The sequence below is a fragment of the Xenopus laevis genome, chromosome 1L, assembly GCF_017654675.1.
Source record: "Xenopus laevis strain J_2021 chromosome 1L, Xenopus_laevis_v10.1, whole genome shotgun sequence".
NCBI lineage: Eukaryota > Metazoa > Chordata > Amphibia > Anura > Pipidae > Xenopus > Xenopus laevis.
The window spans coordinates 228942516-229060837 of record NC_054371.1 but is presented as its reverse complement, the minus strand read 5'-3'; the positions used below and the strand labels follow the sequence as shown (position 1 = coordinate 229060837).

General features: G+C 43.0%; 3 protein-coding genes across 9 annotated transcripts; 2 read left to right on the top strand and 1 right to left on the bottom strand.

Annotated features, from left to right (window-relative positions):
- Positions 1-39013: 39013 nt before the first annotated feature.
- On the top strand, positions 39014-58800 carry vwa5a.2.L (von Willebrand factor A domain containing 5A, gene 2 L homeolog). Of its 4 annotated transcripts, none has more exons than XM_018244940.2 (23): positions 39014-39180; positions 42807-42866; positions 44490-44692; positions 45028-45250; positions 46778-46947; positions 47159-47273; positions 47581-47750; positions 48517-48605; positions 49207-49351; positions 49609-49688; positions 49914-50028; positions 50356-50514; positions 50615-50718; positions 51798-52012; positions 52356-52418; positions 53467-53505; positions 54694-54747; positions 55949-56059; positions 56155-56205; positions 56320-56400; positions 56802-56947; positions 57142-57268; positions 58317-58800. In XM_018244940.2, the coding sequence occupies exons 2-23, from the start codon at positions 42821-42823 to the stop codon at positions 58394-58396; spliced, it is 2586 nt and encodes an 861-aa protein (XP_018100429.1). In that variant the 5' UTR covers positions 39014-39180; positions 42807-42820; the 3' UTR covers positions 58397-58800.
- A 2697-nt stretch (positions 58801-61497) lies between these two features.
- pigo.L (phosphatidylinositol glycan anchor biosynthesis class O L homeolog) lies at positions 61498-79949 on the bottom strand. 2 transcript variants are annotated; one of them, NM_001092329.1, is given in 11 exon segments: positions 61498-61952; positions 63891-63961; positions 65871-66052; positions 66440-66643; positions 67702-69280; positions 70747-70926; positions 72137-72296; positions 73555-73678; positions 74093-74236; positions 75551-76051; positions 79813-79875. In NM_001092329.1, coding segments are annotated over 10 exon segments (3267 nt in total). In that variant the 5' UTR covers positions 76044-76051; positions 79813-79875; the 3' UTR covers positions 61498-61822.
- LOC108718789 (kinesin-like protein KIF27) lies at positions 79910-109461 on the top strand. Of its 3 annotated transcripts, none has more exons than XM_018267278.2 (18): positions 79910-80042; positions 82949-83316; positions 84160-84360; positions 84553-85487; positions 87689-87832; positions 88070-88279; positions 89601-89782; positions 89964-90070; positions 90767-90916; positions 92804-93009; positions 93753-93950; positions 96002-96115; positions 96204-96380; positions 96467-96682; positions 103887-104093; positions 105426-105624; positions 105727-105882; positions 108438-109461. In XM_018267278.2, exons 2-18 carry the CDS (start codon positions 82983-82985, stop codon positions 108866-108868), a joined length of 4167 nt encoding a protein of 1388 aa, XP_018122767.1. In that variant the 5' UTR covers positions 79910-80042; positions 82949-82982; the 3' UTR covers positions 108869-109461. The 3 variants fall into 3 exon arrangements, with proteins under 3 accessions (XP_018122767.1, XP_018122741.1, XP_018122750.1); XM_018267252.2 differs by having other exon boundaries at positions 79948-80067; XM_018267261.2 differs by having other exon boundaries at positions 79956-80079.
- The last annotated feature ends 8861 nt before the right edge of the window (positions 109462-118322 follow it).

Genomic DNA, 118322 nt, shown 5'->3' with positions numbered 1-118322 from the left:
GATCACCTGACCAGAAATACTGCAGCTCTAACTGTAACAGGAAGAGATCACCTGACCAGAAATACTGCAGCTCTAACTGTAACAGGAAGAGATCACCTGACCAGAAATACTGCAGCTCTAACTGTAACAGGAAGAGATCAGCTGACCAGAAATACTGCAGCTCTAACTGTAATAGGAAGAGATCCCCTGACCAGAAATACTACAGCTCTAACTGTAACAGGAAGAGATCACCTGACCAGAAATACTGCAGCTCTAACTGTAACAGGAAGAGATCACCTGAGCAGAAATACTGCAGCTCTAACTGTAACAGGAAGAGATCACCTGACCAGAAATACTGCAGCTCTAACTGTAACAGGAAGAGATCACCTGACCAGAAATACTGCAGCTCTAACTGTAACAGGAAGAGATCACCTGACCAGAAATACTGCAGCTCTAACTGTAACAAGAAGAGATCACCTGACCAGAAATACTGCAGCTCTAACTGTAACAGGAAGAGATCACCTGAACAGAAATACTGCAGCTCTAACTGTAACAGGAAGAGATCACCTGACCAGAAATACTGCAGCTCTAACTGTAACAGGAAGAGATCCCCTGACCAGAAATACTGCAGCTCTAACTGTGACAGGAAGAGATCACCTGACCAGAAATACTACAACACTAACTGTAACAGGAAGAGATCACCTGACCAGAAATACTGCAGCTCTAACTGTAACAGGAAGAGATCCCCTGACCAGAAATACTGCAGCTCTAACTGTAACAGGAAGAGATCACCTGACCAGAAATACTGCAGCTCTAACTGTAACAGGAAGAGATCACCTGACCAGAAATACTGCAGCTCTAACTGTAACAGGAAGAGATCACCTGACCAGAAATACTGCAGCTCTAACTGTAACAGGAAGAGATCAGCTGACCAGAAATACTGCAGCTCTAACTGTAACAGGAAGAGATCACCTGACCAGAAATACTGCAGCTCTAACTCTGTGTGCACAGTGAATCTTACGATCTCAGGGAGTGGCCCTTATTTTTTAAAATGGCAATTTTCTATTTATGATTACCCAATGGCACATACTACTAAAAAAGTATATTATTATGATAATGGTTAATTTAGATGAAGCAGGGTTTTACACATGAGCTGTTTTAATAGAGACCCACATTGTTTGGGGGGTATAGTTTTCCTTTAACAGTTCCCAGTAACAGTAGCATTTTGCAGTTCTCAATACCGCAACCGTTTTTAAGTACCCTAGACAGATTTTTGGTAATTTTTAGTATCACAGACAGCTCTTTCACAGTCCTCTTAACCTTAACTTTTGAAGTTCTCTGTACAATAGACCAACAAAAGACTAATAGATAGACAATATATAATTTGCAGTCCTCAGTAATAAGGAAAGCTCCTTGACATTTCTCAGTACCACAGCCAAGTCCAAAGTACTACTGACAGTGGCAGTTTTTAGTACCACCGACAGTTGCTTGTCAGTTCAGCACCCCCAGATGATTGTAAAGACCACAAAGAGTTTTGACAAACCACCCCAGGTCCCCACCATTACAGTAATGTCCTGGATTGGGCTTAGCTCCCAAAAGATGAATTAACACTTCCCTGTGTTTCTCTCACGTATCTCCCTGTCACTAACATCATATACAGTAGCAGTGAGAAAATTGCAGATTAGTCATTTATTTTGGATCAAATTCAAGTGGCAGCCATTCGATGTCTGAGTGTATAAAGAGTATGAACGAGTTAGGTATGACGGTTATGGAAAATGAGGTTTTTATATGTATCTGTACACAATGAGAGTCCAGTAAGCCACTTTCAACAGGACTGGCCCCTGTACCGAAGGTGTGGTCTAAACAAGTTTAAACAAATATATACTATTATCCCACAATCCCTTTCTATCACTTAGATGTACGTAGGACAGGCCATTTTTATTTCCCCCCCATGCTCTCCTGTCTCAAAAGAAGATGTCAGCTAAGTAAGGTTGGCAGTTAGAGCTGATGGCAGTTGGATGCCCAATCAGAGGAGCTGTATGGATTCAACCCAACATGTTCATCATATTGCCCAACGTATCCAGGCAACAAGCCTTTCATGTCCAACTTATTGCATCAGCTTTGATTAATAAGTCTCATTTACGTCCTCAGGCTAAATTGTGTTACCTGTAAAAAAACCACTTAGCACTTGTTTCTATCTCAACGATTACTATGGTCTGTGAAATAGAGGCCAGTGACTAGCTTAGCACATGCAATACATTCCAGGCCATTAGCTTTGTTATCTGGAAGGAGAGATTTAGCAGCTCTGCTCCCCCGGGTGACACATTCACTTGTCGAAAATGACTTCAGAGACGCACGCGGTTTTATTTGGCTTTTACCTAAGGTTCAGTCTAATCAGCAGGGTTCATTTCAATACCCTGGTCTATAATACAGTCATATGGCCCACACACTGATGCCCACACAGCTAGCACTCCCTTGGTGCAATATCTATAGCAATATATATTGCATTTCTTCAACAGATGACTATTAAGTTGCATGAATTTTATAGAGCTCTTTTTAAAATGAGCCAGAACAAGACAGGGGTACAAAGAGAGAGGCGTTCTGCCCTGAGGCTCACGCTCTAATGTACACAGGGGGCATCGCTTACAGATGAATAGCAGAATTAAGACTCGACAGATCCTTCCGTTTTGTTCTCTGCCCACTGTGGATATAAAAGATTAATGCCTGGACCATTTATACATTTTTTTACTTGTAGTTCAGAGGCATTCTGGGATTAGATTCCTTGTTGACTGCATTGGCTTTACACAACTATTAAGACATATGTGGGGAGCCCACAGCTTTAACAAGAGGGATTAAATGGAGAAGAATTAATAAGAGCCTCAATCCAAGATCTATTCGAATGGGAAGCCATTGTTGTCTGTCAGTAATTGCAGTTAAAGGGAATATGAGTTAAAGGGACAGTGATGTTTCTTTATCAGATGGGCCCTAAGCATCTATAGCCAGAAGCCAGCCAATCACTGACTGTTCCTCTTACAGAGAGCTGAGATTGGCTCAGCACGGAACCAGGAAGTAGAGCAGGTAGGCAGGGATGGAAAGCAGGTAAGTACTGCAGGTCACTCTCTATAATTCACCTACTTGGGTTTATTGGGGCTCATTCAGATTATTCTGTTTATTTAAAGACCTGTACGATGCTTAACCCTTCCTATAGGATATTCTTCTTCATTGTCTATAAGCTGAAATGGTTAGTGACTCTCCAAGCTCCATGTGCTGAGTCTGTACTAACTGTCTGTACTAACTGCCTACTGCACAGGGCATTTCAGTTTCCATCCAGCCCATCTGGCAGAGAGGATATGGCATTTACGAGCAGCCGCATGAACAGAGTGTGCATTTCATACCGATGCTGTTACTATGGTTATGGGGATACATGAAACAGATCTCTCAGTGTAAGGAAGAGAATTCCCTTCCCTGGGCTTTATAGGGATAAATAAAGAAATGGAACCATCCTCCTGATCTGTGTGTTTTTTTTTCCCTGCCGCTAACAGCCAATGGGAGGCAGGGAGACTTGTCATACTGATAGAATTAGGGAAGAGGGGACCCCTAGAAATGCAGGAAACTGGGGGCCCATCTAATTTATCATTATTTAAGTCAAGGGTGTCTAACCTGCAAACATCCAGCTGTTGTTTAGTTGCAACTTCCAGCATCACAATACAGAATAATGTATCCTCTTAGTGTAACTAGATATTAATGGCCTCCACGGCTAATTACTTTTTAAGGCCCTCAAAATCTAGAGATTGACCTGTTTTACCAATATTTATTGAAATTATATGTCAACTAGGGCCTCCTGGTTCCCCCCAGCAGCCACAGGGTCTGCTCAGGGCCGGATTTACATAGCGGGCGCCCCTAGGCCCACTGCCATTCGTCCCCCTTGCCCCCTCCCCTTAATAGGGATTGGTGCACTGGAAATTTAAAAAAATGATTGTATCTCCAGCATATCCCCAGTGTTTTTGAATGCCGCCCCCTAAAATCTTGGTGGCCATTCCACAACTACAGGCCTGGGTCTGCTTCCTCTATAGTTACGCCCCTTCCGCTTTGCATTTAACATTAAGGACACATTATTCTGTATAAAGGGGCCTCTCTGATTCAACCACCCTTTCTGTCTCAACTCAAAACAAGTCAGTTTATACGGCTATATATATATTTATTGATTGCTTCTCCAACAAATCTGCCCAAAGCCCCACCCCCAATACCTACCTTAGTCCTTCTTGGTTCTGCCCTGCTTTGTGCATGGGCCCTGATGTGTCATAAAGGGGAAGACTGTCTCTAGAGTAGAAAGTTTGAATTCTGAAGACACTGGGGCTCAATTATAAGCACCGGGCAAATTTGTACCTGGGCAGAAACCCATAACAACCAATCAGTGGCATTAAACAGGCAGCTGCAGGTTGAACAATGAAAGCAAACATTTTGGTTGCCATGGGTTACTGCCCAGGGGCAGATTTGCCCAGTATTTATAAATGACCCCCATTGTCAAATTTCTCAACACCACTCTGTAAGCAAAACAGTCGGTGCATCCAAGCAAACATACAGGTTCCTCCGTTTAGGATCCTGCATGCATTCTGCAGTTAGTTCTACGTTGTTGACTTCATGTGTCCTTGATGTTCATCATCCATTAAAATGAGCACAATGTCAAACAATTGCCCTTCTTGCTTTGCATCAGATGCATCAGGCACTACTGGCTTTTAGGAGCTTCAAGTGTCTCTGTGTATTTGGAAACAGTGTCCTTATTGTTACTATACAGTGTATTCATCCATTGGATTTATACACATTCCATTCTTCTGCAACCAGATCCCGTATCTGCTACTGATACTGAATGTAGGAAAGGGAATCGGATATGTTTCCAGTAGAGAAATCTATAGTATGTGTATCTGGATACAGACATTATCTCAGTTTACTCTCAGAATATACTGGGCGCCCAGCCTGTGTCTGTAGTGGGGTTGGCACAAAGCAATGGATTAGGGGGGTCTTGTCTGAACAGCAGTCAGGGTAAAGAAATGTAGATAAGAGAGAAGAACATAAAGGATAAGTAAACCTTTAAAATAAGTGAATGTAAAATTGACAAGGGGGCTATTCTTAGCACTTTTGCAATGTACATTCATTATTTATTGATTTTTAATTCCAAGATGCATGTACTGTTATGAATGAATTGTGTTACAACAGCGCCACCTGCTGGTCATTTTCCCACCAGTCTGACCAGCAAGTAGTCAAGGAAGTTGTCAGGAGAAAGAAAGAGGCTGCTTTGATGTTCTTAGTAAAAAAATTAGAAACCTTTCTCATATCTTTCCTAAACAGAAGAACATCAGTCTCTTTCTTTCTTCTGACAACTTCCTTGAGGTGGCAACCAGTGTCAGACTGGCCCGACCCTCGTGGGCCCCCGCCGGGCCAGACCCCCTCTGCAGTTTTTAAAAAAAATGTTTTTGACTGTTTTCGGCAACGCGAAGCCCCGCTGCTTGCGCATGCGCACCGATCGGCGCATTCAAACAGTCACGCTTGGTGCGTTGCAGTAGGGGCCGGGGGCCATAGGCTGGCCCTGGATCAGCAGTCCTGGTGTGCCCCGGGCCCCCCAGTCTGACCCTGGTGGCAACCCCAGTGGGCCCCCCGAACCCCGGTCTGATGCCGAATATAAGTAAAGAGGAACGCAGGGTACAAAGTGTGAAGATATGGTGGTTTTCCCCTGTTTTTGCACTTTGCACCCTACCTTACCACATTGTAAATGGGTCCTAGAGGGAATAAGTGACTGGGGGGGAAGCTGTAGAAATAACTCTGTATATCACATGGAGGCCGGGGATTCCCTAGGGAACCATTCGCTTAGATAATAAAACTCTTTCTGCCATTAAACAATAAGTCAAGGATCAAAGAGCACTGGGCCATTCTGTTTAATGATAACAATGTCATTATTTGTGGCAAGTAGAGCTTTAAACCCACCAGCACAAGGTTGTCTTGTCAAATGAGTATTCCCAGTAATAAATGGGCCAAGACCAAGCACTGCTGATAGAGCGGATCTCTTGCTGTTGATTATTTCAGGGAGATGTCTCATTTAAATGTCATTCCATTTGCCAGTGTTATATCTGTTGGATTCTGGTGCTGTTCTATGGCAGACCTATGGGAAGACTAGGCCATTGGTTGGAAGTGGTAAGAACTGGTACTGCAAGGGGAAAGCAATCAAACCAACCTCATGCAGCATTAACCTTTCATTTTCAATTGGCTCATTCCATAAAGATGTAGAAACCAGTAGTGAGTGGAGCACAGGACAGACAGGGGGCTCCACTGAGCAGGAACATTAATAGACTGATCTCTTCAGGGGGGCCCAGATGGGCCGTATAAAACATGTTGCCCATATACACACAATTAATTCCTTAGCCTGGATTCCATTTAACACTGAAAGACTCAGCATTATCTTTATCTCCTGGAGGAGCAGAGAGAGCGGCTCAGTTGGTGGCTGATAACGACATCTAATTAGTGGCCGTGTCACGCTGCTTTACATTGGCCTCCAGAAAAAGATTTGAGGGGCACACACCTAGTTAATTACTTCGTTTGATTGGGTGCACCTCCCGTGGTGTCCTTCCACACCAGATTGCCAAAGCCAGAGAAGAGATGGGCAGCACTCCAGGATAGGATAAAAAAGCCTTTATTCACATACAGCAGGGCAGCATAGCAACGTTTCGAGCCTCGCACGGCTCTTTGTCAAGCTAGCATATCATTATACAAAGTCTCCTTTATATACACCAACATCATAGCACCCTCTAGGGGCTGCATCTAAGTATCAAAATTGTAGCACAATGTTTCACTTATCTGACAATACGTCAATTAGTAGTCCCATTTCAGTCAAAGACACACAATGTATCCTCAGATAAACTGTAGAAAAAGGAGAACATTAAAACCAGATTAAAAGAAATAATATAAATTATCTAAAAACAGGAGATAGATCATATTCCAGATTAAGTCCATTCGGTGCTAGGGTATCTAATTTCCTGATCCACCATGCCTCTTTATATAGCAATTTTTTGACCCTGTCACCTCCCCTTCTCAACTTCGGGACAGCATCCAAGATCTGAAATTTTAATTGTGATATCGTATGTCCCAATTCTATAAAGTATTTGGCGACCGGCTGATCCACTCTTTTACATTTTATAGTTGATTTGTGTTCTCTGATCCTATCTCTGGCCATGCGTGAGATGTACATGTCATTGATGAGGGATTGGCGGCATATTTGACACAGGGGAACCCCGTGACCCCTGTGTTCTATATGCTGCCGAAAATCCATAAAAATGTAAAAAAACCACCTGGAAGACCAATAGTGGCTGGGATCGACTCAGTTTTTACCCCTTTAGCAAGATTTGTGGACACCATTATCAGACCACATGTTATCTCCCAGTGTTCCTATATCCAGGATACAGGTGACTTTTTAAATAAAGTGGCATCTATTTCTTTACCTGAAAAGGAAGTGTGGCTAGCCACAATGGATGTGGAAAGCCTCTACACCTCCATCCCACATGATGGGGGTGTGGAGGCGGTTCACATCTGTTTGGAACAAGATGAGACCCTTGATGGAGCCCAAAAGAGATTCACCTTAAGTTGCCTGGAAATGGTATTAAGATGGAATTACTTTTTGTTCAGAGACGAATTCTTTTTGCAATTGAAAGGGACGGCCATGGGATCAAACGTGGCTCCTTCATATGCGAATATATTTATGGGTAAATTTGAAGAAAAATTCATCTACACGAATCAACTTTTCAAAAAACATTGTATAAAATGGCTACGCTATATAGATGATGTATTCATAATATGGGAGGGGCCACGTTTGTCCCTAGAACAATTTCATAGGGAAATTAACTCAGCATGCTCACATATCAAGTTTACTGTCCATGTAAATTCACAGGAGATTGCTTTCCTTGATACCAGAGTATACATGTGTGATAACATACTCCATACTGATTTATTCACCAAAGAAACAGATAAGAATACTCTGCTTCATTTCTCTTCTTTCCATCCACCACAGATCAAAAAATCTCTTCCTAAATCACAGTTCACACGAGTGAAACGGACGAGAAACTGTCAAAAGTAAGGATGGATGAAATGTCTGAGAAATTTCTTTCTAGACATTATCCTAGGATGGTGGTGGATGGACAAAGAGGGGAAGTCGAGAATGTGGATAGGGAACAGCTCTTAAGAAAAAGAGAGAGAGAAAATCATGCCAGAATACCATTTATTTCAACTTATAACACGTTGAGTGATAATATAGGGAAAATTATTAGAAAACATTGGGGTATTTTAAAAACTAATCTGGGGGGCGTCCCTGCTTTCCAGAATCCACCTGTTATGTCTTATAAAAGGGCCCGTACTATAGGCTCCATGTTGGTGAAGTCAGATTTGGGCTCAGGGAAAGAGAGTAGACAGACGGTACTACGTCCGGTTAAGAAGGGCACATTTGCCTGTTGCTCATGCAATTGCTGTAGCAATATACAAAAGGGAGAGGTGATTCACCACCCTAGAAGTGGTATCCCTATTCCTATCTCTGGCCATTATTCCTGCACTACCACATTTGTGGTTTATGCGATAAAGTGCCCTTGTGGCTTAGCCTATGTGGGTCAAACCTCACGCATGGCCAGAGATAGGATCAGAGAACACAAATCAACTATAAAATGTAAAAGAGTGGATCAGCCGGTCGCCAAACACTTTATAGAATTGGGACATACGATATCACAATTAAAATTTCAGATCTTGGATGCTGTCCCGAAGTTGAGAAGGGGAGGTGACAGGGTCAAAAAATTGCTATATAAAGAGGCATGGTGGATCAGGAAATTAGATACCCTAGCACCGAATGGACTTAATCTGGAATATGATCTATCTCCTGTTTTTAGATAATTTATATTATTTCTTTTAATCTGGTTTTAATGTTCTCCTTTTTCTACAGTTTATCTGAGGATACATTGTGTGTCTTTGACTGAAATGGGACTACTAATTGACGTATTGTCAGATAAGTGAAACATTGTGCTACAATTTTGATACTTAGATGCAGCCCCTAGAGGGTGCTATGATGTTGGTGTATATAAAGGAGACTTTGTATAATGATATGCTAGCTTGACAAAGAGCCGTGCGAGGCTCGAAACGTTGCTATGCTGCCCTGCTGTATGTGAATAAAGGCTTTTTTATCCTATCCTGGAGTGCTGCCCATCTCTTCTCTTACATTGGCCTCCCCCCATTGCTTCTCTGGTTGCCATTCAGTCCTTTGATCCTTTATCCCAAACTCTATGAATTTCAGCCTTGAATCAAGTTGCCCCATGCAATTTCCCATCAAAGCTCATATCCCTGCAATTCTGCACCCCCTTCCTACCATTCAAGGGGTCCAAATTCCCCTAGCAACCATGCACTGATTTGAATTAGAGACTGAAATATGAATAGGAGAGGCCTGAATAGAAAGATGAGTAACAGAACATTTGTTTTTTAGATGGGGTCAGTGACCCACATTTGAAAGCTGTTAAAGGACCAGTAACATCAAAAAAAATGTGTTTGTATACTACAAAAAAAACGCCAACACATATAAAACTTTAAAATCGCAAAGTCTTTATTTAGAAATAATTCACTGAATCTCCCCTTTCGCTCCTCTTCAGAAAAGGTGATCGGGTGATCCATCGTGCGACGCTCGATTTCTCCTCCCTGCCTTCCTTATTAGAGATAGCCAGGGAATTGTTGGCCTCATGATGGATCGTCGCCCTGTCGCCATATCTGAAGAGGAGCGCAAGCGGAGATTCTGTAAGTTATTTCTAAATAAAGACTTTGCCATTTTAAATATGTATTGATGTTTTGTTTTTTTTGTAGTATACAATCATTTTTTTTAAATGTTGATTTTACTGGTCCTTTAAGAGTCAGGAGAAGAAGGCAAATAATTTAAAACCTGTAAAAAATAAATAATGAAGACCAATCGAAAAGTTGCTTAGAATTGGCCATTGTATAACATACTAAATGTTAACTTAAAGATGAACCACCCCTTTAAACGGATGCTTATTTTTGGAAACCTTCTGGGACTTCTTTTATTTAACCTGGTTTTCTACTGCTCCTTTATGTTCCATATCTGTTTGTAGAGACCATATCATTTCCATGCAGCTCAATCCATCAGCCCCATTAAATAACGATTAAAAGGTTGTCATCTAAAAACAAATGCTCTGCAAGGCTACAAATGTATTGTTATTGCTACTGTTTATTCCTCATCTTTCTATTCAGGCCTCTCCTATTCATATTTCAGTCTCTTATTCAAATCAATGCATGGTTGCTAGGGGAATTTGGATCCTAGCAACCAGATTGCTGAAACTGCAAATGGGAATGCAACTGAATGAAAAGCTAAATAAATAAATGAAAACCAATTGCAAATGTTCTCAGAATATCACGCTCTACATCTTACTAAAAAGTTAATTTAAAGGAGAATAACCCCTTTAATGATGCCTGAGGACCCCCAGCTGTGCAGCAGACTTTAATTAATTAATGTAAAGCAGTAGTGGTTAATTAATTAATGTAAAGCAGTTAATGGTTCATCCAATATCAATTGCTTCCCGTCAATAACAAATCACATTCTTCTCTAAAATAAGAGAATTCTAGTAGAGCCGACATAGGAACAGGGAGAATTGTAATTATAGAGCAATATGTTGCCCTGGTTGTAGCTAAAAGCCTAGGGGTAAATACAGGCTTTTCTTTAGTTATACTTTACTCGTGCCTGGAACACAAAAATTGCTTTAAATCCCCTGTGTCTTGTATTTAAATTAAACTCTAATCCTTTGATTCCCAGAGAGCTCCAATAGTGTGACTGGTTGATGTGTTTCCCTAATATCCCTCGGCATGTTTGTGCATAATGTGTGGGATTTACTATACTAAATGATTCTGAAATGTAAGTTGTGGACAGTAAGGACAATAGCCTTTTTTTGCTGCTGTAGTTCTACCGTAGCCTGTATGTGTGGCATGCTGGGAGTTGTAGTTCATTTAGAGTTAAAACTACAAGCCTGGAGTTGTCTGTGGGTGGTAGGGCTGCAAGTTGGGCAACACTGGGTTAATCACATTCAGAATAATCTGCCAAATACAAATGCTAAAAGCTCAGTATTTTCTGGCTGATTCCCAAATCACATGTCTTTCTATAGAGGTGAGCGGCTTCTCTGGAAAGTCATAAGAATCCCTGAGCCATTGGAATCAATTTGTTCTTGAGTTTCTCGTGATTCTCATGCAACCCACGATCCAGTTTCATAGCACAGGAATTTGATACGTAAACTGGAAGGTACTTGAGTTGCTCAACTCTATTCCAGAGAAGAAATTCACTTATACCCCTGGGAAGAACTGATTTAATTGGGACTTACTGGCCACCATCAGTGGCATAACTAGGTGTTACTGGGCCCCACAGCAATTTAATTTTAGCGCCCCAACATATCCAGAGTTTGTCCTTTTTTTACCAATATATGTTGAAGTTGCTAATAAATTAGGGCCTCATCGGGCCCCCTATTCCTCCTGGGCCCCCCTGCAGCCGCAGGGTCTGCTTCCTCTGTAGTTATGCCCTTGGCCACCATTGTCCATATCAACATGTAGCTGGAAATGGGGTTAGAGAATAGAGAGACAAATGGAGGAGAGAAGAAATATAGAAGGGGAGAGAAGAGGGAGGATGGGGAAGAGTAAGGCCAAACAGTTGGGAGAGAAAAGGAAAGGAGAGGGGATGAGAGACAGAAGGAGAGAAGGGAAAGGGGGTTAGGGAGTAGAGAGACAAATGGGGGAGAGGAGAAATATAGAAGGAGAGAGAAGAGGGAGGATGGGGGAGAGTAAGGCCAAAGAGTTGGGGGAGAAAAGGAAAGGAGAGGGGATGAGAGACAAAAGGAGAGAAGGGAAAGGGGGTAAGGGAGTAGAGAGACAAATGGGGGAGAGGAAAAATAGAGGAAGGGGAGAGAAGAGGGAGGATGGGGGAGAGTAAGGCCAAACAGTTGGGGGAGAAGAAGAAAGGAGAGGGGATGAGAGACAGTAGAGGAGAGAGGAGAAGGGAAAGGGGGATATTGAGAAGCAAGTAAACTGGAGTGGGGATCAGATCTATTCTCCTAGTTCAGCACAAGTATCACTTGAGGTCCTTCTGCTCGTTGGCCCATATTGTACTCAGTTAATTAATGAAGTCAGTATCTAACGGCCGTAGCTTCTCCCTGTGTTACATGAGCGCCAGGTGCCCAGAAGATGCCAAAGACCAACATATGAAATAGAAACAGTGTCCTATTAAAATTCACTCTTCATTGTCCATATTAAATTCCTTATTGCACACAACTTATTATGCACAATGCACTTTACACATTTCATGGTTCCCATCTCTTCCTCCAAAGGGATTGAATGGCCCTTCCCCCTCCTAACGATACAGAAGTCCATTAATTGCTGCTGCACAAATAAAAACATTAACCCCTCGCCCTCCACAGGTGTCACTCAAGCACTGGCCCATCAGGTACAGGAATAGCAACAATAGACACACTGAAGAGATTGAGAACTCTGTACATTATATCATATAATAATCACATCAAAGAAAGCTAAAAAGAATAAAGGAACCTAAACAGAACTTTGTATCAACATCTCAGTAAAAAAACTCCAGATACACCACCCCTGGACAAGCAACTGAAATATTGTTTCATTTCATAGATTTCCCCTGTAGGTAAAAGCTTCAAAACCTTCAGCCCCTATTGCTGCCTCTTACTACCTGTAGTTTCCCTTGTGCTTTAGTCGTATCCCTCTAGTGATACAGAGGAGCCATGATGCCGTGTCCCTAATCTTTATCTACACAAATGACCAGGACATTAACTAAAATGGGATTGTGCAACAACCCCCCCAGTTTTTTCACGCACTACATTATATAGAATAGCCCCCCCTTATTATAGAATATATAATATATATATTATATAAAAACATAATTTTGACCACTTTTCTTACCTCACACATGAATTATTAATGCGCACTTGGGTTACACTCAGGTTACATTTGGAAAGCCTTCAGGAATGCACTCAGGTTGCACTTGGGGTACATGATTAATTAACCTCTTTATTATCCCTAGACAAAGGTTCTACCCAGTTTGCACTCATGTTGCACTTGGGTTGCAATCAAGTTGCACTTGTAATGCACTCAGGTTGCACTTGGGTTACACTCTGGTTGCATGTGGGATGCGCTAAGGATGCACTCAGGTTGCACTTGGGATGCATTCGGGTTGCACTCAGTTTGCACTTGGGTTACACTCCAGTTGCACTTGGGATGCATTCAGGATGCACTTGGGTTACACTGAGGTTGCATGTGGGATGCACTCAAGTTGTATTTGGGTTGCACTCAAGTTACACTCGGGATGCATTCAGTAAAGCACTCAGGTAGCACTTGGGATACATGATGTATTAACCTCCTAATTATTCCTAGACAAAGGTTGTACTCCATTTGCACTCATGTTGCACTTGGGTTGCAATCAAGTTGCACTTGGAATGCACTCAGGTTGCATGTGGGATGCACTCAGATTGCACTTGGGTTCCATTCGGATAGCACTCAGGTTGCACTTGGGTTACACTTGGGTTACACTCCGGTTGCACTTGGGATGCATTCAGGATTCACTTGGGTTACACTCAAGTTGCATTTGGGTTGCACTCGGGTTGCACTCAGGCTTAACTTGGGTTGAACTCAGGTTGCACTTGGGATGCACTCAAATTGCATATGGGTTGCACTCAGGCTGCAATCAGGTTGCACTCAGGTTGCACTCAGGCAGCACTCAAGTTGCATTGGGGTTGCACTAGTCATAGCTTGGCACGGGCTGCAGAGAGAGGCCAGTTTCCCCAATGTGGCCAGTAACCTGGGAACATATTGAGCCGCCCGCTGAATTGCAGAAAAAGCCCCAGTATGGAAATACAAGAATGAGAAATAGCAGCTGAGCTCCTGCATTTAGGAATTAGCTCATTAAAGGGAATTACTGATCCCAATTAGCAGAGACAAATTAACAGAGTCTTGTGAAAGTAAATGAAATCTCTAAATTGCAATTTAATCTCTGTTGTTTCTGAACAAGGGCGTGATTAATAACTATTAGGCACTTAACTGTTGGTAACCCCCCGAACCAGCCTAAGAATGCAGCCTTACAGAACTACAACTCCCACAATCCCTGGCAGAAGTGCAATGCCCAGAATTTTGAGAGTGGGAAATCTCGTTAATGCGGTGGTTCACCTTTAAATTAACTGTAAACATATTATAGAATGATCAGTTCTAAGCAACTTTTAAATTGGTCTTCATTAAATAATTTTTTTTATAGTTTAATTATTTGCCTTTATCTTCTGACTCTTTCCAGCTTTCAAATGGGGGTCATTGACCCCATCTAAAAAATAAATGCTCTGTAAATGTATTGCTACTTTTTATTACTCATCTTTCTATTCCGGCCTCTCCTATTCCAGTTTTTCATTCAAATCAGTGCATGGTTGCTAGGGTAATTTGGACCCTAGCAACCAGATGGCTGAATTTGCAAACTGAAGAGCTACTGAATAAAAAGTGAAATAACTCAAAAACCACAAATAATAAAAAATGAAAACCAATTGAAAATTGTCTCAGAATATCCCTCTCTACATCATACTAACAGTTAATTTAAAGAACAACCCCTTTCAAATAAAATTCCAAGAATAATTTAACAATCGCAGAAGAAAGTGAGACAGATTCTATGTGAGACTTTCTGTGTATGTCACATTGCCATTTAATGTCAAGGGGAACTTCCAGCTTTAGGCTCCACAAGGGCAGCGCTAATAACATTGTGGGAATGAGCAGAGAGCCCGAGCAGGTGCCGGAGAAGGGGTTAATGAAGGGTCAATGAGAAGAAGCTTTTCCTGTGGTTCTGGAGTGGCTCTTGTCCATAGTACAATCACTTTGCTCAGAGGATAATGAGATAAAGAGGTTAATGTGCCTTTTACTGGTTGTGGTTGTCACTCAGACATTAGACTTTATGGCAAACAAGCTGCACAGAGAGAACAATTCCTCATCCAGTTGGGTGACTGGCACATCTATTCTCTATTATATACAATATTCATCCCAAGAACAGCTCAGGGCCAAACATTGGCTGCATCCCCCACTCTCCAGTGAACTTAAAGCGCAAACAGCCAGTACAGGACACACACTGGGCACACACAGGACACACGCAGGACACACACACAGGACACACGCAGGGCACACGCAGGGCACACGCAGGACACACGCAGGGCACACGCAGGACACACGCAGGGCACACACAGGACACACGCAGGGCACACGCGGGACACACGCAGGGCACACAGGGAAGGAAAGTCTCAGTAGGAAATGAATTAGTGGAAAAAGCAAACTATTAACAAGATTAGTGTGATCCCCACAGATACACGGCCCAGTATAAGGATTAGGCCTTTGCTCTTCATTTTATTAGATACGAAAGGAGTTTGTAAATTCATTCCCAGTGGAGAAATCAGAAGCTGCTCTGGTAGTTTTTCCTGGTAGCAAAGCCTGGGGGAAAATGGCCTATGGTGGGAGCATCATTAATATAAAGTAGGATAGTCTAACCTAAGGCTACTCAGCTGTTGAGCTACAACTCTCTCTTTACTGACTATAACTTCTCCTACTGTTCATCTTAATCTGATGTATTCTTCTTGCCCCAATTTCTTTATTTTGCATTTCTGTCTCCTTCTTTCTCTTTTGTTTTAATCTTGCCTACCTGCCTCTATGTTGATCCAATGTCTCCATCTTGCCCTATTGTCTCTATTTTGATCTACATCTTGACCTACTTTCTCACCCTACTGTCTTCTTTCTCCCTTACTGTCTCCATCTTGCCCTACTGTCTCCATCTTGTCCTACTGTCTCCATCTTGTCCTACTGTCTCCATCTTGCCAAATATTTTCATCTTGTCCTTCTGTCTTTATTTTGCCTTACTGTCTCCATCTTGTCCTACTGTCTCCATCTTGCCCTATTGTCTCCATCTTGTTCTACTGTCTACATTTTGCCCAATATTTTCATCTTGCCCTTCTGTCTCCATCTTGCCTAATATTTTCATCTTGTCCTACTGTCTCCATCTTGCCCTACTGTCTCCATATTGTTCTACTGTCTACATTTTGCCCAATATTTTCATCTTGTCCTACTGTCTCCATCTTGCCCTACTGTCTCCATCAGTATAGGACAGGATGGTGACAGTAGGAAAAAATAGCGACAGTAGGACAAGATGAAGACAGTAGGACAAGATGGGGACAGTAGGGCAAGATGAAGACAGTAGGACAAGATGGAGACAGTTTAAGTCAATATAAAGACTTTAGTGCAAAAGTAGGACAAGTTGAACAATAGGACAAGATGGTGAGAGAGACTGTGAGACAAGCTTTATCATAAGGCAAAAGAGAGATAGAGAGCAGGACTGAGATAGGGACAGTTGGACAAGATAGGGTAAAACAGACAGCAGGGCAAGATGATGAGACAAGACATACTGTATATTAGTGTTGGCCCAACATGCCGCTATACAATATTCCTGGTATGCCTATAATGCCTATCAATGTCTCTTCTGGTGTAGGTGAGTAGGTTCTGTGCATGAGGCAAGATGAGATATATATATATATATATATATGTAATAAAGCGATGCCGGGGTATTTTAAATGCAGTGCATTACCTTTCTCAATGTGCCTTTTGGGCATGTAGAGAACCAGGCTATCTGGCAGCCCCCACCTCTAAAGATTTCATCATTGTAAGGATAAAACCTCAGGAATTTCTGCTTAATCTGTTGGGGCTACAGGATTAGTGGAAGTGTTACAATTACGGATCTCACATCAACAAAACAAATTAACGTGAAGAATCTGTCAATGGGGATTTGCATTAACATTAGAAATCTGAGTATGAAATTGGAGATGTCTCTGATGATTCCAGGACTTCCAGCTAAGCACAGACACTGGGGCCACATTATAATAAACAGGTATACTGTATATACACATGGTTTAGAATATGTTATGTCAAACAGCATCTTTTTCTTGGTCTTGCTGGTCAGTGAAGCTGCCATAATGCAGGCTATTGTTATCTGCAATGCCCTTTGGTAGCCAGCAGGGGGCAATCCATGCACCACCACTACTTGATTTACTGTCTAAAGCCAAAGGTTCTAGAACCAGACCTCAGCCAATCACTGAGCTGCGAGATTGACTCTTGTTGGACACATGAACCCTCTGATAACAGCTTACAGGGTGCTAAGGATATCTGTAAGCCAAAAAGGGAGCTGGATAAGAACACGCTGATGGAAGTTACAGGGGAAGTGGAGCAACAAGCCTGTGACTCAAGCAGTGGGTGGGATTAAAGCACTGTTATAGAACTTTGCAGGAGAAGACGCAGGAAGAGGCAGTGAGCCTGTGACTCAAGCAGTGGGCAGGACTATATATATTATGATGTTTGTTTGTGGCTTTATGTGTTGGGACACAGTATTACAAAATGAAATAAAACGTTTCAGCGACCCTCTTGCCACCCAGCAGGAGGGAAACACATCAGGCCAATGACACATCGTAGCATTCTATAGTACTGGGGAATTTCTCTGCAATGCAGGGGCAACACCAGGTCCCTCAGCCAATCAGATTATATGGATTCCTCTAAAAGTGGCCGTTCAGCGACAGGGGCACAGCTATTTCCTGGGGTTACTAATGCCTAGACATGCTTCTATTCTATTAATGACTGTTCTTGAGAGCAGAAAAAAAAGTTACTTCATTAAGCTAATTACAATTTACAGGACATTCACATCAAAGTCAACACAGAAACCTGGAGATTTGGTGCTCAGCCTCATCCATAAAAACAATATTTCCATCACTATAAAGGCTTTCAGCACAGGGAATCCCTAGAGGTACAACTGAAAGCAACATAGTTCCACGTTGTAGTTATTGAGGCTGATCAAAGACACATTCATCAAGTTCAAACCTTCCACTTCCACGGAGTCAATCAATGGCTGATTCTGATGGATTCACTTCTATGTCTGATTGATCTGCAGCAGGAATTTCCAGTGTAAGCGCTGCTCTGTACAGCAGTTGGGGCAAGTACAGTTGCTTCTCATTGGATTTGTGGGAAATCTAGGTTGCCATAGAGGTATGGTGGGATGCTGGATACAGAATAAGGGGGCCCTACAGCTGGGACCCACTGAGAGAAAGAGAAATGCAAAGAACTTGCGTCTTACATGGTGGAGACGTCCAACATTGACCTAACCCAAATATGCAGTCAAGGGGCTGATGGGTTCATCTGATTTTCTACTGTGACCTGGTCTTTTAGCTAATAGTACAACTGTGGCTGAGCTGAGATGGAAAATTGAGAGTCAAAATAGTGGTGGTCCACTTTTCCCAGCCATATCTGCCTTAATGGAACTCAATGGGCAGCCATACAAATGACCTGAAGGAATTGATCACCATTGTTTTTCCCAGGAGGTGCCATGGGCCTTACGCCTGATATTTATTTGCCCCAGGAGGGAGGATGAAAATTATGTTTTATTGAGATCAACCTCTACTTGCTGATCCATATTAAAATCCTCATGATTCACTCCACAGAGTGGTTCTTCTGTACACAATGAGATGCCTTGGGTGCTTGATCAGGTCTTTCCACTCCAACAAAATCTGACATGATCCTCTCACTTTATTGATGATCCTTGGCTTCCAGGTTCAAATAAATGGCAGGCACAGGGCTATCAGTGGCTCTCAAAGATTTGGTTCCTATGCCACGGCCCACCATCCTCCACTGGAAATCATTATAGTAAATTCCTGAGGGAAAGGGAAGATTGTGGTTTGGGAGATTATTAATTAATTGCATTACTCTACCCAATTTATTTCTCCTTGTCTCCTGCTGGCTGTGTTCCATGGAGAGATCAGTCTAGGCCCCAAGCCCTGCTGGTGTTTCTTCTGTTCTCCTTCATCCTCTGCCTTGAGCTGTTCTGACAGTTTCTGCAGCCACAACCATTTGCCCCTCTTTTCTGGATATCAGCAATATCTATTCTTTAGGTGGACCTCAACTTATACTGCAGTACTTACCTGCTTTCCATCCCAACGTACCTGCTCCACTTCCTGCTTCTGTGCTGAGCCAATCTCAGCTCTTGTGATTGACTGGCTTCTGGTTCTAGCCATTAGCTAGATATATAAAAAGAACCCCCAAATCTGATTAAATATAAAGCCAGGGGCATGATAATAGGCAGATAACATGTTATGTACATGTTATAAATGAAGAGGATTTATTATTGAAAATAAAGAACAATGTAGCAGGTTAAAAATAAACGAAAAAGTACTTTTACGAAGCCAGGGGTCACAGGCAGGCGGCAAGTCCATTAAACAGAGTTCTGGACAGGGAGCAAACAAGGCAAATCCGGTAGGCAGGCCGAGATCAGGGGCAGGTTGCAGACAAGGATAAACCAGGGAACAGGCCAAAATCAGTACCAGGAGATGAGACAGGCAGGGCTCAGGAACAAGGACTCAGATCAGGAACCAGGAAAGGAACACGCAGCGTAACGGGCTGGATCAGGTCTGTGGGATACAATGATCAAGCAACTGGGAGATGCAGGTAACAGGCTTATAAAGGCCCCAGATTGCTTGATCAAAAACAGATGAATCAAACGAGTTGGGAGGAGGGTACTGTGTAGAAAGTAACTAGTTAGTGTAAGGGGTATATCCTTCCAGTGGCTCACTGAGGTAATGCAGGTGAGTGGAAACACAATGACTAAAGTTTGATTACCAGCAGATCCTCACATTACCCTTTTGTTTAATTCTTTTCATTCAGATATTTATTCTGTTATGGTTACATAAGAAAGAACTTTTTTTTTGAATATAGTAATCAAAATTCTCCTATAAATCAATATAATTAAGTAATATTTTCCATGGAACAAAATGCTAACAGTGATATTATGGATGTAGATTATAAGACAATATCACTAAAAGTAGACCCCGTATTAGTAAAGTATGGACTCTCCTGGTCTCCATCTTGTCCTATCCTCACAGCAGCCCATAGCATGAGCATGTGCTCATTTAATCTATTGATTTAACACAATCATAAGATCTTACATCCGTAAAGCTCTAAGAACCAGAAACTGCTCTACCACAGGGGGGCCCCACTGAACTGCAGTTGTAGATTGTCAGAGCAAGATCTAACATCTGAGATCAGTGTGGCCTCAGCTTTGTTTGGTTTAACAATACAATCAATATATACATATATATTTCAAATATATTTGCTATGTTCGCTCCCCTATTGACTGCTGGCTGCATTATACTCTCTCTTGTACGCCAGCCATTGCCAGCACATCGCTGCTTTCCTACAAAGGCTTTTGTGCCGGGTGAGTGGCACAGCAGTGGGAGGTGGTTGGGTTCTCCCCTCTCGGCAACACTGATCTCTGGCAGCGCAATTCTTTCATCAGGAAAGTTGCATTGACAGACTGCAGCACAAAAGCCGCCCTCTGAGCTTTGTACATGGGCTATTGTGCTGCAATTCTCCGTAGGGAAGGTTGGAAATTGACCTGATTGATCTGTACGTTTGTAGCCCAGCACCATTCAGTATAAAGCCCAAGTACAAAGCAGCCGGCAGCCGTATCACATGCACAAAGCTAGAAATGCACAGCCGGACTCTCCAATGTAAATCTGCTATACAGGGGGGGCAATGTGAGAGCTTCTAAAAATACTTTTTCTGAAGAGCCAGTTTTCATTTAAAAAACAGGATCCCATATATTTTGTTATTGTTGTGCACAAGGCCACAACCAATTCTATTGTCTTCTCTACTGTTGCCTTCTTGTTCCTTGTCCATAATTCTATTCTGTCTCCATCTTGCCTTACTGTCTCCATCTTGCCTTACTGTCTCCATCTTCTCCTACAGTCTCCATCTTGTCCTACTGTCTCCATCTTGCCCATCTGTCTCCATCTTGTTATACTGTCTCCATCTTGCCCTACTGTCTCCATCTTGTCCTACTGTCTCCATCTTGTCCTACTGTCTCCATCTTGTCCTACTGTCTCCATCTTGCCCTACTGTCTCCATCTTGCCCTACTGTCTCCATCTTGTCCTACTGTCTCCATCTTGTCCTACTGTCTCCATCTTGTTATACTGTCTCCATCTTGCCCTACTGTCTCCATCTTGCCCTACTGTCTCCATCTTGTTATACTGTCTCCATCTTGCCCTACTGTCTCCATCTTGCCCTACTGTCTCCATCTTGTCCTACTGTCTCCATCTTGCCTTACTGTCTCCATCTTCTCCTACAGTCTCCATCTTGTTCTACTGTCTCCATCTTGCCCATCTGTCTCCATCTTGTTATACTGTCTCCATCTTGCCCTACTGTCTCCATCTTGCCCTACTGTCTCCATCTTGTCCTACTGTCTCCATCTTGTCCTACTGTCTCCATCTTGTTATACTGTCTCCATCTTGCCCTTCTGTCTCCATCTTGCCCTACTGTCTCCATCTTGTTATACTGTCTCCATCTTGCCCTACTGTCTCCATCTTGCCCTACTGTCTCCATCTTGTCCTACTGTCTCCATCTTGCCCTACTGTCTCCATCTTGTTATACTGTCTCCATCTTGCCCTACTGTCTCCATCTTGCCCTACTGTCTCCATCTTGTTATACTGTCTCCATCTTGCCATACTGTCTCCATCTTGTCCTACTGTCTCCATCTTGTCCTACTGTCTCCATCTTGCCCTACTGTCTCGATCTTGTTATACTGTCTCCATTTTGCCCTACTGTTTCCATCTTACCATACTGTCTCCATCTAGCCCTACTGTCCACATCTTGTCCTACTGTCTCTATCCTCCATCTTGTCCTACTTTCTCCATCTTGTCCTACAGTCTCCATCTTGCCCTTCTGTCTCCAGATTGTCCTACTGTCTCCTTCTTGTCCTTCTGTCTCCATCTTGTCCTACTGTCTCCATCTTGCCCTACTGTCTCCATCTTGTCCTGCTGTTTTCATATTGTCCCAGTGTCTCCATCTTGCCTTACTATTATCGTCATGTTCTCTGTCATAATATTACCCTTGAGGGCCATAGGTTATCCTACTTAATATAAATGATTGGGACTCATATTTTTGTTTTGTCCAGAGATTCTACCAAATCTAAAGATGTTTTATTCTATTGTTTGCAGAATAGAATAATGGGTAAGAGTCTAAATTTTACCTTCACTATTTTTGTGAAAAATGTTTTTCTTTTTAGTGAGAATGATGAGCTCATATTTAGGTGGATTTTGCCTTTATTGTTCTATAGAGTTTACCTCTGTGTTTTTTAATACGTTAAAATAAAGAATTAAGATTATAACTTCCTCACCAACATGTCAGACATTTGAAGGTCCACATTATCTAAAGGCTTTAAAGTTTCATATCTAATAGAACCCCTGGCTGCTTCAAGAGGTTGCTTGTGGCTTGTTAAAAGGCTCCGTGAGCCAAATTTGTGGATTTAAATGTTTCTGTTGGATGCCTTGGGGTTAAAGTTGCACAACGCAGCAGAAAAGTAATGTAGAAAGTCTGACGGATTGTTCTGGCTAAACAATACTCCGGCCGCCGCAGGAATCAGACATTAGCCATGAGGTAGGCCAATCAATAAAACAGGCCAGAAGATAGCAGATCTTTCAGGCCCCCAGAAAATAAGTGCAGTAAGTGAAATATCATTAGCTAAAGTGCTCCACGCTGTGTCTTATTGACAGTTTGTTGAGCTCTTACTGAGCCAGTTTTTACAGGAGAGTATAATTATCTAATGAGCTCCTCATTAATGGCACCATCCCTACTGCCAGAAACCACACAAGCGCCAAGTAGCGCAGGAAAAACTGTCTCTGTCTTGTACGGGACTGTGACTTCAAGGGCCCTTCTTGCAAACTCAAGAACCCGCATCCACCCTCATTCCTCCCTGGGAACCCACATACCTTTTTCCTCCCTACTCCTGAACTTTACACCTGTGGTTTGAGAGTGGGGATGGGCAGCAGGCCTGGGTTGACACAACCCCCCCCCCCAGTTTTTTTTCCAGTGTCCCACCGGCCCAATCCAGCACTTGTTACATTGTGCCCTACTGTCACCTTCATTTCATACATATGTCTTACCATACTTTCACCATCCTGCCCAACTGTCTCCAGCTTGCCCTACTGTGACTATCTTGTCCTACTGCATGTACCATTCCTTAATGTCTGTCTCCATCTTGTCCTTCTGTCATCTACTTTCTTACATTTTCCATCTTGTCCTTTTGCCTCCATAATTTCCCTACATTCTCCACGTTGCCCTGTTGCCTCCATCTTGACCTACTTTTCTCCATCTTTTCCTGTTGCCTTCATCTTGCCCTACTGTCTCCATCTTTGCCCTACTGTCTCCATCTTGTCCTACTGTCTCCATCTTCTCCTGTTGCCTCCATTTTTCCCTTCTATCTCCATCTTGTCATGTTGCCTCCATCTTGCCCTACTGTCTCCATCTTGCCCTACTGTCTCCATCTTGCCCTACTGTCTCCATCTTGCCCTACTGTCTCCATCTTGTCCTACTGTCTCCATCTTGCCCTACTGTCTCCATCTTGCCCTACTGTCTCCATCTTGTCCTACTGTCTCCATCTTGCCCTACTGTCTCCATCTTGCCCTACTGTCTCCATCTTGTCCTACTGTCTCCATCTTGTCCTACTGTGTACATCTCATCTTGTCCCCTACAAATGGTCTAGGGTGTTTTTGCTGCCCCCACTATATATATATATATATATATATATAGATAGATAGATAGATAGATAGATAGAGAGAGAGAGAGAGAGAGAGAGAGAGAGAGAGATAGAGATAGAGAGAGAGAGAGAGAGAGAGAGAGAGAGAGAGAGAGAGAGAGAGAGAGAGAGAGAGAGAGATAGATAGATATAACAAACACCAGCACCAAGGGTCTTTTTGTGTCAAAAATTAATACTTTTTTCTCTCTACCATAAAGCCATGGTGGTAGTTGTTACTCAGGAGAATACATGTAATTATGTAATGAATTATGGAGGATTTTAATGGTAATGTGATGTTATTTAATAATATTTCTGGGCGGCTCAGGATCATATATCCGAGAGTAACAAGATTCTTCCCAGGGGTTCCTCCACTACACACAGTGACAAATCTGCTCAGGAATAAAAACCAAGGAGCTCCCATTAATTGCCTTGTCTGGTGTGGAATTAATCTTCGGTTCCGCATGTCCCAGTGCTGTCTGCTAATTAAACTGTGAGATGCTAATGACGACCAGATGGAAGAAATAAGACCAAGTTTAAGAGATATGTGTTACATATTAACAGACTGGTCTGACAAAAATGGCTGCCCAATCGATATGTGATAGGGGTTTGTTCAGATTATTCATTGGGCTGGAGAGAAAACTGGACTACAGCGAGGCATGGCCAATGGGTCTACCCAAGCCCCCGATTTGATCCCATGACCCAATGATAGGATCACAAAGATGGGGATTGGCCTATCAGGGTTCAGTCCATCTGCCCAATGTGGACTCTTGGCAGTTACAGAAGAGGGAAACGGCTGGGAATTTAGGAAAGGGATTTAGTGGCAGCCTGTCCTTTATAGGTAATGTATAGATCCTACAGAATCTACAGTGGTGGGAATCAGACATGTTTGGCTGGTTGTGACTGCTGAGACAATGTAGCAGAAGCTAGAAGTAGATTTTGGGGTTAAGGCACACGCTGGTTTATAAATATTCAAACCCTTCTCTGGTTTCACTGCAGCCGATTCCAAGCAGTTTGTTGTATGAGATACAAAGATCCCTCAGAGGTTTCGCCCCAGGGAATGACTGATCTGTGTCTGATAAGGCGGAGGGGTCTTGGATGGGAGGTTCACAACCACCATCACCCAAACACCCAGCTAAATTCAAACCTCTCAGCATTTCACATAATTAGGATTGTCGCTTCCTTTCCACGAGCCCCCGTTATACCCCTCTAACTGTGCCCAGATGGTGCCCAAGTGGCAGACGTTAACGTCAAGCTGTTTGTTTCTCTCCTCTTGGATTCAATGATCAAATTCCAGAAAGGGAGGCGCTGAAACATGACTGGTCTGGGTCCACTCTTTCCCAAAAGCACATGGTTATGAGCAGGAAAATACGGCACAATTAGAATAATAAGGGATAGAAAGGGTTAATCATGAACAGGAGAAAAAATTAGATTTGAATTTCTGCATTTTAAACTGAAATTATTATGAGCGATTTGACTGATGGAGCGCAGAGACACCAGCTGGTACTGACCCAATAAAGGCTGGTAATACTGAAAGTAGAGAATGGAGTCATTTCCCAGTAATACCCGGCACAGATGGGCACAGACAATGAGCAACACGGCATGGGAAAGGAAAAGGCAGAAATCAGTGTTTATATTTCAGTCATTTATATAAAAGTGCTCATTAAACAGCAGTAGCCATAAAGCAAAGCTCAGCCATATCAGCACAGTAACGTCTCTCTAACAAGCTGTACAGGCGCCATTTCCCTTGGTCCTTGAGTTGGCAGTGCCCTCATACGCCATCTTGCTTTACTATACACACCAGGGCTCACTTCTCAAAGCAGCTCCGTGCCAAGTGCAAACACAAAGTACCAAGAGACTCATTTATCAACTGGTGCAAACAGCAACTTGCATTAGATTTGCCATTGAATTCCAGTGCAGATACAAAGGAGCGCCCCCCTGTGGTGAATCTCATGCAAGTGGCGGCACGTGTTTTTCTGGGCAAATGTTCAATGGCAACATCAGTGTGTGAGTAACTGGATGCGACAGTCGCATGTTTTGGTGCCACCCGCTAATGGCACCCAGTTAGTGCAAGATCAAGATGTTTTTCCTTTATGTCCATTACACTTTGCACCTGCACCCTGATACACCTGTAACAGATATTCCCGTTACAAACAGTTGTACTGAATGTGGACAGGTCTGTACGTAGTCATGCACAGCAGTGCACTTATTGTACACTCACTCCTCCCTAAGGGACGTCAGATAAGGTGATGATCCATTTGGGCCTCTGTGCTATAAACTGCTAATTGCCCTTATGATACATATTATTAGGGATGCCCCGATTCCACTATTTGGGCGAATCTCCGAATCCTTTGTGAAAGATTCGGCCACATACTGAACCCGAATCCTAATTTGCATATGGAAGTTAGGGCTGGAAAAGGAAAAAGTGGGAAACATTTTTTACTTCCTTGTTTTGTTATAAAAAGTCACGTGATTTCCCTTCCCGCCCCTAATTTACATATGCAAATTAGGATTCAGTTCGGCCAGGCACAAGGATTTGGCTGAATACGAATCCTCTTGAAAAAGGCTGAATCCTGGCCGAATCCCGAACAGAAACCTAGATTCTGTGCATTCCTACATATTATACATATACATATTATACATATACATATTATACATATTATTCATATTATACATATTATTCATATTATACATATACATATTATACATATTATACATATTATACATATTATACATATTATACATATTATTCATATTATACATATTATACATATTATACTGTACATAGCATATCTCTTTATATGGCTATGCCACATTATTATTATAAATATTAACGGGCACTTTGTATAATGTGTTTAGGTTTCACAAATGAACCCTCTGATGTCCCTTTCATTGTAAATTTTGCCTGTTAATAATTTAAGGATGTTCTGATTTTTCCATCACTGATCTCCTTTGGCCAAGGTATTGCTGTTCACTTCAGTGGGAAAACTGATGCAATAAGAAATGACATTTAATTGTATTATCCTTGCCGGTAACCCTCTGGTGGGCTTCTCCTTTATACCATCACATTCTCTTGAAGTAACTTAAGTCATCCAACCAAGGGTCTGTAGTATCTAGACCACTGCAGCTCATAGGCCTCTGAATGGGACCAAAACAATGGCCTATTCAATGTCTGTAACTGGGCCAGATATCAATCGGACTAGCCTGAGTATCCCATGGAACAACATGTGGATGTGGCCTTCTGCTCATGGTTCTGCTCAGTCTCCCAAGTGATCTCAAATTTGGCCTAGAGATTTAACCACAATTTGTCCCACAACCTGTTCAGTTGAGGATCTTCCCTTAAAATATTTTTTTCTCAGGCAGGGCCTTTTCATGGTCCAAAATATGTTGTATTGTCAATATATTTACCACTTTGACATCCGTAGCCAGTACAGTCCTTCCTCTCTCCATGAATGAAAGGAGTGAGGGTCACCAGCCTGAACAAGAACATGCTCCTTCCTTAAGACCAGATTGTCCATCAATTTCATATTTTCATCTGCAACAGTAAATGATGATAATACTTCCATGCTAAATGTACCCCTCACGTGACCCCTCCTGCCTGGCCAACTTCTGACTAATGTCACTATTTGTCACTATCTCTTAGTTCCTTGTGCTTTCTGGATTTGTTTTAATTCCATATCATTTATCCACTAGAGTTTTTTGAGTTAACTAGGTCAGCTGACATGTCCCTTTAACTTGTAACTTCCCCCATATCATCCTATTTCATTGAATTTCTGCTGCACTAGAGGATATGATGGGTTCATGGTGCATCTGCACATTTCCAACATGAAGTGGAACCCTCTGTTCTAGATTCCTGGCGGTTGAGTCTTGTTCTACCTTATGGTCTCTTTGTATCTTTACATCTCATATTGTGCAGTTTGTGTCTCCTGAGCTTGAAGGCTTTGATGCCCATTAACCACTGACTCTGGAGCTCTGTTCCTTTATGGATCGGTGGGATTGTTGTTTGGTAACAGCATTTAATCCATAAAGCAGCCTCATTTGCTCCATTATGGCGACAATAACCCGTTCCGTGGACATATTGTGAAATATTTTCGCTATATAGACGACCTAATCTTAATTTGGGACGGGGACGTCACATCGGTTGATGCTTTTGCACGATATTGTAATCAGACTGACTGTGGCATTTCCTTCACGAGTGAATACCATTCTGAATACATATCATTTTTAGATATTGTATTCACAGCAGAACGGAATGTGGTGACTACAGATCTTTATCGTAAATCCATCACTCGTAATTCTTTATTACATGCTGATAGCTGTCACCCATCTTCTGTTTTACGTGGTGTTCCAACAGGCCAATTTTTGCGATTGCACAGGATCTGTACCTCCTGGGACTCCTTCAATCACCAAGTCATGTTATTATGGGATCGGTTTCTTGAAAGGGGGTACCCCTTTTGGGATATTAAGAGGGCCTATGATAGAGCCGTGGGCACCAACCGTGCTGATCTTTTGAAACCCAAGGGCTCCAATAAAGCAGGCAGGAGGCATATGACCAGTGAGTTCCCTCGCATTATTACTACCTATTCTCGGGATAGTCATTTTGTTCGTACTACAGTTTCCAAGTATTGGAATATCTTGGCTCAGGATCCTAATCTTAAAGACATATTACCTTCTCAACCGAGTTTTACGTATAAAAGAGGGTCTAGTTTAGGCTCCATCATATCCCCTAGTTTATTCACTGATTCTAAGCCCCGTAAGCCCACACATTGGCTAGATGTTAAAGGCTGTTACAGATGTGGCGTCTCACGCTGTGGTGCTTGTAAATTCATGAACATTTCCAAGGATTTTGGTGGTAGAAATGGACCAAGACGTTTTAAGATCGATTTTTATGCCAACTGCGGGACCAAGAATGTCGTTTACCTTATTACCTGCCAGTGTGGCCTACAATATGTAGGCAAAACGATAAGGCCTATTAGGAAACGTATATCAGAACATATGAATTGTGTGGCTCGACACGACTTTAGCTCCGCAGTGGCTAAACATGTATTGGAACACCATAACGGTGAATTGTGTCTTTCGTTTCAGATCATAGACAGGGTTGTCGTTGGGGTCCGTAAGGGTGACATTGAGACCTCACTCCTCCGAAAGGAAGCTTTTTGGATTTATAAATTAGGCACAGTTGTACCCAGGGGATTAAACCAAGAGTGGGAACTTAACTGTTATGTGGAGTGAAACTTCTGTCCTTTCCACCGTTAGGATAATAATTCCCGAGGGTTGCTTATTCTAAACCATCAAATACCCGGTTGTATTTTGATTAATTAACAATATTTAATATTTATATTCCTTTTTATATACCCCATATGCTAGTGCTTGTCTTCTCTGCACTGATACTTAGAGTGATATTTATATGGTTATATTTATTTGACACATTTATAGCTTGCTACCATAATCAATTGTAACTTTAATATCGATATACTATGTATCATATGAGATATTTTCTCCCTTCCTTTAGGTAGCAATTTTTGTATCATTTGAGCTCAATTGTTATTATATTAGTTCATGTTCTGTATCATGTTATTTTTTGCTCGAAATACCCTTCTATATTTAACTTTATTTAATTGATTTAAAAATTATTTTTTTTTATTTTTTTTTTACTAATATAAGTATAGTCAGATTTGGCTAACACGCAATTACTGTGACCTTTTAATTGGTGAACCCATTCCTTTATTAGAGGTGGTTATAAAATGTGATCTTTGAAGGGAGGTGCTTGAGCTTCTGATGAAGTGACGTATTGGTCACGAAACGCGTCAAGCTACTCTCCCTGCCCTCGTGTACAAATTGTTTTATTTGGATTAATAAAGATGAAGTTTTAACTTACATTGGGTTCCACCTTGAATGAATTTGCTTCCCGGTTGCCACCTGCTTGCCTGCACCCCGTGAGATCATTTGCTCCATTAGTAGTTGGTAAAGTGTTTAAGGGTTATGAGGGGTGGGTTATTTAACTGACGGTAAAACCAGGTTTCTTTGTCTTTTCCCCCTGCATTTCTGGGCAGAGCTGCCAATACTTTATTATCGGGAAACCACTGCTTTTTACATATATTTATATATATTTTCCTGCTCTCCAGGCCAACCCCTGGCAGCCTCAGGGCAATGGGACAAGTCCCATATTATGTACATGGAAATATCCTGATAATAAACAGAAAAGAGATCCGTCCCTACTATCTCATTCATGCACTACTGTCCTTATCTTGCCCTACTCGCTCTATATATTTTGCCCCACACTATCCAACTTACCTTACAATGTCCCTGCTTACTTGTCCTACTGTCTCCATCTTGTCCTAATTTTTCCATCTCGGCCTACTGTCTCCATCTTGTCCTACTGTCTCCATCTTGCCTTACTGTCTCTATCCTGCCCTACTGTCTCCAGCTTGTCTTACTGTCTCCATCTTGCCCTACTGTCTCCATCTTCCCCTACTCTCTCCATCTTCCCCTACTGTCTCCATCTTCCCCTAATGTCTTCATCTTGTCCTACTGTCTCCATCTTGTCCTACTGTCTCCATCTTCCCCTAATGTCTCCATCTTGTCCTACTGTCTCCATCTTCCCCTAATGTCTCCATTTTGTCCTATGTCCATCTTCCCCTATTGTCCCCATCTTCCCCTAATGTCTCCATCTTGTCCTATGTCCATCTTGCCCTACTGTCCCCATCTTCCCCTAATGTCTCCACCTTCCCCTACTGTCTCCATCTTGTCCAACTGTCTCCATCTTGCCCTACTGTCTCCATCTTGTCCAACTGTCTCCATCTTGCCCTACTGTCTCCATCTTCCATACTGTCTCCATCTTGAACTACTGTCTCCTTCTTGCCCTACTGTTTCCATCTTGCCCTACTGACTCCATCTTGTCCTGGTCTCTTTCTTTTTGGACCTACTGTCTCCATCTTATCATACTATCTCTATCTTGCCATTCTATAGCAATCCTTCCCTAACCTAGCCTTTTTCCTGTATTTGTGGTATTAATCTCCTGCTATAATTGGCTGTTTTGAGTGACCAACCTATGTGTAGGTTCTCTGCTTGGCCTTTCCCCATAACGTCAGTAAAATTGGCATGAAGCATGTCAGCCATGAAGGAGAAATTAAACTTAAAAAGTAATACCGCTAGAACATCAGTATTTGGTATACTGTTCCAGACAGAGGTTCAGCATCTGCTTAACAGTAATAACTACCTTTCCCAGCATCCTCTATGAGCCAAACTGTTAAGTCTTTTCTTCCTGCAGGCCTGACAGTCAGATGGGAGTTGGTTAAAGAGCTGACAGAATGTGGATGAATAGGATCAGTGCAGAGAGTTTGGCTGGTTTCCAGGGTTGAATAGGATAAGAAAGAGTGAAACCGAAGAGCAATAAGTTTATTTATTATCATATGACAGCCAACTGCATTGCATCACACGGTGCGTGAATTATTAACGAGCCAAGTAAGAGCAGTGCAGGGTATAGACAGAAGGATCTATATTATAGCGGCCAATAGACTATAATGGGTAATTTGTACAGTTCTGCTTTACTGGTGCCGCAGCCACACCTAGTGACTAAATACATGTATTACACTCACTCATTCAAGATGTGCAAGATAAGCCCTTTTTTGCCCATTGCTCCATGTACCACCGCTCTCTCTATATTCCTTCTATCTTCCTCTCTCTATTCCTCTCTATCTTCCTCTCTATATTCCTCTCTATATTCCTCTCATATACTAATACCAGTCCTACCCTAAAAGCCACCCTTATCAGATTAACAGCAGTGACTGCTGGAGGCCCCTGGACCCTCTATGATCCTGACACCCCGTCACAATTATTGATTTTTTTAGCCCCCAAAAAGAATGAGCATAGAGTTTAATGCAGGGCAAGTCTATAGGGGCTCAGTGAGTCGCTACCGTTATTTGGGATGGGGAGAAACAACATGAGACCCCCAGTCTGACTGTGGAATCTGCTCCATACAGATTATTTTAATGCTGCTCAGTTACAAGAGAAACCAACCCAGTGACCCAGATACATCTACACTAGTTCTGTCCCTTGTGACCCAGAATTAATGTTTTCAGAGGCAAAATGTAATGGTTATTGGACCTGCAATCTATCCACCTTTTGTGTCCTTGGCCCAATTTATGTCCTTTAAGGGGTGGTTCACCTTTAAGTATAATATATAGTATATAGAATGACTAATACTAAGCAACTTTTCAATTGGTCTTCATTTCTTTTCTTATAGTTTTTCATCATTTGCCTTCTTCTTCTGACCCCTTCCATCTTTCAAAAGGGGGTCACTGACCCAATTTTAAAAAACAAATACTCTGTAAGGTTACAAATGTATGGTTATTGCTAGTTTTTATTACTTGTCTTTCTATTCAAGTCTCTCCTATTCATATTCCAGTCTCTTCAGGGCCGGATTTACATAGTGGATGCCCCTAGGCCCACTGCCATTCATTGCCCCTGTTCCCTCCTCTTTATTCATGCAAATTTTCATCATCTGGACCGGAGCAATGGGGATTGTGCATGGAAAATTTAAAAAATTATTGTATCTCCAGCGCAACAAGTGTTTTTGAACCAATGTGGGTGGGTTGGGCAGCATGCCGCCCTCCTAAAATCCTGCCGCCCTAGGCCCGGGCCTAGGTGGCCTTTCCACAAATCCGGGCCTGAGTCTTTTATTCAAATCAGTGCATGGTTGCTAGGGGAATTTGGACCCTAGGAACCAGATAGTGAATTAGCAGTTAGTAAGCCAGGCTGTCATGTAGGGTCAGACTGGGCCGTGGGATACTGATAAAAAACACGGTGGGCACCGTCCCAGACCCGCTACCTGCACGAAGCCTTCTTTGCTGCCTCCGACCTCCCTACCTGGCCCCCAGCATGGCAGTAAGAAGAAACAGGTATTTGCGGGGGGGCAGAGCGGGCTTGGGGTTTGGTCAGTTGGGCTTTGCACCTGCAGCGGGGGCCTGGGGTGTGTGGGGGGCCCTGAGGCCCCGACACTGTTGTCTCTAAACTGATACAATGTGATGGACTTGAGCATCATTAGCCTTTACTGAACATGGAGGTGCAGCCGTTCTCATGACTGTTTGATACATAAGTTGCCTCCTTCCTTTTCTTTCTCCTTTCTCTGACATTGTGTGAAAGTTGTGTTGGTGCCAACAGAACCAGATACTTATACAGCAGATACTTATACAGGCCCCTCCGCCGCCTGAGGCCGCAGCAGTTGCTGCTGCCCCCCTCCCCCGGAAATTCGATCTTAAAGTACCCGGAGCAGCGACAGCCTCAACTCGCCTCATTGGCGACCCCTGACTACTGGGCCTGATCCTTGGACACATGTCAGTCCATTTGCTGGTGTTGTTGGGATGTTGCCGCTGCTACTCCCTCCCCCCTTGTCTGGTCCTCCTTGTGCTTCTTTATCCACTTTATTTTCCAGAAGTGGAAGCAAATAATGGTGCCGAATAAAAACAAGGTGAGAACCTGCACCGCAGAGGGGTACCAATCGCTCTAAACAAAATAAAAGAAAGAGACTGAATAAGTACCGTAAAGCAAGTAACATCATAATAATGAGAGCACAGTGGGACTGGGGGTGTCAGGGTCCACTGGGGCTGTCACATCAGGGCCCCTGCACCCCCCAAGGGCCCCCCTAACCAGTCGCAGCAAACCCCCCATCTCCCACCCCCCTCGGCAGCGCATACCTACTTCACACGAGTAATCTTTATGCCATCGGGTGGGGGAGGAGAAGGTTGGGCTCTGTGGATTCGGACCGAGTTTTTTCCCGGCGTCCCGTCGGCCCAGTCTGATACTGAATGAGAGGATATCAGATAAAATGGCAGAGGAAGGACAGACTTCATATTCAGTAAAGGTGGCAATGTCACCAAACGAGCGTATCTCTCCCAATATGCCCAGACCTGGATTTGTGGGCGAGGCCACAAAGGACCGGGACTAGGGAGGCATAATTTTAGTGGTGGCATGCTGCCCTGCCACATCCTAAGGATCACTGGGTGCTATGGTACTTAAAAGCAAACTAGCGTGCACCCAGGAGCCGGTGCTAGGACCATGCAGCCGGCGCTATGACTGTTTATTTAAAAAGCTTTACTTATACTTTAAATGTTTTTCCTCTAATCCTCCGGTAATTATGTAAAGTCACATCCGTGTCTCTTCTGTTCTGGGCAACATCTCTCCTGGTAACATGATCCACATTATAGAATCCTGTAATTCCAGTTTGATAAGTACAAAATCTCTACCAGCAAAGTCCTGTCAGGGAAACAAACCCGAACACTGGGACAGTCCTGTCCCTTTAATAGAGTGCTTCTCAGTCTATTTCAGCTCAAGCTCCCATTAAAGGTCTTCCCTTCATTCATTGCCATCCCTTAGCTCATAACAAGGTTACAGATATATAGAAATATTGGGGTGTCACCCTGCTATAGTTCCAGGGGTACCCAGGGTACAAATAAGCACTCACCCCAAATCTCCCCCTAACTGACCTTCAGACTGGGCCCCCTTAGCTCATAACAAGGTTACAGATATATAGAAACATTGGGGTGTCACCCTGCTATAGTTCCAGGGGTACCCAGGGTACAAATAAGCACTCACCCCAAATCTCCCCCTAACTGGCCTTCAGACTGGGCCCCTTTAGCTCATAACAAGGTTACAGATATATAGAAACATTGGGGTGTCACCCTGCTATAGTTCCAGGGGTACCCAGGGTACAAATAAGCACTCACCCCAAATCTCCCCCTAACTGATCTTCAGACTGGGCCCCCTTAGCTCATAACAAGGTTACAGATATATAGAAACATTGGGGTGTCACCCTGCTATAGTTCCAGGGGTACCCAGGGTACAAATAAGCACTCACCCCAAATCTCCCCCTAACTGACCTTCAGACTGGGCCCCCTTAGCTCATAACAAGGTTACAGATATATAGAAACATTGGGGTGTCACCCTGCTATAGTTCAGCCATTGTCTCTCTTTGTCTATAGAGTATAAAGCATAAGGCAGGGTATTTGGGGTGAATGTGAGGTCCCCCCATACAGTACAAGTACAAAGCTGTCCCAGTGAGTCAGTGTTAGTAAATGTAACACACCCTGAGTGTCCTGATAAAGAATGTACAGATTGAAAGTAATATAAGTGGGTGCCCTCGGCTATATCTGACTGTAAATAGAGTAACATCAAGGTCTGGGTAAACTAAAGTAAAACAACAGTAACTAATGTACAATCTCTCTGCACAGACCAACTGCAACTTTCTTTTGTCATTGGAGGATTCAATTGGATTGAAGGGACTCGCTCATTAATGTACCAGAGAGATCACAGTGCCCAGTTACTATATTGGCTGGGCCTTAGATGGGAAAACTTAAAGGAACAGTAACACCAAAAAATGTAAGTGTTTTAAAGTAATGAAAATATCATGTACAGTTGCCCTGCACTGGTAAAACTGATGTGTTTGCTTCAGAAACACTACTATAGTTCATATACACAAGCTGCTGTGGAGCAATGGCGGAAATTGAAAAACGGCTATATGGCACAGGTTAAATAATGGATAACAGATAACACCATTAGACAGACAGAGCTTATCTGCTATCTGCTGTGTAACCTGAGCCTTTTCTCCTTTGAATGGCTGCCCCCATTGCTACACAGCAGCTTATTTATATGAACTATAGTAGTGTTTCTTAAGCAAACACACCAGTTTTACCAGTGCAGGGCAACACTGCATTATATTTTCATTACTTTAAAACACTTTTATTTTTTGAAGTTACTGTTTCTTTAAAGCACTTGCACCAACCCCCATATTGACTGCAGTCGGTGCCAATCTACGGTGCATTTAGGCTTCATGATTTCCCAGCAGCCACTGGGTCTGTTGATTCTACTACTTCCCAGAGGTCGAGCCCAAGGCAACCAATGAAAGCCCAAGATCTACTAGATCCAACATGGAATAGTTGCCTAATCAAGTGCCCTGGTCAGGAAGATTCCTTTGTGGTATAAAGTAGAACAAGGAGAAGTCATTTGTCTCTAGTGATCAGCTGGCTTGTTCTCTGTTGCTTCAGGAGTCAGAACCAGCAGTGCAGAGAACTAAAACCTCCAGACTGGCACTGTTACATTAGCAGTTACACTGATAACTTCAAACCATGACAGTTTTATGTGAAGTTCCAGGGAGAGCCGGTGGGATTTACGCAGCAGATCCAGTCTGGCAGAACTTCTGCTCCAAGGAAAATATTTGTGCAAGAAAATAAGTGGTGAGTGGGCTCCAGTGACCCATGACTGTGGCACACACAGCTGGGACAATGTGATCTCAATCTTGATCGATTATAACTTTTAGGGATAGTTCACACGAGGAGATTCGGGGAGATTTTGTTGCCTGGCGACTAATCGCCTCTACTTCTGGGCGACAATCTCCCCAAACTGCCTCCTCATGTCTCCCCATCCGATATGATGAAAAGTCGCCTGCGCTAAAGCACACGCGATGCTGCGTTTTCAGAAGTCGCCTGAAGTTTCCTCGTGAGGCAAAAATCACCCCGAATCTCCTCATGTGAACTAACCATTACCAGGAATGATAACATCGCCCCGGGGCACGTAGCCGCTCCCATATCAGATATCAAATGATCCGTGAGAGATTGGGATGAGATTAAACACTGAGCAGGGTCACGTAGCACAAAAATCACATTTTATTCAAGTACAGACAGAGACCTGGCACCTCCCAGCAACTGCCAAGCAGGGGCCTTCCTGCACCCACTGCATTACACAGCAGCATTCTGCATTACACTAACCCACAATCCATTGTCTCCTGTAGATAAAACATACAAAGAGAATCCCATATATCACAAGAGAAGGCACATACCAGTGTATATTAGGAAATGTACATCCCAATGTATAAAAGGGAACATATAACCTGTAGAGATGCACTGAATCCAGGATTCGGTTTGGGATTCGGCCTTTTTCAGCAGGATTCGGATTCGGCCGAACCGAATCCAAATCCTAATTTGCATATGCAAATTAGGGGTGGGGAGGGAAATTGCGTGACTTTTGGTCACAAAACAAGGAAGTAAAAATTTTTCCCCTCCCCACCCCTAATTTGCATATGCGGTTCGGTATTCAGCCGAATCTTTCGCGAAGGATTCGGGGGTTCGGTTGAATCCAAAATAGTGGATTTGGTGCATCCCTAATAACCTGGGTATATACAGTAAAGGATGGATTAACCCAGGGCTTATATAAGAGAAGGTGTATATACATATATATAACCAAGAGGGGGTTGGAACAGGCGGTTTATAAAATTGAAAAACTATTAAAGGCCAAACAAACCAGGGATTAACAAAAAGAAAACATATTCCCCTTAAAAATATGCCCCCCCCCCCCCGCAATAGACGGGCACCTACTCTCCCTGCCCCTAGTTCCACCCTGTGTCTGTCTGTTCTGCTCCAACATTATCAGCTTCATATTTAAAGGGATACTGTCATGTGAAAAAAAAAATTATTAATCGTAATTCTACACTGAAATCCATTTCTCAAAAGAGCAAACAGATTTTTTTATATTCAATTTTGAAATCTGACATGGGGCTAGACATTTTGTCAATTTCCCAGCTGCCCCTGGTCATGTGACTTGTGCCTGCACTTTAGGAGAGAAATGCTTTCTGGCAGGCTGCTGTTTTTCCTTCTCAATGTAACTGAATGTGTCTCAGTGAGACATGGGTTTTTACTATTGAGTGTTGTTCTTAGATCTACCAGGCAGCTGTTATCTTGTGTTAGGGAGCTGTTATCTGGTTACCTTCCCATTGTTCTGTTGTTTGGCTGCTGAGGGAAGGGAGGGGGTGATCAGGGGCGCGCCGCCAATGAGGCGAGCTGAGCCGCTTGCCTCAGGCGGCAGCGCCTGAAAGGATTGCAGGGGCGGCAAAAAGCCGCTCCTGCATCTTTAAAAGCCGAATTTCCGGTTTTTGAACCGGAAATTCGGCTGTACTATTGCGAGAGAGCGCAATTTCGCTCTCCGCAATAGTGTGTCTGCCTCCCCTCCCGACACGTTATCTGGTGAGGGGGGGGCGGCATTGCAGGAGCCGCCTCAGGCGGCTCCTTAGTCAGAATCGGCGCTGGGGGTGATATCACTCCAACTTGCAGTACAGCAGTAAAGAGTGATTGAAGTTTATCAGAGCACGAGTCACATGACTGGGGGCAGCTGGGAAATTGACAATATGTCTAGCCCCATTTCAGATTTCAACATTGAATATAAAAAAATCTGTTTGCTCTTTTGAGAAATGGATTTCAGTGCAGAATTCTGCTGGAGCAGCACTATTAACTGATTCATTTTGAAAAAAAATGTTTTTTCCCATGACAGTATCCCTTTAACTGCATTATATCTTTTCTCTTGTTCTGACTCATGAATCAATGTGCCAGTAGTCAGATCTCCTCCAGGTCTGTTAATAAGCCTTCCTCTGCTGTGTTGTTTCAGGAGTCAGAACCAGGAGTGCAGATAGTACAGACACACAGACACTGTTTTCTATAGGAATTACATTTGCTCATAACTTTAGAACATTGAAATGTTTCCAATGACGGATACTTGGGGTTTCAGGTATTTTATAAAGGGGTGAACTTTTAGTAGGTTAAAGAATGGACAATTCCAAACAACTTTTTAAAAGTCTTTCCAGCTTTCACTGACCCCATCTAAAAACAAATGCTCTGTACGGCTACAAATGTATTGTTATTGTTACTTCTTATCTGCTATTCACACCCCATATTCTGATATAGAGCCCTGTGCTGGGGATGAATATATATAATTCATACCTCCCAACTGTCCCGTTATTAGAGGAACTATCCCTCTTTTGACAGCTCAACCCGCAGTCCCTCGTTTGTACTGGAAAGTCCCTATTTTCTGCACTGAACAGTCAGAAAAAGAAATAAAGTTTCTAACTTAATTGGCTTTTGGCAGAGAGCCCAGAACAGCCACAGTAGCAGATAAGATACTTTTGTAACGATTTCGAGATAAGCAAATAAGTAATTGTAACAATATAAGATAACAGGTCGCTTGGGAGAAGTCAGACTCACAGCTTAAAGGGCAATTCACCTTCATGAGCAAAACTGTAATAACTGAAAAAAACACAGAAATATGTTCAAACCTTCATAACCTGCCAAATTGTGTAAAATGAACCTGGTAATTGGGGGTGTGGTCACAAAAAAGGGCGTGGTCACAGTACAGTGCAGCAACTTTTTTGTCCCTGTTTTTATTTGCAGAATGTTGGGAGATATAATTAGGCACATTAGGGTCAGGGATCTGCTGGAAATGTCGCTGCGTTATTAGTACAGACGTTGGGTCGGTCGGTGATTGGGCCCCGATCTGTTTCCTGGGTCACTGACCCTCCTCCTACTTTGTGGAGCCCGGGGCGGGATCTCAGGCTTCAGGAGAAATTGCAGCTGTTTCTCATCGATTCATTATATTTCTCCTTTATCCTCCGTGAGATCTGCCGCCGCCCCGGGACTCTCCTTCTGATCTGCTGCGACAGCCGCGCCCACTTCCTTCATCGCTTTAGGTTTGTGTCTAAAATGCGACTTTATCTGTCTAATCTGTGTGGGACCCACCGACTCACTCCCTGCGACTGCGACAAGACTGGGGGCGACTGCTTGGGGGAGGGAGGGAGGGGTCTGTGAAAGGGGGTCGGAGAGACGGACCGTAAAACATCTGAGAGAGTTTGTTGTTTGTTGGGGGGACGGTGCTAATTAATAGTGGGGAGTCTACTGGTTACAGACAAAAGCTTCCATTTAATTATGGGGGACAGAGAGGCTGATATATAATTATGGGGGGACAGAGAGGCTGATATATAATTATGGGGGGGCAGAGAGGCTGATATATAATTATGGGGGGGACAGAGGCTGATATATAATTATGGGGGGGACAGAGAGGCTGATATATAATTATGGGGGGACAAGAGAGGCTGATATATAATTATGGGGGGGACAGAGAGGCTGATATATAATTATGGGGGGGACAGAGAGGCTGATATATAATTATGGGGGGGACAGAGGCTGATATATAATTATGGGGGGACAGAGGCTGATATATAATTATGGGGGGGACAGAGGCTGATATATAATTATGGGGGGGACAGAGGCTGATATATAATTATGGGGGGACAGAGGCTGATATATAATTATGGGTGACAGAGGCTGATATATAATGGGGGACAAGAGAGGCTGATATATAATATGGGGGGGACAAGAGAGGCTGATATATAATTATGGGGGGACAAGAGAGGCTGATATATAATTATGGGGGGGCAGAGAGGCTGATATATAATTATGGGGGGTCAGAGAGGCTGATATATAATTATGGGGGGGGACAAGAGAGGCTGATATATAATTATGGGGGGGGACAAGAGAGGCTGATATATAATTATGGGGGTACTGTGGGGAGAGAGGCAGAAATATCATTGGGGTTTCAGGAGTTAGAGAAAAAAGGATATTATCTGTATTATCCTCTATATTATTATCTATATTATTCTTTATATTCTCTATATTATTCTCTATATTATTGGAGGTTCCTACTGGGAGTGCGGCTGCTAAGTCTGCTGAGAGCCCCACTGGGACATGGGGGAGATTTATTGTCGTTTCCTATAGGGTCTCCAGCAGTGAGTCGGGTGGGATCCCCTGTTTGGGGGGGGGGCTTATTTATTGAATTTATTGGTCAAAACTGAACAAACTGCCCAAGCAAATCTTATCACATATTGTTATAAATAAGTGTGGGTACAGCAGCCCCTGTCAGTCCTGTACTCGCCCCTTTACATTATACAGTCTGATCTGCTTGTCCTGTGACCTTGTGTAACTGACCCAATGCTGCTCAACTGATCCCCTTATATAAAATACGTTGTCTCTGTAGTTTCTCTGTCAAATCTTTTTTTTTCCTTAAACCCCCCCACCCCCCAGCTCTATAGGCTCCCCCCTCCCTAATTCTTCACATATGGGTCTATAATTACCCACAGCCCAAGGCTGATCATTCTCAGGAACTGGATTTGCTACAGCGACCCCACCCATTCCTTAGAATCCTGCCCTGGTGCTTTTATACTCCCCGTTACCTGCTCTGCCCCCCACTTCTTCTCTTACTGTCTGGTGCAGCTCGTCTTCTCCTGGTGACTCCTTATATGTGAGTGTTACCCCAATGTTTCTATATATCTGTAGATATCTGTCTGTTGGGGGGGGGGGATTTGGGGTGAGTGCTTATTTGTGCCCTGGGTACCCATGGAACTATAGCAGGGTGACACCCCAATGTTTCTATATATCTGTAACCTTGTTATGAGCTAAGGGGGCCCAGTCTGAAGGTCAGTTAGGGGGAGATTTGGGGTGAGTGCTTATGTGTACCCTGGGTACCCCTGGAACTATAGCAGGGTGACACCCCAATGTTTCTATATATCTGTAACCTTGTTATGAGCTAAGGGGGCCCAGTCTGAAGGCCAGTTAGGGGGAGATTTGGGGTGAGTCCTTATTTGTGCCCTGGGTACCCCTGGAACTATAGCAGGGTAACTGTTACCTCAATGTTTCTATATATCTGTAACCTTGTTATGAGCTAAGGGGGCCCAGTCTGAAGGTCAGTTAGGGGGAGATTTGGGGTGAGTGCTTATTTGTACCCTGGGTACCCCTGGAACTATAGCAGGGTGACTGTCACCCCAATGTTTCTATATATCTGTAACCTTGTTATAAGGTAAGGGGGCCCAGTCTGAAGGTCAGTTAGGTGGAGATTTGGGGTGAGTGTTTATTTGTACCCTAGGTACCCCTGGAACTATAGCAGGGTGACTGTTACCCCAATGTTTCTATATATCTGTAACCTTGTTATGAGCTAAGGGGGCCCAGTCTGAAGGCCAGTTAGGGGGAGATTTGGGGTGAGTCCTTATTTGTGCCCTGGGTACCCCTGGAACTATAGCAGGGTAACTGTTACCTCAATGTTTCTATATATCTGTAACCTTGTTATGAGCTAAGGGGGCCCAGTCTGAAGGTCAGTTAGGGGGAGATTTGGGGTGAGTGATTATTTGTACCTTGGGTACCCCTGGAACTATAGCAGGGTGACACCCCAATGTTTCTATAAATCTGTAACCTTGTTATGAGCTAAGGGGGCCCAGTCTGAAGGTCAGTTAGGGGGAGATTTGGGGTGAGTGCTTATTTGTGCCCTGGGTACCCCTGGAACTATAGCAGGGTGACACCCCAATGTTTCTATATATCTGTAACCTTGTTATGAGCTAAGGGGGCCCAGTCTGAAGGTCAGTTAGGGGGAGATTTGGGGTGAGTGCTTATTTGTGCCCTGGGTACCCCTGGAACTATAGCAGGGTGACACCCCAATGTTTCTATATATCTGTAACCTTGTTATGAGCTAAGGGGGCCCAGATTTTGCCCAGTTGGAGGGCTAATTATGTTGGAGGGTGAGGCTCATATAGTTGGACAGTGTAAGAGCCGGGGGGGTATTTATTGTACAAGAGTAAAACAGATGTTTCGGCCCAAGGGGCAAATAAAGCAGTTGTTGTGCAGTGACTTTATAGGGGGACTGACAGTTGCAGAGGCTCATATGAGATGGGGGGGAGGGTATCATTACGAGGAAGATTAATGGATTTGGGGTGTAGATTTCAGTGCTGGGGGAGGATATAACAGTATAAAGGGCACAGACTATGGGTAAGAAGCAGGTGCAGGGGGGTCTATGGGGAATGATGATGATGATGATGATGTACAAATATTTCTCAAAGGGAAAGTTGTCCCACAGAATAGGATCCCAAGTATAAATAGTTAATAAATCACAGTAATATGATCTAGGCGTGACCTGCCTTATGTTCTCTGCTATTAAAGGGCAACTGTGCCTGTATTCTCTAGTGGAAGAGGCTGAAGTATATTTATGCTCTGTTTGCGCATTACATTATTGCTCATTTAGCTTTTCCCACATTGCGTTGTGTTTCGCCTCCCGTAGCCCCTCTGTTGTGTTATAATCCCTTTAATAAACCCATGGAGTTGAGGGTGCGGTTTCACAGCGCGGGTGACATGGGGTGCTGGGAGTTATAGTGGATACTGGATGTGAGGGCAGGTCTGTACAACCAGATACAATGTCCAGATAGAATTGGGGGACAGTTTCAATTTAACAAATCCCAAAGTTTTCTGTTTGTTTAATTTAAATCTCCCCTTTAAGGTAATTGAGACAACATGGATTCCTGCTGCGGCCTCATCATCAGCTGCTCCCGAGTCCCCGGTATGAGAATTTTCTGTTTAATCTTTCCTCCTGCTGTTAAAAGGGAAGGTTCACCTTTAAGTTAAAGGGATACTGTCATGGAAAAAAAAACATTTTTCAAAATGAATCGGTTAATAGTGCTGCTCCAGCAGAATTCTGCACTGAAATCCATTTCTCAAAAGAGCAAACAGATTTTTTTTATATTCAATTTTGAAATCTGACATGGGGCTAGACATATTGTCAATTTCCCAGCTGTCCCAAGTCCTGTGACTTGTGCTCTGATAAACTTCAATCACTCTTTACTGCTGTACTGCAAGTTGGAGTGATATCACCCCCTCCCTTTCCCCCCCCAGCAGCCAAACAAAAGAACAATGGGAAGGTAACCAGATAGCAGCTCCCTAACACAAGATAACAGCTGCCTGGTAGATCTAAGAACAACACTCAATAGTAAAATCCAGGTCCCACTGAGACACATTCAGTTACATTGAGAAGGAAAAACAGCAGCCTGCCAGAAAGCATTTCTCTCCTAAAGTGCAGGCACAAGTCACATGACTTGGGGCAGCTGGGAAATTGACAATATGTCTAGCCCCATGTCAGATTTCAAAATTGAATATAAAAAAATCAGTTTGCTCTTTTGAGAAATGGATTTCAGTGCAGAATTCTGCTGGAGTAGCACTATTAACTGATGTGTTTTGAAAAAAACATGTTTTCCGATGACAGGATCCCTTTAACTTTTAGTATGTTATAGAATGACCAATTCTAAGCAATTTTCAAATGGTCTTCATTTATTTATTTATTTATTTATTTTTATTCTGACTCTTTCCAGCTTTCAAATGAGGGTCACTGATCTCCATCTAAAAAACAAATGTTCTGTAAGGCTACAAATGTATTGTTATTGCTACTTTTTATTCCTCATCTTTCTATTCAGGTCTCTCCTATTCATATTCCAGTCTCTTATTCAAATCAATGCATGGTTGTTAGGGGAATTTGGACCCTAGCAACCAGAAATCGCAAACGGGAGAGCTGCTGAATAAAAAGCTAAATAACTCAAAAACCACAAATAATAAAAAATGAAAACCAATTGCAAATTGTCTCAGAATATCCCTCTCTACATCATACTAACAGTTAATTAAAGGTGAACAAACCATTTAATCACCTTTCCAGAGAGAAACTGTTCTGTGCAGAGGATGCTGGGTAATGTAGTTAATCTATTTAATTTAAAGGTGTTAATTAAAAAAAAAAAATTAAATAAAAAAAAAAAAGAATAATTAAAAAGATGTTTAGAATTGGCCATTCTATAATGTATAATTCTACAATAGTCACACCCAGTGTCTTAAAGAAACAGCTCAGATCAGTTCATCCAAAATATCCATTTGGAGAACCTAAGTGGGTAAATGAGACGGAACTACCTGTAGTACTTACCTGCATACTATCCCTGCCTACCTGCTCCACTTCCTGGTTCTGAGCCAATCTCGACTCTTCTGTAAGCGGTGGGACTAATAAGCCTTTCATACAGGTGTTACTGCTTTAACCATCTAAATGCCAGGGACTCTCTGATCAATACCACTAATGTTTATGTGTTTATGTGGGGTGCAGACGGGGCATTGTGAGATGAGGGACCTTATTGTGTTGTTGCTGCCCCAGTGCCTCTCCGTGGGATTTCGGTGGAGGTGCAGGTGAAAGGCTTCGTGGCTGATGTATGTGCCACACTCAAGTACAAGAACACAGAGGAGAAGCCCATAGAAGCCGTCTTTGTCTTCCCTCTGGATCAGGACTCTGCCGTCTACAGCTTTGAGGCCACTGTGGAAGGGAAGAAGATAGTGGCTGATATCCAGGAGAGGCAGCAGGTAAGTGCCAGAAATCATTAGGAAAGAGTAAGAGACGCACCAGCACCTAATATATTAACCCCTAACCATTTATTTGTATATTTCACGTATGCCAGTCTTTCCTCCCCACCAATGAATCACTCATTCTCCCTCTCTTGATAGGGAATCCTATAGCCTGACTGCCCTTACAGTAAAGAACCCCTTCCTATGCTGATGGTGAAATCTCCTTTCCTCCTGCCCCATTAACGCATATATATATACACACTCACACTCACACACACTCACACAGACACTCCATCTAAGACACACAAGGAGAACAGTTTGTAATTCTGAATCTCCATGTGATCTTGTCTCAGGCCAACAAAACCTATGATGAGGCCATTAGCCAAGGCCAAGAAGCTTTTCTGCTGCAGGAGGACGAGAGCTCCGGGGACATCTTCAGCTGCAGTGTGGGGAACCTTCCCCCTGGTCAGGAGGCCGAGGTGAAACTGAGCTTTGTGCGGGAGCTGCCAGTGGAGTCTGATGGTGCAGTGAGATTTGTGCTTCCAACTGTTCTGAACCCCAGATACACCCCTAAAGGTAATAAAGGGGTCCCCGAGCAAGGAGGAATCAAGAGGTGGGAAGTGAATGTGTCCTGTATTCCAGTTATTTAACTGGAATAATTACACGTTACAGTATGTGCCATCATTTTATGGGATCTCTGTGTACAGACTATGAGCAAACTTAGGGACTGTTCCTGCTGAATTGTGCTTCGTACAGGGAATACCTATGCTGCCATAGTTTTATGGGATCTCTCTGTACAGACTATGAGCAAACTTAGGGGACTGTTCCTGCTGAATTGTGCTTAGTACAGGGAATACCTATGCTGCCATAGTTTTATGGGATCTCTCTGTACAGACTATGAGCAAACTTAGGGACTGTTCCTGCTGAATTGTGCTTAGTACAGGGAATACCTATGCTGCTATAGTTTTATGGGATCTCTCTGTACAGACTATGAGCAAAGTTAGGGGACAGTTCCGGCTGAATTGTGCTTAGTACAGGGAATACCTATACTGCCATAGTTTTATGGGATCTCTCTGTACAGACTATGAGCAAACTTAGGGGACTGTTCCTGCTGAATTGTGCTTAGTACAGGGAATACCTATGCTGCCATAGTTTTATGGGATCTCTCTGTACAGACAATGAGCAAACTTAGGGACTGTTCCTGCTGAATTGTGCTTAGTACAGGGGAATACCTATGCTGCCATAGTTTTATGGGATCTCTCTGTACAGACTATGAGCAAACTTAGGGGCTGTTTCTGCTGAATTGTGCTTAGTACAGAGGAATACCTATGCTGCCATAGTTTTATGGGATCTCTCTGTACAGACTATGAGCAAACTTAGGGACTGTTCCTGCTGAATTGTGCTTAGTACAGAGGAATACCTATGCTGCCATAGATTTATGGGATCTCTTTGTACAGACTATGAGCAAACTTAGGGGCTGTTCCTGCTGAATTGCTGGTATTTCTGTGTATGAGCTGTTAATCTTACAGTATAATAAAGCCACTGTTGCCTGTGTCCCCCGGGGGAGGGGCTTATTAAAGGGGATGTTCACCTTCCTAACACTTTTTTTCAGATCCCCAGAAATAGACTTTTTTTCAATTTTTGTTTTTTTTACTGTGTTTCTAAAATCTAGTTTAAAGTTGATTGTTGGTATCACTGGTGAGTCTGGCAGCTCATTAATTCAGGTGCAGATTCTGAACTGTTACAATTTTACAACATTTAGTTGATCCATTTCTCAGCAGCATCTCTAGAGTATTAATAACTAGTGTATCAAGTCTAACAGCTGCCTGTAATGGAACTCTGCTCAGCAGGGACAAAGATAAGAAATGTATCCACTAAATGTATCAATTTAGAACAGTTTACAGGGTCGGCGACCCCACTTCCCAGAGCTGCTTTAGAAAGTGAAAAATTACACTTTACACTTCAATATTAGAAAACTGGTGACACATAGAAATAGAAAGTAATTGGGGGGGGGGGAAGTAGTTATTTCTGGTGATCTGTCTGAAAATAACTAGTTGTTTGAAGGTGAACAACCCCTTTAAACTTTAATTCTTCAATCCCTAGAACACGAGGAGAGCGTAACTACAACTGTCCCACGGTTACCCGCTGATAAGATCCCATACAGCCTTGATCTCACCGCTCACTTCCAGTCCGTCTATGGAATCTCCAAGATTGAGTCGAACTGTGAGCTCAGCCCCATCCAATACACTGACGGGGACAAACTGTCAGCCAAGGTGAGCCGGCCACTAATTGGCCTCTAGACTTGTCACATGGTCTGAGAGCTGGAATCCTATAGGCTGAGTAGTCTTACCATAAGGTTATTGTACACCAGAATATTCCAAATTAGAAATTTTTGTTTTCTGCAGAGCCATTGCTGATTGGTCCTTCAGTATTAACCCTTCTCTTTACCCTTTACTGACCCCTTTACTCTCCCTGTACCCCCAGGTGTCCCTGGCACAAGGGCACAAGTTTGATCGAGACGTCGAGCTGTTGGCCTATTACCTGCAAGCGAACACGCCTAGCGCCATGGTGGAGGCGGGGCTTCCTAATGCTGCGGAAGGTAATGTTCAATGAATGTGCCCTGGGCTGGAAAATGCACACGTTTAACCAGAGCTCACTGGGCGGAACACACAATGCACCCGGGTTTTGGTCTCAGACCCTGGGTCCATAGTTCAGTGACCTACACAGTGATCTCTGTTTTAACATAACGTTGTACCATCAACTCCTTGGTCAAACTGCCAGATAACAATGGAGCCTTTAGGCAAGACTGAAACTGCAACGAGAGCTGCTAAACCCTTCCTTGAAGATAAAGTAGAGATTCGTGACCAAATCCTGAGCTTGGTGTGTGGCACCTTTGTCCTTCCTAGGTTCTATCATGGCTGATCCAGTGGTGATGCTGAACTTCTACCCCAACTTTCCCGAGACAAAGGAGAAGTCAAACTTCGGGGAGTTTATTTTCCTGATGGACAGGTCTGGGAGTATGACCGAACAGATGACTAATGAGCAGAACGCTCCACGCCGGATCGACAGCGCCAAGGTCTGTAAAACTCTAGACTTTATGCCTTGAATTTAGAGTTTGAGATGAAAGGGGGTCTAAACCCCAAACAAATGGTTTCTGAGAGGTATGCGGTTTTACACTGCTAATATCTGTTATAATATGAACAGTTAATAATATAAGGCTTAGGACTCAAACACTCACTGAAAGTTAGTGACCCTTGTGTTAAGTGAATATACAGTCATAAGAGACTATGAAAAGCCTGGTAGTGGCAGTGTAAAACTGCTAATGTCTCGCTAACCACTAGATCTAAGGTGCATTTGATCTGATCCAATAAGACAGAGTTGAACAGTCTGTGGCCTTAAAGCGATACAGACTCATTTCCTGATTGTAACAGGTGAGTAATGCTTGAGAAACCCAGTGCCAATATCTCCTATAAAGAACCATGGCCTCCCCACTGTTTGCCCCATAATTTATCCTGAACATGACTGAGTGGTAGTTTTATCTGAGGAAGGACGTACAACTGAAACTCTAATGCACCGTCCCAGTATCACTCCTGAAACAGAGCTACGTGTAACCCTTCTGTATCCAGTGGTGGTAACTAAAGAAAGAGCCTGGGAGTTTTATAGTATATGATTGTTGCTGGGAGTTTTTCCTCTCATTACTGACATCTACACAAACCTTTCAGTGACCCCAACAGCCAATGGGGTGCAGGGAGTTGTAGTTTAGGGCTGAAGGCTCCCTTCTCTGTTTCTGGGAACTATCTGTTCTGACACATGAAGGTTGTTCCTGCTGATTTCTTACACAGGAGACCCTGATCCTTCTGCTCAAGAGCCTCCCCCTCGGCTGTTACTTCAATATCTTCAGCTTCGGCTCAGACTTCACTTCCATCTTCTCGTGAGTATTAATTCTTTGTGTAACTGGGACAACTAACTATCCAGCATAGGTATTCCCCTGTACTAAGCAAAGTCACTCATTCCCTTTCTTGGTAGGGAATCCCATAACCTGACTGCCCCTACAGTAAAGAACCCCTTCCTATACTGATGGTGAGATCTCCTTTCCTCCCCACCAATGAATCACTCATTCCTCTCTCTTGGTAGGGAATCCCATAACCTGACTGCCCTTACAGTAAAGAACCCCTTCGTATGCTGATGGTGAGATCTCCTTTCCTCCCCACCAATGAATCACTCATTCTCCCTCTCTTGGTAGGTAATCCCATAACCTGACTGCCCTTACAGTAAAGAACCCCTTCCTATGCTGATGGTGAGATCTCCGTTCCTCCCCACCAATGAGTCACTCATTCCCCCTCTCTTGGTAGGGAATCCCATAACCTGACTGCCCTTACAGTAAAGAACCCCTTCCTATGCTGATGGTGAGATCTCCTTTCCTCCTCACCAATGAGTCACTCATTCCCTCTCTCTTGGTAGGGAATCCCATAACCTGACTGCCCTTACAGTAAAGAACCCCTTCCTATGCTGATGGTTGTTGCCCCTTACAGGGAGAGTATGGCCTACACTCAGCAGTCGATGGAAGAAGCTGTGAAGCTGGTGAATCAGATGGACGCTGATATGGGTGGAACTGAAATCCTAGAACCATTAAAAAAGATCTACAAAACAGCCGGGAGACCCAGTCACCCCAGACAGGTAAAACTCTATAGTGTCCCTTTCCCTCTCTTTCCCTCTCTTCAGTCCTTGCTGCTTCTTCTGGGAGTGAGTTCCCTGTAGCCACTACTCTTTCAGTAAAGCAGCACTTCCTGAGTGTCCCAACATGAGCACAACTTCCTGTTGTATTTCTGTGTCACATGAAATATTGTTCCTAATGTTACAAGGCTTGAACCTCTTGTTGTCGTATTAAAGGGGATATAAACCCCAAACATCTACTGTTTGTTCTTTCCTTCCAGCTCTTTGTATTCACCGACGGAGAAGTTGGAAACACAAATTTTGTTATAGATGAAGTGAGAAGGAACGCTCATAATCACCGGTACGTGGGAGGGCTGCTTGTCTTCTGTCCATGCGGATCTCCTCTCTCGACTGGACTGTCCAACCCATTCACTCCTGGAACAAATCTGCCCCTTAAGATCCTTCTTATTAGTTGCCCCACGTGTCTGTAATATTCTCTTCCCTGTCATCCCCAACCCTAAGCACTGGTTACCCAGCATGCATCACTCCTGTTCCTGATTCTCATTGGTTATCTCTCTCTCTGCAGGTGTTTTACATTTGGGATCGGGGAAGGGGCCTCGACTGCCCTCATTAAGGGTTTGGCCAGAGCAGCCAGTGGCACCTTTGAGTTTATCACTGGGAAGGAGCGGATGCAGCCCAAGGTAAGGGGTCGTGTTATACACAGGTTGCGCACTAGAGGGCGCCATTCTAATAACCAGGGCTTGAGAATGAATTTTCCCCCTGTTTTAATTAAAGAACCTGGAAACTGAAAGCCCTTTCATTTTACACTGGATTCCTACTTCCTGGTTCTTAAGAGCAATTGTGGGAGGAGTTAATCCACTATTTTATCAACCTTTATTCTAATAAGGATAATAATGATTTGTTCTTTTTAATATAGAAATGTATATATTTTTTTTTCTATACAATCCCTGAACTTGATTAAAAGCGTTTCTCCTTTTATATCTGTGCCCCTGTCTGTTGCCTCATAGGTTCTTCAGACCCTGAAATGCTCCCTGCAGCCCACAGTGAAGGACATCGCTCTGACATGGACTCTCCCTCCTGGGGTGGAGGCCGTGCTGCTGTCTGGGACCCCCACTGCCATATTCCAAGGCCAGAGGTCCATTGTATATGCCCAGTTAAAGGGGAAGGTGAGCTGATTTCCAGAGACTGGGCACTTTTTTTTATTTATTTTTTTTTTAAAAGGCAAATCACAGGTGGCGTTACTCCTTGGGGTCTTTCTCCTTCCAGGTGGAGCAGGGGGCAGAAGGGCAAGTCAGCCTGGCGTACAATTTTAAGGATGAAATCTTCAACAACGTTCTGCGTTTCACCTTTAACCTTGCAGAATCGGAGAGGTAGGTTCTGCTGCCTGGCCCCCTGGTTATTGGGTTTTCAAAGTGGGTGATCGGTCAGTGGATTTAGAGGCTCCATCATCAACCTGCATCTCCCTGCACAAACTCAGCATTTTGAGTTGATTAATTTGCAATTGGTTTTCATTTTTTATTATTTGCAGTTTTATTCAGTAGCTTTCCAATCTCATCAGTTTCATCAATCTGGTTGCTAGGGGTCCAACTTACTCTAGCAACCGTGCGCTGATTGGCATAAGAGTGGAATATGAATAGGATAGGGCCTGAGTAATCAAAAGTAGCAATAAATGTGTAACTTGAAAAAGCATTTGTTTTTAAGATCGGGTCAGTGACCCCTCCCCATTTGAAAGTTGGAAAGAGTCAGAAGAAGAAGGCAAATAATTAAAAATTTCTGTTAAAAGAACAAATAATAAAGCCCATATGAAAAGTTGCTTAGAATTGGCCATTGTATAACATACTTAAAGGTGAACTACCCCTTTAAGAAAATGCGGCAGTAATGGCAGAAAGTGCTACTGAAAGCGTAGTGGGTGCAATGAACTCCCCATAGAAGTAGTTAAAGCTTAAGGAAGGAAGAGGTAATGTTGGGAAGTTTTAATGAATTGATAAGTTGAAGGGTGCAGGGAGTCCTCTTCAAACTGCACCAGTAGGGGCTAAAGGATGGGAGGAGGTAGGAAGGAGTAACAGCAGTAACATTACTGAAAAGGTAGTGGGTGCAGAAAACATACTCCCAGCAGATGCAGTAAGAATTGAAAACTTCAAAAAAACCTCCAGGAACTTAAAATATGTGGTGATTGTGCAGATAAAGGGCTTTATGTTATGGAGATCCCATACATTCACACACCCAGCTACTTTGTATAATCAGGAATGCAAAAAGCATTAGTTTCTGGGCTGCTCTCTTTCCCATGGGTCAAGCTGGAGGTGGAGCATGGGTTTGACTCAAAGGGCTGATTTGAGTTTCTGGACTAAGCCCCGCCCCCCACCTGACCAGGGGAAAGAGAACAGGCCAGGAAGAGGAAGCAACGAGTGAATCGTAATGGAGCCAATGTAACTTCCTGTTCCTTCCCAAGACCCACCATGCACAGGCTTGCGGCCAAGGTCGTCATCTCTAATCTGATTGGAGGGGAAAACCCAGAGGAGAAATCGGAAGAAGTGAAGAAACAGATTGTGGAGACCAGTATCCAGTCGGGGGTCATCTCCTCTCTCACAGCCTACGTAGCCGTCAATAAGGAAACCAAGAACCCAGTGAAAGGCCCTCCTGTCCAGAGAAACGTCCCCCTCTTTGGTGAGTCCCTTTCATTTGCAGCAGGAGGCTGGAAAGTGACATTTTATCATGGGCACAAATATTGTGTCTCCTGATTTTGTATATCATGCCAGGCTCTTGTATTATATTCTCCTAGCTAAATCAAACCAAGGCTGCAACAGGCAGCAATGAACAATTTATGTCAGATAAAGTGTACGACTCCTGCCATAAAGCAAGACTGGACTGCTGTGTATCAGAGAGGAGACAGAATTAGCACACCCAGCACTGCATCCAGCACAACACTCACAACTCACATCAAATGACATTCTTGTGCCATTCTTGTATCCCATTAAATTGGTTTTGTTGCCTTTCTGTTTTACCATAGGTGCGCCAATTGCACTCAGATGTAGCATGCCCATGCCCATGCCCATGCCAAGAATGATGTCTGGTGAGTTACATTCGTTACCCACAAGCACTCTGCTTTTAAACAGCAACTTCTCATATCCTTATTCACAGTATTATTTATAAACATGATTGATACTCCGAGTTCCCTGTATAACTCAGCCTGCAGCCTTGTGCCTTTATATGGTCACAGAACAACCCCTCAGTGACTTCTAATATCCTTATCATTTACAGTAGGGGGTACATTATCCCTTATAATACATGATTGATACTCCGAGTTCCCTGTATAACTCAGCCTGCAGCCTTGTGCCTTTATATGGTCACAGAACAACCCCTCAGTGACTTCTAATATCCTTATCATTTACAGCAGGGGGTACATTATCCCTTATAATACATGAGTGATACTCGGAGTTCCCTGTATAACTCAGCCTGCAGCCTTGTGCCAATGGGATTCTTCAGAACTTCTCTGTTATCTACTGTGTATCCTGTGCTTGAATGGCTGCCCCCATGGCTACACAGCAACTTGTTTATATAAACTATAGTAGTACTTATCTGTTATCTACTGTGTATCCTGTGCTTGAATGGCTGCCCCCATGGCTACACAGCAACTTGTTTATATAAACTATAGTAGTACTTATCTGCTATCTACTGTGTATCCTGTACTCGAATGGCTGCCCCCATGGCTACACAGCAGCTTGTTTATATAAACTATAGTAGTACTTTTCTGTTATCTGTGTATCCTGTGCTTGAATGGCTGCCCCCATGGCTACACAGCAGCTTGTTTATATAAATTACAGTAGAGTTTCTGAAGCAAGCACAACAGAACATTATATTTTAATTACTTTAAAAACATTTTTTGGTGTTACTGTTCCTTTAAACTGTGCATTAGAAGGAAATCGCTGAATGGCTTTGCTGTAAAGCGGGTGAAACCAGAAAGTATTGGTGTGTGAGGGTTAATATAAATGGGTGTGGCTTATGGTTGTGGGAGGGGCTTGTTTAGCACACTGCACTCGCCACACAGAGAATCCCTCCACTTCATTCAGTGCTGCTGGTGTCACTAATCCCGGTTTTGTCTCCTTTGTGTTTTCCCACAGGTCAGCCAATGGCTATGGCTTGTTATATGGCCACTGAAGGTGAGCTGCTTCTCTGCACTTGTGAACTCCGACCTCATTACCCACAAACACTATCCCTTGTAACAGTGTGGGGTAAAGTCTAGGGATGGGACAATTTGACACGTTCGTTTCGCCAAAAATTCGCCGACGACGAAATGTCAGTGACGCTCATTAAAAAGTCTATGGGTGTCAAAAGAATTTTGTTGCGCGGCAATTTTTTTTTTTTTTGACGCGAGACGCCATGCAAGTCTATGGGCGTCATTTCCACGGCGAAACAAAGCAAAAAAAATTCACCCAATTCTATGACATAACTTGTGCAGATTCTCCCCATACAAACTAAACAATCGGATATCTGCTTTTAAACAGCAGCTGAATAAACAATACTTACTGGTTAGTGTGGGCTGCGAGTCCTAAGTGACTTCTAATATCCTTATCACTTACAGTAGGGGGTACATTATCCCTTATAATACATGAGTGATACTCAGAGTTCCCTGTATAACTCAGCCTGCAGCCTTGTGCCTTTATATGGTCACACAACAACCCCTCAGTGACTTCTAATATCCTTATCATTTACAGTAGGGGGTACATATCCCTTATAATACATGATACTCAGAGTTCCCTGTATAACTCAGCCTGCAGCCTTGTGCCTTTATATGGTCACAGAACAACCCCTCAGTGACTTCTAATATCCTTATCATTTACAGTAGGGGGTACATTATCCCTTATAATACATGAGTGATACTCAGAGTTCCCTGTATAACTCAGCCTGCAGCCTTGTGCCTTTATATGGTCACAGAACAACCCCTCAGTGACTTCTAATATCCTTATCATTTACAGTAGGGGGTACATTATCCCTTATAATACATGAGTGATACTCAGAGTTCGCTGTATAACTCAGCCTGCAGCCTTGTGCCTTTATATGGTCACAGAACAACCCCTCAGTGACTTCTAATATCCTTATCATTTACAGTAGGGGGTACATTATCCCTTATAATACATGAGTGATACTCAGAGTTCGCTGTATAACTCAGCCTGCAGCCTTGTGCCTTTATATGGTCACAGAACAACCCCTCAGTGACTTCTAATATCCTTATCATTTACAGTAGGGGGTACATTATCCCTAATGCAGTAGGAAAATGCATCATAAGTGAATTAAGATCTTATTTTCACTTGTGTTACAAGTATGTAATATTGTATTTTGTGTTACAGATGTGTGTTATGACTCTCCACAGATATTGGCACCTGAGATTGCACCAGCAGAGGGTACGGCAGCCATATTTTTTATAATTTACACACTTTTATAATTGACAGATTTAATTTGTTTCCCCTGTACCTCCTCTGTGCGCAGCTCTTTCATTGCCTTTCCTGTTCTAGTTGTACGTTGCAGCAGCTGTTAAGACTTTTCTTACTGTTTGCAGGTTTAGTACATACAGTAATATAATATGATTGTGCCGGGTACAGGTACTGATGCAGGAGGAGTCTCCTGACTCTTCTCTGCTCTGTAAATGTGACGGGCGATAGAACTGAGCTGACAACTGTCCGAAGACGCTTGAGTCACTTGAATCTCTGGTGTTCTGGTTGCAGGGAGGAGCTCTGGTAACTAATTTGTAATAACTGCAGTGTAAAACTGCTAATATTTTACAAACGTAAGGAAATGAAGATGACCAAAACGAGTGATCAGAGCCTGCAAATGCATCTTTGTTGAGTGTTCCAGTGACTATTCGGTGAATGAAACTATTTTCTCTATGGGCACAAATTCTGAAATTCCGGGTGAAGTTGATCCTGCTGAATGGGGAGCTGGAGCTTGTGCAGCTTTGGGTGACAGTTGCTCTTCTCGTTGTGCTGAGTAACCCGGGATAACAAGGAACTGTTGCCACCAATATTCCAGATAAGGTTTTCCTTTAAAGGGGGGTTCACCTTTTAATAGGAATAGAATGCCCAATTCTTAGCAACTTTCATTATTTATTTTCTACTATTTTTTTTTTTTTAATTAGCCTTCTGACGCTACAAATGTATTGTTATTGCTACTTATTATTACTCATCGTTCCTATTCATAGGAAAACCAATTACAAATTGTCTCAGAATATCCCTCTCTACGTCATACCGAGTTATTTTCAAGGTGAACTACCCCTTTAAGTCATATGTAGACCAATGAGAATCCACCTGCAGATATAAAAGAGCCAATAGAAGGCAGTATTTACAAGCAGGAGGGCAGTTAAAGGGCAAGTTAACCTTGAAATTCCCCTTTAACTGTGATGTGGTGACAGTTGCATTTGCCGGCCATCGTTATTCTTCATGGAATTCTCTTCTGCTCTGCGACCTTCCATATTGGCATTAAACCCATTATCTTGTCCCTCTGCGCTGGTGTCTCTCTGGTTCCGAGGACTTTTGGGCACAAATCAGACTGCTTCTCCTTTTTGCAAGTTGCACTTTTTTTTTTGCACTCATTTTTGTTAATTTCCAGAGGAGTATAACCCACAGATTATTTGTCACTTCCCTGCACCCACTCCTGTACCAGCCATGCCACCCTTGCCCACTCCTGAGCTCGCTGACCCTACATCTGGTCCAGTAGAGGGTAGGTTTGGATCCTGTATGCCCTGAGCGAATGGTGTTGGGAGTATTCAGATAATACTCACTGGGTCTGTTAATTCATGTGCTGTTCTCTTCCAGGGGAGGCTCAGCCAGAAGTTGCTGTTTGTTATTGGCCTGGCCCCTCTGCTGGTAGGTTTGGTTCTGATAATAATTAGAGGAATGGTGTTGGGATTCATGGTACTGGAATAGTAGCCATATAATATTGGATCTGTTAATTGTCATTCATGTGCTGTTCTCTTCCAGAGGAGTCTAAGCCAGAAATTGCTGTTTGTTATTGGCCTGAACCCACTGAGGTCACTGATGCTACATCCGGTCCAGTAGAGGGTAAGTTTATCTCATGTCATGTGATTGAGCCCTGACAAGAGGGACTGGATTTAATCCCATATAAATGAATAGAGGTCAGCTTTATCAGTAGTTTTAGACTGCTAATATCAGGATTTCAGCTCTGCAGCTTCCTTTGAAGATCAGGGTGTCGGTGACCCTATCTGTGTATCTTCTGTATTCTGTTCACCCTACTGTTGCAAAAGACTGGGCAGTAGCAGTATAAAAATGCAAATATCTCAGAAAGGGGTTTTAGATCCCCTGAGTCAGTAACACTTTTATAAATGTATCCAAAGGGAAAGCCTTGGTTGCACCCATGCCTTCCTAACTGACCACTGCCCAATCACATTTCATTCTCATCTGGCCCAGTTTATAATTCTCCACTTTTTTTGACTCTCCATTAGAATTAAGCCCAACAGCCAAAGCAGAAAGAGGATTCTTCAAGCTCATCTCCCTGCAGAACGCAGACGGCTCCTGGAACCTCGACGCGGAATTCGCTTCCGCCTTTGATATGTCTGAAGAGGGACTGAAAGAAAAGATCCCGGATCCGGTATAAATTCCTCACAACTGCCGCAGTTACAATGTAGATTACACTAAATGTCGCTTCAGCAAGATGACAGCTGGTTTCTGCTGTATTGTTTCAGGAGTCACAACCTGTGGCACAGAAATCTTGTTGTTATAATTATCGGTAGGTTCCTTGAGCAAGGAAGATGCAAAATGTTTATTTTTTCTCCATGTTCTTAGAACATTGACTCTTCCTTGTGGGCGACGGTTGTGGCGGTGTTGTGGCTGCATGCCTCCCGGCCCGAGCAGAGAGATGAGTGGGAGTTGCTGGAGGACAAAGCTCTGGATTGGATTAAGGCAAAAGCAGGTAAAGAGCAGGTTCTGGATGAAGGTACATAGGCAGTTATATACTCACTGAGCCTTTATTGGTAAGTCCGTTTGGTCCCCACATATGAAAACATTGGTGTATCCACCATAGTTACTGGAATATTTAGGATATCCATGGTCTTCTTCCCAATTCATGCTCTAACTGACCTCCAAGCTGGTCTTCCAGAAGAGCAAAAAGGCTCACCCCAAATCTCGCCCCTGGGGTGCGACAACCCTCTTTCAACATCTCTTCTTCTTTCTGGTGGTGCCATTGAAGGCCAGCAAATGCCCAGCTTCTGTTCTCCATTCAGTTTGAGGAGCACTTTTGGTGGTTGAGGTTATAGTAGGTTGATGGGAGGTCCTTGCCCGATAGGTCCCATGCGTGTGCAGAATGATAAAAACTCATTGGCCATAAAGGAGAATTTAACCCTTAAAATGAATGTGGCTAAAAACTATTTTATATAGTGAACTTATTGCATGAGGCTAAAGTTTGAGCTTGTCAATAGCAGCAATGATCCAGGACTTCAAACTTGTCACAGGGGGTCACCATCTTGGAAAGTGTCTGTGACACTCACATGCTCAGTGGGCTCTGATTGGCTGTTGAGAAGCTAAGCTTAGGGCTCGTCACTAATTATCCAGCAGAAAATGAGCTTCCCTGGCTGTAATATAAGCTGATGCTACAGGTTTGCTGATTATTCAATTCTGATGCTAATTGCACTGGTTTCTGTGCTGCCATGTAGTAATTATCTGTATTAATGACTAATTAGCCTTATATTGTGACATTTCTATTCTATGTGTACTGTATATTGTGAGTGGCTCCCTAAGCTCAGTAAGTGACAGCAGCACAGAGCATGTGAATCAGTGAATCAGCAGAAAAGAAGATGGGGAGCTACTGGGGCATATTTGGAGACACAGATCTTTACTGCTAAAGGGCTGTGGTTGCCTTGGGCTGGTACAGAAGCACAAAACATCATGTACAACATTTCTACCTACTTCTTTATTTAGGCTTTAGTTCTCCTTTTTTAATATCATTTCATTATTTTTCTCAGCATCTTCCTTGAGCGAGTGCGTCCGGGCCGGAAACCTACTGCTGAACTCCTCCGTGGACATCAAAGTGTTTGGCCTGTGAGAGGAACCCACCACGGGAACCCTGTACCTGAAAGGGGAATTAGACCTTACGTCTTGGAGTTGTTACAATTAAAGGGGATGTTTACCTAAATATGTTAAGAAACTGTAGGCGTAGCAGGTTACAAAAGGTTTATCTACTCTGTACTAGTACTACTACTGTGTAACAAGGTGATTGTGAGCTTTAAAGTGGTTTGTTAAAATGCTGCACTTTTAGGGGAGAGGAACTGGAGCCGATTCAGTTGGGAGACATTAGTAATTGTTACTACTGGTTTCTGCGAGGGGGTTTCTGATACAACGACTGAACTATTCTCACACTGCCTCTTATTTCACAACTCAGACTGACTTGTTCCTAAACAGCTGCACCAAAGATTTCTCATTTTTCTCTGAAATAAAAGACAAAAAGAAGCCGTGACTTGTTTTCATTGAGAGAATCTGCAGCAGCAGCGGGTTGAGTACATATGTACGTGCCTGACGTATGAGGAAAGATCAGATCACGGTGGGGGGGAGCAGGTTGTTTGGCATGACCCAGTAATTCAGATCTCTCCATTTCTCCAGTGTCTGGGGGGGGACAGGGACCATGGGTAAAGCTGATGCCATTAGGAGGGGGACACAACAAGAAAGGAAAACTAGCTCCTCCTCCTCTGCTTGCTATTCCCCTCCCCCAGTCAGTTTTTTTTTTTTTTTGTGTCCTCAGTAGGTTAGGACAGATTTATTTTCCTCCGATTGCACGACAAAATTTTGCGTCCGGAGACCGCAGACGCTCATCTCTCACTCCCCTTTCTAACATTGTGAGCTTCATGGTGTACTGTCAACTGGAACTGCACTTCTGAAACGCGCTCAACACCGACGCACAACCAACTCTCCACACAGGATCGGTGACCACACATTACTGTAGCAGACTCCTCAGAACCCACACTACTCTGTTGGGCACAAAGGAGGGGATAATAACTAGCCCCCCGCAGTTAACCCTCCCAGCACCGCTCAAAGGAGCATTTTTATTACTTACCATCCTCAACTAATCACATCATGTCTGAGGGGAAACAGTGAGGGCCTCTTTACGAGAGGGACACCAGTCACCTCTGTCGAATTCTTGGTATTTACCAAGTGCAAAGAGCCATTATGCTATAGAAGCAAGCCAGCTGAGACAATGCTGAAACCCCAGGTCCGGCTCCTATCCCCACAAACCAGGCCTCCCATGGGGCAAGCGGCAGCCTCACAAGGAGACCCAGCAGCGACAAGTTCAGCCGCTCCAGACTGGGCAACCCAATGGGCCGCATGCTTGCCCAAACTAGCTTTTTCCCTAGATAAGCTGCTTTTTCCCCCTGGACAACCCAACAGCAAGGGGGTCAAAGCGCAGGGGACCAGCTCCTTCAGATGATGAAAGTGCAGGTAACTCTAGGGATCCTTCACCTACACCAGAAGGGGAGGATGGACTATGTCTATCAGAGCGTGCGTTATCCAACAGTTCTCAACCGCAGGATGAATTCTCCTCAGGAGCAGTAGACACTCTAATTGTATCGGTACTGGAAACCCTGAACCAACAACCACAAACCAGAGTTGACACTTCTAAAATTATTTTTAAGAGAAAATTCATCACCCACTTTTCTTACTCGATCCCAAATGGAGCAGATCATTCTGGTTTCAGATTGTTCCTGAGAAATAAAGACTTTTCCAATTACTTTCTATGTGTGACTGTTTTCCTAATAGTGAAGCGTAAAGTGCAATTTTTTCACCTTCTAAAGCAGTTTAAGGAAGGGGGGTCGCCGACCCACTAAACTGTTCTAAATCAATAACTTTAATTGTTACATTTCTTGTCTTTGTCCCTGCTGAGCAGAATTACAGGCAGCTGTTAGAATTGATACAGTATTTTATAACACTCCAGAGAAGCTGCTGAGAAATGTATTAACTAAATGTTGCAAAATTGTATCAGTTTAGATCTGAATTACTGAGCTGCCAGATTTAGGAAAAACGTTAAAAAGTAAAAAAATGGAAATTAATCGGGGGGGGGGAAGTCTTTATTTCTGGTAAACCAACAAACAAACTTAACTGAAAAAAGTGTTGGAAGGTGAAACCCTTTAAAGGAGAATTTAACCCTAAACTTAAAAAAAACCCTACCCCTGTACATAGACCCCCCTCCCCCCAGCCTAAGTGTGACCCCAGGCAAAGGCCCCTAACGTTTTAGTTACCCCTCGGTGCAGATTCAGGCATCCGAGTTCACGGGCGCCATCTTCAGGCGCTTCGCTAATCTCTTATGAGACCGGCGCATGCGCAGTTGCTGCAGAACAGAAATTTGCTCCAATCACATGTGCTGATATACCCGTCTCATTCCGAAGAGAAGAAGATGGCGCCGTGAACTCCGATGCCTGAATCTGCACCGAGGGGTAAGTAAAACGTTAGGGGCATGTGCCCTGGGTAACACCTCGGCTGGGGGAGGGGGGGGTCTATGTCGGGTAGGGTTTTTTTTAAGTTTAGGGTTGAATTCTCCTTTAGGACAACAAAAAAATTGTCAGAGAACGTCTCTGTAGAGCATAATGACACCATTGCTCTGGCTCCGGTTGTTCCTTGTGTTGGATTGAGATGGACATTCCTATATACTCACTGACTGTCACTACATACTATACTGTGTAGGTACAACACCTGCGAGCAGAAGAATAATGGTGCTGTACTGGCCCCCAGCCAGAGTGGGGTATCTGGCTCCTCCGGGCATGTGACCTGAAGGGCCCTCCTCCTTGCACCCCTCCCCCGACAGCACATACTTTCCTCTTCCTTAATTTGTCGCTGTGATACCACAGGCCCCATCATGGTCCCCCCAAGTATCCACGACTGGTTTGCTATTCATATATGCAGGGCAAAGTTTAGCAGTTTTACCTCCTAGGAGAGCCTCAAAATGGGCAACTAGCCCTTTCCCAACTAGCCCGGTCCTTACAAACAGCATCACTGGCATTGGGAACCAGGTCACAATCTCCAGGCACCAGAGTAAGTAACTGCTCAGCAGATGGTGGAGTTCCTATATAATCCCCAATTATTCCACAGAGGTTTTCCCTACCAAGTAAAAATAAATAATCAAGTTGTTACAATCTCATTAGGGACAGAGAAACACTGTATGAAAAAGTTTTTATTAAACCTCCCCACATAGTCGCACTGGCTCAGGGCAATGTTTATAGTTTAATGTTGTGGTTGGCAGAAGCAGCTGATTGGAGGCTGCAGTGAAACCATCAGGAACAAACAGTAAGAATAAACTGCTGTACAAATATGTCCCTAATAACGGGGCTCAGATTTATTGTGGAGAATACGCAACTTTTCTCCTTAATGGCAACACCCTTGGCCTGGCTGCATTACAAGAGGGTCAGTGACCCAGGCAGCCATATTTAGTCTTAGTTCTGGCTCAGATGAGAAGGTTTGGCCTTCAGGTGGCAGTTGCTCTTTGCTACCTCTGCTGCTGGAGGATGAGACTCTTGAACCAAGACATGACTGCGTTGTCCACCCGGAGCACCAGCACGATCCCCAGGAACAGGAATACGCTGCTCACCGTAAAACCCACTGCTTCAAACAGGAACCTGCGGGAAGATGCCGAATAGAAGAATGCCGAATGTCAGTAGGTAGAGACAAAGCCAGACGTTTGGGAAGATGCAATAAAAGAATATAGCAACTGGCTCCCAGCCCCCCACAGACAGACTAACACTGATGAACTAGCATTTGCCTTACAGACTTAAAGGAAAGTAAACCTCTAAAATACGTGAAAATAAAATTGATGGGGGGGCTATTCTAAGCACTTTTGCAATGTACATTCATTTTTTATTTTGTTTTTAATTGCAAGATATTAAGGGATACATGTACTGTTACTATGAATGAATTGTGTTACAACAGCGCCACCTGCTGGTCAGTTTCCCACCAGTCTGACCAGCAAGTAGTCAAGGAAGTTGTCAGGAGAAAGAAAGAGGCTGATGTTCTTCTGCTTAGGAAAGATGTGAGAAAGGTTTCTAATTTTATTCCTAAGCAGAAGAACATCAGTCTCTTTCTTTCTCCTGACAACTTCCTTGACTACTTGCTGGTCAGACTGGTGGGAAACTGACCAGCAGGTGGCGCTGTTGTAACAAAACTCGTTCATATTAAAGAAACTGTAACATTTTTCTTTTACATTCAAAATATAGTTTCTAAATATTTACATATGCATATAATAGCCTAGAAAATTTTCAAGTTTTTTTTTTTAGAAAATTGTTTCTGTTGATTTATTGAGCTCAGGCTGCAGATCTCGCAGCATGCTTCTGGCCCGCTCCCTCCTCCCTTTCCCTGTGCATGCTGGGCTAGAGATGCATTCCAACAAGGATTTAGCCTTGGCTAGAAAGAAGAAAAGCTCCTTCCTCCATCCCTCTCCCTGCACCATCTCCTAATAAACAATAAATTATTCAGAAGAAGGAATCGGAAGACCCTGAAGAATGCAGCAAACTTACTTCTGGATTGAACCGGAAGCCAACTAGTCGCCACATCGCCTCTTCGAGCTTTGCCCATAAATCAGTGGTAATGTAATTTATTTAAAAAAAAACTTATTATATTGCAATTTTTTAATGATACATATATTCAAGTATTTAGAGGGATTATAATTAAAGTAGAGATGCACCGAATCCAGGATTCATCCTTTTTCAGCAGGATTTGGATTCGGCCGAATCCTTCAGCCCGGCCAAACCTAATCTGAATTTGCATATGCAAATTAGGGGCAGGGAGAGAAATTGTGACTTTGTGTCACAAAACAAGGAAGTAAAAAATGTTTTCCCCTTCCCATCCCTAATTTGCATATGCAAATTACGATTCGCATTTGGTTCGGTATTGGGCTGAATCTTTTGCGAAGGATTCAGGGGTTCGGCCGAATCCAAAATAGTGGATTTGGTGCATCTCTAAATTAAAGTAAAAAAAATGGTTCCTTTAACAGTACATGTACCCTTTAATATCTTGGAATTAAACAAAATAAATAATGAATGTAAATGACAAGGATGCATAGAATAGCCCAACCTCATCAATTTTACATTCATTTATTTTGAAGGTTTACTTATCGTATAAATGTAGATTCAGCTGTAGGAATATCCTGTTATATCCCCACTCTCCTGTTTATCTCTCTCCTACTCGGGTCTGAATTCCCCTGCAGAATTATTCCCAATAACAGCTGAAATGCTGCTCCCTGTGTCTCTCAGCCTCTCCTTGTGTTCCCTTCTTATTTTACCTGACTTCATGTTGTGCCTCCCAGTTCTGGGATGTAAATAAACATGCAAGGGTTTTTCCCTGCTTGAACCAGCCGTGAGTGCCAGTGAATTTTTGGAAGTGCCTCCCAGTTCTACATCCCTTGTACTGCAGAAAAACACTTTCCCCTGGAACTGCTACTTTCCTAGATAGAATTTGAATGTTTCTACTGTATCACCCGTCTCTCTCAGAGCCTATGATGTAGCAATGCTGTCAGTTGTGATGAGAATTAGTGAATAAGAGTAAAATGGATCATGACTCACTTTGGTGCAAACACTTTCCAGACCATGAGGTGCCTTCGCAGGATCATGGCTGCACAGACGCAGGACAGAAGCTGAAAGGAATGGGATTTATTTATTAACCTGCAGTAAATGTGGAAAACAATTTGTAGGTCAAACAGCCAGATCTCGGAAGGAAAGTAAACGTGAGCATTTATTACATATAAAAGATAATAGGGGCACTTCTGAGCAGTGGCGTAACTAGTTGTTACTGGGCCCCATAGCAAATTCAATTTAGGGCCCCAAAATAGTTATACGTTGGCCTATTTTACCAAGATATATTAAAATTGCTAATTAATTAGGGTCTCACTGGGCCCCCTACACTCCTGGGCCCCCCTGCAACCGCAGGGTCTGCTTCCTCTATAGTTATGCCCCTGCTTCTGAGCATTTTTCTGATTGTTCTAAGGGTAATGTAACCTCTCTCTATGTGATAGGTATTAGGAAGGTTATTTTAGGGGAGGCAATCTATCCAGGCTTTTAAGTAAAAAAAATCTGGCATACCGATCTGACTTTTGTTCAAGCCTACGATTAAGTGCCGTCTTGAAATGCTTAAGGCTATATTTATTGAACTATTTTTTGCTCTAAAACAAAGTTTTCATTTTTTTTTTTTTTACAACCCTGTTTGTGGGATCTGTGAGTACCTGCCATTCTTCTCCTTTGGTTGGATAGCGACCCCACGTATTACTGGTGAGATAATAAGGTTTTACACTGGGGTTTTTCTATTTAAATACAGAAGCTGAAAGGACAGGAACCAGTCATTTAGAGGTAAAAGGGCAAACTTTCCCTGTATGTTTAAATGCAATCTTCAGACATTGTGATCAGAGAGCTCCATTCTATTACAAAGAGTTTGTCAGTGTTTTGGCAAAGTCACTCACCATCCTACCCATTCAGGAGAGTTGAGTTTGGCTCTAGATAAGTGTAAAGGTTCTATTACCAGAAGCCAACCAATCACCGACTGCCCCTTTTAGGAGGCACCAAGAACAGAGATTGGCTCAGCACAGGATCAAGAAGTAGAACAGGCAGAGGCTGCAGGTAAGCAATGAAACAGCTCTATATTATGCAGCCAGTAACATTGCCTTGTGGGGGGTTATGAACAAACTCATCCCAAATATATGACATTCATTTCAGAACTAGTAGAAACTGGATTTAAAAAAAAATATTGGCGAATAAAATGCAACATGGAATGTCATACTGTGCCGCTGCCTGTTTAGGATACATGATCAGCATGGCGTGTGTGCAGGGCCGCCATCAGGGGAGAACAGCACTTTTTGAAACAGCCAAGCTCCCCTTGACAGTGCCGAAGACCTGAAGCCGCAAAAATACCCAAAGCCACGAAAGGAGCCAAAGTTGAAGTGCTGAACAGGACTACTGTCTACTGAACACCAAAGTGTTTTTTTTTTTGTTTGTTTTTTATTAAACCCCTGGACACCAATGTATTATTTTAATATTCTATAGGCCCCTGCCACAAATGTGTTTTTATAAAATGTTCTCTTTTCTCTTCTTTTATAAAATGTTAAAACCTTTTTTTTAAACTTATGGGGTTGCCCTGACCACCAATGATTTTTTAAAAACTTTTATGGGGCGCCCTGACGTCACTGTTTGTATAAAAAAAAAAAATGTATGGGGGGCCCAGGTGCTTATGTTTTTTTTTAACTTATAGGGGGGGCCCTTGTCACCAATTATTTTTATTAACTTGCATGGGTTGCCCTGACCACCAATGGTTTTTTTTAAACTTTTATGGGGGACCCTGGCGCAACAGCTTTTTTTTTTAACTTATAAGGGGGCCCTCACCATCAATGGCTTTTTACAACTTGTGTGTGGGTTTACAGTTTTTAGCGCTGATGTCTGTGTGATCTTTTAACTGTGGGCAGTTAAAATGTTGATTTTCGGGGCCCCGTGATTTCTAATGGCGGCCCTGGGTGCATGCATAGGTTTCCTACAGTGGGCGCTTTTAGTGTGTCGTACCTGCACTCCCTGAATGAAGAGGTACTTGGTACCCAGTTGTAGCAGAGCCCCTGAAAACTTGTCTGGGTTTTCCCTCAGCCTCATTTCCATCAGAGGCGCTTCTTCTGTCTCCTTCTTCCCTCTCTTCTTCTTACTGGGAGTTTCACACAGGAACGGCCAAAACAGCAGGAGAGAGGATCCAGCTTCCTCCAAAAAGAAGACAGTTTACTATTGGAACATGGAACATACAGTAGAGGAGGACAATTCCCTGGTGTGGTGCCTTCCCACAGACTTGCTCACTGCATTTGCCTCTAATTTTGTTTCACCCAGAGCTGCTTTAGGTCACCTAACACTTTGCTCCCCCAGACTAACAGAATCAATGCATAGGAGCCTTAGAAAGATGCCATAGCAAGATAAACTACAAAAAGCATAATAGGGAGGTCCCACCATAGATAGAAACATACTAGACAGACAGATGGGAAGAGTTTTTGCCTAGTATGGAGTACAAGAGAAGTGAAAAGTAAGATCCAGGGCATGATTTATTTCCTGTGTACAGTCAAGCCATATACCCATGTATTTAGCCATCTTACCTGAGAACAAGATGTGAGCAGAGAAGGTGTTGGCTGCCACCAGAACAGCAGGAATGATGTTGTTTTCATGTCCTTCCTGGAACCCTACAAAGGCTGAATTCCAGTGAATGGCCGGGAAGACAGGCTGGTGGCCCGTGGAATAGAACCATTGCGTTCCGGCAAGGGCCCAAGCAATAACGGCATACCATGGCACAGAGAACTGGCCTGAAACAAATCACAGTTACTAAAGATGAATGCCGTTACATGAGAATCATTTAAATAGATCACTTGGGAAAAAAGTAATGGCACAAACAATTTAAAGGGGAACTATTGTGAAAATTAAAAAATGTAATACAAGCTTCATCATACTGAAATAAGAACCTTTTTAAATACAATCAATTAAATATTTTGCATTGTTTCTGAAATAATCAAGTTTATCTTCACTATTCCTCTCTCAGCATCTGTTTCTCTTCATTCTGTCTTCATGCAGCAGTTGGGTGTCAGATATTCATTGTCAGTTAGATCCAATATATCTTATAGGGGGGCTCCTTTTGCCTAGAAGATGTATTAGAGGTCACTCTATTAAACTCACCAGACATCATGTCTCTCTACATGCAGGATTTGTGCAAAAGGCAGTTATGTTAGATTATGTTTGTACTGGAATCAGTTATTTGCGTGAGATCTAATACATCTGCTAGGAAAGGAGCCCCCCTATAAGATATATTGGATCTAACTGTCAATGAATATCTGACTGACCCAACTGCTGCATGAAGAGAGAAGAGAAACAGATGCTGAGAGAGGAATAATGAATATAAACTTAATTATTTCAAAAACAGTACAGAATTTTTAATTGATTGTATTTAAAAAGTTTCTTATTTCAGTATGAGGAAGTTTATATTAAATTTTCATTTTCACAGTAGTTCCCCTTTAATCTACGGCATAACCCTAGTCTCAGTAAGAATCACTCCCTGGGAATACAATCCCCACTCACTACTACCCCGGTTAAGAAAGAAGACTCTGTTCTTCCTGGTTCTGTGCTTCTCTCTTTCCCATGGTCTGGTCATTGCATTAATCTATATGTCACAAGAGCAAGTTGTGGTGTTATGTGATCGGAGTAATCTCCAGCAGAGCAATTCCTTCCTCAGTAAAATCACTGTCTCCTGTTTGATCTGCAGTTTGAATGTACATACTAAGGGACACTGTAGAATCTATTCTGTGCTTAAACCCCAACCAAGGGTTTCCAAAACAGAATAAACCACTAGCTACTGAATGATAGGACTTACCTGAGCTGTCAGGTGCACAGTAAAGATTCTGCACATGGCTGTGGATATGCAGAATCACAAAGGCTTCCAGAAGCAGAATGAGAAAGGCTGGAGTTATCCGTTCACTATGCAGCAGAAGCAGGACCAAGGTGAGCAGAAACAGAACCACAATCATGGCTGCCGAATACACACTGCCGAGGCCATAGGCTTCTATAGCAGCCCCTTTCTTTTCTTCCTCTTCATCCGTTCCATGATGGAGGCGGCTTTTTATTGTGCGTTGCATCTTCCTGTAGATTTGAGGGATGACGTGCAATAGTTCTGCTTGGGATCCTGGGGCTCCGCCGTAGGTAGTGACAGTATTATCAGCATCTGAGTCCTGAGTCCTTTTCATGAATACAGTCACAGGGTTCCACAGTAGAAATACAAAACCCAAGACTGCAAGTGAATAAACAGCTCTAGGAAAAGCTACAAGAGCCAGTTGTGTGAGATCCCGTAATCTAGCTAGGCTATCCTCCGTCCCAGCACTCAAAGCCCAGTAGCAAGAGATAGACACTGCTATAAGAGGGAATCCCCAACGTATATAAAGAACCAATGCAGAGGAGCTGTTGAGGTTTCCATAATGCTGCAGCCACTTCCTTACCAGGTATACAATGGCCACCAGACACACAACACAGCCCAGATAAGAGAGGTTTTTTAACTGAGGATCCTTCACGTTGGATAGGGGTGAAATAAAGACAGAAGGGTGGCAGTCGGGAGTCTCTTCACGACAGTTATGAAAGATGCCAGAGAGCCGCACACACAGAGTCAAGGCCCCCAGAAGAAGCAACAACAGAGGACCATCCTTTCTGTATCCTGCCGACAATGTGAGTTTCATGGAATCACCTCCCAGGGGACTCAAGGTGGGAATAATCAATCTGCCATCCCAGTGCAACTTGGAAACGGTCAGTATCAGAAGGGACATGAGAAGGAAAGGAGCCACGTGCCCCTCGGCTACAACAAAGCTGTCTGAGAAGAGGGCTCCACAGCGGAAGATCAGAATGAGACAGGGGCCAGAGAACAAAAGTGAAATCCGGCGTAACCTCAGTCTGACAGACAATTGCTTCTGCTTCCAGAAACTGTAGAAAAAGGTCAGCTGGGAGGCTGCAATAACTAAAGGCCACAAAGACAAAGAGTCCCATTCAATCAGGGATAGCCATTTTCCAAAAGTCAGCAGGGCTCCCGCACCCAGAACCCCAAATAAGGGATAAGTAAGCAAAAACTTGCTGGAAAGATCCAGAGCCATGCCAGCCTCAGCAGCTAGGTAGCAGAGAAGACAAGAAGCAGCAAGAATGGCACAGCCTGTTATCATACGCAGAGGATGGAAGCGAGCCCAGGACTCCATGCACATTGCCCTGGCCTGCACTAGGTAAAGCTGGACTTGGTGTATGTGATGCTGCAGGCGGGTTTCATACTCTGATTCAGTCCCAGAGCCCTGGCTCCACTCAGACATCAGCTGCTCATACTCCGATGTCAAGGATGAAAAAAGTTCTTTAAGGTCTCTCAGCTTGTCAGGAGGAAGATCGCCGGCAGCCAATGAATAGGAGTGCAAGAAACGGTCAAGCTGGAACAAGGGACGGAGACAGAAAAAGAGCAACACTTTGAATAGTTGTAGCTATAAATCAACTAGTGCAGATATTTAATTAGTTCTTTAGGTTAGACAATTAGGGGCACATTTACTAAGCTCGAGTGAAGGATTCGAATGAAAAAAACGTTGAATTTCAAACTATTTTTCTGGGAACTTTGAATTCGACCATCGAATAGGCTACTACAACCTTCGACTTCGATTCGAACGTTTCGAAGTAAAAATCGTTCGACTATTCGGCCGTTCGATAGTCGAAGTACTGTCTCTTTAAAAACAACTTTGACTACATCCTTCGGCAGTTTAAACCTACCGAGGTACAATGTTAGCCTATGGGGACCTTCCCCATCACTTTTCTAAGCTTTTTTTGATCAAAGAAAAATCCTTCCATCGATCGCTTAAAATCGTTCGATCATAGGATTTGCACTAAAATCCTTCGAATTCGATATTCGAAGGATTTTACTTCGAGGGTCGAAGTCGAGGGTTTATTAACCCTCGATATTCGACCCTTAGTAAATGTGCCCCTTAATATATGTACACACTAATATTAAAGATCCTAATCCCCTAGCCTCTGTATAGACGTATTCTGTACTAAAACCAACCTGTGACACATGATGCTGAACAACAGCTCCTACAATGCACAACTTTTCACTCTACCCCAATATTCCCGTCAACTTTAGAGGCCGGCGCACCCGTCAACTGTAGAGGCCGGCTCACAAAACAAATTGTGGTGCGTATTTTCTATGAAAACACAAAATCTTGCATTCATTGTGACCTGAGCACAGAATTCTAAAAAATGCACGCACAAGTTTAAAATGATTTCCGGTTGTACCCCTTTGTCAAACAAGGGCTTGTCCCTGTTTGCACCAGCCTTTGAGTGCCAGTGAATCTTTCTGGACTCACCCTTTCACAAACATGCGCTTACCAATATGGTCTCTGCCCAACCATATGTCCCACTATTTGATACTTTAATCTGCAGTGTCCTGTACTATCTAGTAGGGGAGACACCCTGCTCTGCCAAATTGCTCTCACTACTGATTGGATTTAATACCAAAGGTTTTACACCACAAAGTCAGCCAATCGCAGATTGTCCCACCTCTTTCAGGAAAGCCGAGATGGGCTGTGGCCATTGCTCAACTTGTTTGCTCTTCCTTAGAGATGTATCCACAAGAAATGCATGTTGGTGGACATATTTGTATGCAATGCAGAAGGAAGTCTGGAAAAAAGGCCCATGATCACTCCTAAGATTTCCAATTGAATGGCTCACCCTCCAGGCTGAAGCTTTCCCAGTGGCCAAACTTCAGCCTTGGGGCATTAAATAGGAATCCTGGGCCTTTTCCCCAGTATTCCTTCTACCCAGAGATGTTGACTTATTTCTTTAAATAGGACACAAGGCACCAATCATAATGGAAACAAATATCGGAAATATATTCAAGAAAGGGAAATACCTGCAGGGCGTTGATGTGGAAAGCAGATGCCTGGGTCAAGGCAGCAGAGACACGGGACTCCTTTTCAGGCCAAGAGAAAAGATCAGGCATAATGGCCCCCAGGTTGCTATAAGGAATGGGGAGCCCAAGCAGCAGGGATAGAGTAGGGACCAAATCCACTTGAGGGACAGGTCCTGGTTCCTAAAAAGAAACAAATACAGTCACAAAAGAATAATTCTGCCCATTGATAATCCCTCCAGGTGGGAATCTCCTTAAATAGCGGTTTAACATGGGTTCCACTCATTTTCTCGAATAAAAACGTGTTGCTTTACATTAAAGGGATACTCTCATGGGTAAAAAGTTAATTAGGTAATAGTGCTGCACGGAATTCTGCAGTGAAATCCATTTCTCAAAGGAGCAAACAGATTTTTTTATATTTAATTTTGAAATCTGACATGGGGCTAGACCAGGGGTCCCCAACCTTTTTCACCTGTGAGCAACATTCAGATGTAGAAAGAGCTGGAGAGCAACACAAGCATGAAACAAGTTCCTGGGGTACCAAATAAGGGCAGTGATTGGCTATTGGTAGCCCCTATGTGGACTGGCAGCCTACGGGAGGCTCTATTTGGCAGTTCATCTGGTTTTTATGCAACCAAAACTTGATTAAAAAATAAGCCCCTGCTTTGAGGCCAATGGGAGCAACATCCAAGGGGTTGGAGAGCAACATGTTGCTCACGAGCTACTGGTTGGGGATCACTGGGCTAGACAGTCAGTTTCCCAACTGCCCCAGTCATGTGACTTGTGCTCTGATAAACTTCAGTCACTCTTTACTGCAAGTTGGAGTGATATCACCTCCTCCCTTCCCCCCAGCAGCCTAACAGAACAATGGGAAGGTAACCAGATAGCAGCTCCCTAACACAAGAAAACAGCTGCCTGGTAGATCTAAGAACAGCACTCAATAGTAAAATCCAGGTCCCACTGAGACACATTCAGTTACATTGAGTAGGAGAAACAACAGCCTGACAGAAAGCAGTTCCATCCTAAAGTGCTGGCTCTTTCTGAAAGCACATGACCAGGCAAAATGACCTGAGATGCACCTACACACCAATATTACAACTAAATACACTTGCAGGTTCAGGAATGAAATTTTATATTGTAGAGTGAATTATTTGCTGTATAAACAGTGTAATTTAGAAATACAAAATACATCATAAAAATCATGACAGAATCCCTTTAAAAAGCAGGACATGCAATGGCAACAAGCCACTTAAACATGAAAGTGAAGATGCCAAACTATCTACAAAGGTTATGGTTTCCCAAACGTCATCTGATGCCCTGATTTACGGCTAAAGGAGAACCAACGGGCAAAGATGAAGTTCATTCATCTAAATCCTGCCCTATCCATACTGACCTTTATCAGCTCATGACTGAAGAGTGGAGACTTGCTGTACAAAAACAGGGCAGCCATAACTTCTTTTTCACTGTCTCCTCCGTGGTCTCCAGTGTCCGTCATACCGTGGTCTCCTGCCACCAGTAACAGTGTCTTATCATCTAGATGTTCCACCAGGGAGCTGAAACAAGAAAGACCAGAATTTACATTACTATGTGATGCTTCTCATGCGTAATAACACAACATTGCTCTGGCCTCCATACTGTAACAGAAAAATACACATCAGCCTCACTTTTCTCATGTAGAAAACGGGCTCATTGTTGAATCACTGCTGTCCACTTAAAGGGGTTGTTCACTTTTAAATTAACTTTTAGTGTGATGTAGAGATTGATATTCTGAGACCATTTGTAATTGGTTTTCATTTTTTATTATTTGTGGTTTTTGGCTTTTTATTCAGCAGCTCTCCATTTTGATTTGAATAAGAGACTGGAATATGAATAGGAGAGGCCTGAATAGAAAGATAAGTAATAAAAAGTAGCAATAACAACACATTTGTAGCCCATTTGAAAGCTGGAAACTGAACTGTTACAATTTTGCAACATTTTGCAACATTTAGTTGATCCATTTCTCAGCAGCATCTCTGGAGTATTAGTAACTATTGTATCAATTCTTACAGCTGCCTGTAATGAAACCCAGAGATTCTGCTCAGCAGGGACAAAGATAAGAAATGTATCAACTAAATGTATCAATTTAGAACAGTTAACAGGGTCGGCGACCCCCCTCCCAGAGCCACTTTAGAAGGTGAAAAATGACACTTTACACTTCAATATTAGAAAAACGGTCACTAATAGAAAATGGAAAGTCATTGGAAAAGTTGCTATTTCAGATGATCTATCTGAAAACAACTAGTAGTTTGAAGGTGAACAACCCCTTTAAAAGGTAAAGCAACCAAACCAGTATCACTGCAAAGCCATGTAGAGAAGGCAAAAATCCGTAGAATTTGTGTTCATCTTTCTGATGCGCAGGACCCTCACAGTGAATTCAAATACCTGGGCCTGGGTTCACAGTACCTGTGTTTACCCAAGTTTAATGCGTGCCTCTATTCTAGTTAATGTAAATACACCCCTCCCCCATTCTACAGCCAGCTTGCCAAATACTGGAAGGTGTCTCAGTATGCAGGACTGCCATTATGCACTGCAGTTTAAGAACTAAATAAGTAAATAGAAAAACAAAAGCAAGTTACACTTTTGCCTTGGCACAGAAAAAAAGAGCTTTAATTTGAGTGGTAAAGAGCTTATAGCTGCATGTTACATCACTCAATGAAAAATCTGTTTTGTGAAATGGAGAATTGTTACAACTATAGCCTTGTGGGTCCCAGTGGTCCATCTTGCTTGCCTTATCCTGCTCTGGATAGAGAAATGACCTTTGTATGTACCCACCTGATAACCTGGTTCATTTGTGTGAGTTTATTAGCAGTCTCTGGGTGGTCCGGACCATGTTTGTGCCCACAGTGATCCACACCAAGGAAGTGCGCTATAATAACATCCCAGTCTCCGCTGTCCACTATAGGAGAAGCAAAAGGGAGAGACAGAGAAAAAAAAAAGATTTTTATTTCAGCTCTTAAAAGGAGTGCAGCTGTAAAAAGGTTCAACAGAGTCTTTTAGGGGCATGTTTATTAACATATCTGAAGATATTTTACCATGGCAACCAATCACCAATTGGATTTCAACAGCCACCTATAAGTTAAAAAACAAAGATCTGATTGGTTGCTATGGGCAACATCTCCAGAAATCTGTCCAGATATGTATCGCCAATGTTAGTAAACATGCCCCAAAACATGCTATGTATAGATATTTCTGAATAAGGTCACATGCTCATGGCAATACAGAAGATGAGACCCTTGTCTATTCAGCTGCCCCCTTACACTGCTCAGTGAGTCACAGGACAATACCATAATTTTTAAGAGGGTTCCCTTACTTGTAGGATAGAGGTGCTGTAGGATCCCATTATCCACAGTGTGAAGGTCCTTTACATTGAAGGAGGGGTAGAAGTAGGATTTGTAGAACTTCTTTGGAAAGAGTCCGTTCCAGGTGTCATCGCCCATAAAGACTACTCTTCTCCCTGCAATGAGGCGTTTCAGGTTTCAGAATATCATATGTGTTGCTATATAAATAGCCAGGCTGTGCTTCTCTTATGACGGCGCGAGTCTAAGAGCCGAAACGCTGAATAAACCCATTTTTTTCTTCACAAAAGACCTATGAGTGCGGATTTCTTTGCTAGATATATATATATATATATATATATATATATATATATATATATATATATATATATATATATATATATATTTCAACTGTCCCATGAACTAGTGCAACAGCTATCTTACTGAGGATAATGTATATTTTTGACAGATTAGCCTGGGGTATAAATGTTTACAATGGGGATCAGATAGGATCTGTGCAGCCACTGGGACAGAATGCTCTGTTATACAGATAGCTAGAATCTCAGCTGCCATAAAGCAGGACAGGACTGTTGCTTACAATGGGGATCAGATAGGATCTGTGCAGCCACTGGGACAGAATGCTCTGTTATACAGATAGCTAGAATCTCAGCTGCCATAAAGCAGGACAGGACTGTTGCTTACAATGGGGATCAGATAGGATCTGAGCAGCCACTGGGACAGAATGCTCTGTTATACAGATAGCTAGAATCTCAGCTGCCATAAAGCAGGACAGGACTGCTGCTTACAATGGGGATCAGATAGGATCTGTGCAGCCACTGGGACAGAATGTTCTGTTATACAGATAGCTAGAATCTCAGCTGCCATAAAGCAGGACAGGACTGCTGCTTACAATGGGGATCAGATAGGATCTGTGCAGCCACTGGGACAGAATGTTCTGTTATACAGATAGCTAGAATCTCAGCTGCCATAAAGCAGGACAGGACTGCTGCTTACAATGGGGATCAGATAGGATCTGTGCAGCCAGTGGGACAGAATGTTCTGTTATACAGATAGCTAGAATCTCAGCTGCCATAAAGCAGGACAGGACTGCTGCTTACAATGGGGATCAGATAGGATCTGTGCAGCCACTGGGACAGAATGTTCTGTTATACAGATAGCTAGAATCTCAGCTGCCATCGTACGGCACTCGATTTCTCCTCTCTGCCTTCTATAGGAGATAGCCGGGGAGGAGAAATCAAGAGCTGCACGATGGATCGTCGCAATGTCGCCGTTTCAGAAGAGGAGAGCATGCAGAGAATCGGTATGTATTTTTTTAATAAAAGCTTTGCGAATTAAAAGTTTAAACTACGTTGGTGGGTTTTTTTTCATTAAAAAGTAACAAATTAAAAAAATTTAAAAAAATTACTGTTACTGGTCCTTTAATCTGGCATAAATCTCAACACGTGTTTAGGTAACTGGATGCCACTTCTCACCATTCTCTACAAGTTGATGAATGAGATTGTCCTCTTGGATGGCATAGCTGGCAAAGTTACTGCCCACATCCACAAACGTTGGCAGCGACCCTGTAGTCATGCCCTTAATTCTCTGCATAGTCGTGGTTGGTGGGTCTGCCCGAAAAGGGTACAGTAGTGCATTCCTGGGCTGAGATTGGGTGAGCTGGTGGATGACTGGCAGCTTGTTTTGGTACAGCTTGGGGTCAGCGACTCCCGGCTCATACTTGGCAAAGTCATACTTTAGTGCATCAATGATAATGATCACAGCCTTGTCAAACCTACGAGGAAGCCAACAGGCGCCTGGATGTTGCTGGAGGGGCCCCTGGGGACTAGAATTGGGGAGATCAGAGCATGAGCTTTGGTTGTTCAGCTCAATGCGCATCAGGAGGAAGCCACTCGTGAAAATCCAGATGCCGGAATAGAAGAGAATGGACACCCAGGCCAAAAACAGGAGAACATGGGCCCTCCTCATCCTGACACCTGAAAAGCAAGAGAAATAGCAAATGATCAACAAGCTCAGGGGGAGAACCAAAAGCAAACCTGGCAGGATCAGCTGTTCTTCTTTCACCTTTAAATTGACTTTTAATTATTCTGAGACAATTAGCAATTGGTTTTCATTTTTTATTATTTGTGGTTTTTGAGTTATTTATCTTTTTATTCAGCAGCTCTCCCGTTTGCGATTTCAGCCATCTGGTTGCTATGATCCAAATTTCCCTAGCAACCATGCACTGATTTGAATAAGAGAGTGGAATATGAATAGGAGAGGCCTGAGTAATCAAAAGTAACAATAAATGTGTAACTTTGTTTAAAGATGGGGGGTCAGTGACCCCTCCCCCTCATTTGAAAGCTGGAAAGAGTCAGAAGACAAAAAAAAACAAAAAAACCTATAAAATATAAATAATAAAGACCAATTGAAAGGTTCCTCAGATTTACCATTCTATAACATACTAAAAGTTAACTTAAAGGAGAAGGCAAGGTTAAAACTAAGTAAGCTTTATCAGAAAGGTCAAAAGAAACACCTAATTTCTTTCCTTCTATTGTGTACTCATGGGCTTCTGTATCAGACTTCCTGTTTTCAGCTTAAACCTCTAGGGCTTGGGCTTGAGCATGCTCAGTTTGCTCCTCTCCCCCCCCTCTTCTCTGCTTAAATCTAAGCCCAGAGCTATGAGTGAGCAGGGAGAGATTCAAGCAGGAAGTGATGTCACATCAAGCTAATATGGCAGCTGCTATCCTAATCAAACGGATATAACTTCTAGCGTTGTTTACTCTGGTATGGTAGAGCATTCTACAGAATAAATATAGCATTCTGGCTTGCACTATTGCAGCTAATCTATTGGCAATAATCTGCCTCAGTAGCTTCTCTTCTTCTTTAAAGGTCCAGTAATATCAAAAATTATTTTTAAAAAATTCATTAGTAAAAAACACCAAGACAAATTAAACTTTAAAATCCCTTTTTTAAGAAATAACTTACCGAAACTCAACTCCTCTTTAGAAAATGCGACATGGCGACAATCCATCGTGCGGCGCTCGATTTCTCCTCCCTGGCTATCTCCTATAAGGAAGGCAGGGAGAAATCGAGAGCCGCACGATGGATCGCTTTCTGAAGAGGACCGCAAGCGTAGTTTCGGTAAGTTGTGTCTTAATAAAGACTTTGCGATTTTAAATTTTAATTTGTCTTGGTGGGTTTTTTTTCGATGTATACCAACGAATTTTATGAAAATTTTTTTGATGTTACTGGTCCTTTAAAGTTGAACTAGTTTACCTACTAATTCCCCTAGCAACCATGCACTGATTTGAATAAGAGACTGGAATATGAATAGAAGAGGCCTGAATAGAAAGAGGAGGAATAAAAAGTAGCAATAACAATATATTTGTAGCCTCATGCAGCATTTTTCTTTTTTTTTTTTTTTTTATAGAAAAAACTCACTACAAGTTGCAGTTCAATGCCCAATATCTGGTTCTGCAAAGTGTATTTATGCCCTGGCAGTGCTCCTGATAGCCCCTGCACCCCCTGCCTGCTCTGTGGCTCTGCTAATGGGGAAGACCGAGAGCTGAGAGGGTTAAGGAGATAACAATGTTGTTTCATTCAGATTGAAGTTGACCTTGAAAATATCCATAACAAAATCCTGTTTTATCTTGGCCCAACCCAGACTGGGCTCCCCATGCAGCAACTCACCTGGGTGGGCTATTCTGTATATGCCAAGGTCACATGACTGCCCACCGCTCCTATTCACTTGAATAACAAGTAGTCAAGCCATAGAGTTCTTATACCTGCATTTCTAATCATTTGTCACATGATACAATTAAAGGGGTTGTTCACCTTTAAATTAACGGTCAGTATGATGTAGAGAGGGATATTCTGAGACCATTTGCAATTGGTTTTCATTTTTTATTACTGAAAGTTTTTGAGTTATTTAGCTTTTTATTCAGCAGCTCTTCAATTTGCATTCTAAGCAATCTGGTAACTAGGGCCCAAATCACCCCAGCAACCATGCACTGATATGAATAAGAGACTGGAATATGAATAGGAGAGGCCTGAATAGAGAAAAAATTTGCCGAAACAGCGAAAAATTTGCAAAACGCATTGAAGTCAAATATTTTTCTCACTCCAAATGCATTAAAAGCCAATGGGCTTCAAAAAAATAAAGTTCAGTAACAAATTTGTCTCGGCAACTTTTTTGCCCAAATTCATTAAAAGGGTTGTTCACCTTCAAACTACTAGTTATCATCTGAAATAGCAACTTTTTCCAATCACTTTCCATTTGCGTCCGTTTTTCTAATATTGAAGTGTAAAGTGTCATTTTTCACCTTCTAAAGCAGCTCTGGGAAGTGGGGTCGGCGACCCTGTAAACTGTTCTAAATTGATACATTTAGTTGATCCATTTCCATGTCGCTGCTGAGCAGAATCTCTGGGTTTCATTACAGGCAGCTGTTAGACTTGATACAATAGTTACTGATACTCCAGAGATGCTGCTGAGAAATGGATCAACTCAATGTTGTAAAATTGTAACAGTTCAGAATCTGCACCTGAATTACTGAGCGTCAGACTCAAACACCAGAGACACCAACATTCAACTTTACACTTTGGAAAAACAGTAAAAAAAAGAAAAAGAAAAGTTATTGAAGAAAAGTCTTTATTTCTGGGGAACAATCTGAAAACAACTGAACTGGGAAAAAAAGTGTTTGGAAGATGAACAATCCCTTTAAAGTCAATAGGAGTCATAAAATGTTTATACAGGTGACAGTCGTTACACTCGTGACCATTTTTTGTCACAGATAACGTTTTCCGCGGGGAATTTATGGGGCAGTTTCCTGAAAAATTTCGCAGGTGGCAAAGTACTGAAGTGTTCCATGAATTCATTCCTGGCAAATAAATTCGCTCATCACTAGGCCTGAATAGAAAGATGAGGAATGTAAAGTAACAAGAACAATACATGTGTAGCCTTACGGAGCATTTGTTTTTATAGATGGGGTCAGTGACCCCCATTTGAAAGCTGGAAAGAGTTAGAAGAAAAAGACAAATCATTCAAAAACTATTTTAAAAAAATAATGAAGACCAATTGAAAAGTTGCTTTAAAGAATTAGTCACTATAAAAAGACTAAAAGTTAACTTTAAGGTGAAGGCTATAGGGTGCCCCCTGGCTGATGTGTGTGGCCCCCTGGCTGATGTGTGTGGCCCCCTGGCTGATGTGTGTGGCCCCCTGGCTGATGTGTGTGGCCCCCTGACTGATGTGTGTGGCCCCCTGGCTGATGTGTGTGGCCCCCTGATTGACGTGTGTGGCCCCCTGGCTGGTGTGTGAGATGTGTGGGCCACTGTGTGAGGGAGGAGGAATGATTTGTCTGTGTGTGTAAATTGCCCATGAATGTGAATGACAAAGGCCAGACGTATATGGGGATCGATTGAGTAAAAGAAGGGATGTATAACCGGTGCTGCTGTTGGACTACAACTCCCAGCGTCCACTGAAGAGACATTGGCTAAAGCAGCAGGAAGGCTGCACGTGACATCTCTACACGGGCCCCGGGAATGGCCTCAATGTGGGGTTGTTTAGGGGTGAGACACATGATCCCCTCGCTCAGTGACCAAGAGCTGGAGGGCCCCACAACCGCCGCTTGTTCTACACTAGACTCCCCCGCGCCTCCTCGTACCCGCCTCACACTCACTCGCCCGCACTGACAAGCGGCAGACACGGGGTATGAGACAGAGTCCCGGCCGGGCTGCAGCACAAACGCCTCTCACTCACCTCCTGGGCTCGGACCTTCACACTGAGGTGACTGCTACCTGCGAGCGGACATGCCTGTCACTGTCACGTGACCTTGCTGTGTCGGAAGGGGCGGGCCGACCGGGCTTGGAGGAGACTCTGTTGGATGTTAGGCGGCGCTTTTGGCAGGAGTGACGTCGGCGCGGCTGTGGCGGTGACAGGAAGTAGTTGTTACCATGGAAATCAGATGCTTCCAAACACCTCCACGCGCTGTAAGGTAGCGGGACCCGGGAATGCGTGAGTTTGTGTGTAAATGGCTTACTGCTTATCTACCTGCTTATCTACCTACATAAACACCCACCGACTTACTTACCTACTCGTACTCGCCCCAAAGTGCCGCCTGAGTGTGTCCGTTTGTCTCCCCTTCCCTCACTGTCTCTCTGTCCTTCCCTGTGTCCTTCTGTCTCCCCATAACTTCTGCTCCCCTCAAATTGTCACATTGTTACCCCTCATTTTATGTCTCTTCTCATGTGACTTATCCCCTTCTTTCTCTATTTCACTCCTATTGTCCCCCCTTCTCTGCAGTTAATCTCATCTCTTCCGTGTCCCCTTCTCTCCCATTATCCCCAATCCCTTCCAAATTCCATTCTCTCCCCTTTTTCCCTGTCCCTTGAGTCCCCTTCTCTCCCCCATCCCTTGTGTCCCCTTCTCTCCCCTTTCCCCCGTCCCTTGTGTCCCCTTCTCTCCCCTTTCCCCTGTCCCTTGTCCCTTGTGTCCCCTTCTCTCCCCTTTCCCCCGTCCCTTGTCCCTTGTGTCCCCTTCTCTCCCCTTTCCCCCGTCCCTTGTGTCCCCTTCTCTCCCCTTTCCCCCATCCCTTGTGTCCCCTTCTCTCCCCTTTCCCCCGTCCCTTGTGTCCCCTTCTCTCCCCTTTCCCCTGTCCCTTGTCCCTTGTGTCCCCTTCTCTCCCCTTTCCCCTGTCCCTTGTCCCTTGTGTCCCCTTCTCTCCCCTTTCCCCCGTCCCTTGTGTCCCCTTCTCTCCCCTTTCCCCCGTCCCTTGTGTCCCCTTCTCTCCCCTTTCCCCGGCCCCTGTGTCCCCCTACTCTCCCATTATCCCCCATCTCTTCCATGTCCCCTTCTCTCCCCTTATCCCCCATCCCTTACATATAACCCTGTTTTTACCCCTTCTGATGCAGCTCTTTCCCCTTCTTTCTCTATTACCCTCCTTACTACTGTCCCCTTTTTCCCTCCTTGTCCCATACATACCTTGTTCCCTTCTCTCCCCTCATCCTCTATCCCTTCCTCATCCTCTCCTCTGCACCTGTTCCTATTGTTTTGGCTTCCTATCTCCTCTTCCATTTCATTGTCTCCTATGTACCACCTGCTGTCCTTTTGTCTCCCCTGTCACTTCTGTCCCTTTCTCTCCCCATTCCATCAAATCCTCATATTTATCTCTTATTATTCTGCCATCACTTTTTTAATTCTTACTTTTATTCATTGAAGTGTATAAATATGCATACTAAATGTAGCGACTATCGGAGCAGGATAGTTATGCATGAAAAACATGATAGACTGCACAGTTCTCTTTCATTAGATACAAAGTAGTCACCATTACAAAAAGTTACAAAAGTATCATTACAGAGAAAAAAAAGTAACAACAACAATATTAATTAGCCAAATGAACACCACCATCAAATGTTTTCCCTTCATTCCTTGTTTTCATCAAGTTTCATGGTGGGGCAGAGGATGCAGTAGTGGGGGCCTGTGAGTGTTGGCAGCAGGTACACCCTAAATCTAAACCTGTACCTCATCTATTTCATACACAGTACAGCTGCTCCTATAGCCGGCACTGGAACCTTCTGGGGGGCTAAAATTAGTAAAGATTTGATGGAATTCTGCCAGTGAGCTGCATGCTGTGTGTGGGGTTGCCACCTGCCCAACATTCTATTAGCCTGGCTGGTAAAAACACTGTTTGATGTGATTAATAGGGAAGAAATAAAATATAATACCGCTATATAATAATACAGATATATATATATATATATATATATATATATAGATATATATATATATATATAGATATATAAATATATATAGATATATAAATACAGGTATGGGACCTGTTATACAGACAGACAGACAGACATTTCCACTCAGCAGTGCTGTATTGTTATCAGCCTCTCCGATAAACATGACATTAGGCCTAGTGTCTAGTGTGTAACTTAACTCCCTGACACTATGCAAATCATTATGTTACCCATAAACCAGAACAATTACTACTTATAGTAGATTTCAGAATGAATATCTGCCCACTGTGACAGAATGCTCTGTTATACAGATAGCTAGAATCTCAGCTGCCATAAAGCAGGACAGGACTGTTGCTTACAATGGGGATCAGTTAGGATCTGTGCAGCCACTGGGACAGAATGTTCTGTTATACAAATAGCTAGAATCTCAGCTGCCATAAAGCAGGACAGGACTGCTGCTTACAATGGGGATCAGATAGGATCTGTGCAGCCACTGGGACAGAATGTTCTGTTATACAGATAGCTAGAATCTCAGCTGCCATAAAGCAGGGCAGGACTGCTGCTTACAATGGGGATCAGATAGGATCTGTGCAGCCACTGGGACAGAATGTTCTGTTATACAGATAGCTAGAATCTCAGCTGCCATAAAGCAGGACAGGACTGCTGCTTACAATGGGGATCAGATAGGATCTGTGCAGCCACTGGGACAGAATGTTCTGTTATACAGATAGCTAGAATCTCAGCTGCCATAAAGCAGGACAGGACTGCTGCTTACAATGGGGGTCAGATAGGATCTGTGCAGCCACTGGGACAGAATGTTCTGTTATACAGATAGCTAGAATCTCAGCTGCCATAAAGCAGGACAGGACTGTTGCTTACAATGGGGATCAGATAGGATCTGTGCAGCCACTGGGACAGAATGCTCTATTATACCAATAGCTAGAATCTCAGCTGCCATAAAAGCCATGCAATTATAAGAAAAAGGAATTAGACTAAGTTATTTTATTACACTGCCCAAATCATGTATCTGTAACTGTTTCATAATTAAAATCATTTAAAAATAGAATTTTGTATTCAAATTGTGTTCCTTTAATAAACCGAATAGAATGAATAAAATGTTTTTTTTTTCTTTTTTTGGGCTCTTGTATTTTTAGGGGCACAGCTCTACAGTAGCAGCCAATACAGTAAATGAAAAGAAGGCAGGTAACTCCAGACAAGAGCACAATGGAGGAGATTCCAGTTAAGGTGGTTTTGAGGGTCCGACCTCTGTTGTCCAGGGAGATCCTTCACAATCACCAGGTGTGTGTCCGGCTCATTCCCAACACTCAGCAGATCATTGTTGGGAAAGATCGGCTCTTCACGTATGACTCCGTGTTTGGCAAGAGCTCTTCCCAGGAGGATGTCTATAGATCCTGCATCAAACCACTTCTGGTGTCATTAATGGAAGGATACAATGCCACTGTGTTTGCCTATGGGCAGACTGGCTCTGGCAAGACTTACACTATTGGAGGAGGAAATGTTGGTATGTCATTTATTTGCATCTTATATCTATATATTATTTATACAGTGGCAACATATGCAGAATTGTCCAGTGATAGAAATCTTGTAACTGATACCTGTAACAAAAGGCTGCAGAATAAGTCACAGTCAGGCTGAATATACTATTTATATGACATGGCTCTGTGCTCTTCAAACATTTAGTTTCAGGCCCTCCATTTGTTGTCAAACATTTAGTCAGTCCCCCTGTAGCTCGTGCAAATTTCATACACTAATTTATATTTTCTTTTGTGTTATTCTCAACCTTTGACTACTGGTTACTGACATGAAGAAGTTTTTATTTTTTTGACACTGAACTGTTCCTTTAAAGCAGTGATCCCCAACCAGTAGCTCGTGAGCAACATGTTGCTCTCCAACCCTTTGGATGTTGCTCCCAGTGGCCTCAAAGCAGGTGATTATTTTTGAATTCCAGGCTTGGAGGCAAGTTTTGGTTGTATAAAAACCAGGTGCACTGCCAAACAGAGCCTCAATGTAGGTTGACAATCCATATAGGAGCTACCAAATGGCCAATCACAGCACTTATTTGGCACCCCAACAACATTTTTCATGCTTGTGTTGCTCCCCAACTCCTTTTACTTCTGAATGTTGCTCACGGCTTCAAAAGGTTGGGGATCCCTGCTTTAAAGGAATATGGCCCTACTTCTATTTTAAATGGAAAACCAGGAAATTTTCTCTTTTCCTTTGGTAAATGTGCTTAGGCTTCAGCCTTTATACACAGAAAAGCTGCCCAATTAACAGGTTGGAGCACTAACAGGTCTGTGGCTTAAGAAGAAATATGTTGAATAATTTCCATTTGTTTCTGTGCCAGCTTCTGTTGCAGATGAGGAAAAGGGCATTATTCCCCGTGCCATCCAGGAATTGTTCCAGTGCATCGCTGAGCGGCACAATATTGACTTCAGTGTTAGGGTGTCTTACATTGAGGTGTACAAGGAGGAGCTGCTGGATTTGCTGGAGCTGGAAACCAACATGAAGGATCTACACATCCGAGAGGACGAGAAAGGGAACACAGGTATTTGTTTTTGTCATATCTTTATCAGCCAATAAGGAATTTCATGGACCACATACATAGATCCTCATAGGTCTACATTTGAGTAATATTTGTGGTCTGTGTCACTCGTGCTTTACCCTATGAATGGGCTGTGGGATGTAGAAAATCCCAAGCAGTTTGTCTAATTACTAACTTTTATATGTATCTTCCCAGTCATTGTTGGTGCCAAGGAATGTCAGGTGGAAACTGCTGATGAAGTCATGAGCTTGTTAGCAGCAGGCAGTGCAGCTCGTCATACTGGAAGCACTCAAATGAACGAGAGATCCAGCCGCTCGCATGCAATCTTCACCATCACTATATGCCAGCAAAGTTCTCAACCTGGTGATGATGCAAACTCCACCCAGACAATCACTTCTAAGTTTCATTTTGTTGATCTGGCAGGCTCAGAGAGAGTGACAAAAACTGGGAACACTGGGGAAAGATTTAAGGAATCAATCCAGATAAATAGTGGTTTGCTTGCCCTTGGAAATGTGATAAGTGCACTTGGTGACCCCAAAAGGAAAAGTGCACATATACCTTATAGGGATGCCAAAATAACTCGTATACTGAAAGACTCCTTAGGTGGAAATGCCAAAACAGTGATGATTACTTGTATCAGCCCTTCTTCTTCTGACTTAGACGAATCTCTGAACTCGCTGAAATATGCCAACCGTGCGAGAAACATCAAAAACAAACCAGTTGTAAATTACAACCCTGACTGGGATAGGATGGATGAAATGGAGCTGGAAATCAAGGTTCTCAGAGAAGCTCTGCAAAACCACCAGAGCAATAGAGTCAGTCGTACAAGTCAGGTGTCACAAGAATGGAGTCAAGGAAAAGACAGGATCCGGTCACTGGAAGAAGAAGTCGCTCACCTTCAGCTGGAATGTTTCAACCAGCGACATTGTACAGAGGAAGCTTTCTCATTGTTTCTTGATCTGAAGGATATTTCTGGCCTCACCCAATCTGAGAAGAACAGAGTAGAGGACTGGCTTCACTTGGCAGAGGGCCTGAAGAGTCAGGTGGCAGCTGATACCGAGGGCAGTAGCAGAGAAGAACCACATCACATCACCATCTTGCAGCTAAAGAGGGAACTGAAGAAATGTCAGGTATTCAAAAATATTATATACACGATGCTTAAGAATTGGCCCTTGCGCACTGGATAGCAGATTTAGATTCTACTGTGCAAACCTCTAGATACAAAAACAGAGGCAAAATGAGATATTAAATAAGTAAAAAATGGATAAGGGAAAGTGATTTACAGAGATCTACCATTAGAGGAAGATCAGAAAAGTGTGAGGCAGACTGAAAACTTCGACCAATAAAGAAGGAAATATTCTCAGACAGAGAGAATCGGGGATACAGTGAATGAGGCCTATAAAGCTATCAATATTATAATAGAAAGCAGGACGAATCCAAGGCAGTAGATAGTCACTTGATAAAGGGCCAATGCCCGAAACATGTTGTGGAGCACTTTTCCCCAATAAAAGCACTTTGCAGTCATAGTTACTGCCTTGGATTCGTCCTGCTTTCTATTATAATACTGACTGTATCAATTTGGGTGTGGACACAGGACACCTTGCAGGAGAATCCACCTACATATACTAAAGGTGAGCTACAGCCTATTTATAATTGATTTATAAAGCTATCAAATCATACCATGTCTCCAGATCACATTGCAATCTTCAGTAAAGGTTTCAGCTTTTTTCCTTCCCCATATTTTTTCAAATTTGAGACTAGTAAAGTCGTTCATCTCTTATGTAGGAAGGTGCTACTTTATACAATGTATAAAAAAAGTAGCAATGAAAATCCTAGCGAAGAACAGTGGTCAGCAGAACAAATCCCCACCATTAGTGCCTTAAATCTTTATAAATGTAAATGAGGGGCGTATAAAACACACTAATGGAGAACTAATATTATTGGGCAGATTTATCAAGGGTCAAATAGTCAATTGGAAATCGAATTTGCACATTGGAATTTTAATCCCCCTATTCGAATGTAAATTCAAAAAAATTAGATTTTTTTTTTTTTTTTACTATAAAATCCGAATTTTTTGTGATTTATTATACCCCGAGGATGGAAAAAGTCAGGATCCGAAAATCTGGAATCTCAGACCTGCCGAAGTTGTATGTAAGTTAATGGGAGAAGTCCCCGAATATATCCTGATCTGCTCTGTGTTTCGCGCAAAAATCCGAACAGTTGGTGGTTTTCGGGCATAAATCTGAAAAATTCATATGGTTTTCACGATTTTTTTAAAAGTTTTTCCCTGCACTGGAAAAAGTGCGGAAAATCTGAAAAATTCATATGATTTTAAGAATTTTTTCAAGTTTTTACCCGCACTGGAATTTTTCGGGGAAATAACCCTTGCGGATTTGGTCAGAGTATATGAGATAAATTCGGACCCCTTAGGGTATACACTTCGAGCTTGGACCTTTGGTTTCTTGGTATATCGTGAGCTTGTTAGAAGCAGGAAGCTTGCCATAAAGGTAGCACTCAAATAAATGAGAGACCCAACCTCTCTAGTGCTGTCTTCATCATCACTATATTCCAGTAAATTTGTCAAAGCAGTGATGCAAGATCTGGCTCAGAAAGAACGACAAAAGCTGGTAAAAAAACTGGGTAAATATTTAAGGAATCAATACAGATAAATAGTGGTTTACTTGCCCTTGGAAATGTGATAAGTGCACTTGGTGAGCACAAGAGGACTCCAAAATCACTTGTATACTGAAGGACTCCTTATGTGGAAATGCTGATCATCAGCCTTTCTTCTGATTTCTATAAATTTCTAAATGAAATACACCAATTGAGCCAGAAACCTCAAAAACAAACCAGTTATTAATTATTAAATTGGGGGGTTGTGGAAGCACTCCTAAGGCTAAATCAAAGTATATTTAAGTATAATGGAAGTGCTACTTACAATGCACTTCCCTGGGCCCCTGTCTCATAAGCAATTCAGTATAAATGCAAGTGCATGTGTTTACAAAGACAGGGGGTTTTTAGTTACAAAGTTATGATCATAAAGTTGAAAAGCCACCATACCACGTCAAGGTAAACCCCATATGGCGGTCCCTAACTTGTTTATTCTCAGGTCATAATATAAAAAGACAATTCTCTGCATAATAGCATTACCTGTATTCAGTGTTTGTGGAACATTGGTTTCACTCTGGAGCCTAGATCCTCCCCCGTTATTAATTATTATTCTGGCTGGGATAGGAAGGGTGAAATTGAACCGGAGACCAAGGTATCGTCAATGAGCCAGTGCTTTTAGTAAATATAATTAAATGTATTTTTCTTTTGAAATCCCTTTCAGGATGCTCTGTTAGCAGATGAAGAGGTTTTTGCTAGGAAGAAGCTGGAACTGAAAGAGTTACAGGAGCAGATTCAGTCTGTACAAGAAGAAAATGAAGCATATCAGAAGCGCCTGCAAGAGGCAGAATATACCAAGACCTTGCAGGTATGAACAACATTCAGCACAACGTGACAGTCTTCAGATTTTGTTGTACTACAACTCCCATTTCCCACTGTCAGCCAAAGTCTGTTGAGGAAAGTAGGAGTTTTTAGTAGTTTTAGGTTGCCGACCCCCTGCCCTAGTGGCAGTAAATGGCCAGTGGCAGCACCTGATAACTGTAGCCATTTCATAGCAAATACTGACTTTTTTCACAAGATGCACTTATCTCTTTTACTTTTAAAGACGGAAAAACTTGTGGAACAACAGCTCCTTATTGACGAACTGAAGTCCAAAAAGCCGGAAATATACAGGCAGTTTTCCCAGGAAAATGAAGATGAGGAGGAACGTCCAAGGGAAATATCACAAAGGCCACACACTGTGCCCCCCAACAACCCCACCCAGAAACTCTCTTCCAGTTTAATCCAGGCTACAGGCCAAGCAGAGCCAAGGAAGGTATGGTACCAGCTACTTTATATGTGCACCTTTCTGTCAGTTTGGGCCGAGCATCTGGAATTGCTTCTCAGCCTTTTGGTTACTATCAAGTGTAGTATTTGTTTTTATCCATTGGAGCAGAGAAACACTTGATTTATTCCCAAAAGGCCAGCAGCTATGAAGCCTGAAATGTTGCACCCCAGGCCTAAGGTGCCTGGAGTTCACTGCATTTTCTCCTAGACAAATTTATGGCACTTTTTATACTGCACATTGCTCTTAAGCCATGACCTTTTTCTGGCTGTGGCTAGTGAATTTTTAAAACCCTGCCAAAAGCCTGGGGCAATACGCAACAACTTTCTAATGATATTTTATGTATTTATTTATGCACCTTTTGTTTTGTCAGTTTAGTTTTTTTTTTTTTGATGATTGGCAAGTGATAGGTCATGGTCATAATTCAACCTTTAACTAAAAAAAACCCTACCCTACTTAGACCCCCCTCCTCCCCCCAGCCTAGTGGCTACCCCGGGAAAATGCCCCCAACTTTTTACTTACCCCTTGGTGCAGATTCAGGGATCGCAGTTCACGACAGCCAACTTCTGGGTCTTCGTGTCTTCTTCCAGCGCTTCAGCAATGTCTATCTATTTCGGCATATGCACAGTTGTCGCAAACCGTAAAATTGCTCCAACTGCACATGCACCGATTCGATGGTCATAGTTTTAGATTACCGAAGACCCGGAAGATGGCTGCCGTGAACTGCAATCACTGAATCTGCACCGAGGGTTAAGTAAGAATTTAGGGGCATTTCCCCGGGTTAGCAGCTAGGCTGGGGAGGAGTAGGGAGGGGGGTCTACATAGGGTGGGGGTAGGGTTTTTTTTTAGTTAAGGGTTGAATTCTCCTTTAAGATCTAGTGACTTCTTCATGTCCTGACCCTGTGCCCTATGGAACCCCGTACCCCTATGAAACTTTTGTGTTTGAAGATTTCCCTACCCTTATAGGTCTTATGGCTGCATGTTTGGGATAGGATAAAGGGGACCCCCCAACCTTGTTGTGAAAAGATGTCTGAAGACTGGTGCCTTGAGGACAAAGGCGATCACCCTTGCCTTGCGGCAAAGAGGACCTGAGGCGTTTTCACTTTGCAAAGGACTCTTCAGGGGTATGGCACCCCTGAGCACTTTTTTATTTTTTGCACTTGAGTGACTTTGAAGCATGATCTCGGAGCTTCAAAGAAAAACAAAGATGAGAACCCTACTGCAAAACAGAAGTGCTACCTATTGAGCCACTCTCCTTGCTTCATACTCTGTTTTTACTGAAAATAACAGCCGCTCTCCATCTTGCCTACAGGTACGAACAAGCCCCCCTTCCTATTCCCTGGAGAGAATGGTAGCAGGATTCCGGACTCGAAGCCAAATGCTACTGGAGCTCATAGAGGAGCAGGATGAAGTTCTGCATGAGAAATTCTCAGACCAAAGTGAGGAAGAATCTGATGAGCCAGAGAAAGAAAATAGAAAGAAGTCACCTTTTAGGTAAAAGCATTTTTCTGTTGTCAGAATGTTCCACACTGGACCAATGGTTAATGGAAAAGAAGGGAAGCTTTATCGTTTATGCTTTTTTAACATTCTTCTAAAGAATTAGGTTGGATATATTTTAGAAATAGGTTAATTCACATATATTGTGTTAATAGTTTACTCGCTGATTTTGTTTTAGTCGTTCTATCAATCGGACATGGACACGAAGACAAGCCTCTGCTGGTGCGGAAACACTCAACTCTGACTCATACAGAGAGAGCGTCACAAACGCTGATGCCTTTCCAGGTACCGATGTCTTTCCTAACTCATTCAGTGAAGGAGATAAAGATTTTTAGATGTTGCTTGTTGCTTTGGTCATTCTTGCAGTTAGCATTGTAACACCGGGGCTCATTTATAAACACCAAACAAATTTGCCCCTGGGAAGTAACCTATAGCAACCAATCACTGATTAGCTTCAGCCAGCTTTTCAGCCAGCTGCAGGTTGAACACTGAAAGCAATCATCTGATTGGCTGCCATGGGTTACTGCCCAGGTGCAAATGTGCCCAATGTTTATAAATAACCCCCACTAACTTCAAGGCTGTTCAGTGTATAAGGCCAACAGAATTCCCGGAACCCAGCAGCCTGGCAATGGCATTTTGATTGTTATAGCACAAAAATGCAGAGCCATGAGAAGAACACCCCTTTGTTATGACATACTAGACATGCCAGTGCTGCATTATTTATAAAGCTGCAAACTGATGTCACTGTTACTTTAAGGCCCATAGACAAGAGCTTTAGGCGATCAAACTGTTGCACCACAGCGATCCGTCACAACAAAAAACTTGGTGAGCCAGTGACCACCATCAGTGGGGCAATGACCAACCTGGAACAAGTCATTGTGATCAAGATGACAGATTTGGTCAAATCCTTAAGCTAAATTGCAAGTATTTTCCTGTTAAATCATCTTGTTAACTCTTGTATTCTATTTGCCTGGGGAACAGCTCTGGAATCCCTTCGAGAAAGTCAGGTGCTGAACATGGAGAAGCTGAAAACCTCAGACATACGCCTTGCTGATGGCAAGCAGAGGATGAGGGAATTAACCATCAATATTAAAATGAAGGAAGAACTCATTGAAGAGCTGGTCAAAACAGGTCAGTCGGTGCGTTTTCTAGATTTAGAGCATTGCACTGAACATGTCACTGGGAGATTAAGGCTGATGTGTTCCTTTGTGCCCAAATACCAAGTAATTTGGTTGATCAAGGTGCAGTCTTAGTACAGTGGATTGAAGTGGGTGAACCAATGACCTTATTCAGTGACTGTATCTAGGTAATCTCATTGGCCAGTGAGTAAGTCCATAGGATCAGTGTTTGATTTACATTCCTTGACAAAATATTCCCCAATCATTGAACGGAATAAAGAACTAGACCAGCCACTAAGCTCTGGAGCACTAAGATACTACACTGTGGCCCTTACATCACAGTACTGTAAGCACTTCCATCTATCCCTTACACAAACTGGGCTCTCTGTGCTCCACATAGTAAATGCACACAAGGTGCTTAGAGTAGCAATATACTTGTGTTCCCTGGCACTCCTTCTTTACAACAGGGTAATTTTGTGCAATGGATGGGCATGGCCATGTCCCACCTTCTATACCAAAAAGCACAAAGAGAGGCACCTGACACCACTGGGCATAAATGTGGGCAAAAACATGGCAATTTCACCAGTTTTCATTTTGCACTTTACTTCTTACCTCCCTGCTGTAAATAAACCCTACGGTGTTCTATACCTGTAAAGTAGGCCCTTCATTACACAAAATGTTTTCCCCCTTGGTTTCATCATAGCTAAATTATCTATCTTTTCACTCTGTTTTTACAAATGCAAGGTAACAGTACAATATATTTTCATTGCTTAGAATTTGGTTTTAACCTTGGTATTTAAAATTTGCGGTATTTTTAAATTATTTGTGCGAATTTGGTCCTAGAGTGTTGGCTTAGTAAAAAACCCTTTTCCAGATTTCATATTCTGTTCCTCTCTACTCGTTACTTTATCAAATCTATGGGGCCGATGATTTGTGCTTTTTTAAAATAAGTTAGCGTCTCAATCAAGAATAGAATTAGCTAACAAACGAGACCACAGTCCCGGTTACCCTGTCTGCCTTTACTATGTGGTGTGCCAGGGAGAGAAATAAATAGGCAGTTAGTTTTGGGACAAACCCACCGTTCTTTTTTCCTTTTCCTACTATTTTCATATGATTTGAGCGCATGGTTTTACAATATATCATACCCTAACTTGTTGCTGGTCACACAATTTTGTAATTTTTAAGCTACTATTTATCTATTTTGGATTGGGATTCTAACATTATTTCTGGCACTGCACTTTAATTTTATGAATTTGTGGATTTAAAAATAGGGGATCGATTGACTCCAATCTGTTAATTAAGGAATTACTCTAATCTATTGGGAATTGGTTTAGTTCTAAATTTTGCACTGCACTTTAGTCCTAAGAACTAGGAATTAATTGATTGTATATTGGAGCTATTTATTTCTTAATTTATGCACTTGCACTTAAGGTCTATGAATTTGGAGCTAATGTTTGGATACACGAGGCTATAATTTCCGGCTCCCTTCTCACATTTAATGAATTCAATTGATCTGTAGTTAAGCATTAATTCCACTGATTAAGTATACTTGTATTCATTAATGGTTTACTAGCAGCAAAGAGCAGACTTGTTATCCAAGTGGGGTACCAGTTTTCAGTTACCAATCGCACAAACCTGAATACTTAGTAGGCGGTGAGAAATAAAAGATTTTTGAGTGATCAACTGTTTAGTAAATAGTTTTTGCGGGGTACTTTTCCCTTTCTCGCTATAGAAAAATCTCTTTAATGCAATATATTTATTTGTATATGAAGGTAGTTCACTTTTTTGTTGCTATTGGCACTATTTCATCGTTGAAAACACAGCACAATGATCGAGCATTTGCCTTATTCCATATGCAGTGAATACTCCATGTAATACCTCCTTAACCCGTCACTTTAAGGTAACGATGCCCAGTCAGTGAATAAGCAGTATTCCATGAAGATAGCCCAGTTAGAAGGAGAAGCAGAACAAGCCAAGTCAGAGTTGGCTGAAGCACAAAGGCAACTGCAGGAGCTGGAGAACAAAGAACTAAGAGACGTCGCGCACAAAGCTAAACTGCAGAGGGATTTCCGTAAGAAAATGGAGGAAGCAAAATTAAAAATGCAGGTACGGTTGTGTACTGTATTGTTCTGTGCAACAGCCCTGGACCGAACAACATTTGTAGGTAGGATAAAGTGTCTACAAAGTTCAGTGAGGCCAAACATCTCAACTGTGCACCTGTAGTAGTGGGCTTCATAGAACAACAGCTCTTACAGTAACTGGGCATGGCTGGGACTCAGCTGGGCCTCAGCTGGGCTTCGTAGGGGATGATGACATGGCTCAAAATCTTCTGAAAAAGACAGAAAATAGGTAATTGTCTCTCTGTATATAAAGCCCTTACCCTTGTGTGTTGATTCCATACTCCTAATGTATTTTGGCTTATGCCTGGTAGTATTGTGCTGCATTGAGTCATGTATCTGTAGATACTCACAGGATACTCTCAAAAGTATCTGGATTTTGGATTAAAAAGCCTTTCTGAGAGGTCCATGGGCTTGGCCACCCAACTAAGGTATGAGCCAAATTTGGTTGATCTGCCTCTTGAGTGATGTCACTTCAGAGTTATAGTGACATCACTGATGTTCCTGGAAAACCCTCTCTGGGTTGGGGAGCAGGTTTAGGCCACATGAGATGCAGGTCTGTCTGAGCAGATCCACACAGACCTCTACATTTATTTCAGGGTTCAGGCTAGCAAATACATATTTTAGCATCCTATCAATATACACGTTAAAGGTGAACTATACTGCTAAAATTGAATTTTAATACCACGCCTCACCAGCTCTAGTGCCCTAATGTTTATTTCACCCGATCAGGCAGTGCAAACAAAACAACAGGACACCACAAAGCTCGCCTCGCTCTCTGTTAAGAACGAAAAGCGCGTGAGAGAACTGGAACTGAATGTGGATCAGATGCGGCAACAACAAGCCAAACTCCAGCGGAAGCTCAAGACTGAAACTGACATGAAACGCAAGTTAGAGAGCACAATTCAAAAGGAACAAGAACGTATCAGAGTAAGATTAAAGTCCAATTCACTTTCACTACTGAAATGTCCTCTTCTTTTACAGAAAGGTGTCACTATAGCTTTAAAAACTTTGCATTTAAAGGGATTGTTCACCTTTGAGTTAACTTTTTAGAGAGTGATATTCTGAGACAATTTGCAATTGGTTTTCATTTTTTATTATTTGTGGCTATTTAGCTTTTTATTCAGCAGCTCTCCAGTTTATAGTTTCAGCAGTCTGGTTGCTAGGGTCCAAATTCCCCTAGCAACCATGCATTGATTTGAATTAAAGACTGGAATATGAATAGGAGAGGCCTGAATAGAAAGAGCAGTAATAAAAAGTAGCAATAACAATACATTTGTAGCCTTACAGAGCATTTGTTTTTAGATGGGGTCAGTGACCCCCTTTTGAAAACTGGAAAGAGTCAGAGATGGCAAATCATTATACAAACTATAAAAAAAAAGTTCAAAAGTTGCTTAGAATTGGCCATTCTATAACATACCAAAGGTTAACTTAAAGGGGATGTTCACCTTCAAACAACTAGTTGGTTTCAGATAGGGATGCACCGAATCCAGGATTCGGCCTTTTTCAGCAGGGTTCAGATTCGGCCGAATCCTTGTGCCTGGCCTGAACCTAATCCTAATTTGCATATGCAAATTGTGGGGAGGGCGGTATTTTACGTGACTTTTTGTTACAGAACAAGGAAGTAAACCAATTTTTTTCTACTTTTTCCCGCCCCTAATTTGCATATGCAAATTAGAATTCGGTTCGGTATTCGGCCAAATCTTCCAAGATGGATTCGGGGATTCGGCCGAATCCAAAATAGTGAATTTGGTGCATCCCTAGTTTCAGATAGATCACCAGAAATAACGACTTTTTTTCAAATATTTCTATTTTCTATGTGTCATCGTTTTTCTAATATTAAAGTGTAAAGTGTCATTTTTCACCTTCTAAAGCAGCTCTGGGAAAGGGGGTCGCACCTTGTAAGTTATTGATCCTTTTATTCAGCAGCTCTCCAGTTTGCAGTTTTAGCATTCTAGTTACTAGGGTCCAAATTCCCCTAGTAACCATGCACTGATTTGTATAAGAGACTGGAATATGAATTGGAGAGACCTGAAAAGAAAGAGGAGTAATAAAAAGTAGCAATAACAACACATTTGTAGCCTTACAGAGCATTTGTTTTTAGATGGGGTCAGTGACCCCCATTTGAAAGCTGGAAAGAGTCCTAAGAAGAATTCTAATAATTATAAAGCTATAAATAATGAAGACCAATTGAAAAGATACTTAAAATTGGCCATTCAATGACAAACTCAAAGTTAACTTAAAGGAGAACTAAACCCTAAAAAGGAATGTGGATAAAAATGTCATATATTAAACTTATTGCACAAGGCTAAAGTTTGAGCTTGTCAATAGCAGCAATGATCCAGGACTTCAAACTTGTCACAGGGGGTCACCATCTTGGAAAGTGTCTGTGACACTCACATGCATACTCAGTGGGCTCTGATTGGCTGTTGAGAAGCTAAGCTTAGGGCTCGTCACTAATTATCCAGCAGAAAATGAGCTTCCCTGGCTGTAATATAAGATGATGCTACAGGTTTGCTGATTATTAAATTCTGATGCTAATTGCACTGGTTTCTGTGCTGCCATGTAGTAATTATGTGTATTAATTACTAATCAGCCTTATATTGTGACATTTCTATTCTATGTGTACTGTATATTGTGAGTGGGTCCCTAAGCTCAGTAAGTGACAGCAGCACAGAGCATGTGAATCAGTGAATCAGCAGAAAAGAAGATGGGGAGCTACTGGGGCATCTTTGGAGACACAGATCTTTACTGCTAAAGGGCTGTGGTTGCCTTGGGCTGGTACAGAAGCACAAAACATCATGTACAACATTTCTAGCTACTTCTTTAGTTACGCTTTAGTTCTCCTTTAAAGGTGATCCACCGTTTTAAAGGTTTAAGATGTGTGCTGCAACTAGACCCAAATACTTGATTTCATGTCAAGGCAGGTGGGTTTCCTTCTGTTGTTATTTGCAAATAACTCATTTATCTCATTGATGCAGGAGCTGCAGCTGAAGACAGAGCAGCAGAACAAGATATTAAGGATGAAAAATGAAGAAATTGCTGCAATCAGAAGGAGGAAGAGTGTTCCCAGTGCCTCCGACCCCCTCCAGCTTGTGAGTATACACAGGATACAATGACACGTATGTATCACCATGTATGTACTGACTTCCCTATGACTTTCCTTTTCCTTTTCTTATTCAGAAAGTGGAAGAACAAACCAAGTGGCTGGATGAGGAGGTTGAAAAGGTACTGAAAGAAAGGCAAGCGCTCACTGAGCTGGAAGAAGATTTAAGGAAAAGGGAAGAAAGCATCACAAAGATGGAGGCGCTCTTGCAAGAGAAAAGCCAACTTGAAATGAAAAAGCTTCGGTCGAGCCAGGTCTGTTTGCTTTACTGCACTGCTGTAAACTTCTCCTAAACATGAATTTCTAATAAGATCCACTTGTTCTGTTTGATTCTCCTTAGGCTTTATCCAGCGACGTACTAAAGTTGTCCAATCGCTTGAATGTCTTGGAGAATGAGCTCATGGGTAAAAGCCAAGAACTGCAGAGCGGCGCTAGTGAGGAGCACAGGAAAGTATATGAGGACGTGAGAGAGCTTCAGAAGGAACGGGACGGTCTGCTAAAGAGAAGAGACAGTCTGGACGAGAAGCTGAGAAATGGCAGCGTTCTCTCTCGAGAGGTTGGTATAATGTTTTACCCATGTAAAAGAACTAACAGACGTTTGTCTGTCATAAAGGTGTAGTATTGCTATTCTAACAACATGCCATGTATAGTAATAATTACACCTCTACTACTATAGGCACCATCTCTCCCTACTATACCTGCTATCCCACAGTCACACTCCCTTCCCAGAGACTATTATCCACTGTTACTATAGGCACCATCTCTCCCTACTATACCTGCTATCCCACAGTCACACTCCCTTCCCAGAGACTATTATCCACTGTTACTATAGGCACCATCTCTCCCTACTATACCTGCTATCCCACAGTCACACTCCCTTCCCAGAGACTATTATCCACTGTTACTATAGGCACCATCTCTTCCTACTATACCTGCTATCCCACAGTCACACTCCCTTCCCAGAGACTATTATCCACTGTTACTATAGACACCATCTCTCCCTACTATACCTGCTATCCCACAGTCACACACTCCCTTCCCAGAGACTATTATCCCACTGTTACTATAGACACCATCTCTCCCTACTATACCTGCTATCCCACAGTCACAGTCCCTTCCCAGAGACTATTATCCACTGTTACTATAGACACCATCTCTCCCTACTATACCTGCTATCCCACAGTCACAGTCCCGTTCCAGAGACTATTATCCACTGTTACTATAGACACCATCTCTCCCTACTATACCTGCTATTCCTCACTCACACTCCCTTCCCAGAGACTATTATCCCACTGTTACTATAGGCACCATCTCTCCCTACTATACCTGCTATCCCACAGTCACACTCCCTTCCCAGAGACTATTATCCACTGTTACTCTAGGCACCATCTCTCCCTACTATACCTGCTATCCCACAGTCACACTCCCTTCCCAGAAACTATTATCCACTGTTACTATAGACACCATCTCTCCCTACTATACCTGCTATCCCACAGTCACACTCCCTTCCCTGAGACTATTATCCCACTGTTACTATAGGCACCATCTCTCCCTACTATACCTGCTATCCCACAGTCACACTCCCTTCCCTGAGACTATTATCCCACTGTTACTATAGGCACCATCTCTCCCTACTATACCTGCTATCCCACAGTCACACTCCCTTCCCTGAGACTATTATCCACTGTTACTATAGGCACCATCTCTCCCTACTATACCTGCTATCCCACAGTCACACTCCCTTCCCAGAAACTATTATCCACTGTTACTATAGACACCATCTCTCCCTACTATACCTGCTATCCCACAGTCACACTCCCTTCCCTGAGACTATTATCCCACTGTTACTATAGGCACCATCTCTCCCTACTAAACCTGCTATCCCACAGTCACACTCCCTTCCCTGAGACTATTATCCACTGTTACTATAGGCACCATCTCTCCCTACTATACCTGCTATCCCACAGTCACACTCCCTTCCCAGAAACTATTATCCGCTGTTACTATAGACACCATCTCTCCCTACTATACCTGCTATCCCACAGTCACACTCCCTTCCCTGAGACTATTATCCCACTGTTACTATAGGCACCATCTCTCCCTACTATACCTGCTATCCCACAGTCACACTCCCTTCCCAGAGACTATTATCCACTGTTACTATAGACACCATCTCTCCCTACTATACCTGCTATCCCACAGTCACACTCCCTTCCCTGAGACTATTATCCACTGTTATTATAGGCACCATCTCTCCCTACTATACCTGCTATCCCACAGTCACACTCCCTTCCCAGAGACTATTATCCACTGTTACTATAGGCACCATCTCTCCCTACTATACCTGCTATCCCACAGTCACACTCCCTTCCCTGAGACTATTATCCACTGTTACTATAGGCACCATCTCTCCCTACTATACCTGCTATCCCACAGTCAAAGCTACTTGCCAAATACTAATATACCAGTTCCCTGGTTTCTAGATACATAGCTAGTTACATGTACAGTTAAGAAGTAAGTTTGGAGAGAGTCGTTGTGCTTTCTCTAGTCGGCCCTCCTCTCAGTGCAGACGTATGGGTTATGTCCAAGTTCACCTCTGGAGGCAGGACAGAAGAATTGGTCTCTTGGCCCCTCTCTCAGGATATATAGGCTGACTCCACCTCTATACTCCAGTTCTTTTGTCCTGCCTTGGAGGTGAAGGACAGAAACCTCTTTCTTTTATTTAACTATTTTTTTTTCTCTCTATCTTCACTTTTATTCATTTAGACATTAATTATTCTTGTTTACTGGATAAATGGGGACATGCGGTCCTGTCTCCCAATTCCTTCAATGTTCCCTCCTTACTGGCTTTTAGAATTACGTGGGACAGCGCAGAACGACTTGTACTGGCAGTAGTACTGTCTGAAAGGGCTGGGATATGTGGTACTACCTGAATGCCCACAAAATACAACAAGCACATTCAAGCTCTGGGGGAATAAAGCATGTGGCACTACTAATATTCCCTCATAAATTGTTCTGTTTTACATGCGGTACTGTCAATATGCTGGACAAATATAGCGGTACTATAGAGTGATACCTACAAGTAGGTGTGGGCACATGAACGGTGAGCGCATTCTAGGCCTTATGCAGCCTGACGGAACAAAAGGCAAGTATCAGACACCATTTTCGATTGGACGCAAGTCGTGTGACGCGAAACATAGTACCGCATATGACATCATCACTCATAGCGTGCAGGTGTCCAAGCGCGCAAAGCATTTAGCACCACCATCTTGCCTGTGTTATCCATGGAACAGGCAGACAGCGTGACACACGGAGATAGAAGTGAGATTTCTAACCCTACTGCCAGGTAGGCAAATTACATCGCCATACTGATACTAGTTTCCGGTTTAAGTTACCACCCTATAGAGACTGTTCCAACCTCTGGGGGAGATTGTATGTGTTGGGAAAACCACACTTAGTCTCAATCACAATGGAAAGTTCTAACTCCCTAAGAGACTTGAGTGATGATATTCAGATGGCCAAGTCTACAAAAAAATCTGTAAAAAAAACAGATAAAACTCAAAAGTGCAAAGAATGCAAGCATACATTAAGGAGGTCAGAGTCCTCTTACTGCTCAGATTGCAAAATTAGTGAACCACCACTGTTAAACCCACAGATTATCTTGGAGACTAGTCCAAGGGCACTAGAATCTCAGAGTGTGGAAGAGCCTCAACTCCAGGCACATACTCCTCCTAGTGCAACTACTTCAGATCAAGTACCTCAAATGCCACCCCAGTTAGGGGACTTTTTGGATTGGCTAAAAACTACCTTTCAACCAGCTATTCAACCACAGACTACCAAACGTAAAGCACATCAGTCTCCTCCAGACCTCTCGGATAATGAGGAAGATCCATCATCAAATGTGGATCTCTTTTCACTACATGACTCAGACCATCAGTCTCCACCGGCCGACTCAGATGAACATAGTGACTCTGATACAGAGAAAGCTACTTTTGCAAAACCTGACATTTCTAGAAAGCTATTAAAAGACATGATGGAAACATTAGACATCAAGGATGAGGCTGTCATTATATCAAAAGCTGACAAAGCCCTGGGTGCTCAACAAAAACGCACACGTGTGTTTCCAATGTTTAACTCTATTACACAAACTATCGACTCGGAATGGCAACAACCAGACCGCAGGTCCATCATATCAAAACGTTTCTATGACACGTATCCAGTCCCAGAAGAGCAGCGTAAATTATGGGACAAACCGCCTAAAGTGGACTCTGCTATTGCTAGACTTTCCAGACATACCACATAACCAATCGAAGAGGCATCTTTTAAAGACCCTATGGACAAAAAGTTAGAAGCTGCACTTAAAAAAGCTTGCAATCATTCAACCGCTATCTTGTGACCAGCAGCAGCAATGGCAGGATTAGCCAGAACTGCTAAACAGTGGGCACAAGATATTGTTCAACAACCACCTGAGTCAGCTCAGGAACTAGCAGCAGACATCAATAGATTAAATACCACTCTCCTTTGTGGCGGATTCTGCCTTGGAAATTGTTCGCCTTACAGCTAAATAGACTGGCAATTCAATGGTAGCTCGGCGGGCACTCTGGCTATGCCAATGGTCAGGGGATACTGCTTCCAAAAACAAACTGTTAGGACTACGATATACTGGAGAATCTCTCTTTGGGCCCGACCTGAAGCAAATTATCACAGAAGACACAGATGGAAAGAGCACCTTCTCCCACCCGGTAATAGAGCACGCACGGAACAACCGAGCAGATTTTATTCTAGACGGACATGGTCCACAACACAACCGTTCCTTTCGTACTCCAATCTTTCGGAGCACAGGTACCGACCAGAGTACCAGACGCAATAGACAACTATGGTAGCAGTCAAATAAAAACAGAAAGCCGGCTGCTACAAAACCAAATTCAGCATGACTACCCTCACCACCATTCCATTCCCAAAGTAGGGGGTCGTCTCTCCCAATTCCTCCACTCTTGGGAAACCACTGTCGCAGACAATTGGTTATTAAAAATCATTCAACAGGGATACAGAATCAATTTCACAACATTGCCTCCAAGACGATCTGTACCATCGATCGTCCCACCACACAAACAGCATGCTCTACAGCAAGCAGTAACATCCCTGTGGCAATCTGGGGTCATTATACCAGTGCCAGAACAACACAAGTTCAAAGGCTTTTACTCAAACCTTCGCATTCCGACCTGTACTCAACTTAAAACAACTAAATTTGTTCATTCGCAACTAAAAGTTCAAAATGGAATCAATCAGGTCAGCAATAGCCTTTATGGAACCAAATTGTTTTATGACATCAATCGACTTACAGTACCAGTACCAGCTCACAAGCCTTCCTCCGATTTGCTATAAGAGACCAACATTTTCAATTATTAGCTCTCCCATTCGGACTCTGCGCTGCACCAAGAGTGTTTACAAAAGTCCTGGCACCCATAGCAGCCCACTTGAGAACTATGGGAATTCATGTACTACCATACCTCTATGACCTCCTTCTCAAGGCACCGTCACATGTTCAAGCAAATACGAACACGGCAATAACCTTACAGGTACTAACACAGCACGGGTGGCTAATAAACCACCGCAAAAGCTCTCTACTTCTTGCTCAACAGATCCGTTTTCTGGGGCTCTATTCGACTCTAGACAACAAGTAGTACAACTGACAGGGGACAAGGTTCAGACCATTATCTCCAATACAGAACACTTTCTGAGCAAGACCACAGTAACAGCAGGAGAATGTCTTCAACTCCTGGGATTCATGGTGGCGGCAATTCCCTATGCCAGATTCCATCTACGACCACTACAACAAAATTTCCTACACACTTGGAACAAAGATCACCAGGATCTTCAACAGAACATCCCAATAACGCTACAGACCAGAACCAGTCTCTAATGGTGGACAGTCCGAGCACACCTAACCTCGGGCTGAAGCTGGGCACCAAAGAATTGGGAGATTGTGACAACAGACGCAGGCACATTTGGATGGGGAGCAGTGTACAACACACACACCTACAAGGACAGTGGTCCCGTCAGGAAGCTCGTCTACCAATCAATGTGCTAGAACTTTGAGCTATAGTGCTAGTGCTTCAAGGCTGGTCCAACATACTTCGAACCAGACCAGTCAGAATTCAATCGGACAACGCCACAGCGGTGGCTTACTAAACAAGCAAGGCGGTACCCACAGCATGATGACCATGCAGGAAGCAACAAAGATTGTGGGCAGAACACCATGTACCATCAGTTTCAGAAGTTTACCTGAATTGGGGGGCAGACTTCCTGAGTCGCCCGACAATCGACCTTCAAGAGAGTCTGTGCATTCCCACCATTGCCAATACTTCCCAGGATTCTTCCCAAAATCAAACCAGAGGGTGTTACAACAATACTCATTGCACCGGATTGGCCCAACAGACTTTGGTACACAGATCTTGTGAGCATGTACCACTTCCACTACGACTGGATTTACTGCTCCAGGGACCAGCTCGACATCCAAATCTGTCCATGCTCCGTTTAACGGCCTGTCTATTGAGACCCAGTTATGGGCCCAAAGAGGATTTTCAGCACCAGTGATAGACATACTGCAACAGGCTAGGAAACCTTCCACATTGAAAGTCTACCATAAAGTGTGGCGAACATTCCTTCAATGGTGCTCCATCAGACAGCTCATATGGGAGCACAGTACTACACAAGTGGTGACTGAATTCCTCTCCCCCGGGTTCAAAAAAGGGCTAGCACCCAGCACTCTAAAATCTCAAATTTCTGCCTTATCAGTGTTATTCCATCACAAATGGGCTGAACATCCCCATATTCAACAGTTCCTTCTTTTCTTCCTTTTGTCCTAACCCTGCTAATGACAAAGAAAAACAATTACATACGTGTGGTTAGGGCAATCAGACTTTACAAAAAGAGGACAACAGCCTTCAGACGGACTACTAGTTTCCTACGCTCCAGCACACAAAGGATTAGCGGTATCCAAAAGGACTTTCGCAAGGTGGCTTGTAGAAACTGTAAATCAAGCTTACACTCTAAGCAACAGACAACAACCATTCCAAGTCACAGCTCATTCTACAAGAGCTTCAACATCAACCGTGTTCGACCGCAAAGTTCTACAGGCTGCAGTTGTATAACTTGCCAGGACTATAACATAACCAGCAGCATACCCACCCTGTTTCATTTTGTTTACGGGACAGCTTTTGGACGTCCCCATACGTTTGCACCGACAGGAGGGCCGACTAGAGAAAGGATGATTTTATACTTACCATAAAATCCTTTTCTAGTAGGCCCGAACTGCCAGTGCAATAAGTCCCACCCAGGCTGATTTTAGTATGGGTGAAAGGACCTGTTATCTATTTTCTCTATACTATCTACTCTATATTGTTGTCTCTTGACCTTCCTTCCTACTTGCTGTCTCCTAATCACCTTAACAAAGCTTTATAACCGAACTGGAGAAAAGAGGTGGAGCCAGCCTATAGATCCTGAGGGAGGGGCCAAGAGACCAGTTATTCTGTCCTGCCTCCAGAGGTGAACTTGGACATAACCCATACGTTTGCACTGACAGTTTGGGCCTACTAGAAAAGGATTTTACGGTAAGTATAAAATCAACCTTTTACACCCCAGGAACTCTGCAGAAACTCAGATCACACACATTTTCTGGGACCCCACTAAAGAATATAGCATAGGTTACAAATAAAATCCCTAACCTGACTCTTGATTGCTGCTACTTGTTGCTTTAGGAAGAGCACACACTGTTCCAGCTGGAGGAGGGGATAGAAGCCTTGGAAGCTGCGATTGAATATAAGAACGATTACATTCAGAACAGACATAAGGCTCTAAAAGACTCTTCTCAGATCCTCACGCAAAGTGAAGCCAACATCATTGAAAAGTTCAGCTCTCTCTCACCTTCAGAAACCAGATCCATCCTTGTCCGATACTTCAACAAGGTTTGCTGCTTTTACTATTGAGTGTGAATTTCCTAGGGGTGCACCAGATCCACTATTTTGGGTTCAGCTGAAGCGCTGGATCCTTCATGAAAGATCCGGCCGAATACTGAACTGAATGCGAAATTGTTGACTGTTATAGAGAAGGAATGCCATCCCTTCGCCCTCTAGTAGTCATTGAGTAGTGCTGATGTAAATAGTGGCGGCAGCAATTGAGTCTGAATGAGGATTGAAATAAGGAATCACTGTGGGTTTGGGTTGCTTCTCTAGGTCTAAAGCTAGTGAACGTCATCATCTTGATAACATTTCATAGCACAGCCAAGTGTCTTCTTCAGCTCAACTTTCTATTGTAACCAGCTTGGGGGCAGCTTGTGCTTTATTCTGCCCCATCAATGTCCGCTGGGGCATAGGCTGCTGGCACTGATCACAATATTGGAGCTTAAAGGGATACTGTCATGGGGAAAAAAATATATTTTCAAAACGCATAGGTTAATAGTGCTGCTCCAGCTGAATTCTGCACTGAAATCTGTTTCTCAAAAGAGCAGATTGTTTTATATTTAATTTTAAAATCTGATTGGGGCTAGACATATTGTCAGTTTCCCAGCTGCCCCCAGTCATGTGACTTTTGCTCTGATAAACTTCAGTCACTCTTTACTGCAAGTTGGAGTGATATCACCCCTCCCTTTCCCCCCAGCAGCCAAACAACAGAACAATGGGAAGGTAACCAGATAGCAGCTCCCTAACACAAGATAACAGCTGCCTGGTAGATCTAAGAACAGCACTCAATAGTAAAAACCCATGTCCCACTGAGACACATTCAGTTACATTGAGTAGGAGAAACAACAGGCTGCCAGAAAGCAGTTCCATCCTAAAGTGCTGGCTCTTTCTGAAATCACATGACCAGGCAAAATGACCTGAGATGCACCTACAAACCAATATTACAACAACAAAAAAATACACATGTTGGTTCAGGAATGAAATTTTGTATTGTAGAGTGGATTATTTGCTGTGTAAACAGTGTCATTTAGAAATAAAAACATCATAAAAATCAAGACAGAATCCCTTTAAAGTAGGGAAACCAGGATTCGGTTCAGGATTCAACCTTTTTCAGCAGGATTCAGATTTAGTCTAACAGAATCCAGGAGGGAAACCGTGTGCCTTTTTTTCACAAAACAAGAAAGTAAAAATAGTTACCCCCTTCCCATCCCTTATTTGCATATGCAAATTCGGATTCGGAGTCGGTTTGGTATTCGGCCTAATCTTTTGCGAAGGATTCGGTGCATCCCTACTTTAAAGTAGCCTCAGGACATACAAATGGGTCCTTTCTCTCTCCAGGTCGTGAGTCTTCGTGAAGCAGAAAGGAAACTGCAGTTGAATTCAGCCGAACTGAGAATGAAAGTCGAGGAGAAAGAGAACATGTTGCGAGAGCTGGAATCCTCCCTGGAACATCTTCTGCTTCAAAATGATCGACGTTTGACCCAACAGCAGAAGGAGCACGAGCAAAAGCTGCAGTTGCTGTTACAGCACTTTAAGGGTAAGCTGCTGCTGCTACTACTAGACTCAGAGCACTTTAGGGATGTGACGTCTCTGATCTGATCTTTGTATAGTTTTTCTGACCCATTCATCAATATTTCAGATAACAACAGTGAGCCAGTGTCAGAAAGCATTAAAGCATATGAAGCGAAGGTTGCAGAGCTGGAAAAGGAGCTTTTCTTCTATAAGAAAACCAGCCGGGAGCTGAAAAAGAAGCTAAAGGAGCTGCTTGGAGACCCCAAAGTGGCTGTTCCTAAAAGTATGTATTTGTTAGCTCTCCCTGTGTGCCTGGGAAAATACAGAATATTGATTTCTTTTACTGCCCAGAACTTGAGAATTTCTTGCTGTCAATCAAACAGACTTTGACCTTTGTCTTTAGGGACAACTGTAATTCACCTTTTCTATGCCCTCCAGTTGCACTAGATGCCAGTTGGCTTAATTAGAAAATACTAAGGGTTTCAAAGTGCAGCTCATCCACCAAATTTCAATTAAAACCAATTGGGTGCAAATAGGTGTGGCTTGTATCACATACTAAACTAAACACATTACCCCAGCACTCCATTAAAGAGCCTTAAAGGGGAAGTAAAGTCTAAAATAGAACAAGAAATGCTGTACTTTGTATACTAAACATAACCATGAACTGCACCACAAGCCTAATCAAACAAATGATTTATGCTTTCAAAGTTGGCCACAGGGGGTCACCATCTTGTTACTTTGTTAAACATCTTTGCAAGACCAAGACTGTGCACATGCTCAGTGTGGTCTGGGCTGCTTAGGGATCGTCATAAATGATCAAAACAGCACAAGTCAAATAATATCTGCCAGAAGCCGATACAACAAGACTGATTAATAATCAGAATATACAGACTGCACTGGCTCCTGTGTTGTCATGTAATCTAATGTGGATTTTATAGTTTTTCTATTGTTTAATACAAACTTTCTCCAACTCTGCAGAACCAGTGGCTGCAGCAAAATAATCCTCCAAATAGAATCCCAGTTTATCTGTTTAACTCTGGCTCCATGATCTTTGTCCTACAGCTGGAGTTGGAAACAGTAAAGGCAGAGACACACGCTGCTATTTCTGGAGATTAGTTGTCCAAAATTAGGTTGTTTTTCTCTTAAAGTGAATGTAAAGGCAAAAAAATAAAATCCAATTTTTACTTTCTTTAATGAAAAAGAAACCTATCTCTAATATACTTTAATTAAAAAATGTGTACAGTTTTTATTAGAAACCTGACTGTATGCAGTGAAATTCTCCCTTCATTTACTGCTGTGGATAGGAATTGTCAGACGGTCCCTAACTGCTCTGCAGGGAAACAATCATACTTATGAACAGCAGGGGGAGCCCCCGCCTTACTTCCCAGCCATGCAGAACTCAAGCAGCTTTGTTTGTTTCCCTGTAGAGCAGTTGGCGACTGTGTAGAGATTTGTGTTGGATTTTATTTTGGCTTTACAGCCCCTTTAGGGCAGAGACACGTAAGGCGGGGGCTCCCCCTGCTGTTCATAAGTATGATTGTTTCCCTGCAGAGCAGTTAGGGACAGGCCCGGATTTGTGGAAAGGCCACCTAGGCCCGGGCCTAGGGCGGCAGGATTTTAGGAGGGCGGCATGCTGCCCAACCCACCCACATTGGTTCAAAAACACTTGTTGCGCTGGAGATACAATAATTTTTTAAATTTTCCATGCACAATCCCCATTGCTCTGGTCCAGATGATGAAAATTTGCATGAATAAAGAGGAGGGAACAGGGGCGACGAATGGCAGTGGGCCTAGGGGTGTCCACTACGAAAATCCGGCCCTGGTTAGGGACCGTCTGACAATTCCTATCCACAGCAGTAAATGAAGGGAGAATTTATAAAAACAGTAGACATTTTTTAATTAAAGTATATTGGAGATAGGTTTCTTTTTCATTAAAGAAAGTTAAATTTGGATTTTATTTTTTTGCCTTTACATGCCCTTTAAGAGAAAAACAACCTAATTTTGCACAACTTGAAGAGAACATTTAGTAAAAAGAGACACTTTTAGTTACAAAGTATGTAGAAGTATGCGTAAGCTGACGCACCCCGTCAAGGCAGAGTCCATGCGTCAGTCCTAACTAAGAGAGTATTTTCTATTTATTTGGCATGAACTCTTCCAAAGAAACCATTAGGTGGGGGATGGGAGAGAAAACATTTAGGGGAGAGCCACCTTCCCGTATAGTATAATATACAGAAACACAAAAAAAAATGCAGCTCATGCCCAAATTTGTATTAAAACCAATTGGGTGCACATAGTTGTGGCGTGTATCACATACTAACCTGGAGTTTTTCGGATTCCCGGACCTGGAGTTTTCCGTAATTTAGATCTTCATACCTTAAGTCTACTAGAAAATCATATAAACATTAAATAAACCCAATAGGCTGGTTTTGCCTCCAATAAGGATTAATTATATCTTAGTTGGGATCAAGTACAAGCGACTGTTTTATTATTACACAGAAAATCTGTAAAATCATTTTTACAAATTTGGATAAAATGGAGTCTATGGGAGGCGGCCTTTCCGTAACACAGAGCTTTCTGGATAACGGGTTTGTGGATAACCTGTATATGGTTTTCTCCTACCGTTTATATTCTGGAATTGTCTGTAGCCAAAAGCCTATGCAGATGTATCAATGTCACGGTGACTAATACATAATAATCGGTTATTATTTGTAATACCCTGTATTCGTGTTTTGCATTTGGTACAATAAAAATATCATGTTTTATTATATAAATATAATGTCTCTAATGAACGTTACATGTTTGTGGCACAGAAACAAATTTCTATACATTTTCTTTTAGACAACAATTCTGCAGATGCCGCCAGAGTCCTGGATCATCCGGGTCCCCCCGCAGTCAAAGAATTAAAGTGGACCCCCCAGCTGGAAAGCAACAAAGCCCCTGGGAAAACAAGAGAGTCTCAACATTCCGACCATAATCCTCACCTCAATCCTGAAGCTGAACCTCCCAGCAGCCTCCCCAAGCTCCCGTCTAGAAGCCGTATCTCCAGAAGAGCCAGCTCCGAAGAGGAGGAGCCAGGAAATATCCCCGCCCACTTTCTATCAAAGATGGAGCCGAGCAAAGCTCTTTGTGTGACTCCAGTGAAAATATCGCGCAGGGATGTGCGTCAGATCTCCGCCTCTCACCTCTCCAGCCGTCGCTCCAGCCTCACCTGCACCCCCGCCGACTCCATTGAAATCACAAGGACGGGCAAAGACTTTAACGCTCAGTGAGATTTTATTTCTATTGACACGGGCACTTACACATCTTTATAGTAATATATTTAAACACAGAATAGCCTGTAATACAGAAGCACTAAGGACTTGCTATTACCTACTAATCATTTCCAGGACTTCTGGATTTCACATATAAAGAACTAACAGAAAACATTTGTTATTTGATATTTAATCTCCAAGATAAAAGACTGTAATGGAGGCTCTGGAATCCCCATATACTCGTATTCCCACCCCCCCCCCCATACATGTCTTAAACAAGAAGTAAAATTAGAGGTTCAGCATCTCAATAACATCTTTATAATCTCTACAGCAGCCCCCCATCTACTGATCATTAGGCATCTTTTGTGAGTCAGTGGCACCACACATGCTCAGTGAGCTCCGGCCGTTGGTGAGAAGCTCGAGGTTGCACATCATCAAGCACAAGAAGCTGATGCTACAGGACTGATTATGAACTGGTTTCTGTGCCGACATGCAGGGACACCATCAGAACATTTTCTGGGCCCCCCTACAAGTAAAAAAAAAACCATTTGCCACCCCTAATGGCAGCCCTGTTATGTGAATCTGTATTAATGACTAATCAGCCTTATATTGTGACATTTCTATTCTATGTGTACTGTATATTGTGAGTGGCTCCCTAAGCTCAGTAAGTGACAGCAGCACAGAGCATGTGCAGTGAATCAGCAGAAAAGAAGATGGGGAGCTACTGGGGCATCTTTGGAGACACAGATCTTTACTGCTAAAGGGCTGTGGTTGCCTTGGGCTGGTACAGAAGCACAAAACATCATGTACAACATTTCTAGCGACTTCTTCACACCTCTCTATTCTGCTTATTTAATGTGGGCGAGGCTAGATACAGAAATAGCCTGAAACAGAACCACAAAATCCCCCAACCAATATATATATATATATTCCCCCTATATCTGTAACCTTGTTATGAGCTAAGGGGGCCCAGTCTGAAGGTCAGTTAGGGGGAAATTTGGGGTGAGTGTTTATTTGTACCCTGGGTACCCCTGGAACTATAGCAGGGTGACTGTTACCCCAATGTTTCTATATATCTGTAACCTTGTTATGAGCTAAGGGGGCCCAGTCTGAAGGTCAGTTAGGGGGAGATTTGGGGTGAGTGTTTATTTGTACCCTGGGTACCCCTGGAACTATAGCAGGGTGACACCCCAATGTTTCTATATATCTGTAACCTTGTTATGAGCCTCAGAGCAAATATTAGACCATTGGCTTTAAACAGAGGAACAAAAGGCTCAGATACAGATATTTGTTCCTTGAAAATATACATTTTATTTTGTTGTTTCATAGAAGATACAAGGTGGTTATGTAATAAAAGGCACTAAGTTTGCCCAGGAGCAGTAACCAATAGCAACCAATCAGCAGGGAGCATTTACTGATCACCTGTTTAACAGCATACATCTTATTGGTTGCTATGGGTTACTGCTCCTGGGCAAACTTAGTGCCTTTTATTACATACGGGGGAAGATATTTCGGGGACAGCCCCCCTTTATCACAGTTGTTACATTACCCTGGAGATTAAGGAAAACAACATGTGGACCAATCATTACTGAAAGCAGCATTTTAATGACTTTAAACCGCTTTTATTTTCTTGGTGTTACTGTTCATTTGAAAAGAAGCAGGTGCAGCACTTGCCCATCATTTCCCCCATAGAAATACAAAGGTTTTACTCACACCCGACATCTCACATTTACCTTCGCTTTTATAATTCATTTGCCCAGAGTCGGACTGGGCTAGTGGGACACCAGAAAAAACCTGAATAAAATTGAGAAAAGCAGTGCATTCTGGGAGAAATAAATGATGTTAAATGTTGAAATGAAGATTTCTTGTATTTCCACCTGTAGCCTTCCCTATTAGTGGTCACAGGCTTCCAGGGAGATAACTGGCGTATGGAGTACAGGAGAGATAACTGGCGTATGGAGTACAGGAGAGATAACTGGCGTATGGAGTACAGGAGAGGTAACTGGCGTATGGAGTACAGGAGAGGTAACTGGCGTATGGAGTACAGGAGAGGGCACTGGCGTATGGAGTACAGGAGAGGGCACTGGCGTATGGAGTACAGGAGAGGTAACTGGCGTATGGAGTACAGGAGAGGGCACTGGCGTATGGAGTACAGGAGAGGGCACTGGCGTATGGAGTACAGGAGAGGGCACTGGCGTATGGAGTACAGGAGAGGGCACTGGCGTATGGAGTACAGGAGAGGGCACTGGCGTATGGAGTACAGGAGAGGTAACTGGCGTATGGAGTACAGGAGAGGTAACTGGCGTATGGAGTACAGGAGAGATAACTGGCGTATGGAGTACAGGAGAGATAACTGGCGTATGGAGTACAGGAGAGGGCACTGGGCATAATGTTAGTGTTACAAAGACTGTCACATGGCACAAAAACTGTCAGTTTTAACCCTTTCTGAGCTTATTGTACATGATCAACCTGAGAAGACTTGGCCTGTCCCAGACATGGAGAAACTCGAATAAGCAGATCTGGGTATTAAAGGAGAAGGAAAGCTACGGAGGCATTTTATTGCCAATAGATTAGCTGCAATAGTGCAAGCTAGAATGCTATATTTATTCTGTAGAATGTTTTACCATACCTGAGTAAAAAGCTCTAGAAACTCTCTGTTTGTTTAGAATAGGAGCTGCAGTATTAACATGGTGTGACATCACTTCCTGCCCGAGTCTCTCCCTGCTCTGGGCTCAGATTACAGCAGAGAAGGGAGGGGTGGGGGAAGAGGAGCAAACTGAGCATGCTCTTGCCCAGGGCAATGAGGTTTAAGCTGAAGGCAGGAAGTCTGATACAGAAGCCCATGTGTACACAATAGAAAGAAAGAAATGCTGTGTTTATTTTGACAGGGGACTCAGAGCAACATTACTTTGGGGGTTTACTGGTATATTTAGATGGACCTTTCTGATAAGACTTACTTAGTTTTAACCTTTCCTTCTCCTTTAAGGTTCATTCATAGAAAATAAAACAAATGGTTTTGAACGTTAAGTTCCCCTTTGTAGCAGCACACGCTGTCGGGGTTCCTCTTTACCCCTATATAGAAAATAAGTGCTCCCCCTAATTGACACTGTTGTTAGGAGCTCAGTTGGACAAGGATTTATTGGGAAGGCAAAGGCAGGAATAACAAGAGGGGTCTGAAATGGCATTGACAGCTCCTATTTAACTGGCTGGTATTATTGGCAGCTAAAATCTGTGTATAGTGGCCTGAATGTGATAGGGATTTAAGATTGTAAGCTCATTGGGACAGGGCCTGATGAGAAAGTGATATGGACCTTAGATTGTAAACTCATTGGGGCAAAGACTGATAGGAAAGTGATAAGGACTTTAGATTGTAATCTCATTGGGGCAGGGACTGATTTGAATGTTATAGGGACCTTAGATTGTAAGCTCATTGGGGCAGGGACTGATAGGAAAGTGATAGGGACCTTAGATTGTAAGCTCACTGGGGCAGGGACTGATGGGTAAGTGATAGGGACAATAGATTGCAAGCTCAATAGGGCAGGGAATGTTGTATAATCACTGTACAGCACTGTGGGGTATGTTGGCTCTATTTAGAGAATAAAATGAATATTTTCCCTAAAACGCAGATAAATCTGACTTGAAATAAATAAAAGTGCGTTGATGAACTTCCTGCTGTGGAGCTGACAGTGAACTTGCCCATATGGCAGTTGGGAGCAGAGGACATTATTACTTTGTGTAAACTTCATTGTCTGCCCCTAAATTAGCCCTAATTCTCCCAATTAATTAATTAATTGTGACAAATCAGCCCTGTGTTCAGAGAAACCACTGTACTCTGAGTACAAAATACATTTCTCTTTATTGTCCGGCACAAGTAGAAGCCGTGAGCACAAACAGTAAATGACTTGCAATAAATTCCTGAAAGCAAAGAGCATCAGCTCTTGGGGTGAGGTCCCAAATGCACTAAACCACTTTCCTCCACCAGCTCAGGAAAAGCCAAATCCCTCAGTACCTGTGACCCCGATTCTTCCCCTCAGGTCACTCCCAACACTATGGCACTTTTACTTCTACTCCGCACCCCCTGTCACGGCCCTTGTGTCTATACCCATGTAATGAGTGGCTCCGAGTTATAGTTTGATACGGGTTAGTAAAATCTTGGCCCAAACACATATAGAAGACTTTGGTTGTAGAGTTTATTCAACAGGCTGCAGAACTCCACATGGGAAGTGTCAACCATAGGATCCGAGGATACTCTCTGCACTGCTGTAGAAGGCGCCCTCTAGTGTCAGCATGCTGCATCGCAATAAACATGTCCTTAAAGGACAAGGAAAGTTTAACTAAAGAAGTAGGTAGAAATGTTGTACATGATGTTTGTGCTTCTGTACCAGCCCAAGGCAACCACAGCCCTTTAGCAGTAAAGATCTGTGTCTCCAAAGATGCCCCAGTAGCTCCCCATCTTCTTTTCTGCTGATTCACTGCACATGCTCTGTGCTGCTGTCACTTACTGAGCTTAGGGACCCACTCACAATATACAGTACTCATAGAATAGAAATGTCACAATATAAGGCTGATTAGTAATTAATACACATAATTACTACATGGCAGCACAGAAACCAGTGCAATTAGCATCAGAATTGAATAATCAGCAAACCTGTAGCATCAGCTTATATTACAGCCAGGGAAGCTCATTTTCTGCTGGATAATTAGTGACGAGCCCTAAGCTTAGCTTCTCAACAGCCAATCAGAGCCCACTGAGCATGTGAGTGTCACAGACACTTTCCAAGATGGTGACCCCCTGTGACAAGTTTGAAGTCCTGGATCATTGCTGCTATTGACAAGCTCAAACTTTAGCCTCGTGCAATAAGTTCACTATATAAAATAGGACATTTTTAGCCATATTACTTTAGGGTTTAGTTCTCCTTTAAAAGAGCTGTTACAAAACACTACAGGGTTTTCTACAAAACAGCCTTGTAGGAGGGAATTGTTGATCTTCAGACATAGACATGTCACAGCTTTGTACTACTGTTAAGAACTGCTGAACCCTAGAAATATTCAGTTAACCCAATATCCTATATAACGCAACTTTGTCCTAATATGTTTATGGCTCCTGGAAGTTCTCATGAAAACGTCCTTTATTATATCCAGGGACAGAATATGAACTGGCCAATCAGATAAGATCTCTGCTTCGGATGTGCTTGTTGGGAGTCCGGCCAGCGCCTGATGAGATCATGGGAAGCAACGTCTGTTATTGACCAATTGGTTTAATGTACAAGTTCATTGTTTATTAGAGAATATAAAACCCAGGGGTACCCTGTTTTGTTGGCTGAGATCTTAACTGTGGAGTAAATGCGAATACTGCCCAGGGTTCTTAATTCCCGCTTGAGACTTCTCTGCTGACTGAATCTCCCAGTCGCTTGGTGCAGATCATGATTCGGACTCAGATACATTCTTGATTATTTTACTAATGTTGTTGTTGACTGAACTTGATTAGTATATTATTGCTCATAAGCCTTGATTAACTCACCAGGTGTGGGAATTATTTCCAAGAGACTCTTAGAACCCTAATCAAAACAACCAAAATCCCATACACCTCTGGCTCCTGCTTCTTCTGAGGAGCAACAGCAAATCTCTTACTGTTTCCCCTCTAGGAGAGGAACTTTCCTCAGATCATCCAGATGATAAAGTCTCTGCTTCTGTACTTGGACCTTAAAGACTCTGAGGTCACTTCCAATTCCTCTCAATCCTTAAAAAAACATCACTGACCGTCCCTGGCCCACCTTCAGTATTTATACACATGCCCATCTCTGGAGCCACTGGAAGGAGCAGAGCAGGTCTATAAATATTCACTGCTAGACGAGAAATGGGGCCTGTGACTACAGTACCCCAATGATGACAGTTCTGCAGAAGATGCTCCGACAACAACCCCTAAGAATTGGAAAGACTTACATTTAGAAGGGCTCAGGGCTTTTGAATGAGTGAGTGGGGGTTAAGTAGAACACTGGTGAAGTTCTGGTATAATTTGACATACCACCCCCCCCCCCCAAATTGGGGTCCATTTTACTTGCTGGCAGAACAAATCACCCAAGGCACACGCATGGCCAGTGAACTGATAATTGGGCCTATCATAGAAGTATTGGGCTCCATGATTACTGATGGTGTCGCTGGTCTTCAAAGAGGGACAAATGATAGAACTCACCCAACTTTTAAACTGAATGGGAATGGCCTGCAAGTCTTGGGTCCTGTCTTGTAACAGGCACATATCCCTCAAAATGTATCACCGCAACTACATACATAATAGCAGAGGCTGAAAAAGTCTCATCCATAGAGTTCAACCTTTTATGTCTAAATAAAACCTGCACGACTGCTACTTGGTACTGCCTGTCCCTCGCTAGGACCCGGCCCTTACAGTGACTCTGAATGACTTAGTATTGGGGCCATATTAAAATGACCAATTAATAAAAAGAAATGTGGAGGGAGAGTAGTCTGAATTGGGTTGGGGCAGTTCCCTCTCAGCCATTGAGCTTGAATGTGCCAGCTGTGGGCAGTGCCAAGCCTGATGCCTTTGCATCTACAGGAGCTCAACCCAGGAGCACTCACTGCATCTTTTGCACTCACTGGCCAATCAGAGCCAAGCTTTCTGAGTACCCACTCACTTCATCCAAGTGATGCCCTGTGAGAGCAGCAAGGGGCTCTAATCTCAGACCTTCCCTGAGTCACACTCACTGAGTGACACCCAGCACTCTGTCTGTAGCCTCAGCACTGAGCTTCCCTCCACATCTATCCACTCCCCCAATAACCTTCTATATATATCCCCAATATTCAGGGGGAGCCCTACATAGGGAGACTTTGTCACTCACCCACAATTCTTCTGCCACTTTCCTTCTGAACAATTCTAAATAAAATCACACATTACAATTGATTAATATCAGGAGATTTCCCAAATATCCCATCATTTGCCCCAAAAAAACCTTCCTTTCATCTAGCCAGCCAAATATTTGCATATGACGAACAACTGGTTGTGATTGGTGGAATCTATTGATGGATTGGAGGTTCCTAGTCCTGATTGGGTAGAAGCCTCTCTGCAGTCTCCAGACCCAGGCACATGGGGGCGGGGCTGAGGGATATTATATGGGAAGTGGCAGTGAATGTCAATATGACTCTATATTTATTGGCTCTCTGTATTTAATTGGCAGGACTCACTCCCGTCTATAACAGGATTCCCAGGCAGCAGAGTATTTGCACCATGGAAAGGAATAGCAGGAAAACAGGGGGGCACCTGCGGGACACCAGTTGGTCCTGCCAATTAAATACAGAGAGGCAATAAATAAAGAGTCATATTGGCAGATTTTCACATAGAATATTAAGCAATGTCTTCAGATTTCTCTCTTTCATGTTTTATTTGACCTTAAAGACTGATTTCCTGCATGAGCGGGGGTTAAGACCCTGGCCAATATCACTATAAGAGTTTTAATACACAGTTACATAGTTACATACTGTAGTTACATAGTTAAATTGGGTTGAATTGAATTGAAAAAAGACAAAGTCCATCAAGTCCAACCCCTCCAAATGAAAACCCAGCCCCATACACACACCCCTCCCTACTGTCACATAAATGATATATACCCATATCTATACTAACTATAGAGTTTAGTATCACAATAGCCTTTGTATTATGTCTGTCCAAGAAATCATCCAAGTCCCTCTTATAGTCATTAACTGAATCATCACCCGGCAGTGCATTCCCCAACCTCACTGTCCTGACTGTGATGAACCCCCTACTCTGTTCCTTTAAATGAAACTTCTTTTCCTCTAGTCTGAAGGGGAGGCCTCTGGTACGTGATTCTCTTTATGGGTAAAAAGGTCCCCTGCTATTTGTCTATAATGTCCTCTAATCTACTTGTAAAGTCTAATCATGTCCCCTCACAAGCGCCTTTTTTCCAGAGAAAACAACCCCAACCTTGTCAGTCTCCCCTCATAATTTAACTCTTCCCTCCCTCTAACCAGTTTAGTTGCACTTAGTCTCTGCACTCTCTCCAGCTCATTTATATCCCTCTTAAAGGGGAAGGAAACCTCGTCGGCGCTAACCCCCCTCCCGTGTATTGCCCCCCCTCCCTCCTCCCCCCTGGCCTACCCCTCCCGCTGGGCAAATGCCCCTAACTTGTTACTTACCCTTCTGCGCAGGTCCAGTCCAGGGAGTTCACAGGCGACATCTTCTTCCACGCGATCTTCTTCCTCCTTTGACCGGCGCATGCGCAGTAGGATCGGTTCGCCGGTACGATCTACTGCACATGCGCGTGACTTTTGGCGCATGCGCAGTAGATCCGTACCGGCGAAATGCTCCTACTGCGCATGCGCCAAAATGCCGGTCAAAGGAGGAAGAAGATCGCGTGGAAGAAGATGTCGCCTGTGAACTCCCTGGACTGGACCTGCGCAGAAGGGTAAGTAACAAGTTAGGGGCATTTGCCCAGCGGGAGGGGTAGGCCAGGGGGGAGGAGGGAGGGGGGGCAATACACGGGAGGGGGGGGAGGGGGGTTAGCGCCGACGAGGTTTCCTTCCCCTTTAAGGACTGGAGTCCAAAACTGCCCCCATACTCCAGATCAGGCCCGGACTGGCAATCTGTGGGTTCAGGCAAATGCCAGAGGGGCTGCTATAAGGTCCCATAGAAAGTCAGTATTTAGTGGGCTGGTGGGGCTAGATTGGGCCTCTATGTGGGCTGATTGGGCCTCTGTGTACCTGAAATGCCAGAGCCTAGTTTAATTCTCAGTCCGGACCTGCTCCAGATGAGGCCTCACCAGGGACCTATAAAGAGACATAATTATGTTTCATCCCTTGAGTTAAAGCCCTTTTTTATACAAGAACTTTATTTGCTTTAGTAGCCACAGAATGACACTGCCTGCTCACCTTCGAATAAAAAGACAAGATCTATTCGCCAGTCTCTCGGCACTATGCCAGATCTCAATGAATCCTGAAAAATTAAGTAAAGAGGTTTGGCAATCACAGAGCTAAGCTCGCTAATTACCCTGGGATGAATACCATCTGGCCCTGGACCTTTGTTAATCTTAACATGTTCTAGTCTCTTTTGAATTTCCTCATGTGTGAACCATGCATCATTAGTTGTATTACTAGAATTAAGAAGGAAACCTTCATTAACTGGTTCCTCATTTGTGTAGACAGACAAAAAATGTGTTCAGAATCTGCGCTTTTTGTTTGTTTTCATCAACCAGCTGACCCCCCTCTGATACTACAGGTCCCACCCCTTCCTGCTTCATTTTTTTACGATAAGATACTATAAGAAAGGATTTTTAAATCCCAGCCAGAATGTATTTTGGATATAAAGAAAGAGGCTGATGTTCTTCTGCTTAGGAATAAAATTAGAAACCTTTCTCACATCTTTCCTAAGCAGAAGAACATCAGCCTCTTTCTTTCTCCTGACAACTTCCTTGACTACTTGCTGGTCAGACTGGTGGGAAACTGA

What these genes read in the sequence shown, in the direction of transcription:
- vwa5a.2.L (XM_018244940.2), top strand. Translation starts at nt 42,821, where the DNA reads ATGGATTCCTGCTGCGGCCTCATCATCAGCTGCTCCCGAGTCCCCG. An exon ending in TTGGCCTGGCCCCTCTGCTG is followed by an intron (nt 56,206 to 56,319) that starts GTAGGTTTGGTT and finishes GTTCTCTTCCAG; the next exon opens with AGGAGTCTAAGCCAGAAATT. An exon ending in AAGAAAAGATCCCGGATCCG is followed by an intron (nt 56,948 to 57,141) that starts GTATAAATTCCT and finishes CCATGTTCTTAG; the next exon opens with AACATTGACTCTTCCTTGTG.
- pigo.L (XM_041580255.1), bottom strand. Translation starts at nt 76,043, where the DNA reads ATGAGGAGGGCCCATGTTCTCCTGTTTTTGGCCTGGGTGTCCATTCTC. An exon ending in ACAGCACCTCTATCCTACAA is followed by an intron (nt 73,679 to 74,092) that starts GTAAGGGAACCC and finishes CTTCTCCTATAG; the next exon opens with TGGACAGCGGAGACTGGGAT. An exon ending in TGCTCACATCTTGTTCTCAG is followed by an intron (nt 66,057 to 66,439) that starts GTAAGATGGCTA and finishes TTCTTTTTGGAG; the next exon opens with GAAGCTGGATCCTCTCTCCT.
- LOC108718789 (XM_018267278.2), top strand. Translation starts at nt 82,983, where the DNA reads ATGAAAAGAAGGCAGGTAACTCCAGACAAGAGCACAATGGAGGAGATT. An exon ending in AATATACCAAGACCTTGCAG is followed by an intron (nt 87,833 to 88,069) that starts GTATGAACAACA and finishes TTACTTTTAAAG; the next exon opens with ACGGAAAAACTTGTGGAACA. An exon ending in AGAAAGAAGTCACCTTTTAG is followed by an intron (nt 89,783 to 89,963) that starts GTAAAAGCATTT and finishes ATTTTGTTTTAG; the next exon opens with TCGTTCTATCAATCGGACAT.